The sequence below is a fragment of the Pristiophorus japonicus genome, chromosome 4, assembly GCF_044704955.1.
Source record: "Pristiophorus japonicus isolate sPriJap1 chromosome 4, sPriJap1.hap1, whole genome shotgun sequence".
Taxonomy (NCBI): Eukaryota; Metazoa; Chordata; class Chondrichthyes; family Pristiophoridae; genus Pristiophorus; species Pristiophorus japonicus.
Genome location: NC_091980.1, coordinates 271,244,190 through 271,388,368, shown reverse-complemented (window position 1 = coordinate 271,388,368; position 144,179 = coordinate 271,244,190). Strand labels below are relative to the sequence as shown.

At 44.9% G+C, this 144,179-nt stretch overlaps 1 protein-coding gene across 1 annotated transcript; it reads right to left on the bottom strand.

Annotated features, from left to right (window-relative positions):
* Positions 1 to 63,148: 63,148 nt before the first annotated feature.
* Positions 63,149 to 138,526, bottom strand: syt16 (synaptotagmin XVI). Its single transcript, XM_070877548.1, has 6 exons — positions 137,878 to 138,526; positions 107,825 to 108,037; positions 107,056 to 107,312; positions 94,378 to 94,821; positions 81,251 to 81,440; positions 63,149 to 64,718 (listed from the first exon to the last, which is right to left on the bottom strand). Exons 1-6 carry the CDS (start codon positions 138,524 to 138,526, stop codon positions 64,405 to 64,407), a joined length of 2,067 nt encoding a protein of 688 aa, XP_070733649.1. The 3' UTR covers positions 63,149 to 64,404.
* Between the last annotated feature and the right edge of the window lie 5,653 nt (positions 138,527 to 144,179).

The window sequence follows — 144,179 nt, the reverse complement described above, 5'->3', positions numbered from 1 at the left end:
GGCATGCAGGTGCAGCGGGCGGTGAAGAAGGCAAATGGCATGTTGGCCTTCATAGCAAGGGGATTTGAGTATAGGAGCAGTTGTACAGTGCCTTGGTGAGGCCTCACCTGGAATATTGTGTTCAGTTTTGGTCTCCTAATCTGAGGAAGGACATTCTTGCTATTGAGGGAGTGCAGTGAAGGTTCATCAAACTGATTCCCGGTATGGCAGGACTGACATATGAGGCGAGACTGGATCGACTGGGCCTGTATTCACTGGAGTTTAGAAGAATGAGAGGGTATCTCATAGAAACATATAAAATTCTGACGAGACTGGACAGGTTAGATGCAGGAAGAATGTTCCCGATGTTGGGGAAATCCTGAACCAGGAGTCACAGTCTAAGGATGAGGGGTAAGCCATTTAGGATCGAGATGAGGAGGAACTTCTTCACTCAGAGAATTGTGAACCTGTGGAATTCTCTACCACAGAAAGTTGTTGATGCCAGTTCGTTAGATATATTCAAGAGGGAGTTAGATATGGCCCTTACGGCTAAAGGTATCAAGGGGTATGGAGAGAAAGCAGGAAAGGAGTGTTGAGGTGAATGATCAGCCATGATCTTATTGAATGGTGGTGCAGGCTCGAAGGGCCGAATGACCTATTTTCTATGTTTCTATGTTTCTATGTAACTAGGAGGCAATTCTCCCTATAATCTGTCCTTTCTCCTTGTGAGGAAGTACCATGCTCCTAATTGCAATTTTAGTAAAGAATGGGGGTGATAACGAAACAAAATCAGGATGTGGGTTAATTGCCATTTCTATTGCCTGCTTCGCCAGTATATATCTTATTAAGTCACTAATATCAACATCTATGTGCAGAAGGAGAAACTGAGATTTTAATAGGTACTTGGACTTTGAAATCTTTACAGTTTCAAGCACTTTTATTTTCACAGAATCATAGAATAAAACAGCACAGAAGGAGGCCTTTAGTACGTGTGCAGGCTCTTTGGTAGAGCTATCCAATTAGTCCCACTTCCTTGCTCTTTCCTTATAGTATTCATCGAATTTCCTTTTGAAAGTTACCATTGAATCTGCTTCCACTACCTTTCAGGCCATGCATTCCAGATCACTACAACATGCTGCCTCATTTTTTTTTCTCATGTCGCTTCTGATTTGTTGCCAATTACCTTAAATCTGTGTCCTCTGGTGACCGACTCTTCTGCCACTGGACATAGTTTCTCCTTATTTACTCTATCAAAACCCTTCCTGGTTGTGAACATCTCTACCAGCTTCTCCAATCTCTCCACTTAACTGAAATTCCGCATCCCATTTTGGATCATGAGCAGTTGGAAATCAATCCGGTTAAAGAATGGTCTAGTTTCTAACATAGAAACATAGAAACATAGAAACATAGAAAATAGGTGCAGCAATAGGCCATTCGGCCCTTCTAGCCTGCACCGCCATTCAATGAGTTCATGGCTGAACATGCAACTTCAGTACCCCATTCCTGCTTTCTCACTACACCCCTTGATCCCCCTAGTAGTAAGGACTACATCTAACTCCTTTTTGAATATATTTAGTGAATTGGCCTCAACAACTTTCTGTGGTAGAGAATTCCACAGGTTCACCACTCTCTGGGTGAAGAGGTTCCTCCTCATCTCGGTCTTAAATGGCTTCCCCCTTATCCTCAGACTGTGACCCCTGGTTCTGGACTTCCCCAACATTGGGAACATTCTTCCTGCATCTAACCTGTCTAAATCCATAAGAATTTTAAACGTTTCTATGAGGTCCCCTCTCATTCTTCTGAACTCCAGTGAATACAAGCCCAGTTGATCCAGTCTTTCTTGATAGGTCAGTCCCGCCATCCCGGGAATCAGTCTGGTGAACCTTCGCTGCACTCCCTCAATAGCAAGAATGTCCTTCCTTAGGTTAGGAGACCAAAACTGTATACAATACTCCAGGTGTGGCCTCACCAATGCCCTGTACAACTGTAGCAATACCTCCCTGCCCCTGTACTCAAATCCCCTCGCTATGAAGGCCAACATGCCATTTGCTTTCTTAACCACCTGCTGTACCTGCATGCCAACCTTCAATGACTGATGTATCATGACACCCAGGTCTCGCGCTGAGCATTTCTTCAAATATTTGATCTTCCTTCTTTCCCAATATTTTTAATCATTCTATGGTCCTACAAATGAATCACTTTAGAGCCTCACTTCTTCCGTTGAATGTTTGCTTAAAAGGGGCCTTGAGTTATTATTCTCCAACATGCCACTTGTGAGAGCAGCCAGTTCTGAATCATAAGCAGCAAAATTACATGGTGCACTGTGGCTCCAAAATATTACGCCATGGAATGTTGTATATTTGGACTTGTATTTACTCTGTACAGCCACCAGAGGGCTCATCCCCTGGAGTCTCAAGGGATCCCATAATCCCTTTGGAGCACAGGTATTTAAGGAGGCTTCACAGGTTGGAGTGGCACTCTGGAGACCTGCAATAAAAGATCACATTTTACTTTGAGCTCACAGTGTTCAGTCTGACTCTTTCTCCAAATGCAACAACTGGCAACAAGATACAGATAGCGAACCCAAAGATGCAGAGAACAGTGGGCATCCTGGAGAAATTTTCAGAGGGAGATGATTGGGAAACTTTTGTGGAGCGACTCGACCAATACTTCGTGGCCAACAAGCTAGATGGGGAAGAGAGCGCTGCCAAACGAAGGGTGATCCTCCTCACTGTCTGTGGGGCACCAACATATGGCCTCATAAAGAATCTGCTCACTCCAGCGAAACCCACGGAGAAATCGTACGACGATTTGTGCACACTAGTCTGAGAACATTTGAACCCGAAGGAAAGCGTTCTGATGGCGAGGTACCGGTTCTACACCTAAAAAAGGTCTGAAGGCCAGGAAGTGGCGAGTTATGTCGCCGAGCTAAGACGCCTTGCAGGACATTGCGAATTTGAAGGACATTTGGAGCACATGCTCAGAGACTTTTTCGTACTTGGCATTGGCCACGAAACCATACTTCGCAAACTTTTAACTGTACAGACCCAACCTTGAGTAAAGCCATAACGATAGCCCAGGCGTTCATTGCCACCAGTGACAATACGAAGCAAATCTCTCAGCACACAAGTGCTGCTAAAAGTACTGTGAACAAAGTGATGTTGCTTTCGAATCGTAACGTACAGGGCAGGTCACACATACCTGCAACTGCACTTCCGCAGATGACTCAGAGTCCACCATCAACGATGATGAATGCAAGACCATTAACACCTTGTTGGCGCTGTGGAGGTGATCATCGTTTCCATTTATGTTGATTCAAAAAGTATGTTTGCAAGGGCTGTGGAACAATGGGACACATCCAACAAGTGTGCAGGCGAGCTGCTAAGCCTGGTAAACCTGCAAACCACCATGTTGCAGAAGAGGACAGATCCACGGAGGATCACGATGAACCAGAGCCTCAGATAGAGGAGGCAGAGGTACATGGGATGCACAGATTCACCACGAATTGTCCCCCGATAATGCTGAATGTTGAACTAAATGGACTCCCGGTGTCAATGGAGTTGGACACGGGTGCGAGCCAGTCCATCATGAGCAAAAAGACTTTCGAAAGGTTAAGGTGCAACAAGATCTCAAGGCTAGTCTTAACTACAGTTCGCACGAAACTAAGAACTTACATGAAAGAACTGTTTCCTGTAATTGGCAGTGCTACCGTAAAGGTCTCCTGCAATGGACCGTGCACAAGCTACCACTCTGGGTGGTACCGGGCGATGGTCCCACGCTGCTCGGCAGGAGCTGGCTGGGAAAGATACGCTGGAACTGGGACAACATCTGAGCGCTACCGCCCGCTGACGACACTTCATGTGCTCAGGTCTTAAACAAATTTCCTTTGCTGTTCGAACCAGGCATCGGGAAATTCCAAGGAGCAAAAGTGCAGATCCACCTAATTTCGGGGGCGCGACCCATCCATCACAAGGCAAGAGCAGTACCATACATGATGAAAGGGTAGAGATCGAGCTAGACCGGCTGCAAAGAGAGGGCATCATTTCGCCGATCGAGTTCAACGAGTGGGCCAGTCCTCTTGTCCCAGTCCTCAAGGGAGACGGCACCGTCAGAATCTGTGGTGATTACAAAGTAACTGTCAATCGTTTCTCCCTGCAGGACCAATACCCACTACCAAAGGCCGACGAGATCTTTGCAACGCTGGCGGGAGGAAAGACGTTCACGAAGCTGGATCTGACTTCAGCTGACATGATGCAGGAACTGGAAGAATCATCGAGTGCTCTTACCTGCATCAACACGCACAAAGGTCTTTTTGTTTATAACAGATGCCCGTTTGGAATCCGATCAGCGGCGGCAATATTCCAGAGAAACATGGAAAGTTTACTGAAGTTGGTCCCGCACACCATGGTCTTCCAGGACGACATCTTGGTCACAGGTCGGAACACAGTCGAGCACCTGCAGAACCTGGAGGAGGTTCTTAGTCGACTCAACCGCGTGGGGCTCAGGTTAAAGCGGACGGCATCAGGCCCACCAACGCGAAGATGGAAGCAATCGAGAACGCACCGAGGCCACAGAACGTGATGGAGCTGCGGTCGTTTCTGGGACTCTTGAACTACTTTGGTAACTTCTTACCGGGTCTCAGCACACTGTTAAAACCACTACATGTCTTACTAGGAAAAGGGGGCGAATGGGTTTGGGGCAAAAGCCAAGAAAATGCCTTTGTAAAGCAATAAAATTGTTATGCTCAAACAAATTGCTTGTGTTGTATGATCCATGTAAGCATATGGTACTAGCATGTGATGCGTCGTCATATGGCGTCGAGTATGTATTGCAACAAGCTAATGATTTTGGGAAACTGCAACCGGTTGCTTATGCATCCAGGAGTCTGTCTAAGGCTGAGAGAGCCTACATCATGATTGAAAAAGAAGCGTTAGCGTGTGTCTATGGGGTAAAGGAAATACATCAATAGCTGTTTGGGCTAAAATTCGAATTGGAAACTGACCATAAGTCAATTATCTCCCTGTTTTCCGAGAGTAAAGGGACAAATACCAATGCGTCGGCCCGCATCCAGAGATGGGTGCTCACGTTGTCCGCATATAACTACGCCATCTGCCACAGGCCAGGCACAGAAAACTGAGCCGATGCTCTCAGGTGTGTGGAGAGGCGTGAGTCCGGGGTCGGCGAGAGGCCTATAGAGGCCGCGAGATCAGCAGTCGGGAGGTGCGTGGAGAGGCGTGAGTCCGGGGTCGGCGAGAAGCCTATAAAGGCCGCGAGATCAACAGTCGGGAGGTGCGTGGAGAGGTGTGAGTCCGGGGTCGGCGAGAGGCCTATAAAGGCCGCGAGATCAGCAGTCGGGAGGTGCGTGGAGAGGCGTGAGTCCGGGGTCGGCGAGAGGCCTATAAAGGCCGCGAGATCAACAGTCGGGAGGTGCGTGGAGAGGTGTGAGTCCGGGGTCGGCGAGAGGCCTATAAAGGCCGCGAGATCAGCAGTCGGGAGGTGCGTGGAGAGGCGTGAGTCCGGGGTCGGCGAGAAGCCTATAAAGGCCGCGAGATCAACAGTCGGGAGGTGCGTGGAGAGGTGTGAGTCCGGGGTCGGCGAGAGGCCTATAAAGGCCGCGAGATCAGCAGTCGGGAGGTGCGTGGAGAGGCGTGAGTCCGGGGTCGGCGAGAAGCCTATAAAGGCCGCGAGATCAGCAGTCGGGAGGTGCGTGGAGAGGTGTGAGTCCGGGGTCGGCGAGTGGCCTATAGAGGCTGCGAGATCAGCAGTCGGGAGGTGCGTGGAGAGGTGTGAGTCCGGGGTCGGCGAGTGGCCTATAGAGGCTGCGAGATCAACAGTCTGGAGGTGCGTGGAGAGGCGTGTGTCCGGGGTCGGCGAGAGGCCGATAGAGGCTGCGAGATCAACAGTCTGGAGGTGCGTGGAGAGGCGTGTGTCCGGGGTCGACGAGTGGCCTACAGAGGCTGCGAGATCAGTAGTCGGGAGGTGCGTGGAGAGGTGTGAGTCCGGGGTCGGCGAGAGGCCTATAGAGGCTGCGAGATCAGCAGTCGGGAGGTACGTGGAGAGGCGTGAGTCCGGGATCGGCGAGAGGCCTATAAAGGCCGCGAGATCAGCAGTTTGGAGGTGCGTGGAGAGGCGTGAGTCCGGGATCGGCGAGAGGCCTATAAAGGCCGCGAGATCAGCAGTCGGGAGGTGCGTCGCTGAGGCGTGAGTCCGGGATCGGCGAGAGACCTATAAAGGCCGCGAGATCAGCAGTCGAGTGGTGCGTGGAGAGGCGTGAGTCTGGGATTGGCGAGAGGCCTATAAAGGCGGAACTTGTGCAGCTACAGGGAGAAGGCAAAAAAGAAGTAGAAAGAAACAGAAAGGTGACGTCACAGCCAAGGGGGTAAGTGATTGGCTGGTGATTGGTGAGTAGTTTTTCGTTTTTCTCTTCTATAACAGTGAGTAAACTTTAGCATTGTTGCCAATTTAAGTGTATCTAAGGGTTAAGTCATGGCAGGAGAGCTCGGTCACGTGATATGCTCCTCCTGTACCATGTGGGAACTCAGGGACACTGAAAGTGTCCCTGATGACTACGTGTGCGGGAAGTGTATCCGCCTCCAGCTCCTGACGATCCGCGTTGCGGAATTGGAGCTGAAGGTGGATTCACTCTGGAGCATCCACGATGCTGAGAATGACGTGAGTAGCACGTGTAGCGAGTTGGTCTTACCGCAGGTGAACGTTCCACAGCCAGATAGGGAATGGAAGACCAACAGGAAGAGCAGTGCAAGGAAGGTAGTGCAGGGGTCCCCTGCGGTCATCCCCCTGCAAAACAGGTACACCGCTTTGAGTACTGTTGGGGGGGATAACTCATCAGGGGAGGGCAGCAGCAGCCAAGTTCATGGCACCGTGGCTGGCTCTGCTGCACAGGAGGGCAGGAAAAAGAGTGGGAGAGCGATAGTGATGGGGATTCAATTGTAAGGGGAATAGATAGGCGTTTCTGCAGCCGCTACCGAGACTCTAGGATGGTATGTTGCCTCCCTGGTGCAAGGGTCAAGGATGTCTCTGAGCGGGTGCAGGACATTCTGAAAAGGGAGGGTGAACAGCCAGTAGTCATGGTGCACATTGGTACCAACGATATAGGTAAAAAAAAGGGATGAGGTCCTACGAGACGTATTTAAGGAGCTAGGAGCTAAATTAAAACGTAGGACCTCAAAAGTAGTAATCTCGGGATTGCTACCAGCGCCACGTGTTAGTCAGAGTAGAAATCGCAGGATAGCTCAGATGAATACGTGGCTTGAACAGTGGTGCAGCAGGGAGGGATTCAAATTCCTGGGGCATTGGAACCGGTTCTGGGGGAGGTGGGACCAGTACAAACCGGACGGTCTGCACCTGGGCAGGACCGGAACCAATGTCCTAGGGGGAGAGTTTGTTAGTGCTGTTGGGGAGGAGTTAAACTAATATGGCAGGGGGATGGGAACCAATGCAGGGAGACAGAGGGAAACAAATTGGAGACAGAAGCAAAAGACAGAAAGGAGATGAGTAAAATTGGAGCGCAGAAAAACCCAGGGAAAAAACAAAAAGGCCCACTGTACAGCAAAATTTTAAAGGTTCAAAGTGTAATAAAAAGGCAAGCATGAAAGCTCGGTGCCTCAATGCGAGGAGTATTTGGAACCCAGGAAAGAGCTCTGAGCTAGTTAGAGTGGGTGAGAGCTCAGATGAACAGGACCCCAACAAAGAATGCAAAAGGCAGGAGGCAACAGAGCAGAGTAGCACTGGGGTAAGTGTAATCCACAAGGTGATAGGAAGGGACAATATGTATGAATATAAAGGGGCTGCAGGAGGGGTTAAAACTAAAAATCATGGTTTAAAAACTAGTATTAAAACACTCTACCTAAATGCACGCAGCATTCGAAATAAAGTAAACGAGTTGACGGCATAAATCATTACAAATGGGTATGATTTGGTGACCATTACAGAAACGTGGTTGCAGGGTGGCCAAGACTGGGAATGAAACAATTCGGAAAGATAGACAAGAAGGGAAAGGAGGTGGGGTAGCTCTGTTAATAAAGGATGATATCAGGGCAGTTGTGAGAGACGATATTGGCTCGAATGAACAAAATGTTGAATCATTATGGGTGGAGATTAGAGATAGTAAGGGGAAAAAGTCACTGGTGGGTGTAGTTTATAGGCCCCCAACTATTAACTTCACAGTGGGGCAGACAATAATCAAGGGAATAATGGAGGCATGTGAAAAAGGAACGGCAGTAATCATGGGGGATTTTAACCTACATATCGATTGGTCAAATCAAATCGCACGGGGTAGCCTTGAGGAGGAATTCATAGAATGCATACGGGATTGTTTCTGAGAACAGTATGTTACAGAACCTACAAGGGAGCAAGCTATCTTAGATCTGGTCCTGTGTAATGAGACAGGGATAATAAACGATCTCCTCGTAAAAGATCCTCTCGGAATGAGTGATCACAGTATGGTTGAATTTGTAATACAGATTGAGGGTGAGGAAGTAGTGTCTCAAACGAGTGTACTATGCTTAAACAAAGAGGACTACAGTGGGATGAGGGCAGAGTTGGCTAAAGTAGACTGGGAACACAGACTAAACGGTGGCACAATTGAGGAACAGTGGAGGACTTTGAAGGAGCTCTTTCATAGTGCTAAACAAAAATATGTTTCAGTGAAAAAGAAGGGCGATAAGAGAAGGGAGAACCAGCCGTGGATAACCAAGGAAATAAAGGAGAGTATCAAATTAAAAACCAATGCGTATAAGGTGGCCAAGGTTAGTGGGAAACTAGAAGATTGGGAAAATTTTAAATGACAGCAAAGAATGACTAAGAAAGCAATAAAGAAAGGAAAGATAGATTACGGAAGTAAACTTGCGCAAAACATAAAAACAGATAGTAAAAGCTTTTACAGATGTATAAAACGGAAAAGAGTGACTAAAGTAAATGTTGGTCCCTTAGAAGATGAGAAGGGGGATTTAATAATGGGAAATGTGGAAATGGCTGAGACCTTAAACAATTATTTTGCTTCGGTCTTCACAGTGGAAGACACAAAAACCATGCCAAAAATTGATGGTCACGGGAATGTGGGAAGGGAGGACCTTGAGATAATCATTATCACTAGGGGGGTAGTGCTGGACAGGCTAATGGGACTCAAGGTAGACAAGTCCCCTGGTCCTGATGAAATGCATCCCAGGGTTTAAAAGAGATGGCGGAAGTTATAGCAGATGCATTCGTTATAATCTACCAACATTCTCTGGACTCTGGGGAGGTACCAGCGGATTGGAAAGCAGCTAATGTAACGCCTCTGTTTAAAAAAGGGGGCAGACAAAAGGCAGGTAACTATAGGCCGGTTAGTTTAACATCTGTAGTGGAGAAAATGCTTGAAGCTATCATTAAGGAAGAAATAGCGGGACATCTAGATAGGAATAGTGCAATCAAGCAGACGCAACATGGATTCATGAAGGGGAAATCATGTGTAACTAATTTACTGGAATTCTTTGAGGAAATAACGAGCATGGTGGATAGAGGTGTACCGATGGATGTGGTGTATTTAGATTTCCAAAAGGCATTCGATAAGGTGCCACACAAAAGGTTACTGCAGAAGATAAAGGTACGCGGAGTCAGAGGAAATGTATTAGCATGGATAGAGAATTGGCTGGCTAACAGAAAGCAGAGAGTCGGGATAAATGGGTCCTTTTCGGGTTGGAAATCGGTGGTTAGTGGTGTGCCACAGGGATCGGTGCTGGGACCACAACTGTTTACAATATACATAGATGACCTGGAAGAGGGGACAGAGTGTAGTGTAACAAAATTTGCAGATGACACAAAGATTAGTGGGAAAGCGGATTGTGTAGAGGACACAGAGAGGCTGCAAAAAGATTTAGATAGGTTAAGCGAATGGGCTAAGGTTTGACAGATGGAATACAATGTCGGAAAATGTGAGGTCATCCACCTTGGAAAAAAAAACAGTAAAAGGGAATATTATTTGAATGGGGAGAAATTACAACATGCTGCGGTGCAGAGGGACCTTGTGCATGAATCCCAAAAAGTTAGTTTGCAGGTGCAGCAGGTAATCAGGAAGGCGAATGGAATGTTGGCCTTCATTGCGAGAGGGGTGGAGTACAAAAGCAGGGAGGTCCTGCTGCAACTGTATAGGGTATTGGTGAGGCCGCACCTGGAGTACTACGTGCAATTTTGGTCACCTTACTTAAGGAAGGATATACTAGCTTTGGAGGGGGTACAGAGACGATTCACTAGGCTGATTCTGGAGATGAGGGGGTTACCTTATGATGATAGATTGAGTAGACTGGGTCTTTACTCGTTGGAGTTCAGAAGGATGAAGGGTGATCTTATAGAAACATTTAAAATAATGAAAGGGATGGACAAGATAGAGGCAGAGAGGTTGTTTCTAGTCGGGGAGACTAGAACTAGGGGGCACAGCCTCAAAATACGGGGGAGCCGATTTAAAACCGAGTTAAGAAGGAATTTCTTCTCCCAGAGGGTTGTGAATCTGTGGAATTCTCTGCCCAAGGAAGCAGTTGAGGCTAGCTCATTGAATGTATTCAAATCACAGATAGATAGATTTTTAAGCAATAAGGGAATTAAGGGTTACGGGGAGCGGGCGGGTAAGTGGAGCTGAGTCCACGGCCAGATCAACCATGATCTTGTTGAATGGCGGAGCAGGCTCGAGGGGCTAGATGGCCTACTCCTGTTCCTAATTCTTATGTTCTTATGTATGTAGGCTGCCATTGCCCAGCACAGGGGTGGAAATGGCGCAGCCCGAAGATCTAGCCATGGTTTTGGAAGTATTTGACAGTGAGCAATCACCCGTCACTGCCCAGCAGATCAAAACCTGGACAAGCCAGGATCCCTTATTGGGCCCTGGTTTCGGGCCGCACCTAGAACGGGGCAGCCCCGACATGGACGCCTGTTTTTCGCGCCCAAAAGTGCGCCTGAAAAAACCCTGCAGATTCTCCGGCTCCCTGCAGGTCCTTTGGAGCTCGGCGCAGCACAGCACGACTGTGGGGGGTGGAGCCAGGTCCCTGCGCTGAAATCAGTACCGGGACCTCTGCACAGGCGCGCTACAGTGGGCGTGCCTGTGCAGTAGCTCCAGGCATCCGAAACTGTGTGGGAGGGGCCCGAAGCACGCTGCCCCTAGCCCTGGCCGAATGGCCTCACTGGGGCTGCGAGGATCGGGCTGCACCTCCCTCATCCAGCTCCTGCTCTGGCTCTAGCTTCCTCCCCTGTTCAGCTGGCTCTCTCAACCCCCCACGGCCCCCCCCCCCAGCTCCCGCTCCGACACCGCCCCTCCCCCACAGCTCCCGTTCCCCTCCACTCCCCCCCGGACCCCCGCCCCCCAGCTTCCGCTACGACCTCCCCCCAACTCCCGCTCCCCCCCCGACCCCCCCCCCCCAGCTTCCACTACAACCCCCTCCCCAATTCCCGCTCCGCTCCCCCACGGACCCCCCCCCGACAGCTCCCGCTCCGCTTCCCCGCGGACCACCCCCCACCCAGCTCACGCTCCGAACCCCTACCCCCCGCAGCTTCCGCTCTGCTCCCCCCCCGGACCCCACCCTCCAGCTTCCGCTCCGATGATGCCCCCCCCCAGCTCCCGCTCCGACGACCCCTCCTCCCCAGCTCCCGCTCCGACGACCCCCCCCCCAGCTCCCACTCTGACGATCCCCCCCCCCCGCCCACCCAGCTCCCGCTCCGACGACCCCCACCCCAGTTCCAGCTTCCCCCGGCCACCTACCTTTAACTCCCATCCACTCCGCTCCCTCTTCCTTCGGCGGGGCCCGCCCGCCCAGCTTCTTGCTGGGGGCGAGCCCTGCCCAAAGTCTTGGGCCCGGCTTCTTCACGTCCGCTGGGCCCATTCAGCCTCCTCCCTCTCCTCTTCCCCCCTCCTCTCTCCTCTCCCCCTCGCTCCCTCCCTCTCCTCTCCCCTCCCTCCCTCCCTCTCCTCTCCCACTCCCTCTCCTCTCCCCCCTCTCCCTTTCCCTCCCTCTCCCTACCCCTCCCTCCCTCTCCCCACCCCTCCTTCTCCCTCCCTTTCCCATCACTCCCTCCCTTTCCCCACCTCTCCCTCCCTCTCCCTCTCCCCACCCCTCCTCTGTCTCCCTCTCCCCACCCCTCCTCCCTCTCCCTCTCCCCACCCCTCCACCCTCTCCCCACCCCTCCTCCTCCTCTCCTCACTCCTCCTCCTCCCCCCCCTCTTCCCCTCGCTGTCAGAAACACAGACACTGACAGAGAGACACTGACACTGACAGAGAGTGAGAGAGAGGGGGGGGGGGCATCCAGCACGCTGTTGGAGGGCTCCCAGTGCTGCAGCCGGTGAGTAGAACATTTTTTATTCATTGATTTTTTAATTTTTTAAATTTTTTATAAATTTTTTTGATTGACTTATTGGTTGATTTATTGATGTATTTATCATTTATTATTGTTGATAGCTCTTTATTTGTAAAACTGAAGTGTTTAATGTTTGTAAACTTCCCTTTAACCCCCCCCCCCCCATTCCCTACGCCTGATTTGTAACCTACGCCTGATTTTCTAAGTGTAGACAAGGTTTTTCTGAGCATACAAAAATCTACACTTACTCCATTCTAAGTTAGTTTGGAGTAAGTTTTCACTGCCTAAACTTTCAAAATGGGCGTAAATGGTCGGACACGCCCCCTTTTAAAAAAAAAAATCTGTTCCAAACTGAAACTGTTTTAACTGACGAGAACTGGAGCAAACTAAATGCCGAGAATTGCAATTTCTAAGATACTCCATTCTAAACCAGTTGCTCCAAAAAAACAGGAGCAACTCAGGCCGAAACGTGGCCCCATTATCTCTAGTCAAAAGCTGTGTGCTTCACCGGAGCTGGTCCAGTGTCCCAGTGGAAATGCAGGAACAGATAAAGCCGTTCCAGCGGCGCAAAGATGAAATGTCTATACAGGCAAACTGCCTTCTGTGGGGCAATCGAGTAGTGATCCCCAAGAAGGGCAGAGACACCTTCATAAATGACTTCCACAGTACCCACCCAGACATTGTAATGATGAAAGCGATAGCCAGATCTCACATGTCGTGGCCCGGTATTGATGCGGACTTAGGGTCCTGCGTTCACATGCTCGCAGTTAAGCAATGTACCCAGGGAGGGGCCACTAAGTTTATGGTCTTGGACCTTCAAACAATGGTCTGGGGTACACGTCGACTATGCAGGCCCCTTCTTCGGTAAAATGTTCCTTGTGGTTGTAGATGCGTATTCCAATGGATTGAATGTGAGATAATGTCGGCTAGCACATCCGCTGCCACTACTGAAAGCCTACGGGCCATGTTTGCCACACATGGCTTACCCGAAGTCCTGGTGAGCGACAACAGGCCATATTTTATCAGTGCTGAGTTCAAAGAATTCATGGCCCGTAACGAGATCAAACATGTCACATCTGCCCCGTTTAAACCAGCGTCCAATGGTCAGGCAGAGAGAGCAGTGCAAACCATCAAGCAAGGCTTGAAGAGGGTTACTGAAGACTCACTGCAGACTCGCCTATCCCGAGTCCTGCTTAGCTACCGCACGAGATCCCACTCGCTCACTGGGATCCCACCTGCTGAACTGCTCATAAAAAGAGCACTTAAGACAAGGCTCTCGTTAGTTCACCCCGATTTACATGAACAGGTAGAGAGCAGGCGGCTTCAACAAAGTGCATACCATGATAGCGCAAAAGTGTCAAGCGAGATTGAAATTAATGATCCTGTATTTGTATTAAATTATGGACAGGGTCCCAAGTGGCTTCCCGACACTGTCGTGGCCAAAGAGGGGAGAAGGGTGTTTCGGGTCAAACTTTCAAATGGACTCATTCACCGGAAACACTTGGACCAAATCAAACTCAGATCCATGGACTATCCTGAGCAACCCACCTTGGACCCTACCTTTTTTGATCACCCAACATACACGCCAGTGGCAACCGGCACCACGGTTGACCACGAAGCAGAACCCATCACAGCAGCCCAGCAAGGCCAGCTGCACAGCAGCCCAGCTAGGGCCCAACAAATGATTCAACAACACCAGCTTTCACACCGAGACAATCAACCAGGGCAAGAAGGGCTCCAGATCGATTCACATTGTAAATAGTTACACTATTGACTTTGGGGGGGGGGGGGAAGTATTGTTGTATATGTGGACTTGTATTTACTCTGTACAGCCACCAGAAGTCTCATCCCCTGAAGTCTCAAGGGATCCCATAATCCCTTGGGAGCACAGGTATTTAAGGAGGCTTCACAGGTTGGAGAGGCACTCTGGAGACCTGCAATAAAAGACTGTCACACTTTACTTTGAGCTCACAGTGTTCAGTCTGACTCTTTCTCCATACACAACAGACTCCAACATATCATTTCCCACAGAGTGTGATTAGTCTGTTTTACCAACCAAGGGAGAGGGGGTGGACATTTGAGTAAGAGGTCATCAGCTTCTTCACAAGAAAGGAGGGTGAAAAAAAGAGATGCTGTACATTCTCCAGCAGTTGAATTAGCAAAAACTTAGCAGCAGGTAGGTAGCCATCACTTAGAAGAAGATAGGGAGAGATCCTGAGATGAATACATCTTTTAAAAATGCCTCAACAGCACTTTATCTCCTCAGACTTTATAGTGTAAACGTACACACCCAGCATGTCAAGCACACCTGTATTTCTTACAACAAAATATTACATCTGCCTGAGCTGGTGAGCATTTCCAGCATTTTCTGTTTTTATTACATCTTAATCATCAAGTTTAATACAGATTCGAATATATTATTTTAGTTACAGAGTAGACCCATTGTGCTGAAGTTCTTGACACTGAACAAAAATATATTTAAATTTTTTTTCTGATATTACAAGTTTTCATTAAAGAACAGGTTATAGAACATTAAATACTACAATTACCCTAGAATAGTTATCCGTTCTCAACAACACCTTTCAATATGTGAAAATAAAAACAAAAACAGGTGAAACTGCTAAAACATGGTTTATATATGTCATCATATAGTTATGCCACTGTGCACATTTTACATAAATAATGACCAATTCTGATCACATTCATTACATTAAGGCACATTTACTTTACAAAAGTACTGAACATCACCATATCTGAAGAGCATATGCATTACAGGCCATGCACAGCAGGTTACAAAAAGCACACTGGTGATATTAAACGCTTACAGAAAGTTTTTCATAATGAAACAATATTATTCAGCACTTAACCTGGCAATGTGCACATTGGTTTCATACACATATAAGTTAATTGAAAGTTTATATATGTTTTTAATAAAGAGGCAACACAAGGAGGGGTAGCACCTTATGCAGATCCCCAGTATATCATGTTTGCGTTCATGACTTGAATTGCTTTTTGCAATCTGGGTTTACGATTTAAAAAATATTCTGAAGAGATTGCATTAATCTTAATGTTTTACTTTGGATCTTTAAAATATTTATGTCGAGATCAAGTGCTCTCATTTCTAGCTAACAATTGCAAAATAACTGAATTCAGTGAAGTGTTAATCCAAATGACATTTTCATTTTCATGGAAAACACTCCAAAAATGTTTTGGCTGATATGCCTTATTTCTTATCCTCTCATCACATCCACCGCCACACATTAGATCTCCACTACCGCAATTCACCTCACCTCCCCGCTACAGTTGGGAGGCTTGGATTGCCTGCGATGCAGACTATCATCGCCATTCTGTGATTGTGAGGACATAAGAAAAATATATAAAAGGTACTTCAGGTTAAACTATGTCAAAGATATGGGGACACTGAGTTCAAAACTGGTATAAGGCAACCTTAGGACTACCGTAAGAATGTTCTTCACACAAAGAGTGACCAATACATGGAATGGGACTTCCTGATAGGATAGTGGAGGCAAAAACCTGGAAACATTAAGAATCAGTTGGATTCTTTGGGATGAATGAGTTAGGATAGGTTGAATCTCCTTACTTATCTATAGTTATCTTACATCATTCTTCTTCACACGATTCTAAAACAGAGCTGTAAAAGGTGGTAGTGAACATTGCACGGGCTAGCCTGCACCATTCATATCCAGCGTGCTGAAACACAAGCAGTTATTTTTAAAGCTTCATTTTAACACCAGGTAGAAAAGGAGCCCCAGTAAATTATCTGAAGGAAGGCAGATTCCAAATGCATGTCGGAGTGTAAACAAAGTGTGATGGGGAATTCAGAAGAAAATTCTTTACCCAAAGAGTGGTGAGAATGTGGAACTCGCTACTACAGCGATTGGTTGAAGCAAATAGTATAGATGCATTTAAGGGGAGGCCAGACAAGCGTATGAGGGAGAAGGGAATAGAGGGTCACGCTGATAGATTCAGATGAGGAAAGACAGGAGGGGGCGCGAGTGGAGCATAAATGCCGGCATGGACTGGTTGGGCCGAATGACCTGTTTCTGTGCCGTATATCCTATGTAATGTAATCCTATGTAAATAAAGCCAGATTGTACTAACAAGGCTATCAAACTGAAACAATAGTTAAGACTAGTGGGCCAAATATACTGTAGCTTATACTCCAGAAATAGCACAGAATCTGAACCATTGAAGCATAGAAGCTTACAGCACAGGTGACATTCAGCCCATTCTGTCTGTGCCAGCTAGCTTATTCACAACAATGTCATTGTTCAGCCCTCTCCCATTGTCCGTTATCTTCCTTTGCTTGAAATATTTATTCATTTTCCCTTTGAAAGATCCAATGATCTCTGCCTCAACTATTCCCTATGGCAAAGCACTCCATGGTTGCATGATTCAACAACTGTTCATAAGAAAATTTCACCTTACCCTCTTAACAACAATTTTAAGTTGATGACCCATCACTACTGATTCGCCAATTAGAGAAAATAGTCTTTCCCTATTAATTTATTTTTTTAAAACCTCTATTAAATGTCATCTTAACCTTTTCTGGTATGGTGTATTTGTATTTGTAGTTCCTCAATGCTGGCATTATCCTGGTGAACTGTCACTGCTCTCAATATATCTTTAAAGTGCTTTCTATATTGGGGTACCCAAACTGCACAAAGTGCTCTAACTGTGGCCTAATCATTGCCTTAAAATGTATTATCTCTTTGCTCTTTTATGGCTTTATCCATTTGCACTTTCAGAGAATTATGTATTTGAACCCCTAAGCCTGTGCAGTGATTGTGACCTTATTCAGTTTAACAGAAGTACAGATTGTCTTGCACTATTTCTGCTTCACGCCGACTGAAATAACAGCAACTGATGTGGAGCAAACTTTTAAGAATTTATTAAGCTAACTATCCTATCGCTAAAAATGTAAGAAGTATTTGGAGACCAGAAAATGGACCATCCATCCAAAGAACTTTAGCTCTTTCTGACCAAGCAACAGTGTAGCGCCAGGAAGTAACTCCAACCCTCTGGCTTGCAATGCTAAAGCAAATACCCTTGTCAAACTGATACCTACAATATAAGCAGTCCTGTTAGAACTCTGATCTGTGGAATGGGAGTATTATGACCCACTGCTACAACTATTTGACTGTGTCAGCTGTGGTTCAGTGAATAGCACTCTTGCCTCTGAGACTGAAGGTTGTGGGTTCAAGTCCAACTCCAGAGACCTCAGCACAAAAATCTAGGCTAACACTTCAGTGCAGTACTGAGGGAGTGTTCCAATGTCAGAGGTGCTGTCTTTCGGATGAGATGTTAAACCAAGACTTTGTGTGCTCTCTCTGGTGGACGTAATAGATCCCATGACACTATTTCAAGGAAGAGCAGGGGAGTTATCCCTGGTGTCCTGACTAATATTTATCCCTCAATCAGCATCACTACAAAACAGATTATCTGGTCATTATCACATCGCTGTTTGTGGGAGTTTGCTTTGTGCAAATTGCTGCATTTCCTACATCACAAGAGAGACTATACTTCAAAAAAAAAGTAAAAAGTACTAATTGGCTGTAAAGCGCTTTTGGACATCCAGTGCTCGAGAATAGGCACTGCATAAATGCAAGTCTTTCTTTTTACTTTTATGAAAAACAGACAGTTAGATGACAGTGTGAGGGAGAAATATTTATTATGCTGAAAAAGAGTGATTTCAGCACAGGAGGCAATCGTTTCGCTCATCATATTATGCTGGTAATAGGTCCACATCAGAGCTAGTTGTACAAATGAGTCCGTGCGGTTGTACTAACTCTGTATAGTTGTACAGACTAGACAAGTCGAATACCAGTTTACAGGGGTTTTCGGTCTAGCAAATCACCAGTTTAAACCTTGAATTTGGACATAAATACTGGTTTATATAATGCTGTACCAGTGTTAGTCATTTGTAAAACGTTTTAAAACGGCTTAAATCAAAAATAAATTTGCAAAATTGCAAGTGAATTTAAACTGTATCTTAAGGCAATATAAAACTAGTGAGAAAGTACCTACGCCTTGAGGGACTTCAGCACCGAATCCAAATCTTAGGGCTGAAGAGTGCAACACAAGTGCCTGCAGATTGTCCATTTTATTCGAATGAAAACTCCTGAACAAAGACTTTTTGGCTTCAGACGTGAACATTTATACATCAGACCTGAGACTGAGACAAATTCAGATGATGAAACAAAAATAAAACATGAATAGATTCGTATTGCCACTGCAACAATGATCCCACTGGATGTTTAGTTCTGGTCAGACCATTAATCTTCTGAGAACTAAACAGGCTTTAAAAATGCACACAGCATGTAGCAAACACCAAATGATTCCTGTGGTATAAAGTACATTTACAGAAATGCACAGAATCATAATGATAATTAAAGAAAACAATTGGCACAATTTGATTCAAAATGCTGCTACAGTGCTCAAAAGGTAAAATTGGCATCAAGCCTACCTTGAAAATTTATTAAAATCATTGGAGGTAGAAATTCAACTTGCATCCAAACCAAGCAGTTCCTTCCATGCTGGCCTCAGGACCGGACCAAATTCGGTATCAGACCTCAGTTGAATGGACGCAGCAAGCTGCGGGCACCAAGCAGGTATCCCAACGCAGCGCGCCAATCATCGGTTAGGTCGCTCAAGATCCTGCACAACCAGAAGGAGCTTGCGTGGCACAGGCCCCGTCCATTTGGACCTGAACATTTCATTGTGGTCCTACAACTGCCGTAGGACCTTGATTTGCATAATAAAACAGCATTATGGCCGTTTTAGGCTGCTTGTCCGATACAGGACCACCTGAATATGACATCAGGTGGGCATTGGGCAGCAATGGGGTGACCAAGGTGAATCGCACTCCCCCCATTTCCAACTCATGACAGACAGTTTTTCAGGCGCAAAACTGATGGGCGAGTTGAATTTCTCCCCCCCCCCCCCCCCGTCTGCTACGCCCCATTTTTTTATTTTTGATTAATTTTATCCGAAGCTTATTTAATTTCATGGCATCTGATTATACGAGATTAAGTTAGAAGAATCTAAAGTAGTTTTAATTACAAATTACAACCATGACTACACTTCAAAAGAAGTACTTCATTGGTTGTAAAGCTCTTTGGGACATTGGGAGGTCGTGAAAGGCGCTATTTAAATGTAAGTTTGTTGTTTCTTTAATGTGGAATCATCGATTGCACTAAGGAGGGAGAGGAACTACAAGAACCTTGCATCATTTAGCACAATGCTGTTATGCACAAGCAATGCAAATGATGCTTTTTGTGATGCTATTGTGCATTGACATCAAGTAAATGATTAAACCAAGGTAGGCTATCAAGAAACCGTTTACCCAGGTCACCAGTAGGAGCACCACATTTGATCTCAGTACTTTTGGCCCAAGAAGGTAGAAAGAAAATCAGCCAGGCTTCCCCACTCCTGATTCCCATCCAGTGACCACTGCTGGGAAACGCACAATGGATGAAGACTGGGATTGGGCTGAGCTGTGATACCTGCCAACAGTCACTAGACTAGTCACACACACGAGAAATAATCAACTGGGTGAAGCAGCAGAGGTCTGTCGGCACCGTGGAACCCAACTTTAGCATCAGTTATAACATTTACGAGAAGAGGATAAAGGGAAGGAAACAAAATGGGGAGATTCAAAACTGTTCAACTGCAAAAAGCAAAATATTCAAAACAAGCAGATCAGCGCAGAACTCGAGGGGTACAAATTCTGCCTGACCAATCCTTGGCTCATGCTGGGAGTACGTATTGCAAAGTTGTTCACTCCCAGCCTATGATTATCCATCCACTAACTTTAATGAATGGACAAGCACAGAATGGGAGTGCTCAATTTTGCCACATGCACTCCTGACTCGAGCCAAGGAGCAGTGCGGTGGGATTATTACTCCCAAGCGCCCCGTCAAATAGAGAACAAAGCAAAAGTCTCAGAAAGTGAAGTCATTGGCAACTTAAAGTCAGGTTCAGCAAAAAAAGAAGATTCTTCATAGAATTAGCCTCCAATTAGTTTGCAGTTTTTTCCAGGTTGTGCTATGTTAAAAACTGATGCCCAATTTCAGAGACACGTTGATTGACAGTAGTCAAGTTTGCCAGTGATTATGGCTTGTGATGGGTTATGGAAAGTTTATCCCAGCATCATGGGATAGTTGCAGGAGAAATTGGGAAAGTCGTGTCAAATAGAAGAACAGCTAACTGCTGTTGAAATGAACTACGGACAAACATAAAGCATAATGGCTATTGTAATTTTTTTAAAGCCTCTATCCAATCAGCAAATTTGTTTGTTAAATGTTGTCTTTTAAGACACTTAAACATGAGCCCTGGAATGAGCTGAAGCACAACAACAACTTGCATTTATATAACGCCTTTAACGTAGCAAAATGTCCCAAGGCACTTCACAAAAGCGCTATCAATAAAAACATTTTTGACACAGAACAGTACAGTATCTTACCAGCTGTAGTGTGATATTCAACCAAACTACAGCAATGCCTAATACACTTACAGTACCGTCATTGCTCTACAGATAATACTGCAGCTGATCCCAGTTTTACTAAAATGCACATTTTAACAAGTTTGTTTATAGTTTTCTTTTAAATCCCATTAGGTTCCTGGTGTTACCCTTCTGGTGATGCAAAAGTGTAGTTCAACCACTATCACTTTCTGTAATGTATCAGGTGCATCTGTAGTTTGGCTATGTTGCACATTACAGCAGATACAGTACAGGACTCCAGCTGATCCCAGGGCACAAATTTAAGTTTTTATAATCTTGAAAGGTACAATTTAACACTCAAGTTTGTTGATAAAAGAAATCCATAAGAGATCAAATTTAACAAGAATGATAAGATACGAAAGTCAATGGAATATGTTACTGGATACCACACCATGACAAATCAGTAATCTTACCAATGAATCAATGAATGGTGATTGCATTCCTATCAATAAGAACTTTGAAGTAAAATGGTGTACCTTTCCAGTTGCTCCACCCTACAAAAACCTTTCATAATAGATTCATTCTTTCCCTTCACTTCATACTCCCCAGCTTTGGATCTTGTTTCACTTTCCAAGTCTGACCATTCAAAAAGTAAACCCAATTTTGCTTTTTGTAATCCTGTATTGGAGATTTGATCCAAACAGAAGAATCCATTGTGCATTGTTGAATGATTATGCGAATTAGCATTACAATGTATTTCAGGATTTCTGCACAGGCTGAGCTTCCCAAGCAATCATCCATAGTGAATAAGTTTATTTTGTGAAGTATTCATTGAACCACGCTCACTATATAGTGCTGGTTTTATGATGACTCTAAAAGCTCCAGAAACAGAGCAACTAAATCCCTTTGGAGGGTATTGTTCAAAATGGCTGCCTCAATGATTATTCAAGCATACTTACCCCTGCTTAAGTGAGATGTGCTGGTCCCCAGTCATGTCATTGGACACTGTGCATCATCAGGGGCAAGAAAAATCTGGCAGGACCCAACCTCCAGAAGCAGCATTGAAGATGGCAGTGAAACATCCATCTCACCTCCTATCTAATTGAAGAGGTGAAACAGGGACAAAAACAGGCAACAAATACAAATACAAAGAAACACCAACAAATCAGCATTTTATACTGCGTCTATCAAAAAAACCTCTATATAGTCCATAATCCTCAACAAAAAAAACTACACATTAAGTACATAATGTTCCAACAGATCTCATCAAAACCAAAGCTTAACATAAGTGCTCTCATTTTATTGATTTATAAAGTCACCAATTTTCCAACCAGAGGATATCCATCGGGCCTTGTATGCAGATTCATTGTAAGTTTTCGGTGAATGAGTGCTGGTTTACAAAGCACTAGTATATGCCAAAGACAGAGTGAACGAGGTATCAATGTAACAGGTCATCCTGTTGTGAATTCCATTTTAGGAAGTACTTTTTCCCAAATGGCCATTTGGGTAACCAAGTCCATAGATGACATTACTTGAAGAAAAAGGCACAATGGAGTATGAACCAATCTCTTCATAATACAAAGATTGGGAACATCCATTACAATCTTTGATCATATATTTCACTCTTTTCTGCGCATCAGAATAGAAATGGTTTGAGGCCTTATTAAACTGTTCAGCATAGTCATACACTTCTTTCTCTGTTTCAATTTGGATTTTCCTCAATAAATTGTTTATTAATACAGCCCTTCGAAGATAGATTTCAGGATCTTCAAGAATCCTTAGTTTTTCTAGTGAAAGCCTCAGAATACATGTTCGATCTTCTGGAAAGATCAGGTTCTAAAAAAAGAACACTGGGATGTTTAAAGTAACAGCAAACGTGAGTAAAGTCATTGCATTCATTGCTTTAATTTTTTTCAAATGACAAAAAGCTCTTACTTTTGGAAAGTACCCATTGTAAACTTTATGTAGATCTTCTTCTTCTGCATATTTTCTCTTGAAGTACGCTACTTTCGACGTTGTTAATGTATTTGGAAAAATTTCTGTCAATTTTCTGTCTGAGAAACATAAAAAAACCTCTTATTTGACTGAATAAATAGAAATTTTGTATAATGACTACAACACGTGTAAGACTGAGTTATGTATTTTGGGTTATTACACTAGATATTTTCTCAGCTCTAGCAGCACCAGTGACTCTGTAAGCAGACCTCACACCTCCGTGCACCTTTTCATATCCAATATCTAGGTAAGTCATAGTGGGACCCAGGGATCAGAACAGAGAACCCTTATTCTGTACACCAGCTACTAGAATATATGTGAATGCTCTCTTCAAATGGTAGACTGGATAAACACTCTTGCTGATGCACAGGCTTTGAAGCAACAGTGGTTTTATTAATAGATGGATGAACAATACACAGTTAAACATAGCGGGGCCGAAATTCAGGGTCCGGATAAGGCCCGTTACTGCCGTTTTGCAGCGGACATGCGCCGGAATAGAGTGTCTGCCGCGTTGCAGTCGAGTGGCTGCCACGATTCAGATTGACCTCGGGGATTTTTCAGGCGGTCCCCACTTCCGCCCGCTGCTGCCGACCGACCCAAGCACGTCATCACCGATCTCTCGCACCTCCATCCCACTCCGTGCAAAATTTACCTGAAAAAGTACACCATCCGGCACGCGGTGCCCCCCGACAGCTTTTTCTATCGGTGCACCTTGTTTCAAGGGGAGGGTGCACTGCTACGACCGGCATGTTTTTTTTTTTTGCCGACTGACTTCCCGATTGGCCGGACAATTATGGCCCCGGGTTCGGCCGGACTGCCAACAGGCAGCTGGCCCGGCTGAAACCCTGCCTGGTGGCCCAGTGGCCAAACCGACGTCACCATCGCTCCGCCACTGAGTGACAGCGGTGGAGACTCCGTCCCGCCCCCACTTCCGCCCCTCACCAGCACTTACCGCCGCACTTTCACCCCCATTATGACCGACATCCAGTCCGCTCCAGAAAAATGGCCAGAGAGGTGAAAATGGCTCAAGCGTCCACCTCGTCGGACCCAATGGTAAAAACATCTAGAAAAAGGTAAGTGCGCCAGCTTTCTGGTGGCCTGAATTTCAGCCCCAGCAAGTTATATCCCTACACTGATTGATATATAAGACAACAAAGACACAACCTGTTTTCTCTCTAAACATGCACCTTTAAACAGAAGTCCACCTACTGTAAGCTCTCTTTAGCCTACCTCTCTGGCTAATCTGCCAGAGACTTTAAATAAAATGGTATTGCAATTCTTGGCTGTGAGGTTCAACCACTGACCTCAAGACTCACTGTGGTCTGTCAATATAAGTCTGAGAGGAAGTCTCAGTTCCCAAGCAGTCAATCATGAGTATTAGCCAACCAATGACCCTATTATCTTCTCGCAAGCAACTGTCAATCAAAGTCACGACACCAGGCTGGGACCTACCTTTGATCTGTGACCAGGGGCTTGTGAACACTCCTGCAGATCCTGAAACAAAGACAGCAGATGATATGCCTTTCATGATTTAATTACAACAAATAGCAATTCATCAATATTGAATGAAGGAAATCTCCGACAACGTCCCAAGACACTTGTTATAAAATTTGAATGCATGGCCAGGGCAAACCCCACTGCAGGACTTTATCACATCATTCAGGCTGACACTTGATGAATACAGTACTGAGGAAGTGCTGCATGATCAGAGATTATTTCTTTCCGATGGGACATCGAATCAAGTTGTCATCTGTCTATTCAAGTGGATATAAAAGATCCCAAGGTACTATTCAAAGAGCAAAGGAGTTCTCGTCATGTCCTAATCAACACTTTTCCCTCAGCCAGCACCACCAAAAACAGATTAATTGGTCAATTATCTCAAGTAATGTGGTGGCTATGGAGAATGTTGGGATCCCTGAGGCCCTAAAAGACATGAGCTAAAAACAAGTTCTTTCTTCTTCCTTGATACCTGAAACGTACTATTGTCCTTAGTCATACATAGAAAGAACATCATACTCAACACGTTCAGAATTGAATTGATATGCTTTCCTTTGAGAAATGCCTTATAGGGGTCCTGTTAACCCCTCCAAAGCTGATTGTAGCAATAAAAAATATAACTTCAAGATACAGCACAGACAAAAAACTATTTTTCCCATAAAGAAAGAAAAAAAGTAAGACTTGGATTCATATAGCACATTTCACGACCACCGGACGACTCTAAGCACTTTGGGGCCAATTAAGTATTTTGGAATGTAATGTGGGAAACGCGGCAGCCAATTTGTGCACAAACAAGCTCCCACAAACAGCAATGTGATAATGACCAGATAATCTGTGGTTTTTTGTATTTTTTGTTATGTTGATTGAGGGGCAAATAGTGGCCAGGACACCTGGGATAACACCGCTGCTCTTCTTCGAAATGGTGCCATGGGATTTTTTACACTCACTTGAGAGAGTTTAATGTCTCATCCAAAAGACTGGAGTGTCAGCCTAGAATTTTTGTGCTCAAATCCCTGGAGTGGGACTTGAACCCACAACCTGCTGACGCAGGGACGAGAGAGCTACGCACTGAGCCACAGCTGACAGTAAGTAATAACTCTGTACAATGACCACAATTTTTTAGAACTATTGGGCTCAATTTTCCCCAGTGATTTGCGCCGTTTTTTTGGCGCGCGCCGCTTTTTTTGGCCCAAGTTTAAAAAAATACAAGTTTCCCAATCAATGTGCACCCGCGTAAATCAGTTAGTTACGATTTTTTTAGATTTGTTTTTTTTTGTTATGGGGGCGTAACCTCCCACCCACGCCAATTCTGTCCATTTAAGCAAGTTTGGCCAGCTCCGATTTACTCCAATTCGTCTTAGGCCAGCGTATGTAGCCGCTGTAGAAAAACCTTCTGGTGAGTTAAGTAAATCAGTGCAGCAGATGCCTGGACAGCAGCAGCAGGAGAGGTAAGAGAGAGTGGGAGAGGGAGGGGGAAGCCTTTCAGGGACAGGGAGAGAGGAGGCCGTTCGGTCTGGAATGGGTGCGGGCTCCGGGACCAGGAGGCCATTCGGCCAGGGATAGGAGCGGGAACCGGGAGGGGGGAGGCCATTCGACCAGGGATAGGAATGGGAACCTGGAGGGGGGAGGTCATTCGACCAGAGATAGGAGAGGGGACCGGGAAGCCATTCGGCCGGGGATAGGTGCAGGAACCAGGACCGGGAAGCCATTCGGCCTGGGATAGGAGCGGGGACCGGAACTGACATTGGGAAGGGGGGGGGGGAGGGACTTTAATAATTTAATGGAGGTAAGTTGCTGCAATGTGTAATGTGCTTGTGCAGGTTGCTGTGAGCTGACTATATGTTTCACTTTCCAGCCTCAGCCCGCATTGTGTCCCTGGTTACCGTGGCAACCCAAGCTGTTTGGTGCAGATCAAGGCTCCACCCCCAAAACTAAACTACAGACCAGATGGCACCAAAATGAAGAATTCAAACGGGGAAACTTGGATGATTTTTTGGGGACATACTTTGGCCCCCAAAAAATGGGCATAACTCTTCAAGTACACCAAAAAACAGCTTTGCGGAAAATTGAGCCCATTATATGGTATCTTGATTTTGTGTATAAAAGGGGGACTAACCAATATTAAACTAACACTCTGAAATGATGCAAGTGGAGGAGCACCATTGTTAGATTGTGAATCTCTAATCCTGATTTTAAAACAACTAATTCAGAGCACTAACCCGACAAGAAAGTTGAAAGTTGTATCATTAATATTCATTATATAATATTTATATTTGAAAACCTGACATAAGATTGTGATTCTTTTCTCGCTACCAAGTTAATTCCTCAAAAAGAAGCCCACAAACAGGTCAATGGATTATTATTATTTCTATTATTCTGCGTGTTGGATATTATATGCAAATTAACAGGTTCTAGTATGGATTTCAATACATTAACTGCTAGTTTATCTGTTTCCATTTACAGATGCACAATACGCTTCTAACACATAACACCACTTACATATATAAATTAGTTCATATCATAGTTATATATGATTCAGAATTACCATTATTTCACAAGATACAAATAGAAATCTTTTAGTTATCTAATGACATCTTAATGGCAAGTGATGTAAGAAAAAACATTTTTACTCAAGGAGTGGTTAAGATCTAGAATGCACTGCTGGAAAGGGTGGTGGAGGCAGACTTAATTTTATCTTTCAAAAGGGAGTTGGATAAGTATCTGAAGGAAAATAAAGTGCAAGGCTACGGGGGAAGGGCAGGGGAGCGGGATTGGCTGAGAGTCGGCCTTCTTCCATGCTGTAACCATTCTAAGATTCTACGATTCTATGACAGCATAATCTTGTCAAATTTGCCATTTGCTTTTCCATTTTAAGATGAACGATTTGATGAATCCAAAACATATCTGATCTTTGGCAGCTCCAGTAATATCAACAAATTTGCTTACGACATCAAGCAAGAAAAGATCAAATGAACAGCAGAGGGCAGATTGAAGAATTGGTGATCAATGTTAATGAGTAAAAATGTAAGGTAATGTTCATTGGTACAGGAAATATAATGTATGTATGATAGGTGTTCCTTAAAAAAGGTTTGGAAGAGAAAAAGGTTTGCATATGGTTTGTAATCATTCACCGAGTATCAATATAAGCCTTGTGACAAAGATTAACTAAGGCACAAGATGTATCTTTATGGCAATAGATTCCAAGTCTGACCAATTTATTATAATATCATTTATTGATAAAGGCTGATTTGGAATATTGTATGTACTTCTGCTCACCTTATTTACCAATTTCATTCATGTGTTGCAAAGATTCAAAGGGCAAGAGGGGTGAGTCGCGGACTTAAGATTATGATGATAGAATTGAATTAGTTCTCATTAGAAAAAGGGATAGGGTGTATGATTCGGATCTTGAGAATCATATAATTATATAAAGATACAGCATTGATAAGCATTCCAGATCATAACAACTCGCTGTGTAAAGAAAATGTTTCCTCATGTCACCTCTGGATTTTAGCCAATCTCCTTAAATCTGTGTCCTCTGGTTATCGACCCTTATGCTACTAGAAACAGTTTCTCCTTATTTACTCCATCAAACCCATTCTTGATCTTGAATACCCTTATCAAATCTCCTTTTGACCTTCTCTGTTCTAATGTGAACAACCCCAGCGTCTCCAATCACTCCACATAAATGAAGTCCCTCATCCCTGGTATCATTCCAGTAAATCTCTTCTGCACCTTGAGCCTCGACATCCTTCCTATAGTGTGATGCTCAGAATTGTCCACAATACTCCAGCCGAGGCCTAATCAGTGTTTTATAAAGGTTTAGCATAACTTTCTGGCTTTCGGACTCCATTCCTCTATTAATAAAGTCAAGGATTCTATATGATTTTTAACAGCCTTGTCCTGCCACCTTCAAAAATTTGAAATGATGCCCTATATACCACTGCTTCCTTCCTTGTTGGGCTGGTAACACACGGATCAAAAAAGTTCTCTTGTACACATTTCAGGAATTCCTCCCCATCTTTGCCCTTTACACTGTTACTATCACAGTCTATATTAGGATAATGGAAGTTCCCCATTATCACTCTGTAGTCCTTGCATATTTCTGTAATTTTTCTGCAAATTTGCCCCTCTATTTCCTTCCCACTATTTGGTGGTCTATAATATGCACCCAATAGTGCAATAGCTCCTCCAGTATTCCTTAATTCTGATCAAATAGATTCACTCCGCCTTTGTTCCGCTTTATTGATAGACATCTTCTTCTGCAAACGACAAAAGAGCATGGCATGGTATGGCATAAGCTACTGGACTCGGTAGTATCTTGACGTATCAACAGTTTACATAGTTTAAAATGTTACATGCTGCTGCTTCAAGTAGCACATTTACGAATGACAAACAATTTAGGTCAAGGGTTGTTATTTGATACAATCGAATGTCCAGGCTGAATTAAATGCAGGTCACTCATTGCTCTAAAAAAGAATTTATTTTTTAAATTATTATTTGCAATTTACTGTTAACATGGTTTAACTAGAAAATTAAAGAATTACTTGCAATGCAAGAGATTCATTGTTCCAATAAAAATTTGCATGCATCATTAAAATATAAAATATAAAATATAAAATATAAAATATAAAATATAACCAGTAGAACATAAAATGCAACTTACTCTAGCTGCAGGCCAAACTATTCCAGCGTGGCCCTTTACGTGCACACTGTGGAGAGAAATTATATTCACCATTAAAACCGTGGCGGTATACCACTGCAGGGAGCAGCACGTGCTGCTGCAGGAGGGTGAAGGCTCTGAAGTCAGGTCGCTGATTGCAGTGCGGGCAGGCACAGCAGGAGGGGCAAAGGAGCAGCAAGAGATTATAGAGGGAAGTGACCGGGGACCAGGAGAGGCGTGAATCTGGGGCCCAGGAGAGGCGAGGGCCCAGTGGCAGCACGGGCCAGCCCACACTGCGATATGTGTGCGTGCTTGGTCTGTGCAGCAGAGCTGGTTTCCAGTTAGTCTTGGGTAATCCTTGCCACTGGACCAAGACCTACCTCTGTCAAGCCCGTGTGGTGGCTGGTGTGCAACGGCCACCACACGTTAAAAAAAATCCATGCACAAGCATCTTCCACCCTTCAACATGTAGTTCGGGATCTGGACTATTAGGTCCTTCATTGAAAGACCTGTGAACTCATCCTTTTTTGGTGTGAAAGCAAGTCATCCTCACTTCGAGGGACTGCCTATGATGATGATGATGACATCATCCCTCTCCAGTGCTATAATAGTTTCTTTGGTCAATACTGCCAACCCCATCCTTTTTTTTCCTTCCCTATCTTTCCTGAATATCTTGTAGCCAGAAATATTAAACTTCCCAATTTTCCCCTTCTTTGAGCCAGGCTCTGTTATCATAGTCCCATGAGGCGACGTGTGTCTACAGCTCACTGACCTTATTTATCATGCTATGTGCATTTAGGCACATGCACTCCAAACCCATCTTAGACTGCCTTGCATTTGCCCCCTGTCTGATCCCACCTATAGTCTGAACTATTCTTTACACTACTGCTATTTGTCTCTCCCAATCCTCTGTGCACCTTGTTTCTCTTCTCTAATGTTTCATCCTGGTGCTCATCCCTCTGCCAAATTAGTTTAAACCCTCCCGCACAGTAGCGAGTACATTGGTCCCAGCTCCGTTGTGGTGCAACCCATCCCTCCTGCCCCAGAACTGGTCCCAATGTCCCAGGAATATGCGGTCCTACCTTCTGTACCATTTCTCCAGCCACACAGTAACCTGTCTTATCCTACTATTCCTATACTCTTTAGTGTGTGTCACTGGGAGTAATCCAGAGATTACTATATTTTAGGTCCTGCACTTTAATTTCCTCCCGAACTCCTGAAACTCTGACTGCAGGACCTCAACCTTTTTCCTGCCTGACTTCTGGCTGTTCTCCTTCCCCCCTCAAAATGTTCTGCGCCCTCTCAGTGATGTCCTTTACCCTGGCACCATTCATCATGTTCACAGTTGCAGAAACGCCTGTCTATTCCCCTGACTATCGAATCCCCTATGACCACTGAATTTGTATACTTTGCTGTGCCCCCTGTGCAGTCAATTGCCCACAGTGCCACGGATGTGCTCTAGACTGCAACCCCTTGAGGTGTCATCACCCTCACCGGTATTCAGCACTGAAATCCAATTTGAGAGTGCCACCCTCCCAGAGGATTCATACACTGTCTGCCTCTTCCTACCCTGCCGGATGGCCACCCACTGACTATCCTCCTGAACTCTCTTTAGCTGCGGAGTGACCACCTCCTGGAACGTGCACTTTAGGAAATTCTCAGCCTCTTGTATGCCCTGCCAGGAGTCCAGCTGCTCCTCAAGCTGAGAAACCCTGGGCCCGAACTTGATGGAAGCCAAGTTCCGCCTAAAAGACCGCCGAGGACCGCCGAGAGACCTGGTGGTACTTTTCCAGGGAGATTCCTATAAAGGACATGCCGGTACTGTCCGGTGGCAAAAAAACAACTTACGACGTGAATCTGGGCAGCAGCGGACAGGAGCTCCCAATCTCGGAGGCAAATGTGATCCTCGCCAAAGTGCCGCCAAGGATTGAGTCGGGCCCAGGGAAGGGGAACACTTAAAAATAAAATTTTTCACAAAATTTTTTTTAAAACATGGGAATACTTTCAGGGGACCCCATATTCATAAATCGCTGAAAGAAAAAAAATTAAAAGAAGTTCACTAACCTTTTTTTGCAGGTCTTCTTACTTACCATTGGGGTTAGACCTGCCTTCACCCAGCAGTCCTTCCCCCTGCTGCCACCGACTCCCAGCCGCACCAATATGGCGGGCGGGAGGTCACTTACGCAACTTGCTCACCAGCGGCCGTCAGCCGGCGGTTCCCAGCGGTACTCCCCTCCCGCCGGCGGCAGACCTGGAGGAATCTGTCACCGTGGGGAGACTGCCCAAAAAACTCAACGGCAGCCAGCGGCAGTGGGTGGTAAAGCCACCAAGTTCGGGCCCCCTGAGTTTGAGCAACTGGAGGTGCTTCCTGCACACACGGTTATTCAGGACACATGGAGCATCCTGGAATTCCCACATAGCACAGGGATTGCAGGCAACAGATCTCAGCATCCCATAATTTTATTTAAAGACCTATCAAGTTATATATACATTTTTAATTTAGTACCCCTTACTCCTATTTATTATTCAATTATTTATGTATACCAAATGTATACATAGGTTTATATGTAAACTTTAGGGCTGCTGACCAAGGGCCGTGTGGCTCTTTGTCAGCCGGTGCAGACAAGATGGGCCAGAATGGCCTCTTTCTGCGCTGTAAATTTCTATGTTTCTATGTTTTTATGTTTAATGAATGCAATTCGGATCACTTTAATGTTGGTATACCTACATAGTTCATTTTAATGTTAACCGCTTTGGTCTAATTAATTAGTCTGATTATTTATATATTTACTTATTTACTGTTGCCTATTGCTTTAAAGTTCTTAGCACCTTATTCCCCCTCTGCACCGAATTCCCACTCTCACCTAAGTCTCGTCCCCACTCCGTTTGCAGATCCTCCCAGCTCTGAGTGTACTGTGCAGGGTGATAGAGGCCATGGAACAGAGTTGTAATAATAATTCCCATTAAAACTCGGTAATACTACCAGTTCATTACTATTGCTCGGAAGTAAGAGAAAAAACGATTTAGGTTTATGTGAATAAATATAGCACAATTATTGGCCTAATACTCTACAGAGCATTATGGCTCCTGTCTTCTTCGGTTCATAAATCTTTTGCACTTTGTATCTTTGGTCAGGATTAGAATGTGTCTTCCAGTTTTACCTCTGATTATTTACTTCCACTGAGAGATTGTGTCAAAACAAATCTATGACAACGCAGATTATACATGGCCCATTGAGTAGTGGCCTTTTCATGTTCCATTCTTTCTCACTAAGGTTGACCAACCAGTTTAACCTCAACTGGTGCCTTTAAAGGGCATTTTTCTTTAACTGAAGTACTTTCTTCTCCAATTTGCCCCGAAACAGGAAGCAGTCCTGTTTTCAATTGAAATAAATATTAAAATAAATTTTAATTTGGTTAAAAAAAAACACAATTCAATAATTTTGATGCACAGTGTAAGAGTGATGATCATTCTACACAGCACAGAATGTGCAGATCTGAAATACAACAAAGGATGAAGGAGATTACTGACAAATGTTTAATATTGGGCTGTTAAAAAATCCACACCAAGCTGGTGGGAGCAATGAGACTTTTGAAAATAATTCTCGGTGGTATCTTGGAACATGAAACAGTCAGTTTAATGCATTTCTAAGTTCTTAGCCGTGTTTTTGAAAAAATTAAACCCAAACACTAACCTTAATATTTTCTTCACTCTATCCCATTCGGTCTTTCACTTGACCAATAAGCTATTAGACTGCCCAGTTAAAATATCCCGGCACTCCTTTGTATGGTCAAGTACTGGAAGTAGCTTTTTGGTTACTGGAAAAAATAATCAGAAAAAAGACTGATTGCTTCCAATTTCTAACTTTGGATGGTCAATGCCTAGATCAGTAGGTTGTTCAGGTCAAAACATTCCACTCTACATGGCATCCACGCACAACACATGCCACTGTAAAATGGAGAAGCATCGTAGCATTGTACGTAAACATTTATCACTAGTTTAAAGCAAAATGATTTTGCTTGTGTTTGTTAATCAGATTGTTTTACAAAGATCATCAGGCTGTTCAGTTTTAAAGGATAGCCCAAAAGAAAGATAGAGATAATGCTTTACATAATCCACATCCATCTAATTTGGCTGCCAGCTTGTGTTTTGACTATATTATCATGTACGGTCATAACAATGTGGCAATGAGCTTGAATGGATAGTAAATCAAGATAAGTCACTCTAGGTGGCAGTAGATCTATGGATACAAAACCAAATCCAGTGAAGAACTGCAAGCAATTTGTGTTTAAGATTAAGAGACCTCATTAATCTTGTCAAAATTATTCAAGTGATACTTACACAAGGTTATCTGTTTGAATGAGGCAGTCCCAATTTCAGCTCACCCAACTCAGTGATCAATAAACAGTTTCAGAAATGTTACATGTCCCATTTGTGACATTCTCTGCCTCTTTTTAGCATGTTGCTGATGTGTGACTGAACTGTAACCACACATCTGCAAGCTGCTAATGGGGACTGCAAACCTATAATGGGTCACTTAAACAAACTATGTCATCTGGTATACTTTCTTGCATTGCATCAGGTTAACAAAAATATACAATTGGTTATGTGATTATTATTGAATTTCATGTTGCAAATTAATTTTTGAACCATGCATTGATAAAGATTTTTAAAGTGGTCATGAAGATTGCTTTGTTGCAGATACAGTGGTTGATGCAGCACAAATCTGTCACAGTTTTAAAAAATGGTGACACAAAGTTAACAATTTCATAACTGGCTGCACCTGGTTGGATGCCTGTCCCAGTTTCACAGACTGCATAACTGAGCAGTTTAGCCTAAAGAATTCACTTTAAGATTTCCCATTGCACTTAAGTTAACACTGTTGTGGAATCCCAATATAGCTCAATTTTACCCAGTGATTTGTGCTGTTTTTTTTGAGCAGGCTGCTTTTTTTGGCTTAAGTTAAAAAAAACACGGTTTCCCCAATCAATTTGCACTCAGTTAGTTACGATTTTTTTAGGTATTTTTTTTCAGCCAAAGGGGCGTAACCTACTACCCACGCCAATTCTGGACATTTAGGCAAGTTTGGCCAGCTGAGAGTTATTCCAGTTCTTCTTAGGCCAGCGTATGTGGCCTTTGCAGAAAAACCTTCTGGAGAGTTAAGGAAATCGGCGCAGGTAAGTGCAGCAGATGCCTGGGCAGCAGCAGCAGGAAAGGTAAGAGGGGGAGGGAGGGGGAAGCCTTTCGGGTATAGTTATATGCGGGGATCGGGAGGGAGGAGGCCATTCAGTCCGCGATAGGGGCGGGGGAGCGGACCAGCAAGCCATTCGGGGCTAGGGGCAGGGGAGGGAACCGGCAGGCCATTCAGCCAGGGCTAAGGGCAGGGAAGCAGACCGGCAAGCCACTCGGCCACGGCTAGGGGCGGACGAGGAAGTGGACCAGGAGGCCCTTCGGCCTGGGATAGGGGCGGGGATTGGCACCAGCATCATGAGGGAGGGGGGCACTTTAATAATTGGAGGTAAGTTACTGCAATGTATTTTAATGTGTTTTTAAGTTACTGCAATGTATTTTAATGTGTTGCGAGCTGGCTGTATGTTTCCCTTTGCAGCCTCAGCCCGAATTGTGTCGCTGGTTACCATGGCAACCCGATCTTTTTGGTGCAGATCAAGGCTGTACCCCCAAAACTAAAGGACAGGTTAGGCTGCGCCAAAATAAAGAAATCAAACGGGGAAACTTAGAAAAACATTTTTTGGCGTACTTGGGGCCCCCCCAAAAAATGGACGTAACTCTTCAAGTACGCCAAAAAAAAGCTTTGCTTAAAATTGAACCCAAAATATCCACAATTTAATTAAGATTGACAGATGTCTCCAATACAATACAAAACATGAAATACTCGGAACTATTAGTTCCACACCAAGCACACAATGCAGCCACTATAAAACCAAACACCTATACCAGTGAGATTAGCAGCCCCTGGAGAAAGCTCCCCAAGCTGCTTTATCAAATTTGAAAGCGAACACAAACACCATCTGGAGAAACAAGCAGAGGCATACATCTCCTTTAGATTTGCCCAAATGTAATTCTCATCGGAAACAATATCTTTCCATTTATGAAAAAAATACAAAGAATGCACATTTTTAAAAGACAACCTGAAGGCATCCTGGGGGTTCCAGCGAAGAGAGGCCCATACCATCAGATTTAAGACTTCATAATCATCCTTTTGACAGCCTGTAAAAACATGCTGTATACGTGGAAACATTTGCTAAAGCCTAACATTGCAAAACATGACCACACCAGAAAATGTAATAAGAACTTATGAGATCTAAATTATGGCCCATGGGCCAATGCAGACATCTGATCCCTGGTCACACATTTTCTATTTGCACGCTTAAGATGTAGATCTTCTACGGTTAGCTTTACCTTTTTGAAGTTTACATTTTTGAATGAAGTCGCCTAGCAGATTGGTAAAAGATCCTAAATTTAGTTGCTGCATCAATGAAGAAATGGTTTTTCCCATAAATAAGTGGAGAAAGAATTTCTCAAGTCTCTGGGCTGACGGTGTTTAAAAAAATGACAAAAGCGAAAGAAATATTATCAGCGAGCCAGCGATGAGCAGAGAAGAAATATAATCCAGCCAGCAAAAGAGAGTGGTGAGCATGCAGCTGGCAAAAAGGTGAGCAGCACATTTGAAGGGCTTTATGTTGCTTGCTGTTCCAGGGTTTCCATTCTTATTAGTGTCAGCAAAGCTTTACACACGTAATACAAACATTTTATATATTACACATACATACGCACAGTTTATTTCTTTATTTATATATGGCCCACAGACTCTATGAAATGCAACTAAGCACAAAGGAAACTGATCACCCTGGCCTAGCCTTAAAGCCAAAGGCAAAATCCCAGCCTGCTCTAAAATTGGTGGAAAATGGATTGTCCTTCATTTGACGCTTAAATATTCCTTGAAAGGATATTTATCATCATGTAAAATAACGACAAACGTGATGCAATTTTACCCCTATTTTATGAAACTTTCAGTAGGAAGCAAAAATACCAATCCTGCCCTCATTTGTACTCTCTTCTTTCAATTTAGTACACTATATTTGCTGCTCACGATGTAGTCTCCTCTACATTGCGGAGACCAAACACAGATTGGGTGATTGCTTTGCGAGACACAACTGTTCAGCCCACAAGCGTGACTCAGAGCTTCCGGTCGCCTGTCACTTTAATTCTCCTCTCCACTCCTACTCTGACCTCTCTGTCCTCGGCCTCCTGCACTGTTCTAATGATGCTCGAGGAGCAGCACCACAGTTTCCGATTTGGCACTTTACAGCCTTCCAGACTCAACATTGAGTTCAACAATTTTAGATCATAACCAATGCTCCCATTTTTTTCAGACAGCATTGATGGTAATCATTCTGCTCTTCTGGATGCACCTCTGGCCTTGCACCATCATCCTCTTCCCTGCCTCTGTACTTGCTTAATACCTAATGACCAGGAAATTGCGAAGCGCCCCATTTGGGAGCAGTAACATCCACGAGGCGGGACTTCCGGCGCTGGTGCAGAAGTCCCGCCCTGCTCGCGAAAATGGGGTTGCCGCCCCCGAGAGGAAGTGGAGCACAAGAAAGCACACTCCACTTCCTCTCTGGGGCGCTAACGGGGCAGGAGCAAAATAAGCAGGGTGCAGCGCTACGCACTGGGCCGCATAGCGCTGCCACATGGGGAGGGCCAAGCTGCAGACTCTGCGGGGCCCGACCTGGACGACCAGAGAGCGGGGTGCCTTGCCATCAGCCCAGCACTCAAGCAGGGCGCCTGGCTGCCAGATCGCTGCACGGACCCTGTGTTCAAGGAGGCAACAGTCCGCGACAAGTAAGTCGGCCGATTGTTTATTCACGTGCATGTCCCCTCCCCTTTAACTAGTGCCCCGCAAGAGGCCGGCCGCCATGTACACACCCCCTGAAGCTATCACTGGCATCGCCCTGCGCTGCTTCAGGGCACAATACCGAATTTTTGCTCCGGGGCGAAAACAGGTCGCTGCCCACGGTGATGACGAGGCTCTACCGGTTATCGCTGGAGCTAAACTCCCGCCAAATTTAGCGGGAATCATTAGTGGTGCTGCGCCTGGGCAAAAAGTCGTGTGCGTCGTGGTATCTCTAGCTTTTTCCAGTTCGAATGAAAGGTCATCGGCCTGAAAGGTTAACTCTGTTTCTCGCTCCACAGATGCTGCTTGACCTGATGAGTATTTCCAGTATTTTCTCTTTTTCTTGCATTTATGTAGTGCCTTTAAAATAGAACAAATGTCCCAAGGTGATTCACAGAAGCAGAATAAGACAAAAATCAACACCAAGCCAAAGAAAGAGATAGTAGGAGGGGGTGACTAAAAGCTTCGTCAAAGAGGTGGGTTTTAAGGAGAGTCTATAAGGAGGAGAGACAGAGAGGTTTAAGGAAGGAATTCCAGAGCTTAACACCTAAAGGTACGGCCTTCAATGGTGAGACAACGGGAGTGGGGGATGCACGAGAGACTAGAGTTGGAGGAACACATGGTTCTCGGAGGGTTTTAGAGCTGGGGTAAGGAGGGGCGAGAACATGAAAGGATTGTTCAGGCAGTTGTTGATAGAGTACTGGTAGACTGAAGGTTATAGAAATGAAATAAATCTAGAATAGAAAGAATCAGTTATATATTAGTTACAAACTAGCACCAGCTTGGAGCAGATAGGAAGAGTATACAAATCTACAAGCAGCTCCCTGTAAAATTGTTTCAAATGAGGTCATGTCAGTGAGACTGCTCTCAGAAATAGGCAGGACAGGTTCAGCAGGCACATCCCTCATGGTCATTTACAATGGTAAAAATGGTACAAATTGGACAGCCTCCATTGAAGAGTTATGGAGTAACCCTTTTCACACACATACATCAATCAAAAAGAATAACATGGAGCAAGCTAACTTATCTTTAGTACTAAAACACAGTACAGTGTAATAATAAATACCAGAATTGTGAGATAGGTTTGTTTGCTAACAACAATAACTTGCATTTATATAGTGACTTTAATGTAGAAAAGCATCCCAAGGCACTTCACAGAGGTGTAATCTGACAAAAATGGATGCCTAGCCAAAGAGGGAGATATAAGGAGGGATGATCAAAAGCTTGATCAAGGAGATGGATCTCAAGGGCAGTCTTAAAAGAGGAATTGGATGTGGAGAGGTGGAACGTTTTAGGGAGGAAATTGCAGAACATGGAGACTAGACAGCTATAGGCACGGTAGAAAGGCAGGGACGGATACACAAGAGGTTTACAGGCCAATGTATGTACTTCTTAAAGAAGTATGTTACACTGTCCGGTGACTGTACAATTGTAAAACTTATCTTTACTTCTAAAGTACATCCAAAATTACACTGCAAGTTATAACTGTACAGGCTTCATCTTGTGACTTCCAATTTGCACCTTAGTTGATAATGTTATAAAACATAAGAAATAAGAACATAAGAAAATAAGAAACAGGAGCAGGAGCAGGCCATTTGGCCCCTCGAGCCTGCTCCGCCATTCAATAAGATCATGGCTGATCTGATCATGGACTCAGCTCCACTTCCCTGCCCACTCCCCATAACCCTTGACTCCCTTATCGCTCAAAAATCTGCCTATCTCCGCCTTAAATATATTCAATGACCCAGCCTCCACAGCTCTCCGGGGCAGAGAATTCCAAAGATTTACAATCCTCTGAGAGAAGAAATTCCTCATCTTAGTTTTAAATGGGCAGCCCCTTATTTTGAGACTATGTCCCCTAGTTTTAGTTTCCCTTATGAGTGGAAATATCCTCTCTGCATCCACCTTGTCGATGTATCAATAAGATCACCTCTCATTATTCTGAACTCCAATGAGTATAGGCCCAATCTACTCAAACTATCTTCATAAGTCAACTCCCTTATCACTGGAATCAACCTCGTGAAACTTCTCTGAACAACCTCCAATGCAAGTATATCCTTCCTTAAATACGGAGACCAAAACTGTACGCAGCACTCTAGGTGTGGCCTCACCAATACCCTGTACAGTTGTAGCAAGACTTCTCTGCTTTTATACTCTATCCCCCTTGCAATAAAGGCCAACAATAAAGGCCAGAAGGAATGTGACAAGGTGCCACATAAAGCACAAGATAAACGTTCACGGGGTTGGGGGTAATATATTAGCATGGATAGAGGATTGGCGAACGAACAGAAAACAGAGAGTCTGGATAAATGGTTCATTCTCGGGTTGGCAATCAGTAACTAGTGGGGTGCCGCAGGGATCAGTGCTGGGACCCCAACTATTTACAATCTATATTAACAACTTGGAAGAAGGTACCGAGTGTAACGTAGCCAAGTTTGCTGACGATACAAAGATGGGAGGAAAAGCAATGTGTGAGGAGAAAACAGAAAATCTGCAAAAGGACATAGACAGGCTAAGTGAGTGGGCAAAAATTTGGCAGATGGAGTATAATGTTGGAAAGTGTGAGGTCATGCACTTTGGCAGAAAAAAAATTAAAAAGCAAAGCAAGTTATTATTTAAATGGAGAAAGATTGCAAAGTGCTGCAGTACAGCGGGACCTGGGGATACTTGTGCATTAAACACAAAAAAGTTAGTATGCAGGTACAATAAGTAATCAGGAAGGCCAATGGTATCTTGGCCTTTATTGCAAAGGGGATCGAGTATAAAAGCAGGGAAGTCTTGCTACAGTTATACAAGGTATTGGTGAGGCCACACCTGGAATAGTGCGTGCAGTTTTGGTTTCCATTTTTATGAAAGGATATACTTGTTTGGAGGCAGTTCAGAGAAGGTTCACTAGGTTGATTCCAGGGATGAGGGGGTTGACCTATGAGGAAAGGTTGAGTAGTTTGGGCTTCTACTCATTGGAATTCAGAAGATTGAGAAGTGATCTTATCGAAACGTATAAGATTATGAGGGGTCTTGACAAGGTGGATGCAGAGAAAATGTTTCCACTGATGGGGGAGACTAGAACTAGGGAGCATAATCTTAGAATAAGGGGCAGCTCATTTAAAACTGAGACGAGGAGAAATGTATTTTCTCAGAGGGTTGTAAATCTGTGGAATTCGCTGCCTCAGAGAGCTGTGGAAGCTGGAACATTGAATAAATTTAAAACAGAGATAAGCTGTTTCTTAACCGATAAGGGAATAAGGGGTTATGGGGAGCGGGCAGGGAAGTGGACCTGAGTCCATGATTGGAACAGCCAAGATCGTATAAAATGGCGGAGCAGGCTCGAGGGGCCGTATGGCCTACTCCTGCTCCTATTTCTTATGTTGTTATGTAACATTCCATTTGCCTTCCTGATGACTTGCTGTACCTGCATACTAACATTTTGTGTTTCATGCACAAGGACCCCCAGGTCCCTCTGTACTGCAGCACTTTGCAATTTTTCTTCATTTAAATTATAATTTGCTTTTCTATTTTTTCTGCCAAAGTGGATAACCTCACACTTTCCCACATTATTGTCCATCTGCCAAATTTTTGCCCACTCATTTAGCCTGTCTATATCCCTTTGCAGTTTTTTTGTGCCCTCCTCATAACTTGCTTTTCCACCCATCTTTGTATCATCAGCAAACTTGGTTACATTACACTTGGTCCGTTCATCCAAGTCATTAATATAGATTGTAAATAGTTGAGGACCCAGCACCAATCACTGCGGCACCCCACTAGTTACTGTTTGTCAACCGGAAAATGACCCATTTATCCGGACTTTCTGTTTTCTGTTAGTTCGCCAATCCTCTATCCATGCTAATAATTTACCCCCAACCCCATGAACTTTTATCTTGTGCTGTAACCTTTTATGTGGCACCTTATCGAATGCCTTCTGGAAATCTAAATACACCACATCCACTGGTTCCCACATATACACCCAGCTCGTTATATCCTCAAAGAACTCCAGAAAATTTGTAAAACATGAATTTCTTTCATAAAACCATGCTGACTCTGCTTAATTGAATTATGCTTTTCCAAATATCCCACTACTGCTTCCTTAATAATGGACTCCAGCATTTTCCCAACGACAGATGTTAGGCTAACTGGTCTATAGTTTCCTGCTTTTTGTCTGCCTGCTTTTTTAAATAGGGGCATTACATTTGCGGTTTTCCAATCCACTGGGACCGCCCCAGAATCCAGGGAATTTTGGTAGATTGCAACCAATGCATCCACTATCTCTGCAGCCACTTCTTTTAAGACCCTAGGATGCAAGCCATCAGGTCCAGGGGAACTTCCTGTTTTCACAAATACGCAACAATGTTATAATTGAGAAAATAAAAATCCAGGTATTGTTTAGGTATCAAAACAACTAAAGGTGTGCAAGGTAAGCATCAGGAATAAACTCAACTGCATGTGCAAGCAGTGTTTTTTCTTCAATGCTCAAGCAGAACTACATGTCAATCTGTTATAAAAGCTGAAGCAATACAAACATGATTATATTACTGTTGACCTATCTGCCTTTATTCTCTCCACTTCATCTCACATATACTTGTATTAAAAAGGAATTACATTGACTGGTATTTACACATTCATTGTGCCATCCATGACCTAACCTAGCTGCCCTCAGATTTTTTTGCTTTTCTTTAAACTATCCCAATCCCTTTCTAGCTATATTTTCCCTGCGATTTGTAGAGCTTCCACGCTATGTACCATTCCATAATTAAAAGAACAACCAGACCTTTGCCTATGTTGTACTTGAGCGTCGAAAGAGCACATGAAAACTGACATACTGACTGGCTCATGCAATGTCTTTGCCTCCATATGAGGAAGGACTAATGCTTCAGTGAGCATCCCCATGACGGCATAACTGAAATAAACAACTTATTGAGTGGCAGATAGAAGGCACAACCCCCATAACCATGGAATACTAGAGTATCAACATGGTGCATTATCATCTTAATCAATCTCTTACTATAATAGACATCCATTAAAGAAAGTAAATGCAAGGTAAATGTGAAAACTGGGCCAAGGCATGTCTTGAGTTTAAACTGATTTACAGCATAGTGGTTATGTTACTGGATTAGTAATCCAGAGGCCTGGAGTGACGATCCGGAGACGTGAGTTCAAATCCCACCAAGGCAGCTGGGGAATTTAAATTCCGTTAATTAAATCAATCTGGAATAAAAAGCTAGTATCAGTAATAATGACCATGAAACTACGGAATTGTTGTAAAAACCCATCAGGTTCACTAATGTTCTTTAGGGAAGGAAATCTGCCATCCTTACCTGCTCTGGCCTATATGTGACTCCAGACTCACAGCAATGTGGTTGACTCTTAAATTCACTCTGGAATGGTCTAGCAAGCCACTCAGTTGTACCAAACTGCTACTGCAGCTGTTCAAGAAGGCGGCTAACCACCACCTTCTCAAGTACAATTAGGGATGGCCAGCGACGCCCACATCCCATGAATAAATAAAAAACAATCAGAATTATGCATTTGTATTATTTTAGTTTCAATTCTCCCTCCTTGCACAAACTCTAGAAGATATCTACTACAACTCCCTTTGTCAGTTACCTGACTCTCAAAGGGGAAGTGGCCAGTCCAATACAATGACAGCAACTTCTCACCACAGTAAGCAATTTCATTAGAAGAGTCAGTTCTAGATCTCTTCCTTTGGAGAATTTGGAATTCCAATTGCCTCCCCCCTTCAAAGATCTGCTATTTTGCATCCCAAACTTAACAGAAACCACTCTTGCAAATATCCTCCAGTGGCTTTGTCAAGAAGCAACACAGTTCTTTAAAACAAATAATAATAATCAGAATGTATTTGCTATAAGCTCAATAAGAATCTGTTACATACGATCAGCAGGGATTGTCACACATGTTAGTGCTGCATACCAATCAGGAGGAGTCAGTGAGCTTAAAATTAAGTAGCAGCCAAGTACGCCTATGCTGTTGATACAAGCCTCCAGGATTTTGCTAGTATGGAGCACATGCATTAAAATGAATACATGTGATCTTAGGCCTCAACTGCTCTTTGGCCTTGGACTCAATGCAGGTGGCACAATTAAATGCACTTCAGATTAATGATATTCCCTTTTCACATGCTTTCTTTGCACAATGAAACAGGTATAATTTCCTATTTTATTTTAATGTTTGAGGTTGCTATTCTTTTCTCAGCTCCCTTTGGTAACTGAAAGATAGTAATCATTGATATAAATGTTAAACTCCAGCACGGGAAGTTGGTCTTTGATTCTGCGATGAAATATTCCTACCCTTCCTCATCTCACACCCAAAAGATCAGCCAGTCAAAGCTGGGCTGAAAGCATTTCATCAACTGCTCATCCCCAGACTCACAAGTGAAGAGTGGACAGGATAAATATCCCTTGACAAAGCAATGAATGGATTCCATTATATGACCATCAGACAACAGATAGAGGTTGGACTTAATGGATCCCAATGTTTTGGTCTTCAGATCTCTGGCAATAGTTTGACATTACCAGGTCTCTAGGATCAGAATTTGATAGGTATGGTCAGAAGGACGAGTCCCATTACTTGATCTCTCAGCTTGGAGGGTGCTCGGTACCAGGCTACATTGTGTGAGCAGTAACTAGTTTCCCAGCTCACAAGCTGTCAGATAGAGCTTGGGTGAATGGATAGCATTACCTGATCTCCAAGCTCAAGGCTGCCAGGTAACCTTTGGGCTGAGTGGATTGGATTACCTCGCCTTCAGCTTGCAGACTTCCTCCAGGACCGATTATACATCTGCACCAATTATTTCTTTTTTTGGAAAGGGGATTAATTTATTTGTATATTTTAATGATTTACTTCCAACTGGCCAGAAGGCAGAGGTTTTGTGAACTGTCCTTTTTCCCCCCTAAATAAGAATATTATCCGTCTGCTTTGTAACCAAACCCCGGAACCAAGGATAGTACATGACTTTAAACGCCACAGTTCATAACGAGAAATTAATAAAAATATAAATAAGCATGACAGAATCATATCCAGGAAAAAATGTTGATCAAAATCACCCGGCTTAAAAAAAACTCATAAAAGGTTTATCCCCTTGCCTTTAGAAAATATTAGAAAAAAAGGAATAGAATGTATAGTAGGCAATCTAGGTTAATTGGCAAATTTATGTAACACTGAAGTGCGTGAATTGAACTGCACTCCTGTTTTGGTCAAAAGCCACACAGTGCATTAGAACGAGCAGAATACTCCGAGACTCAAATCGATTTAAAAAAAAAAGATACATGGTGAATTGTCAGATAATGCAATTATTTTTGAAATTGGAAGGTATTTGCATTACACATTCTAAAGTTAAATAGCCGCCAGTTTACAAAGGAAGGGATTTCAAAAAAACACACATCTGTCACAGTCATGCATTTTCATTGAATACCACTTACTGTCGGACACCCGAAAGATCGATGGGGATGAATGGCAGCAGGAAAGAGCCGAGATTGAAATAAGTCCAAAGCAGGAAACTATTACAACGCGAATCGGCTTGACTGCCTTATCAGTAGTTTGACTTCCTTATCAGACGGAGTCCTGCAAACAGACCTCGAGAGGGAGGTAACAGAATTCAAATCTCACAATCTAATCATATTACATGGCCCTAGTTCTGAAATCCCCAAGGATGTTTTAAACAACGTATCCCATTTGTAGATATGGAGGAAGTTAACTGGTGAAATTAAGAGGAGAGAGACTATCGGAGCCGGTGTGGAAGCTAGCTGTTTTTCAGTAATGCAAACTGTTACAGACTGTGAAACTTTTCAGAGTTTTCAACCCATAGCCTTCTGAGATCACCTGCTCGCTCAAGCAGGTAACTCCTGATCTTGTGAAGAATTACCTTGCCAGTAATCAGACTAACGAAGCTTTGATCCCATGAGATGAGCGGGTTTCTGTCCAGGTGGAAATGGACCTTTTAGAGGACCCCCTCCCCCGCGTACGAATGCGATCCAGGCAGCTTCTCCCTGGGCCGCCAAGTTGCTTCTCGCAGCCGGGTCCTCCTGCTCCTGAGTCCTGCCCCGGGGAAATGTCCAAGCGGCCGCTCTCCTCCTTGGCTCCTCAGCGACAATCTCTTAATGAGGAGAGGCATGAAACTCACATCACACCGCAGCGTCCCCGCCGATTGGCCCAATGGCGAGCAGAGGTTGTCTGTTTCCAAGCGAGTTGCTAGGAGCTTGTTGACGCTCTCGGTAGCTCAGGTACGACCCGGTTCCGGGGGAGCCGAGCTCCGCTCCTGCTCGCTCGCCCATTCACATCCAGGGTGGCAAGGGGACGGCAGGAAAGCGCAGTGAAGGTCCGCAGGTTACCGCTGGCGTGCGCCCAATCCCCCCTTTTCCTTTACTGCGATTTAACACGTTACTTCAATACAATCTGAACCGATTAAGATCCACAACTGCAGCAATTTTTTTTAAAAGATCCGTCCAAAGAAACAGCGGAATGAGTAATTCTCTGTAAGAGTGGAAAATGGGAAGTAATTTGGTTTACTTGAATTCTACACACAGATGTTACTTGTACTTGTAACCTATATCCAGGCGACGTTTCGAGGAGGCTCGTAATCAATAAGGGATAGGCTTTGAGGATATAATGTGTGTTGCACAAATGGTCCTGTGACACAAACAATGTCTACGCATTACCCCCACCCCACGGTGCATCACCTATGTCACGGCTGTGTTTTTATCCTCCCTTTGCCACACATGGTGCTTGCGTCAAGCATAACAAAAATACATTCTGAACAAGAGTCCAAGCACACACTGACTGACCCGCTCTATGTTCCCAGAGTCATGAGAGTGAGCACTTAAACCAACCTCCAGGTTTCCACGGGTAAAGTGACGCACCAGTCTTAATGACACATTCATTTAGAGGTCATCACTAATGAAAGTTGGCGAGTTTTTTCTCTTCATATAATTATGTCCATGAATCCACTCAAGTGGTTATTACCATGTTTTAGGCTATAAATAAAGGATGACTGACTGGTCATTGTAACCTGTAACGTGTCTATGATCATGATACTAACATAGAAAATCTTACATGATTTCCCAGGCCAACACTTGGACCTTCCCAAGCACCTACCCCCTCTTCCACCCCACTGCTTCTCCCCATGTCAGCACTCTACTTCTAGCCTCTCCATCTTGTGTCAGCTCAGTGGGTAGCATTCTCACCTCTGAGTCAGAAGGTTGTGGGTTCAAGTCCCACTCCAGACACTTGAGCACAAAAGCTATGCTGACACTCCAGTGCAGCGCTGCACTATCTGAGGTGCCGTCTTTCGGATGAGATGTTAAACTGAGGCCCCGTCTGCTCTCTCAAGGGATACAAACGATCCAATGGCACTACTTCGAAGAAGAGCAAGGGATTTATCTCAATGTCCTGGCCAATATTTATCCCTCAACAGTATCACTAAAACAAATTTTCTGGTCATTATCCCATTGCTGTTTGTGGGAGCTTGCTGTGCACAATTTGGCTGCCACGTTTCCCACATTACAATAGTGACTATGCTTCCAAAAAGTACTTCATTGGCTGTAAGGTGCTTTGGGTCATTTGGTGGTCATGAAAGGTGCTATACAAATGCAAGTCCTTCTTTGCCTTGTGATTTGTCCAGCTCCTTATTGCTGTTCTTCTGGTCACTTCTCCATTTCTCTGCTTTCCTCATTGGTATGCATGGTGGCCTTGATCTCTTTGTCCACTTTGATCAATTGTTAGGATAAGGTTGAGGCCTATGTGTTCTGTGGCTACTTCCTCAGCAAAAAAAGAGAAATTCTAAGGACTATGTATTATAGAGCTTATCTAAAATCGGCACTGATTCCCTTCAGAATCTCCAGTATTTAAAATACTCTAGAACCGTTGAACAGCAGGCCAGCATCTGACAGAAACCACTGCTCTGTAGCAAAAAACATTGGTTCCATAACATAATTAAAACTACAAAAATATCTATTGGCTATTTTATGCAATTCAGTGTTTATTGAAAATAAATCAGTAAATAGCTCAATGAAGAAGCTTCCTGATGTGGAAGCACAGTGGTGAGCATGTGTTGTAATGCATTCACTGGTCCATTGGGCCAGCCACATACCTGGAGTTTTATTGGTCAGTAGCTAAGTGTATTGTCTTGGTCTCATCATTGGCAGTCCCTCGAAATCGAAGAAGACTTGCTTCCACTCTTAGAATGAGTCCTTAGGTGGCTGAACAGTCCAATACGAGAGCCACAGTCCCTGCCACAGATGGGACAGACAGTTGTTGAGGGTAAGGGAGGGTGGGACAGATTTTCCTTCCGTTGCCTGTGCTTGTTTTCAGCATGCACTCGGTGATGAGACTTGAGGCGCTCAGCGCCCTCCCGGATGCACTTCCTCCACTTAGAGCGGTCTTTGGCCAGGGACTCCCAGGTGTCGGTGGGGATGCTGCACTTTATCAGAGAGACTTTGAGGGTGTCCTTGTCATGTTTCCTCTGTCCACCTTTGGCTCGTTTGCCATGAAGGAGTTCCAAGTAGTTGTCTTGGTCTACTCGGCCAATAATAACATTTAGGTTTCAAGGTGTTACTGCTTCTACTTGACACTCAATAAATAAATTGGCAACATTCCTACTGCCCCATCTTCGCAAACCAACCTAGTATGTGACCTGGATCATGATAGACACCTGCTTCCCATTTTAATTTATTTTTTAACACTGTTCTGATACATTGAAAACCGTTCCCAGCAGTTTAAAGTGTTTTAAACAACAATGGATATATTGATACCCTTTCATCTTTCATTTTCATATTCTCACAAGACATTTCGAAAATGGCTCCACTATGCCACCACACGCAAACTAATAAACAATTTCTAAGTTAATAGTGGCGATAGACCAAATCAAAATTCCTAACAAATGAACAAGAAACAATCAAATGATAGTGACTGATAATTATGGCAAATGCATTTCTGAAGCGTGAGAACTAAAGAATCCGTATTGGTCTGGACAAGACTTGCATTATGTTGATTTAAAACAACCAGGGAAGAGTTTTACTATTTTTAATTAAGCATTTTTGTAAAGAATGGTTCCGAATGGTGCAGTTTCCCTGTATGTTTATAAGTTGGCATGGGTTTCATACCATGCTGTCCTTTAGTTAGCTCCTCAATGTTTATAGTGTGTCTGGCACATTTCACGGCTGCTGCTGTGAAAGTGGTTGCAAATGCAAGGCTGCAGAATGGCTATTTTCTTACAAAGCCAGATACAATCATAGGTTTACTTGAAAAAAATCATAACCATTCTGCTTATCATAGATAAAACGCATTTCAAAACTGCAATTAAGTGTATGGTCTTTGATGTACAGTTGTACCTGAGATGCAGCACTGTAAGTGATGACAGGGTTGATAGATTTTACCATAGTAACAATGTAAGCATTTGCTACAAATAGAAATTCTGTTATCATACTAGTGATGACTCACATTTGAACAAATAGAAAATTATGGATTTGCTAAATATGCTCAGCTTGATATAAATGCATCTGTGTGTAGAATTCAAGTAAACCAAATTACTTCCCATTTTCTACTCTTATATATAATTACTAATTCAGCTGTAACATACAAGTTCGCAGCCCTGACCCAAGGATACAATTTTCCTTGCATATTCAGCCAAGCACACGGAACCATTGCCAATCCATTGGCTGGTTACACATACAGATTGTAGGACACAATACAGTAATCTGTTAGCGTGTAATACAAACTAGTGCAGAAATTGCTGTGGTGATGTCCTTGTAAATAAAATACGTTTCAAAATGAAAAGAGAGTGCTTTTATCTTCTGAGAGTGCAGCCATTTTTGGATCTGTGTGTGTGGGAAAGTAAAGTGCAGAACCTTTCAGCAATATTATCCCATTCCTATGCAACTTATCTATGGCCTGCATTTGATACTATCAGTCAAACAATATGTTCTACTCCTGCCAGTAATTGCCAGCTTGTAATATATAAATATATCTGGCACAATTTATGCCAGAAACGTAGAATTTAACAACACAGGAGGCCATTTGGTCCATCACACCTAGGTGGTTCTCTGAAAGAGCTATCCACTTAGTTACATTTCATATGAATACTGACAGCAGAAAAGAAGGGATGGGAAGCCATGGAAGGTTGCATATAAATATGCACATGCAAAGCTGAGTAGAAAGGACCATAATCACTGTCTTATAATTCATCTCAAAAGCATTGTAAAGGATACACTGATGACCTACTGAGGGTACAAGGCCAAGGCTGGAAGAGAATACCATGCAATTTGAATGAGAAAACCAGAAGAACTTGGTAGTGTAGTACTGAGGGGCATTGGATTACATTATCACAGCTAATTTGAGAAAAGCATTGAATATTGAAAGACTGGTGGTAAATTTTACAAAATTCATTATACCAAACATACAAAGTGTATGTAAAAGACCAGCTGATCCATCAAGCCTGTCCCATCCTGCATATGCAACTGTTCCCACCATTAAACCCATCTCCCCCCCGCCCCCCACTCCACCCCCATCCCCTGCTCCCAGGGCCATGAAATCTCCGAGGCAAAGTTAGGCCAATTTAGGAGAAATCTCTGGGAAATCCCTCACCAACCCTGAAGACAAGCAAGCAATCTCCAGGAGACCATGATGGCTTGCACCATTAACGTATATCAACCCATCTATATGTTATAACTTCAGATGTCTTCCACTTGCAGGAACTCATCAAGTTACCTTTTGGATGCATGCAGCAAATCCACACTCACTGCACGTACCGCAAATTACTCCAGAGGTTGTGGAACTCTGCTAAAAGTGTAATGTAGCCAAATTTGCTGATGATACAAAGATAGGTGGGAAAGCAAGTTGTGAGGAGGACACACAGAATCTGAAAAAAGATATATATAGGTTAGGTGAATGGGCAAAAATGTTGCAATTGGACTATAATATGGGAAAATGTGAGGTTATCCACTTTGGTAGGAAGAATAAAAAAACAAATTATTATTTAAATGGAGAGAGACTACAAAATGCTATGGTACAGAGGGATCTGAGGGTCCTTGTACATGAAGAGGACACAACAAATCTGCAAAAGGACATGGACAGGCTAAGTGAGTGGGCAAAAATTTGGCAGATGGAGTATAATGTTGGAAAGTGTGAGGTCATGCACTTTGGCAGAAAAAAATCAAAGAGCAAGTTATTATTTAAATGGAGAAAGATTGCAAAGTGCCGCAGTACAGCGGGACCTGGGGGTACTTGTGCATGAAACACAAAAGGATAGTATGCAGGTACAACAAGTGATCAGGAAGGCCAATGGTATCTTGGCATTTATTGCAAAGAGGATGGAGGATAAAAGCAGGGAAGTCTTGCTACAGCTATATAAGGTATTGGTGAGGCCGCACCTGGAATAATGCATGCAGTTTTGGTTTTCATATTTATGAAAGGATATACTGGCATTGGAGGCAGTTCAGAAAAGGTTCACTAAGTTGATTCTGGGGATGAGGGGGTTGCCTTATGAGGAAAGGTTGAGTAGGTTGGGCCTCTACTCATTGGAATTCAGAAGAATGAGAGGTGATCTTATCGAAACGTATAAGATTATGAGGGGACTTGACAAGGTGGATGTAGAGAGGATGTTTCCACTGATGTGGGAGACTAGAACTAGAGGGCATGATCTTAGAATAAGGGGCCACCCATTTAAAACAGAGATGAGGAGAAATTTCTTCTCTCAGAGGGTGGTAAATCTATGGAATTCGCTGCCTCAGAGAGCTGTGGAAGCTGGGACATTGAATAAATTTAAGACAGAAATAGAAAGTTTCTTAAACGATAAGGGGTTATGGGGAGCGGGCGTGGAAGTAGAGCTGAGTCCATGATCAGATCAGCCATGATCTTATTAAATAGCGGAGCAGGCTCGAGGGGCCGTATGGCCTACTCCTGCTCCTATTTCTTATGTTCTTATGAAACACAAAAAGTTGACATAGAAACATAGAAAATAGGTGCAGGAGTAGGTCATTCGGCCCTTCGAGCCTTCACCACCATGCAATAAGATCATGGCTGATCATTCCCTCTGTACCACTTTCCTGCTTTCTCTCCATACTCCTTTACCCCTTGATCCCTTTAGCCGCAAGGGCCATATCTAACTCCCTCTTGAATATATCCAATGAACTGGCATTAACAACTCTCTGCGGTAGAGAATTCCTCAGGTTCACAATTCTCTGAGTGAAGAAGTTTCTCCTCAGCTCGGTCCTAAATGGCTTACCCCTTATCCTTAGACTGTGACCCCTGGTTCTGGATGTCCCCAACATCGGGAACATTCTTCTTGCATCTAACCTGTCCAATCCCGTCAGAATTTTATATGTTTCTATGAGATCCCCTCTCATTCTTCTAAATTACAATGAATATAAGCCTAGTTGATCCAGTCTTTCTTCATATATCAGTCCTGCCATACCGGGAATCAGTCTGGTGAACCTTCACTGCGCTCCCTCAATAGCAAGAATGGCCTTCCTCAGATTAGGAGACCAAAACTGAACGCAATATTCCAGGTGAGGCCTCACCAAGGCCCTGTATAATTGCAGTAAGACCTCCCTGTCCCTATACTCAAATCCTCTAGCTATGAAGGCCAAAATACCATTTGCCTTCTTCACCGCCTGCTGTACCTGCATGCCAACTTTCAATGACTGATGAACCATGACACCCAGGTCTCGTCGCACCTCCCCCTTTCCTAATCTGCCGCCATTCAGATAATATTCTACCTTCGTGTTTTTGCCACCAAAGTGGATAACCTCACATTTATCCACATTATACGGCATCTGTCATGCATTTGCCCACTCACCTAACCTGTCTAAGTCACCCTGCAGCCTCTTAGCGTCCTCCTCACAGCTCACACCGCCATCCAGCTTAGTGTCGTCTGCAAACTTGGAGATATTACACTCAATTCCTTCATCTAAATCATTAATGTATATTGTAAAGAGCTGGGGTCCCAGCACTGAGCCCTGCAGTACTCCACTAGCCATTGCCTGCCATTCTGAAAAGGATCCGTTTATCCCGACTCTCTGTTTTCTGTCTGCCAATCAGTTCTCTATCCACGTCAGTACATTACCCCCAATACCATGTGCTTTGATTTTGCACACCAATCTCTTGTGTGGCACCTTGTCAAAAGCCTTTTGAAAGTCCAAATATACCACATCCACTGGTTCTACCTTGTCCACTCTACTAGTTACATCCTCAAAAAGTTCCAGAAGATTTGTCAAGCATGATATCCCTTCCATAAAGCCATGCTGACTTGGACTGATCCTGTCACTGCTTTCCAAATGCGCTGCCATTTCATCTTTAATAATTGATTCCAACATTTTCCCCACTACTGATAGCAGGCTAACCAGTCTATAATTACCCGTTTTCTCTCTCCCTCCTTTTTTAAACAGTGGGGTTACATTAGCTACCCTCCAGTCCATAGGAACTGATCCACAGTCGACAGACTGTTGGAAAATGATCACCAATGCATCCACTATTTCTATGGCCTCCTCCTTAAATACTCTGGGATGCAGACTATCAGGCCCCGGGGATTTATCGGCCTTCAATCCCATCAATTTCTCGAACACAATTTCCCGCTTTATAAGGATATCCTTCAGTTCGTCCTTCTCACTAGACCCTTGGTTCCCTTATAGTTCCGGAAGGTTATTTGTGTCTTCCTTCATGAAAACAGAACCAAAGTATTTGTTTAATTGGTCCGCTATTACTTTGTTCCCCATTAGAAATTCACCTGAATCTGACTGCAAGGGACCTACGTTTGTTTTCACTAATCTTTTTCTCTTCACATATCTATAGAAGCTTTTGCAGTCAGTTATTATGTTCCCAGCAAGCTTCATCATATTCTATTTTCCCTCTCCTAATTAAACCCTTTATCCTCCTCTGCTGTATTACAAAATTCTTCCAGTCATCAGGTTTGCTGCTTTTTCTGGCCAATTTATATGCCTCTTCGTTGAATTTAACACTATCCTTAATTTCACTTGTTAGCCACTGTTGAGCCACCTTCCCCATTTTATTATTACTCCAGACAGGGATGTACAATTGTTGAAGTTCATCCATGTGATCTTTAAATGTTTACCATTGCCTATCCACCGTCAACCCTTTAAGTATCACTCGCCAGTCTATTCTAGCCAATTCACGTCTCATACCATCAACGTTATCTTTCCTTAAGTTCAGGACCCTAGTCCCTGAATTAGCTGTGTCACTCTCCATCTTAATAAAGAATTCTCCCATATTATGGTCACTCTTCCCCAAGGGGCCTCGCACAATAAGATTGCTAATTAGTCCTTTCTCATTACACATCACCCAGTCTAGGTTGGCCAGCCCTCTAGTTGGTTCCTCAACATATTGGTCTAGAAAACCAACCCTAATACACTCTAGGAAATCCTCCTCCACCGCATTGCTACCAGTTTGGTTAGCCCAATCAATATGTAGATTAAAATCACCCATGATAACTGCTGTACCTTTATTGCACGCATCCCTAATTTCTTGTTTGATGCTGTCCCCAACCTCATTACTGCTGTTTGGTGGTCTGTACACAACTCCCACTAGTGTTTTCTCCCTTTGGTATTCCGTAGCTCCACCCATACCGATTCCACATCATCCAAGCTCATGTCCTTCCTTACTATTGCGTTAATTTCCTCTTTAACCAGCAATGCCACCCTACCTTCTTTTCCTTTCTGTCTATCCTTCCTGAATTTTGAATACCCCTGGATGTTGAGTTCCCAGCCTTGGTCACCCTGGAGCCATGTCTCCATGATGCCAATTTGTTAACTGCTATCTGCGCAGTTAATTCTTCCACCTCATTACAAATACTCCTCGCACTGAGGCACAGAGCCTTCAGGCTTGTCTTTCCCCCTCAGAATTTTGCTGTAATGTGGCCCTTTTTGCTTTTTGCCTTGGGTTTCTCTGCCCTCCACTTTTACTTTTCTTCTTTCTATCTTTTCCTTCTGCCCCTATTCTACTTCCCTCTGTCTCCCTGCAGAGGTTCCCATTCCCCCTGCCATATTAGTTTAACCCCTCCCCAACAGCACTAGCAAACACTCCCCCTAGGACATTGGTTCCGGTCCTGCCCAGGTGCAGACTGTCCGGTTTGTACTGATCCCACCTCCCCCAGAACCAGTTCCAATGTCCCAGGAATTTGAATTCCTCCCTTCTGCACCACTCCTCAAGCCATGTATTCATGTGAGCTATCCTGCGATTCCTACTCTGACTAGCACGTGGCACTGGTAGCAATCCTGAGATTACTACTTTTGAGGTCCTAATTTTTAATTTAACTCCTAGCTCCCTAAATTTGTCTTGTAGGACCTCATCACGTTTTTTACCTATATCGTTGGTACCTATATGCACCACAACAACTGGCTGCTCACCCTCCCCCTCCATATGAATGGAACGAAGGTTAGGTAGGTTTTGCATCTATCAGGCAATCCGTTTCTCCAGGCTACCACCCAGGTGGCAAAGTCCAAAATAATTCTGGATGCCTTCTCAGTATCCTCCAGCATTTCTAAACTCTTCATCTCAACAAAGGCCCTCACAGCTTTTCCTTTTGCAAAATATGACTGTAATTGTAGCTTTCTGCTTTTAAAAAGGGTCAGCTTTTAATCAATTGACTATCCCCAGCCTAACTTGCGAATGACCCCTGCTGAATTCCACTGAATGAAGTTGTTGCAGCAGCATTGGGTGTCAATCATTATAATGTTAAACTGTTTTTCGTTGTCTCCAGAATGCTGATTCAGCTATCCTGGTTGAAACTTAACCGATATCTCTCAGCCTTGTTGTCCTGTGAATCTCACCCCGGAACGCTAACTCAATAGTAGCATTTAAAATATAGGTACCTCTGTGGCAGCATAATCAGTGATCCTGAAAAGTGGCAGATGTGAATTGTTTTGGGAGTCCTGATGACACAATAAAGCATTAGAAGGCAAATGGAAGTTCTTACTCTGGAGTCAGCATGGATTTATGAAATGGAAATCATACTTGACAAATCTTCTAGAATTTTTTGAGGATGTAACTAGTAGAGTGGACAAGGGAGAACCAGTGGATGTGGTGTATTTGGACTTTCAAAAGGCTTTTGACAAGGTCCCACACAAGAGATTAGTGTGAAAAATTAAAGCACATGGTATTGGGGGTAATGTATTGACATGGATAGAGAACTGGTTGGCAGACAGGAAGCAAAGAGTCTGGATAAATGGGTCCTTTTCCAAATGGCAGGCAGTGACTAGTGGGGTACCGCAAGGGTCAGTGCTGGGACCCCAGCTATTTACAAACCCCAGCTGTTTACAATATACATTAATGATTTAAATGAAGTAATTGAATGTAATATCTCCAAGTTTGCCGATGACACTAAGCTGGGTGGCAGTGTGCGCTGTGAGGAGGATGCGAAGAGGCTGCAGGGGGACTTGAACAGGTTAGGTGAGTGGGCAAATGCATGGCAGACGCAGTATAATGTAGATAAATGTGAGGTTCTCCACTTTGATGGCAAAAGCAGGACGGCAGAATATTATCTGAATGGTGACAGAGTAGGAAAAGGGGAGGTGCAACGAGAACTGGGTGTCATGGTACACCAGTCATTGAAAATTGGTATGCAGGTACAGCAGGCGGTGAAGAAGGCAAATGGCATGTTGGCCTTCATAGCGAGAGGATTTGGGTATAGGAGCAGGGGGGTTCTTGTACAGGGCCTTGGTGAGGCCACACCTGGAATATTGTGCACAGTTTTGGTCTCCTAATCTGAGGATGGACATTCTTGCTATTGAGGGAGTGCAGTGAAGGTTCACCAGACTGATTACCAGGATGGCAGGACTGATATATGAAGAAAGACTGGATCGACTAGGCTTATATTCACTGTAATTTAGAAGAATGAGAGGGGATCTCATAGAAACATATAAAATTCTGACGGTATTAGACAGGTTAGATGCAAGAAGAATGTTCCCAATGTTGGGGATGTCCAGAACCAGGGGTCACAGTCTAAGGATAAGGGGTAAGCTATTTAGGACCGAGCTGAGGAGAAATTTCTTCACTCAGAAAATTGTGAACCTACCACAGAAAGTTGTTGAGGCCAATTCGTTAGATACATTCAAAGGAAGTTAGATGTCGCCCTGATGGCTAAAGAGATCAACGGGTATGGAGAGAAAGCAGGAATGGGGTACTGAAGTTGCATGATCAGCCATGATCATATTGAATGGTGGTGCAGGCTCAAAGGGCCGAATGGCCTATTCCTGCACCTATTTTCTATGTTTCTATGAAGGAAAATGGTCGTGTAAACTTTACATGGTTTATTGAAAGAAGCCAACTTCTGATTCAATGTTTTAAATTTTAAGAGAATTTGAATTATTTCATTGTAGATCCCATTACCTCTTATTTCCAAACAATAACACATTCTCACAGGAGCTGCTATCTCAGGATCTCGCAAATATGTTCCAAAGGATTTGGCTGTCCCCTTCCTCTCCATCAGGTTTCAAAGGCTCCACCCACTTAACTTTTGGCCTGACTATGTTAGGCGGCTCATCAGTTTTCTTTGGAACTCTTCCACTCGCTACAATCCAGTTTTCTTTTCCTTTCATCCATTCTTGGGCTGTGGGTGTCACTTGCAAAGATGGCATTTATTGTCCATTCCTAGCTGCCATGACAACGTGGTGGTGGGCCTTCTTCTTGAACCACTGCAGCGGTTGTTGTTTGTAGCGGTTCGATACAACTGAGTGGCTTGCTAGGTCACTTCAGAGGGCAGTTAAGAGTCAACCACTTTGGTGTGGGTCTGGAGTCACATATAGGCCAGACATATTCAGCCGTGTGTCAACCATGGCCCAGTTGGTCGCACTCTCACCTCTGAGTCAGAAGGATTGAGGATTCAAGTCCCACTCCAGAGACTTGAGCACAAAAATCGAGGCTGAGACTCCAATGCAGTGCTGAGGGAGTGCTGCACTATCCGAAGTACCGTCTTTCAGACATTACATTAAATCGAGGCCCCAATTTTACTGCTCTCAGGTGGAAGTAAAAGATTTCAAGGCACGATTTCAAAGAATAACAAAAGCAGTTCACCTAGTCATTGTCATATTGCTAGTTGTGGGAGCTTGCTGTGTGCATATTAGCTGCCGTGTTTCCTACACTTTAAAACAAGTACTTCATTGTCTGTAAAACACTTTAGGTCGTCCTGTGGTCGTGAAAGGCGCTATATAAATGCAAGTCTTTTTCACATTGCTGATTCACTTGATTTTATTTCCAGAGTTATTTGTGTAAACACCACTTCATGGGCCCATTTTCAAAGACAAGTTGCGCTAATTCCCACAGACATGACCTGTGGAGCATCAAGGGTGCGGGAGATATCGAATTGTCAGTGCAGGCCCGCAGGTTGTACATGGAAAGCTGGAAATGGCAGTGCGGGTGTGCACTCCACAGTGCCAGCAGATTGCATTTGAAGCAGGGGAAGCCAATAGCAGTTTGTTTGTAGCAAAACTAAGCAGCACTATGCACGATACAGCCTGCCGCACACAGCAGGAAGACTGATTGTGAACAGAGTGGAGCGGCAGTCCCACAACTTGGTTAAGAACAGGCAACAGTAGAAGCACCAGACTCGTGGCCAGTTTAAACGGGGGTCGTTGCATTTCCCAGCAACTCTAACTGTAACTGCTGCAACATCCACAGTTTTAAAATACGAGATATTTCAATATAATGCCCCCTTGGGATAATGTGCCATTTGTCTAACTTGTCAAAATTGACAAGGGTGTGCACTGTTACCAGAAATCTGCTTTTGTCCTCCAGCAGCTATTTTCAGTCACCTGTATTGGTATTTGACACCATGAAAAAGGAAAACGACATTGTGTGTGTGTGTGTGTGGAAGCTGCAAGCGCACGCAGCACTACAGCAAGAGTGTTGGAAATGATCAGTAACCAATGGACGTCTGCAACACATGGGACCAAAAATCTACCAGGAAAATCTACCATTGATAAATATGCCAAATGAATGAATGAGTGTTTATTTGTGGTTGTTAAATGATTAATTTCAACGTCGTTTCTTGCATATCATTTCAGAATTAGAACACCTGAACTTGGCCACTTTCGGTTCATAGTCCAAAGCCAATCAACAAAGATGAATTATTCTAAAACATTAACCTTATCTGTTCGTTGCTGCAACTCGTTACTGTACAGAAACAATGTGCCACGGAGTAAGAGAAGGCACATGTTACCGCAGGCAGATTACAAGAGGGACAGCATATTACTGTATAGACATGGCGTGCCACAGGGTAATGGAAGGAACACAATGTTACTGTTAGGCAGAGTGTTACTGTGTAATATAGAACCTTTAATTTCTATAACATATTGAATTTACACTTTTGAAAGACAGACACCGTAATTGCAATAAAAGTAGTCTTTTATTGTAATATATATATATAAAAAGTAAATACATTTGATTTACAAGATACATGCAATACAGACATTTTACGAACTAGGCCGTGCATGAAGATTAATATGCATGCACAGTACGTCAAAGTCCTGCTTCTAAAACCATTAACGACAGGTAACTGACAAGTACTAGGTGTTCTTGTTCACTAAAACGGACAAAATCGATCAGGTGTGTTTGACCTATTGACTGGTTTCATATTCCAAAACAAGAATTTTAAAAGCCATTTAGTCTCTCTGCAGAGAATAGTACGTGCTAAATTAACCAAGAAATCAAGAGTTGCCAGGCCCTGTAAACTCCATTGTTACGTTATATGTGACTGACACCAACATTTTCACACGGTACATATCAACGATATCCTCATTGGAGTGAAAATATTGCTCCCATGTTATCACCAAAGTGGCAAAACATTATTAAGTTCTATTGACTTTAGGAAAATTCACAATTTTGAATTAAAACACTTTCTGTGCAATAACTTTTGCTGGGCAGATCTGTTACAGAACCCACCTGGTTTTAATTCCACCGATTTCCGTGTCGCTCTGTGTCAGATCTGATTCAAAGCTTTGCTGTGAACTCATGAGGATCAGAGACAGCAGTGCATGATACATCTATCAGCCTGCTTAATGAAAGTAAATTATAATGAACTTATTTTTCCAGAATTCAGCACAGCACAGTGGTTTTCTATTGCGACACGTGGCTTTGCTTCATTCGGAAAGCACTGTGGAGAATATGTTCATTAATCATTGCCTGAATAGATGGTTAAGCAGTGCGACTATCCAATCAATTTACTCATCAGAAATGGCCAAGGTGACTCACTGATGTGTGGTTTGAGACTGTACAGTTTTCTCCGATGTGAAAAGGCAGCTGACAATACCACTGGGTCTGACCACGAACAAGATTTCTAGCGGAAAGTAATGAACATCATCAGATTCTAGACAACATAACTTCAAATTCCTACTCAATTCACAACATACAAATAGGCATTACTTCTATGTTTACATTTACCTTAATAATACACCTAAAACAAGATGTTCCGAAACACAATAATAATTTGACTGGAAAATATAACTTCATAAATGCTAGTTCTGACTTGAATAATATCGTGCTCATTCAATCTGCATTAGCGACAAGCAGCATGAAGGATGCGGAATAGACTATAAACACAGCCCATACATGTAGCACAACATAATGGAGATACTGATTAATGATTGCAAAGATATATTGATGCCAACTGCTACGCTGTCAAATAATCCCAAAGTGGACTGCATTAAAATGCAGATATATCTTTGCTTGAACTTACATCGCTCCATATCATGACGTAATGAAAGAAATCAAATCCTATTTATGGAGTTCTGAAAATCGCTGACGGTTATTGCTTTCACATGAAAGGCTCGACCACTTAATTGAATTTCAGCTGCATTTATTTTCCCTTACTGCTCTATTGCAATACCTATAATGCCCACAACACAGGGGAGCAAGACTTCAGTACATGTTATGTCAGAAATCAAGTATACTTTGTGTGTATTCAATGTATTATAGATATAAGACTATAGTTAAAGTGGTACATCGGTTCATGTATGGACACTCAGCAGCAGTCGATTCTGGGTTACGGTCAGGTCGTAAAGTGTTGCCCGACAGCAAAGGAGGGAAAAACAAGCATAAAATAATTAAAGTGGGTCCCAGTATGGTAAGTAGGTGGTGCAGTGAGTTAGACACTGGCCTCTAAACTCTTGGACCTATGTTCCAATCCATCCCAAACTGATGGGATGAAAGTCTCTTCTGCTGAATGTAAAACATCCTATGCAAAATGATTTTTGACAGTCTCACTCCAGTTTGTGGCCCTCCAGCACAAAATTGGCCCTAATGCGATACTAAATAGGCTCAAGAAAGGTTGGCATGGGGAATGAAAAACTGTCACACAAGTGCAGTGAGAAGGGTGGGGGGGCTTGTTGCACTTTGGTGGGGCAAAGCGGAAGGAGGATTGGTCTGCATCTGGCTGTGCTATGTCCAACCTAGTTGGGAATGCTTGATGCTGAAACTGGATACCTGGAATAGAAAATGTTCCATTTCCCCCAGTACTGACATCCTTCCCTTTGACGAGCACAACAAATGATTTAAAAGAATGAGTCAGTCTACACTGTTTCATGTTCGTGTTTTGTTTCAAAGCAGTATTGGCAGAGACCAGAACACAGATTGTCTTGGCCAAAATGGTGCCCGGCACTGGGGAACTAAAAGGCATAAGAAGTGGGAGGAAGAAAGATTATTTCATCTGAAGCACAGTAGACAATAGTGACTATAATTTTAACAAAGAATATGAAAATGCCATTGGCACCATGAAACCCGAAGAACACAAATTCCCTCCCAAAAATATCAACGGTCTCCCTTTTAAAGGTCTTAGAGAGGGTGCAGAGGAGATTTACTAGAATGGTATCAGGGATGCGGGACTTCAGTTACGTGGAGACAATAGAGAAGTTGAGGTTATTCTCCTTAGAGAAGAGAAGGTTAAGGGGAAATTTGATAGAGATGTACAAAATTATGAAGGGTTTTAATAGAGGCAATTAGGAGAAACTGTTTCCAGTGGGCACAGATTTAAGGTAACTGGCAAAAGAACCCAGAGGTGAAATGAGGGCACAAAATTCACGCAGTGAGTTGTTATGATCTGAAATGTACTGCCTGAAAGAGGGGTGGAAGCAGATTCGATAATAACATTCAAAAGGGAATTGGAAAATTATTTGAAGGGCTATGGGGAAAGGGCAAGGGAATGGCATAAATTGAATAGCTCTTTCAAAGAGCTGGCACAGGCACAATGGGCTGAATGGTTCTTTCTGTGCTGTATCATTCTATGCAATAGGTTAATCAATCATTAGATAGTTTAAATCTGAATTTATGGGTCATCTGTAGAATCTCCACATCTTACCTGTTTGACTTAACCCTGGTTTGAGTGTAGTTTATTTTAAAGCAAGACATTACCCTGCCTTCAGTATGCAGGAGAGTCTGCTCTGTGTATGGATTTCCATTGTACACACAAATGTCAGTTAAGATGCAGAATAACCTTCTCTGTTGTCACATTCGCACATGTAAATCTATTAGTAATACTGCCAAACAGACCAATTTAATAACTCAGAATTATTAATTATTGATCCTTGGCAAAATCAGCACCTTTACACTGAAATATTACTGTAGGATAGATGTAGTGGACTACTGGTATAGGATTTTAAAATCATACCATGTGACCAAATGGCATTGCTGTCGAGTGCAAAATGCAGCAGTAAAATCATACATGTTGTTGATACCAGGATTGGCTTTTCCTTTTTTTACTCTTAGCATTTTATAATGTCGGTGCACAATGTGAGGGCAATAGGTTATCTAGGAAATCATAAAGATGGGTGATGGAGAGAGGTGCACTTGCATCATAGAATTGCAAGAAAGTACAGGTCAAGATGCTAATGACACAGTATTACTATCTGCTCACCATCTCTCTCATACACACACATAGGAATTGTAAATATAAAATAGCATTTTGCCTAATCAATTTTACTTCAGGTTAGTAAAAAGATTTATGCAATTTCTCCAGATCAGATTCTGGTTAAATAGCTTGATACAGTAGTAATATTGCTCCATCGAAGATGAAAATCTCAAATGTTTGAGTGACATGGATATTTTTTCCCCATCCCATTTATTTTCATAGCACAAGACTTTTGCTTTGGTTTTTCTATTTAAAGAAAAAAGTGTTTTTTCTTCTCATCATTACCCCCCAGCCCCCTCACCAACCCCTGCAAATTTTGAGCCAAAAAAGAATCAAATGATACTGACTATGTAATTATGCTGAATGGCTCATGAATCAAAAACACTTCATCACTATCCATTTACTTTATCGTCTCTCACAAACTTCTACCGTATCGTTCTGTGGGCAATGTCACAGAACACACACACAAACACCTGTTACTATCTAACATATCTTCCATATCAGCTTCGGCAGCACAAGCCATCTGTCCAATTTCATAAACGATTCTTAGTTCATGGTAATCACAGTGAATTGGTTCCTGCTAAGCGATTCTGAGGCTCCCAGCGCACTCTGCTCTGCAGCCCGAGTCCTAGGGCCAATAAATAACCACACCTGCTAACAGAAAATAAATAAAGCAAGTAAGATGGCCCAGAGTGGAAGTGATCAGGTGAAGTCATCAAGGCAGCTGCTGATACACTACACTCAGACCCAAGCCCCCTGCAATCTCCAAGTCCCAGGTCCCAAGTGTCTCCTCACCCGCACATGTTGCAGCAATTCACAGATATGCAAGTGCTACTTGCCAGCACTGCAATTCCAGATCCAACATGACTGCTTTTATTTTAGAAAAGGTTAAAGATACAATTTAAGATGCGAGAAATTGCATGTGAGGCACAAATTGAGAGAGAGGGAGAGACAGAGAAAGAGACATAGAAAGAGCAGAAAACGGGCAGAAAAAACAGAGAAAAGGAGACAATGATGGAGCTGAAGAGAAGCAGAGGCAGCAACGTGATGGCCGAGGCTGAGATTTGTTTTTGACTATGTGCAAGCATCATATATTCAATTAGGTAGAAGAACAATAGGTGGATCAGAAAGCTCTCTCACAAACCACTTTGTGACCAAGAGACTCGGAAAATGAGATGGGTTGTGGGGGAGAAAGAAAATTGAGGAAAAGAGAAATGAAACAATATGGGGGGTGGATTTCCACAGGAGTTCTGCCAATCGCCCGCTGTGACTGTAGTGGAAAATCTTCAACTTGCATCCAAATTATTTTGAAGCAAAGTCCATATTTTTCTAAAAAGGGAATTAGACAGTTCCTTGAAATGAGGGATATTAAAAAGTATGGGGAATGAGCAAGAGAATAAATGGACCAGTGGTTTATGTGGAGTAAAACACCGGATGCAAAATTGATGGACCAAATGGTCTGTTTCTGTGCTGCAACATTCCACTAACTCTTTGAGCAACTGTATATTTGTGACGGTATTTGTCTATTAATTTACCATTTTTGAAAAAAATAATTGTTTGAAAAAATATGAGTGTAAGGTTAAGCCATTCTCAAGACATTTCATTTCCAGCCTGTACCTAATAGACTTGTGTTTTACCGCACTGTATGCAGCCATATCACCAAACTTTCCAAAATGGATTGCGTTCCCCAGCAAGATTTAAACGCTTCTGCAGCTGGCTTCTTTATTTATACAAACCAATTTATCCTCTCTAGAAGGTTTGAAGGAAAGTGTAATGTAGAAGGTCAATTTTATAAGTTGCCAGTTGCACATGCTCAGAAAGTAAGAGACATCGTATTTTAAGCTACTCTTCCCCTAGGTATTCATCTCCAGAAAGAGCCATGGTTTGCTTTCAAATGAATCAAGATGCCAAGCACAACAGTATTTATCTGGCTCTGAAGGTTGAATCACCAAATGCTTAAAAAGTAATAATCTAATATTTAGTGACAGAGACAACTGCAAATAACATGCAATTTGTGGAAAGCTGCTCTAGGTGACAGGTAATGATGTACATCCCTGCACACAAACATTGTAATCATTCAAACCCACTTCAAGGCTGGTTTGGATAAAGCCCGCTTGGAATATGACACATTTATAGTGGGACATTTTATTTACTTATTCTACTGTTTGTTTTGTTCACTGTAGGTAAAAGACTTCTTTAAGCAATGTTATTTAGCAGTTGCAGTTGTCAATAAATTATAGACTGAAGACTGCCCATCAAAGAAAGCTTTTTGGAAAATGTTTAAAAAGCCTGATCATTGTTGCATGCATGGTGCGGCACTAAATAATGACCAGTTAAAGGGTTAATGTGACATGCACTTATATCTACAGCAACAGTGATTCTTTTGTACTACGTGCTCATCCTAAATACTGGTTTGTCAGTGTTAATATTATACCACAGTGATACAATAACGCTCCTCCACAGGCACTTAACTAACGTAAATAGCTTTTAAATTCCTGTAAGAATTCCTCATGCTGGACAAGCAATCTGCTATTCATTTTACAAAGCAAATTCTTCAACGATTTGACTATCTTAAGATTTTAGCAAAGAGTCTGAATATTGCAGTACAACAGAAGTACGTTGCACAGGTCAAAATATTCAGAATGTCCAGATAAAAGGCCACATAAGCTGTCATATATTGAGCCATATTGTGTTTAAGATTCCAGTAATGTGTGCCATCTGCAGACTTGATGGCTCTTGGATTCTTTCATCTCTAGCCAGTGATTTTGCTCCTCGTCTCCGCTGTTGTTTTGACCCATGGAGATCCATCCGATCATTTCCTTACGCTTCATACTACGTCGGTTGTATATCGAGATCATTAATGTGACTTCAGACAGCTGGAAAAGAGCAACCTGAAAGATGAAAGTCTCCTTGTAAACCGGATTGGGCTGACCACGCCGGATGGATGTCTTGCACCGAGACATCTCCTGTCCAACTGAGTTAAGGAGAGAGAGTTTCGCATATGTGTCTGTAAAATTTCAACAAAAAGAAACAAAAGTTAGTTTTAAACAGAAATTGCACCAAATTAAGAGTTACGAGCAACACAATTTTTCACAGACACAAAAAAACTACCTTATTGTAGAAATCTAAAAAAAATGGGCTAACACCTCGTGAAATAGCAGACACAGGATTTTTTTTTGTAAAGTACTAACACCCTCGTATGCCATAGCTTAATTGCACCAAATAAATGCTACATGCCAACTGAAGAAGCTCCTTTTTTGTTACACATAACATCCAATTGTTCCAGTAAGTTGTTGTGCATAGTCAATGTATTCACTGAGGCATATGAAAGCATGGGTCTTACGCTTAACATCCGTAAGACAAAGGTCCTCCACCAGCTTGTCACCGCCGCACAGCACTGCCCTCCAATCATCAAGATTCACGGCGCGGCCCTGGACAACGTGGACCATTTCTCATATCTTGGGAGCCTCAGATTCAGCATCGCCTCCAGTGCACCAGTGCAGCCTTCGGCCGTCTGAGGAAAAGAGTATTTGAAGACCAGGCCCTCGAATCTACCACCAAGCTCATGGTCTACAGGGCTGTAGTAATACCTGCCCTCCTGTATGGATCCGAGACATGGACGATGTACAGAAGGCACCTCAAGTCGCTGGAGATAGATCACCAACGATGTCTCCGCAAGATCTTGCAAATCCCCTGGGAGGACAGGCGCACCAACATCAGTGTCCTTGACCAGGCTAACATCCCCAGTATTGAAGCACTGACCACACTCGATCAGCTTCGCTGGGCAGGCCACATAGTTTGCCAGATACGAGACTCCCTAAGCAAACGTTTTATGCGGAGCCCCTTCATGGTAAACGAGCCAAAGGAGGACAGCGGAAACGTTATAAGGACACCCTCAAAGCCTCCCTGGTAAAGTGCGACATCACCACTGACACCTGGGAGACCCTGGTCGAAGACCGCCCGAGGTGGAGAAAGTACATCCGGGAGGGCGTTGAGTTCTTCGAGTCTCAACGCAAAGAGCATGAAGAGGCCAAACACAGGCAGCAGAAGGAGTGCGCGGCAAACCAGTCCTACCGACCCCTTCCCCCGACGAATGTCTGTCCCATCTGTTACAGGGTCTGTGGCTCTCGTATCGGACTGTTCAGCCATCAAAGAACTCACTTTGGGAGTGGAAGCAAGTCCTCCTCGATTCCGAGGGACTGCCTATGATGATGATGTACACATTCAGCTTGGATGTTCTCTAATGGTCGAACACTATGTTCATGACTGACGGCCTCAACAACGGTAAGACTCAGCCTCCAAGGGAGAAGAGCTTGAACCAACAGCAGCTTGAACCAGCACCAAATTCAGCCCCGACTTTGGATCTCGGCTCCAACAGACCCAGTATTGAGATAGATGACTAGAAATCACCTTGTCATTTATTTGTATGCAGGAATATAAAAGGTCTTTCACATTAATGTGCCACACATAAGAGTCATCTACAAATTGTCAAAATGAAGCTTGAGCAATATTCACAAGGTTCAATGGGAGGGAGGTGGGTCATTTTCATCTTCCAACACCTGGGCAGCCATTGTAGAATGGACAAGCAATCTGCTCCACCAGATCAACACCTGACCGATGGATATGAAAATCACCCCCAACCTCTAGAAACTATTTGTGGAGAAACAGAAATGAAAAATAAATACCGATCAACTGCAGTGAGACAGAGCTCATACAGACACAGGACCATTACGTTAAGTAACATTTTCACTCTGCAGTTGCGTTAACTGTGAGGTTTTCAAGCTCAAGAGATGCTATTTTAATGTTTCAAATATATAAATTAACATATATATATTGCCCTCCACATCCCCGGCCCATCCACTAATACTGTGTGAAAACACATAGTTTCGGTCATGCCTGTGGGTCTTTTCTAACCTTTTTCCTCGAGATGATTTCAGCTCTTGTATCTTAGATTTAGCTCACGGGCGAGTTCCAACTCCCCAAACATTCCAGTGTGTCTATCCCTACTTTCAGATCCAGGAAACTTTCTCAACGAATGAATGGAACTCTGTGTCTGCTTTTGCTTTTAACTGGTGGATTTACCCTATGCTTCTAAAAGAATTTTTTCCAGTTTCCAAAAGCGGCAGACATAGTTTTAAGTTTAAAATATGGAGTTAAAAATATTTGTATAATATAATTAACTATTTGCAATAGACACCCTTCCACCTAACTCCTCGAGTGGACAAAATAATAAAAGAATCACAGTGCTAAGAATCAAACGAACTCTTTGTAAATAATGTGTAAGTAATAGTCTATTTTCCTTGCATTTCTTGGGTTTCAAACTGACCAATTCCTTCTCGGATTTTCAAAATTACTCCTGCCGCCCCCTCCCCATTCCTAAGAGAATCAGCCTTTTATATCCCAGAACAAAAGAGCATAAGAACATAAGAATTAGGAACAGGAGTAGGCCATCTAGACCCTCGAGCCTGCTCTGCCATTCAACAAGATCATGGCTGATCTGACCGTGGACTCAGCTCCACTTACCCGCCCGCTCCCCATAACCCTTAATTCCCTTATTGGTTAAAAATCTATCTATCTGTGATTTGAATACATGCAATGAGCTAGCCTCAACTGCTTCCTTGGGCAGAGAATTCCACAGATTCACAACCCTCTGGGAGAAGAAATTCCTTCTCAACTCGGTTTTAAATTGGCTCCCCCGTATTTTGAGGCTGTGCCCCCTAGTTCTAGTCTCCCCGACCAGTGGAAACAACCTCTCTGCCTCTATCCTGTCCATCCCTTTCATTATTTTAAATGTTTCTATAAGATCACCCCTCATTCTTCTGAACTCCAACGAGTAAAGACCCAGTCTACTCAATCTATCATCATAAGGTAACTCCCTCATCTCCGATATCAGCCTAGTGAATCGTCTCTGTACCCCCTCCAAAGCTAGTATATCCTTCCTTAAGTAAGGTGACCAAAATTGCACACAGTACTCCAGGTGCGGCCTCACCAATACCCTGTACAGTTGCAGCAGGACCTCCCTGCTTTTGTACTCCATCCCTCTCGCAATGAAGACCAACATTCCATTCGCCTTCCTGATTACCTGCTGCACCTGCAAATTAACTTTTTGGGATTCATGCACAAGGACCCCCAGGTCCCTCTGCACCGCAGCATGTTGTAATTTCTCCCCATTCAAATAATAATCTCTTCCTCTCCATTTTAACCCCTCTCCATCCCGTTTGAAAACCCTGTAACCAAGAATGTTGAGCTGCTATACCTGCTCTTCTTTTAGCCATGTCTCAGTAATAGCTATAATATTGTACGTCCAAGTGTCAATCTGTGCTCTCTGCTCATCTGTCTTATTTCCTATACTCCTCAGCCCCCTCTCCCACCGGGACACTCACCCTCAGCCCCCTCTTCCCCCGGGACACTCACCCTCAGCCCCCTCTCCCCCCCGGGACACTCACCCTCAGCCCCCTCTCTCCCCCGGACACTCACCCTCAGCCCCCTCTCCCCCTCAGCCCACTCTCCCCCCAGGACACTCTCCCTCAGCTCCCTCGCCCCCCCGGGACACTCACCCTCAGCCTCCTCTCCCCCCGGGACACTCACCCTCGGCCCCCCTCTCCCCCCGGGACACTCTCCCTCAGCCCCCTCTCCCCCCGGGACACTCCCCTTCAGCCCCCTCTCCCCCCGGGACACTCTCCCTCAGCCTCCTCTCCCCCCGGGACACTCACCCTCGGCCCCCTCTCCCCCCGGGACACTCACCCTCAGCTGCCGATCTCTTGCCGCCATTTTTCAGGAAGTCATCAGGACTTCCGGGATTTTAATATTTCTTCATTGAAACGGGAATAGCCATATGTAAACTGCATCATTCACACAGCAACGTTTACGTTTGAGTTATTAGTCTCTCCGGCGTATACCCAACAGAAACTGCAATCACGTTTTGAAATAAGCTTGGTACAGGAATCAGAACTTGAAAATGCTCCTTTTTTCAGTCTGGTTAAAATCTTAAGTGAAGACCTGGTTTTCAAAAGATTAGAAATGTTAAGATTTTGTCCATGTTCACTTTCTGTGGAAGAGGAATGGAGATTTCAACCTGCTCTGCACTTTCAAAAGACGTCAAAGATCATCGGGGTGTGAAAATTAGTCGGATATGACATGCAGCTGTAGAAATCCGATAAATCAGGAACACTGATTTGGACAGTGACTGACGATGAACAGGAAGGTCTCGGTGCACGCTTCCACTTGGCGAGAACATCATATCACCAAAGGAAGAGGATGGGGAGAGGTCACAGACAAGATATAAAATGGAATACATAGATTGTAGAATAAGTACAAAATACATTCAGTAATAGAACTTTGCACACACTATAGTATCAGATTGCTTAACCTGATACCTGAATGCTGATTTGCCTGTTTGATGGAAAAGTAAACTGGAATACAATGGAATGGTAATGTCTGACCCATTTCTTTATGAAATATAGATATGGGTTGAGCCAAAATAAGGGTAGAGGGGTCGGTGAATCTTCTGCCCGCCTCCTCGCACCCCATCGTCCAAGGCCAAATTGTGGGGCCTGTCAAATTTTCGGAAATTCTGCCAGTGAAATTCTGCTCACGAGACATTGCCCGACAGGCTAAGCCTGTTGCAGGTGAGTTGTGTTTTGGGCCTGAGCAAGAGCCCAGCTTTTAAGAAGAGAGCAGTCTTTGATCCTAGATTGCAGCCGGAGAGATGGGCAGGAGGTCACCTGCAGCTTTTGAAAACCAAATGACTGCCTGCAAGGTGCTGTACAAACGGGTCGCAGACCCCTATCCCGAAAAATATCTTTCTCTGGGATTTTTTTCTCAACAGTCGCTCCCAAACCCATGACCTCCACCACCTAGAAGGACAAGGGCACCATCACCTCCACTTTCCCCTCCAAGTAACACACCATCCTTACCTGGACATATATCGGCTGTTCCTTCATTCTCGTTGGGGCAAAATTCTGGAACTCCCTACCCAACAGCACTGTGGGAGAACCTTCATCACACGGATTAGGGCAGTTCAAGATGGCGGCTCACCACCATCTTCTCAGGGGCGATTAGGGATGGACAAAACATGCTGGCTTTGCCAGCGACGCCCACATCCCATGAATGAATAAAAAAGGATTTGGGATGGGTTCAATGGCAGACCCTGCCTGGCTGTGGAGCAGAGACCTGGAATGTTGGCCCATAATTTCGCTTTTTCCTTCTGTGCGAGCATCATCATAGGCAGTCCCTTGAAGCGAGGATGACTTGCTTCCACGCCAAAAAGGGATGAGCTCACAAGTGTTTCAATGAAGAACCTAATATTCCAGATCGTGAACTAAATGTTGAAGGGTGGAAGGTGCCTGTGCGTGGATTTTTTTAACGTGGGGTGGCCGTTGCACACCAGCCACCACACGGGCTTGACAGAGCTAGGTCTTGGTCCAGTGGCAAGAATTAACCAAGGTGACTGGAGACCTGCTCTGCTGCACAGACCTAGTGCGCACACATATCGCAATGTGGGCTGACCCGTGCTTCCCCGGGTCCCCGTCTCTTCTGAGCCCCAAACTCAGGCCTCTCCTGGGCCCAGATCACATTCATCTACAAACTCTTGCCACTCCTTCGCCCCTCCTGCTGTGCCTGCCTGCACTACTCCCTATAATGGCCCGGGCCTGCTGATGATCTTGCAGGCCGGGACCTTGCCGATTTCCCGGCCGGGCCACCGCACGCTACTCCCTCCAATGGCTCCGGCCTGCTGAGCAACTGTGCTCTTGATAGGTGGCAGGATAGTGAAATTAAGGTACTTTTCTGTCAAATTTTCTGGATGAAATTAGTTGCACACAAAGCCGGGTCTGGTGGGTGGCCCTTCACGGCATTAAGAGATTTTATACATTATGGTAACTAGAGATTGTCTCTTAGTACAGGTGCAGTGCCTAAAATCCGGAACCCTCGGGACCAAGGCTGTTCTGGATTCCAGGCTTTTCCGGACTTTTGATTTGTTTTCACGAATCCGGAAACACCCAAGCCCAGGACCGGGTATTTCCAGATTCGGAGTGTCAGAAAGGGGGGGGGGGGGGGGTGGAGTGGCGATCCCTGCCGAAGAGCTGTTCGGGCCGTCTGGCCCCGCCAAGGATGGTGGCATCGGGCGGGCCCCACCAAGGAGGTTGTCAGGCCGTTCGACCACGCCGAGGAAGATGTTGTCGTGCCAGCCCCGCCGAGGAGGTGTTTGGGCAGGCTGGCCCCGCCAAGCAGGTTGTCATCGGGCTGGCCCCCACTGAGGAAGATGTTGTCGAACGGGCCCCACCGAAGAGGTGTTCGAGCGGGCCAGACCCGCCGAGGTGTTCGGGCGGGCCGGCGGGGAGGCCCCAAGGTCGGGCAGCAGCGGAGCTCTGAGGTCGACAGGGTCGGCGGGCCCAGATTCCGGAACATTTTACAGATTCCGGATGACCCTGCCACCAATCGGTGCAGAGTCTGGATTCTGGAACATTCCGGATTCTCGACGCTGCACGTGTAACTGCAGAAATCTTGGAGTCCAATGTCACCACAACCCTGAAACTATAAAGCCCTGTTCTGAAAATACTGCACTTAAGCCCTTAAGAAACATCAAATTACTTGTAATTCAAAGTGAAGGTGTCAGTTTTTGTTGCCATGTTAGGATAAAAGCTGTTTAATATCAAAATTCAGCATCACTTTCACTGTAGGTATATTGGAACTTTATCTTCCCGTTCCTCAAGGCATGACAGTCATAAAATGCCTCATCACAATCATCTTAATATTAACTATAGAGGCCCCCTAAATTCCTCAGGTTGTGATCCCAGTAGCTATGCCGGGAACATGTTCACTGCTGCCCTCCAGGTCTGACACCACCGGAGTTTACAGGGTTAGTGGGAGGGAAGCTCATTTACATGGAACAGTGTGCACAAGCACCACTTCAAGCGCATCTCCAGTAACGGTTGCCCATGCCAACCAGAACCTCTCGCACTCATCCTTCTGTGGAAGGAGCGCAGGGGTTGCCCAGACCCCAACCCAGGCCGTGATCCCCTCAACTCCTTGAATAAGGAGGCAGACCTGTAATCATTGTTTTAAAGAATCATGTTCTTTGAGGGAACCCCATTGTGCCCACATTCACCTTTCTGAAAGCTGGTACGCCTTCATTCACTCAGCGTAATGGCCTCTGCTGATACGCCAGGTTCACTGGTGTCTGAGAAGTGGGAATTCCCATCATAGGGAGTATCCGCTTCACGTCATTACGTGTCTTCGTTTTGAAGATTTTGTCCCTTGCAGGGCAACTAGGAAGCTCCCGGAAACGACTACAATCTGATGATCTTCATTTTTTGCGTATACTGGGATACTGGTGGCATTTTGAGCCTAGAATATTTGGGTTAAAATATTTTACAGGCTGTGATGCAACTGAGGTGTTCTGTTAACATCATCTGAATGAAGCACAAGTGGTCAATATGTCCTTGACTGTGTCTCGCTCCAATCAATTTGAATAATGAAGTAGATTTTTGTTTCCATTACCTGGGTGGTAATCTGGCAGCCCAGATCACCCATCTGTGTAGAACCCCACTCCCACCCTTCCCGATTTTAATTCCATTGTTGCTACTGCCAGTTTCCCATCCCCATAGAAAGTGAGAATTGGCCCCGCTATGTCCCAACTCTGCTTTTAGATTTCCATCGATGCCTCTTATGGGCAGCTACCGCACAATAGTGACTCAACAATGACACCCTCCCATCTGAATTTTCTCTCCTCTCAGAAGCCAACGCCGTGGTTCCCAGATAATGCCTCTCTCTGATGTGGCTCAGATTGGGAACCAATGTCCTTTAATTATGTAACAATGCATTGTGCAGCACACCCACAGTGCTCCACAGTACATAGACTTCCGTAAGTGATGAAATGTTCTATTGAAGAACTGTAACTTGTGATGTGCCAGCATTGAACCAGATTCAGGCAGAATGCACAATGGTTTGATGTAAAGCAAATTTCTTGATGCAGTAATAAAAACTCTACAGACAATGGGCTCAATTTTGCCCAAGCCAGTTTTCTGGCATATTGCTAGAGTTACGCCCATTTTCCTAGGCCAGAAATGCGGCAGAAACATTTTGCTAAAGTTTTCCCGATGTATAATTCAAATTTGGCGCCGGGCAGCGTGTCCAGTCATCACAGGGGGTGGAGCCTGCTGTCTGCACCGAAAAAACGATGCTGCACCTTCTGCACATGCGCGACAAAAAAAAGCTTTTGACGTTATATCAATGGACGCGCATGCACAGTACAGCCCCAGGTTGGCAATCAGCCATTTTTATCGAGCCAGTTGTGTGAGAAGGAGTGCTGTGTGAGAGTATTGGAAAAATTAGAACTGCAGTAATACAAGATGCAACGCGGTGCAAGGACCAAGAATTTCTTACAGGAAGAAGTGGAGGCACTAGTTACTGTGATTGAGAACAGATGGCAGGAACTGGACACCAGCAAAGATCACATAAAAGTTCCACCCAAAGAAATGAAGAAACGCTGAAACCAAGTTGCAGAAGATTACTGTGCAATGGTGACAACCACGAGATCTGGAGGCCGGTGTAAAAAGAAGTGGCAGGACCTTGGTCAAGTAGATAGTGTAGTAATATTTTCATTTATTCAATGGAATTGCAATTGTAAATGTGACCAGCTGTATATGTCCCACCCAGCAGAAAGACACCCTCTCTAAAAAGTTGCATTTTCATCTTTGCATGGAAAGTGGCACAAAATAAAAGGGAAAGAACTCGAACAGGAGGAGGTCAGCCAAATCTGCAGCCACTGACACCATTGGAAGACAGGGGTGCTGCTTTGGTGGGTCCTGCCTGGAGAAATGCAACCACCGCTGCACAAGCTGGGCCCACACTCGAGGGAGAGGGTAAGTCCTGCAAATTCCACAGTCTGGCTTTGCTAAATGTTAAGTACTGCACGGGCTAGCCATGCTTCGGTTCATGGAGATGGCTCTGTCAGCTAGGCTTCAGTTGATGTAGTGTGCTATCATTCATCGTGGTCCTTCAAATCAGCCTGCTGCCTGCGCTGTGTGTGCCTACTCATGTCATCCTGCCCCCTCCTCTGCTGCTAACCATTTGTCTGTGTTGTGTTATATTTTGCAGAACTTGAGGCAGACCCTGATGATGTAGAAGATTCAGATGAGGACAAGTCTGAAGAGGAGAACATCTTCCTATCCCACCATCCAGACTAAGAGTATGGGGGTGAGGGGGAGGGGGGCAGGGGGGAATGGAGATGGATGAAGTCCCCACTGTTTTCATGACTTTGGTGGAGGTGCAGGTGCCACCCATTGAGGTGCCAGCCCCTTCCGTGACTAGTGGTTTGAGTGTTGGTAGGAGATTCCATGGTTTCCTAACGTCTGAGGCTGCGGGTCCCAGTGTGGGGTGCAGCGATGCACATCCAGGACCCCACTTTCCGAGGCTGTGGGTCCCAGTGGTGGGTTCAGCGAGGCACACCCAGGGCCCCACCTTCCGAGTCTGCGGGTCCCAGTGGTGTGGTTCAGCGAGGCACACCCAGGGCCCCACCTTCCGAGTCTGCGGGTCCAAGTGGTGTGGTTCAGCGAGGCACACGCAGGGCCCCACCTTCTGAGGCTGCGGATCCCAGTGGTGGGGTGCGAGCCACACCTGTGGGGAGGAGTGGAAGGAGAGCTCGACCACGCTCTCCTGAGGTGCAGGATCTAACAGATGTGATTCAGATGATGGCAATGAAAGGGGAGGGCATTGACCTTACATGATTACGCCTGGACACCATCAGTGGGGTAGGTGACTAGGTAGTGGGACTGTCGGGAGAAGTAACAGCAATCTCACGAGAAATGGGAACGATGTCCGGGACCATGAGTGAGGGAATATCTCAGTCAGCTAAAACCATGTCAGTGAACATCAGGAAGGGAATGTCAGAGATGGTGCAAACATTATCACTGAACACGAGGGAAGGAATGTCACAGGTAGTTCAGACAGTTTTGCTCAACATGAGGGAGGAAATGTTGCAGGTTGTTGAGACACTGTCAGGGCGCATGAGGGACGGCATGTTGGAGTTAGCTGCTGCAATAAGGGAACACGCCCAGACCCCACGCCCAGTGACAGAATCAACTGCCACCCCATTCCAATCCCCACACCAGCCTCTGAAGAGCCCCAAGCCAGGCCCTCCACATTGCCGCCTGGGTCCTCCACATTGCTGCCTGCCGCTCTCCCCTCCCTCAACAGGTGCGCACAACCAGAGATCTTAGAAAGAATATGCTTGGCACAACCTCACAAACACTGCGCCACAGCCTGCGGGAAGGGGTGGTGGAGTCACCAAGGACAAGTGCGGCGGGCGGTCTGAGAATAAGGTGGAGGAGAGATGGGTGCAGCCTTTCTTTGCTGCTGCTGTTGTTGTTTTTATTATTATTGTTACTGTTGTAACTGTTGTTCTCAAATGAAAAGATTTTTGTAAGTTATGTAAATTTACAAGTTTAAAAGTTAGTAAGTGATCTTAAACGTTTTAAGTGATCTTAGAGTTTGTAAGTGATCGTAACTGAAAACTTTAAAGTTTGATACAAGAATAACTTTATTAAAGTTAAGTATAAAGAACTGTTTGTTAAACTTTTGAATAAAATATATTTTACATTAAATCTGAATCATTTTCACTATTTGTTCCATTAGTAACACAACTTTTGAAGTAAACAAGAATCATTTCCATCATTTGTTCCATTATCACAACACATTACGGAACAGGTCCAAACAATAAACATGGTCTATGTGGAATAGTTGTCGCTGAGCCTTCAGGTAGTAAAACGTTCACGGATGAGCTGCTGGCGCAAGGCTCGAGCTATCGTTAAAGGGGCACGATGGACCGCCCTCCTCCGCCGTGGTGCTCCGGGTTGAAGTAGTTCCATGGCTTCCTCATCCGCCTGCTCATCTGCTGCATTTTCTTCATCATTATCATCAGCCACTCTCACCGCTGGTGGGTCTCCACCTACCAGCTGCTGCTGCCTCATGGTGGCTATGTTATGCAGCATACAACAGTGAACTGACCGACAATCTCAGGGGAGTTACAGCAAGTAGCCTCCGGAATGGTCCAGGCATCGGAAACGCTGTTTCAAAATGCCAATGGTCCTCTCTATTATGCTGCGCATCACAAAGTGCGACATGTTGTATTGCCAGTCAGCTTCCATCCGGGTTACATGTAGGGGCGTCATGAGCCAGGTGGTGATGCCATACCCTTTGTCTCGCTGTAGCCAGCTCTGCCCTTCTGGCTGCTCCTGAAACATGGTAGATGTAATGCTCTCGCGTAGGATGAACGCATCATGGGTGCTCCCAGGGTATCTTGCATCGACTGACATGATGTGATGGATGTCATCACACACGAGCTGTACATTAATGGGGTGGAAGCCTTTTCTGCTCCTGTGCATCTCGGAATCCTATAAAGGTGCTCGCAAGGCGATGTGGGTAAAATTATTGCAGCCCTGTACCTTTGGGAAGCCAGCAATCCTGGAGAAGCCCACAGCCCTGTCACGCATTGCTTGGGCGGCCATGGGGAACTTTATGTCATCATTCCTCCGGGCATATAGTGCAGCTGTCACCTGCCGAATGCAGACATATGTTGCATGTTGAGAGATGGCGCACACATCCCCACTTGTAGCTTGAAATGATCCAGGGGCATAAAATGAAAGTGCAGCTGTAAACTTCACTTCAACTGACAAAGCAGTCTTCCTGATGCTTCTAGGTTGCAGATCTGCTTTGACCAACTCTCAGATCTCACTTACAACTTCTTTGCGGAAATGCAGCCTTCTGACACAGTCTTTATCACTCAGGTGCAGGTACGAACACCGCTCAAAACGGCAGAAAGGCAGGCAGGACATGTTCTTTGTTCTCTTTCCCCAAGGTCTATATAGATGGACCACACCCAGGTCTTGTGACTTCTTCTCCCTCTCCTCACTCCCCGCGCCCCCCAGAACTAATTGCAGGCTTGTGACTTCTCCCCTTCTCCCCCCCCTCCCCCAAACTCATTGCAGTCTTGTGCCTAATGCAGCAGTCTTCCGATCAGCAACCCCCTCCCCGGGCTCAATGCAGCAGCCTTCCGATTGCCACCTCCCCCCAGGCTTGTTTTCCAGCCGAGCCCTGAGCCTCTGTGTCCGGGCCCGGGGCCGATTTTGACGGCCGATACTATGATCCCCCCCCCACTCTCCAGCCCTGCTTGAAGACGTTCGGTGGTGGCGTGTGCGGGAAAAAAAATGAAAACTTCAGAAATCCAAGAAACGTCCATGTCATCCGTTGAAAGGTTAAAAAAAAGTTGAACTTTATTATGGATATTTCAAGTGTTAGAGACGCCCTCCAAAAACTTTGATGAAAAACAATGGCGTTTTTCAGTGCTGATTTTTCAATGTGCGCTGCTTTCTGTTAACACACCAGAAGGTTTTTCGGGAGTGGCCAGATACGCCGACCTAGGATAAAAAAAATTTTTGGGCAAACTGCGAAAAATGCTGAAAACTGGCACAGACACGAGGGAACAATGACGTCAAAAAAACCTAACCTAGAAAAATCGTAACTAAAGCAGTTACGCCGCCGCAGATACCAGGGGGAAACTTTGAATGAAATTCTTACGCCAGAACAAACGGTGCGTGCCAAAAGAACGGTGCAAATGACCCGGGAAAATTGAGCCCAAACTCATTCCAGCTGACCTTTTCTCTTTCTGTTTCACATGTCAATGTCATTCTAGCCTTGCTTGATCAAATGAACACCTACAAACTAGACTCTCAACTCTCTTAAGTATTGGATTTCTTTTAGAGGGTAGTAATGGAAAAAATATTTTCAAACAATTTTAATCCAAAGGTATCTCATGTTTGTAAGACACTGACAGCACCACCATTTTCCTATCCACCTCCATTTGTGTTTCCCCACTTAAAGGGGAATCAAAGACTGGGGAGGATACTTTACACTCAGAGTGCTCCCTGAGACATTCCTTCTCCTTTATAGAAGAAAATAATAGTTCTCCCTGAAGTGGGGTGTCCCTTTCCCCGAAGTGGCATTTCCCATTCCCTGAAGTGGCATCTTCCTTTCCCCAACGTGGGGTCTCCCTTTCCCTGACGTGGGGTCTCCCTCTCCACATTAGGATGTACCAGTATTGTTAGTTTTGGGGGGTGCCTGGACAAAACTACGGTAAACAGTGGGAGCTTTGGCTTCAAACTGCTTTGAGACCTGCTCTGAATCCAGCCAATCCCAGGAAACTATGCTACAGGCTCAAAGTGAAAATTTCCCAATCTGTAGAGTGCAGGGCAGCATCTGGGCAAGGCAGTTTGAAGCCATGGACTCTGCTGCTTACTACGCCACTGCTCTGGGATGGCCCCCATAATTAATGCCATCGGGGAGTCTCCACGTCATCAAGAAGATTGACAATCTTAAGAAAACCTCAAAAGAAATTTAAGGTATAATTTCTTTCTATAAAGGGAATATGTTGAACATCAAATGACTCCTCTAGACTTCTTTCCTCTGTAAGGAGACAGATTAATTTGCAGTGAACACTCATGAAGTCAGTACTCTAACCTTCTTACTGTGCCAGGAGAGTAGTCATTCTAATTTTAACATCAAGCCTTTCCCGAAGATAGCCTTTCAGAAACCACGGGCTACAAATTGAATCAGTGTCCCGTCACTGTTTAGAGTGCTGGCTTTCAGCAGACCAGCCAAATAGCCATTTTGTTATGATGCTGTAACCAGGTTTCTGTTCTTAGTATGATTGTAAACTTGTTAACAAGGAGGGACATCCATAATTTATTTATATGCAACTTCACTGCCATCCAATGCCAGTGATAGTGGCTAAAAACAATTGGTGTCTATGTGTAGTGAACAGCCCAGTTAATATAAAATTGCCACAATTATAGCCAATTAAAGAATAATCTGCCCAATTTGTCCCCAATAGCCAGGTGGGATTCTTGAGATTATGAGGCACTGCTCCTCAAGAAAATCAAAACTAACACAGTACATCTCAATACACAGCACAATGCCACCTGTTGGCCAAACACTGATCGAGAAACCAGAGACAAATCTGCATCTTAGTCACTCATCCCCAAATACTGCCAAAAGATTGTATTCCATACCTATGTGAAATGTAGTAACATTTCCCCCCAAACTAACATAAATGTAGAGTATGAGTGCCCGTAGAGATCACATACTTTCTAGTTTTTAGAAAACAGTTGTGTGTTTCTTGTAGGTATGGATATTAAAGTTTTTATTGAGCCAGTTTAGATCCGACTAACATTTCTTGTACATGTTTAACCTCTCTTATGGAGTTAATGGTAATCTGTCATGGTGGATTGAGAATTGCCTCAATGCCCATAGGCAGAAAATGGCTGAGGATGGATTTAGATCTGATTGGAGACCAATTAACTCGCATGTTTGATATCATTGAGTTTCATAAACTCTTGAAACTCCAGACTAGTGAAGCAAGGTCCGTTGTCGCTTACAACGATGTCGGGCAGACCATGAGTGGCAAACATGACATGAAGGCTCTCAATGATAGCTGTGGATGTACTGAATGACATGATTATACACTCTATCCACTTGGAATATGCATCCACCACAACTAAAAACATCTTTCCCAGGAAGGGACCTGCAAAGTTGATGTGGATCCTGGACCATGATTTAGCTGGCCACGACCACAGACTCAGCGGCGATTCCGCTGGTGCTTTACTTAGCTGCATGCAAGTGTTGCACTGATGTACATATGATTCCAGATCAGAGTTAATTCCAGGCCACCATACGAGACCTGGCAATGGCTTTCATCATGACGATACCGGGATGAGTGCTATGTAGACCATACGAGATCTGGCAATGGCTTTCATCATGTCGATACCGGGATGAGTGCTATGTAGATCATGTATAAATTTCTCTCAGCCTTTCTTAGGCATAACAACACGATTACCCCACAGTAAACAATCTGACTGAATGGATAGTTCGTCTTTGTGACGGTTGTAAGGTTTGGTCTCATCACCCATTTGCTTTGGTATGGCAGACCAATCACCACTAAGAACACAACGTTTCACAACCGATAATATCGGGTCCTAGCTGGTCCAGTTCTTAACTTGTTGAGCTGTGAGAGGGGTTCTTTCACTTTCAAAAGCACCCATAACTAACAGTAGGTCTGCAGGTTTTGGCGTCTCCACCTCTGGTGTGGGCAACGGCAGATAGCTCAGTGCATCAGCACAATTCTCAGTGCCAGGTCTATGGCGAATGACATAATCATAGGCAGATAATGTCAGCGCCCACCTCTGGATGCGGGACGATGCATTGGTATTGATACCTTTGTTTTCCAAAAATAATGAAATGAGTGGCTTGTGATCTGTTTCCAGTTCAAACTGAAGACCAAACAGGTACTGATGCATCTTTTTAACCCCATACACACAGGTTAGTGCTTCTTTCTCTACCATGCTGTAGGCTCTTCCTGCTTTTGACAAACTTTTAGAAGCATACGCAACAGGTTGTAGTTTATCCGACTCATTAGCTTGTTGGAGCACGCAACCAACTCCATATGATGAAGCATCACAGGCCAATATTAGACATTTACATGGATCATAATATACCAGCAGCTTGTTAGAGCAAAGCAGATTAGTAGCTTTCTCAAAAGCTCTATGTTGAGACGCACCCCAAACCTAGTTGTCGCCTTTTCTTAGCAGCATGTGCAGTGGCTCTAATGAGGTGCTCAATCCAGGTAGGAAATTACCGAAGTAGTTGAGTAGTCTGAGGTTTGGGTGCATTTTTGATGGCCTTGGTTTTTGAGTCCGTAGGCCTGATGCTGTCAGCAGCAATTTTCCTCCCCAGGAATTCGACTTCCGGTGCCATGAAGACGCACTTCGAATGTTTCAGTCTGAGTCCCACTTTGTCCAGACAATGTAGAACCTCTTCCAGGTTGTTCAGATGTTAGGCAGTGTCACGACCTGTGACCAGGATGTCATCTTGGAACACGATGGTTCTAGGGATGGACTTCAGTAGTCTCTCCATGTTTCTCTGAAATATGGCTACAGCCGAGCGAATTCCAAAAGGACATCTGTTGTAGATAAACAGTCCTGTATGAGTGTTGATGCACATAAGTTTCTTCGAATTCTCGACCAGCTCCTGTGTCATGTAGACCAATGTCAGATCTAGTTTAGTGAATGAGTTCCCCCCCCCAGCTAGCACTGCAAACAGGTCATCGACCTTCAGTAATGAGTATTGATCCTGTTTCGAAATTCGGTTGATCGTAACCTTGTAGTCTCCACAAATCCTGACAGTGCCATCACTCTTCAACACAGGAACAATGGGGCTGGCCATTTGTTAAATTTGACTGGTGGTATGACCCCTTCACGCTGGAGTCTGTTCTGTTCGATTTCGACCTTGTCCCTCATCATGTACGGAACCGCCCGAGCTTTATGATGGACAGGTCTTGGGATCACAGTTTACTCATGGGTAATGCATATGTGTATGCTCTTGAAGGGAGAAAGGGAAATATGACAAATTATGGAGAAAATGGTAATCTGAACAAACATTTCAGCTGAATATACCACAACTGTTGTAATAAACATTAATTTCACTCACCAGGCGGCCTGTTCACGGCCAAGTTTCGGAAGTGACTGCCTTTGATTACTTCAACAGAAAGTCTTCCTGTCGTGGCATTATAAGATAATCCAACTAGTAGTTCTGGAACTCCGCCATGTGAAAGTGATTGCGTTGATGAAGCACTGTCGCTGTGAGAGATGGCAGACAGGCTGATCTGTGAATCTCCACTCTGTAGGACATCAAAATATACCCTTTAACCTGAGGGACTAAACAAACATTTCTCCAATCACTAAGTTCTAATCTTTAAAAATGTGATCGGAAATATAATTACGGTGATTAAATATAGGATAGAGCTCAGTCTGCAGTGGATTCTAAGGTCGTAGCACAGGTTACGTCATTTATCAATGCAACATCTGCACCAGAGATACGTCTAGAAATATAAGGCAATCATAAGGTGTGCAGCTCAGGAAATGATGTGTGTGCAACCCGTGATTTTCCATCACCTTTAAAGAACACTGTCATATGCAGTAGGAATGTCCTAAAAAAAAAATCATCTCGTTAACCAGAATAGTGAATATCCTGTGGCAGAGCTCTTTAACCCGACTCTGCTATATTCATTTTGCTGTTTCTCTCTCTGGATCTCCTCTTCTGATCCAATCACTCTTTTTTTTTATCTTCCCTTCTTTCTGTTGTGCCTGTCTGTTTTTTCTTTCCTTTCAGTTGAGAGGTGGATGGTGGTGTGAGGTGGTGGAAAGAGGAGCCGTTGAGGGCTGCAGACCACACTACCCAGTGGGCATTGTGGGGAAAACAGGACTTGCAGCTCTCGGTAGTTCACTTCCCATCCTCTCCGTCACTCTCATCACATCCCATACCTCTTCAGTGACCCACTATGCCTCCTTTTTCTATCAATCCCTCACTTGCATTGCTATCCTGACTCACTTTCATCGCTATTCCGACCTCTTCCTGTTTGAAATGCTAAACTGCTGCATTCTCCCTCTGTCTCATTCTGTTTTCACTAACCTCATCCTATGTCCATCTCTCTCTTGCTTCCCCCACAGGCAGGTGGCAAAAGGCCAGAGGTATCGTGACCTTCACCTGTTTTGTTCAACCCAACACTTCTTACCTTTTCCTCATCCAATTCTCTGAGGTTTTGTTTGCTTCCAAAATCCAACTTGTTTTTTTAAAAAAAAATTCAAATTAAGATGAGGATAGGCGCTTTGTGCCTCTCTCTCACACACACACACACACAGGTGTCAGTAAATAGACTGCTTACGTTTTCCGACTATCAACAAAACACAGGTTTGATCATTGGATGATTTCCATTTGCTTCGAAAAACAATGTTGAAAAATGTTTCCAAATTAGGATGAAGACACTCTCAGCTTAATATATTTTCTGATGTTTATAGAACACAAAACAGAAACTACAACAGTTATGTTATCAGTACAGTCTGTAAAGTTTTCTCACTCTCACACATATACACACACAGTTTACATTCAAAAAAACACTCAATGAGAACTCCATCTGAAAAAAAACTTTTGAAATTTGACCTCTAGCTTTTCTTTCTAATCATTTTGAAAAACAACTAATCAGAAGCTGTTAGAAGTGAAAGAAAAATGTCCCAGCAATTCTGCTGGAATAAGTTGTGATGTATCTTGGAAATTTGGGTACACTGTGTTGTGTATCTGTAAAGCATGCACTCCCATGTTCCGCCACCAGGGACCTCATCCCCTGAAGTCCCAAGGGATCCCAGCATCCTTTGAGAGCACTGTATATAAGCCGGCCCCTAAGGCCTGTTCCTCACTCTGGAGTGTCTTATTAAAGACTGAGGTCACTGTTACTTTAACCTCCCTGTGTGCAGCCTCATCTGTGTTAGGAACACAATAACTGGCGACGAGAATACAAATCCAACGCAAAGATGCAGCAAACTGTGGGCATCCTGGAGAAGTTCTCGGAGGGCGAGGACTGGGAAGCCTAGGTCGAACGCCTAGATCAGTACTTTGTAGCCAACTAGTTGGACGGAGAAGGAAGCGCTGCAAAAAGGAGAGCGGTCCTCCTCAAAGTCTGCGGGGCACCGACCTACAGCCTCATGAAGAATCTTCTGGCTCCAGTGAAACCCACAGATAAATCGTATGAGGAGCTGTTACACTGGTTCAGGGGCATCTTAACCCAAGAGAGAGCATGCTGATGGCGAGGTATCAGTTCTACATGTGCCAGCGATCTGAAGGTCAGGAAGTGGCGAGCTACGTTGCCGAGCTAAGGCGACTTGCAGGACAATGTGAGTTTGATGGCTACGTGGAGCAAATGCTCAGAGACTTTTTTGTACTGGGCACTGGCCACGAGACCATCCTACAAAAACTTTTGACTGCAGAGATACCGACCCTCAGTACGGCCATTGCAATAGCACAGGCATTTATGTCCACCAGTGATAACACCAAACAAATCTCTCCGCACACAAGTGCTAGCAATGTTCATAAATTAACTGGAACTGTGTTTGCGAGCAGAAATGTACAGGGCAGAAACCATGAGTCTGCAACTGCCAGCAGGCCTCAGGTGACCCAGATGACTCAGAGTCCCCAACAAAGGATGAATGAAAGGCAATTCACACCTTGTTGGCGTTGTGGAGGCTTCCATTCAGCCTATTCATGCCGCTTCAAAGGGTATGTTTGCAAGAGCTGTGGAACAATGCGGCACCTCCAATGAGCTTGCAAACGAGCTGCAAGATCTGCAAAACCTGCTAACCACCATGTGACAGAGGAAGATCGGTCCATGGTGGATGAAAGCAATTTCGAGCCTGAGAGAGAGGAGGCAGATGCTGAAGTACACAGGGTGCACACATTTTCGACGAAATGTCCACCTATAATGCTAAACATAAAATTGAATGGCTTACCCGTAGCCATGGAACAGAACACTGGTGCTAGCCAATCCATCATGAGTAAAAAGATGTTTGAGAGACTGTGGTGCAACAAGGCATTCAGACCTGAGCCCTGTCATGTATGTAACCTTCATGTAACAACACTGCAATACTGTTCATACGTAAGAAATGCACACCTTGACCACAGGGGGTGAACTTGTAGGAGACACTCCTCACCTGGTCATCCAGGTATATAAAGGGAGGTCCCACGTAGGGTCATCACTTCTTGGTCCTGTGAATAAAGGTTCAGGTCATGGAGTGACCTTGTCCATAGAATGTGCCTCGTGTGGATTTGTGGTATTGTGCAAGGACTTTACATTGGCGACAAGAAACGGGAATCAACGACCCAAGAGAATGGCCACTGGCAGCACAGATGAACGGTACTGTGTTGGTGAGGACTGGGACGATTTCATTGAGAGGCTCCAGTAGAGTTTTATCACGAAGGACTGGCTGGGAGACGCAGCGGCCGACAAGTGAAGGGCTCATCTACTGACCAGCTGTGGACCAAAGACTTACGCGCTCATGAAAGATCTGCTAGCACCCGAGAAGCCGGCAGACAAAACCTTTGAAGAGCTCAGCAAACTAATCGATGAGCACCTCAAACAGGCGAGCAGCGTACACATGGCCCAACACAGATTCTATACCCACCGACGTCGGGAAGGACAGAGCATACCGGATTTCGTTGCGGACCTCCGGCGCTTGGCCAGCCACTGTAAGTTCACAGACGCCTGCAGGGGGGAGATGCTAAGGGATTTCTTTATTGAGGGCATCGGTCATGCTGGGATTTTCAGCAAGCTAATTAAGACCAAGGATTTGACCTTGGAAGCGGCGGCGTTGATGGCTCAGACTTTTATGGCGGGGAGGAGGAAACCAAGATAATATATGCGCCCAATTCTGCCTCCAACGTGGCGATGGATCAGGGAGTCAATATCATAAATGCGACACAGAACCAATGGCAGGCTGAACGGACATTTACGCCCCCCGCAGTGGACAATGCATTCTGGGATGGGGCCATTGACACCCACTAACAGGGTGCTCAAGAGCAGTCAAAGGGACAATCGGCGAGGAATGCCTTGTAACAGCTCTTTTGTTCACAACAATGGGAATCTCAGTTCATGCTGGAGGTGTGGGGCAGACATGCTGCCAGGACTTGCAGGTTTCAACAGTTCGTCTGCAGAAATTGTAACCTCAGTGGCCATTTAACCAGAATGTGCAGGAAGCCTGTGACCAGCTAATTTACGAGGCGGATGGACCAGAAGAGGTGTCTGCGAGGCAGGATGACGCGTGGGGCAAATCAAGGGACGCTGAAGTTCAGCGGGTTCATGTGGCAAACATTCACAGATCATATACCAAAACGCCACCCATGATGATGAAAGTCCTATTAAACAGCATCCCTGTACGCATGGAGCTCGACACGGGGGCCAACCAGTCACTCATGAGTGTTCAACAATTCGAAAAGCTGTGGCTACTCAAAGCCAGCAGACCCAAACTAGAATGCATTGAGATGCAATTACGGACATAACCAAAGAAATCATTCCAGTGCTAGGCAGTGCAATGTTGGCTGTCACACACAATGGATCGGTGAACTGGCTGCCGCTCTGGATTGCCCCGGGCAATGGTCCCGCACTGTTGGGGAGGAGCTGGTTAGCTGAGATGAATTGGAAATGGGGGGATGTGCACGCCATGTCATCTGTGGAGCGAAGTTCATGCTCACAGGTCCTACAGCAATTTGAATCACTATTTCAACCTGGCGTCGGGACGTTCAAAGGTACCAAAGTAGTGATACGCATCACCCCGGACGCCACACCAGTGCACCACAAAGCCAGAGCTGTGCCATATGTGATGCGGGAGAAAATTGAAAGCGAGTTGGACCGGTTGCTGAGAGAGGGCATCATCTCGCCCATTGAATTCAGCGACTGGGCGAGCCCCATCGTTCCCGTCCTAAAAGCAGATGGCTCGGTCAGGATCTGTGGCGACTACAAGGCCACTATCAACCGGGTGTCCCTACAAGACCAATACCCGCTCCCGAGAGCGGAGGATCTTTTTGCCACGCTGGCAGGTGGCAAGCTGTTCACCAAGTTGGACCTCACTCCAGCCTGCATGACCCAAGAAGTGGCAGACAAATCTAAACTACTGACCACCATCACCACGCACAAGTGACTGTTTGTTTACAACGGGTGCCTGTTTGGCATTCAATTAGCGGCCGCGATTTTTCAAAGAAACATGGAAAGCCTGCTCAAATCCATTCCCGGAACAATCGTATTTCAGGACGACATCCTCATCACCGGTCGTGACACCGAGGAACACCTCCACAACCTGGAGGAGGTGCTGCGCCGACTGGACCCGGTAGGCCTGCGACTCAGGAAGTCTAAATGTGTGTTTTTGGCTCCTGAGGGTGAGTTCCTGGGCAGGAGGGTTGCTGCAGATGGGATTCGGCCCACCGAATCCAAAACGGAGGCGATTCGACGAGCGCCCAGGCCTTGCAACACATCAGAGTTGCGTTCATTTCTGGGACTCTTTAACTATTTGGGGAACTTTCTGCCGAACTTAAGCACATTGTTGGAGCCGCTATACGTGCTACTGCGTAAGGGTTGTGATTGGTTTGGGGGGACTGTCAGGAACGGGCTTTCAATCGGTCGCAGAACCTACTTTGTTCAAATAAGTTGTTGACCCTGTACGACCCCCGTAAGAAATTGGTTCTGACGTGTGATGCATCGTCCTATGGATTTGGGTGCGTGTTGCAGCAGGGTAACGCTGAGGGCCAACTACAACCTGAGGCTTATGCCTCCAGGTCGCTCTCTCAAGCTGAACGGGGATATGGGATGGTTGAGAAGGAAGTACTCGCATGTGTCTATGAGGTGAAAAAGATGCATCAGTACCTTTTTGGCAGGAGATTCGAATTAGAAACGGAATACAAGTCGTTAATATCCCTGCTGTCAGTCAGCAAGGCTGTCAATGCCAATGTGTCAGCTTGCATAGAGCGATGGGCTCTCACGCTCGCTGCGTATGACTACACCATCCGGCACCGGCCCAGCACCGAAAACTGCGCTGACGCGCTCAGCAGGCTTCCACCGGCCACCACTGAGGGGGCAGCAGAGCAAAGCACTGAGATGGTCATGGCTGTCGATGCCTTTGACAGTGCAGCCCGTCAGATCAAAATCAGGACCAACAGAGATCCCCTCCTATCCTTGATTAAGAAATGTATCCTGACTGGGGATTGGGCGCCCGTACACGGAGCATGCCCTGAGGTGGCCAGACCGTTTCACAGACGGATGGATGAGCTCTCCATCCCAGCCGACTGCCTACTATGGGGCAGCCAGGTAGTCATGCCCCAGAGGGGCAGGGAAGCATTCGTCAGGGAACTCCACAGCGAGCACCCAGGCATCGTGCTGATGAAGGCCATTGCCCGGTCACATGTGTGGTGGCCGGGAATTGATTCATACCTGGAACACTGTGTTCGCAGGTGCACGACATGTGCCCAGCTGGGTAATGCCCCCAGGGAGGACCACTCAGCCCGTCGCCCAGCCTACCAGGCCATGGTCACGTATTCACGTAGACTACGCGGGCCCATTCATGGAAAAAATGTTTCTCATTGTGATTGATGCGTACTCAAAATGGATCGAGTGCATCATTTTGAATTTGTGCACGACATCCACCACTGTGGAGAGTCTGCACACAGTCTTTGCGACCCACGGCTTGCCGGACATCCTTGTTAGCGATAATGGCCCATGTTTCACAGGCTACGAATTCCGGGAGTTCATGTTGGGTAATGGCATTAACCATGTCAGGACAGCACCATTCAAGCCGACCTCCAATGGCCAAGCGGAACGCGCGGTCCAAAACAAGGCATGCTCAGGATTCAACGACCCTCCCTTCAATGCCGCCTATCGCGCCTCCTGATGGCCTATAGGTCCCGGCCGCACTCGCTCACGGTGGGTCCCGCCCGCGGAGCTACTCATGAAATGAACACTCAAAATTCGGCTGTCCCTCATTCATCCAATCCTGTCCGACATTGTTGAGGGTAAGCACCAGTCCCAAAATGAGTACCATGACTGAAATTCAAGGGGGAGATGTATAGAAATTGATGACCCCGTATTTGTTCTCAATCACGCTTTGGGGCCCAAATGGCTTGAGGGTACTGTATTAGACAAAGAGGGGAATAGGGTCACAGTGGTTGAACTTAACAATGGGCAGATATGGCGCAAGCATCTGGACCAAGTAAAAAAAAAGGTTCAGCATGGACACTGAGGAACCTGAGGAAGATCATGAGATGGTATTCACACCACTGCCAGTGAACGAGCAACAAGAACATTCAGCAGCATGCACAGTCCCTGCGGTCAGCCCGGACAGGCCGGAATCACCACAGCACACAGACATGCATACCGAGGCTCAACAACCAGAGCCCCAACTGCGGCGCTCCACGCGAGAGTGCAGACCATCCAAGAGACTTAATCTATTATGCCAATAAGATATTGAGGGGGAGGTAATGTCATGTTAGTAACCTTTATGTAACAACACTGCAATACTGTATATACGTAAGAAATGCACACCTTGACCACAGCGGGTGAACTTGTGGGAGACACTCCTCACCTGGTCATCCAGGTATATAAAGGGAGGTCCCACGCAGTGTCATCACTTCTTGGTCCTGTGAATAAAGGTTCAGGTCATGGTGTGACCTTGTCCATAGAATGTGCCTCGTGTGGATTTGTTATATTGTGTAAAGACTTTACAAGCCCCATCCACACGAAACTGAGAACGTACACCAAAGAGCTCATCACTGTCCTGGGCAGTGCCATGGTCAAGGCCACCTACGAGGGCACGGTGCACGAACTGCCACTCTGGATTGTCCCGGGCGATGGCCCCACACTGCTTGGAAGGAGCTGGCTGGGCAAAATCCGCTGGAACTGGGATGACGTCCGAGCACTGTCACATGTCGATGAGGCCTCATGTATCCAGGTTCTTAACAAATTTCCTTCCCTTTTTGAGCCAGGCATTGGAAACTTTTCTGCGGCGAAGGTGCGGATTCACTTGGTCCCAGAGGCACGACCCATTCACCACAAAGCGCGAGCGGTACCTCACATGATGAGGGAGAGAGTGGAAATTGAGCTGGACAGGCTGCAACGCGAGGGCATCATTTCCCCAGTGGAATTCAGCGAGTGGGCCAGCCCGATTGTTCCAGTACTCAAAAGTGATGGCACGGTCAGGATTTGCGGTGATTATAAAGTAACTATTAATCGTTTCTCGCTACAGGACCAATACCCGCTACCTAAGGCAGATGATCTATTTGCGACGCTGGCAGGAGGCAAGACGTTCACCATGCTCGACCTGACTTCGGCCTACATGACGCAGGAGCTGGAGGAGTCTTCGAAGAGCCTCACCTGCATCAACATGCACAAGGGACTGTTCATCTATAACAGATGCCTGTTTGGAATTCGGTCGGCTGCAGCGGTCTTCCAGAGAAACATGGAGAGCCTACTCAAGTCGGTACCACACACGGTGGTCTTTCAGGACGACATATTAGTTACGGGTCGGGACACTGCTGAGCACCTACAAAACCTGGAGGAGGTCCTCCAGCAACTGGATCGCGTAGGGCTGCAGCTGAAGAGGTCGAAATGCGTCTTCATGGCAACAGAAGTGGAGTTTTTGGGGAGAAAGATCGCGGTGGACGGCATTAAGCCCACAGACGCCATTCAGAGGCTATCAGGAACGCGCCCAGGCCACAGAACGTCACGGAGCTGTGGTCGTTCCTGGGACTCCTCAACTATTTTGGTAACTTCCTACCGGGGTTAAGCACCCTTTCAGAGCCTCTACATGTGTTATAGCGCAAAGGTGAGAACTGGGTATGGAGAAAAAAACCAAGTAATTGCTTTTGAGAAAGCCAGAAACATTTTATGCTCCAACAAGCTGCTTGTATTGTATAATCCATGTGTTAGCATGTGATGCGTCGTCGTACGGAGTCGGGTGTGTATTACAACAAGCTAGCGTTGCGGGGAAGTTGCAACCTGTCGCCTATGCTTCCAGGAGCTTGTCTAAGGCGAGAGGGCCTACAGCATGATTGAGAAAGAGGCATTAGTGTATGTGTGTTCGGGGTAAAGAAAATGCATCAGTACCTGTTTGGCCTCAAATTTGAGCTGGAAACCGATCACAAGCCCCTCACATCCCTGTTCGCTGAAAACAAGGGGATAAATACTAATGCCTCAGCCCGCATACAAGGGTGGGCACTCGCGCTATCAGCGTATAACTATACCATCCGCCACAGGCCAGGCATCGAGAACTGTGCAGATGTTCTCAGTCGGCTATCATTACCCACCACGGGGTTGGAAATGGCGCAGCCTGCAAACTTGATGGTGGCGCAGCCCGCAGACTTGTTGATTGTCATGGAAGCGTTTGAAAATGATAAATCACCTGTCACGGCCCGCCAGATTCGGACTTGGACCAGCCAAGATCCTCTGCTGTCCCTAGTAAAAAAAACTGGGTACTGCATGGGAGCTGGGCCAGCATTCCCGTTGAAATGCAAGAGCCAATCAAGCCGTTCCAGCGGCGAAAGGACGAGCTGTCCATTCAGGCAGACTGACTGTTGTGGGGTAACCGCATAGTGCTACCAAAAAAGGGCAGGGAGGCGTACATCTCGGATCTCCACAGCACACACCCGGGTATAGTAATGATGAAAGTGATAGCCAGATCCCACGTGTGGTGGCCCGGTATCGACTCTGACTTATAGTTCTGTGTACGGCAATGCAGCGTATGTGCTCAGTTGAACAATGCACCCAGAGAGGCACCACTAAGTTTGTGGTCCTGGTCCTCCAGACCATGGTCGAGGATTCATGTCGACTATGCGGGCCCGTTTCTCGGTAAAATGTTCCTGGTGGTGGTGGATGCTTTTTCAAAATGGATTGAATGTGAAATAATGTCAGGAAGCACCGCCACTGCCACCCATTGAAAGCCTGAGGGTCATGTTTGCCACCCTGGCCTGCCTGACATACTGGTCAGTGATAACAGGCCATGTTTCACCAGTGCCGAATTCAAAGAATTCATGACCCGCAATGGAATCAAACATGTCACCTCGGCCCCGTTTAAACCAGCCTCCAATGGGCAGGCAGAGTGAACAGTACAAACCATCAAACAGAGCCTTAAACGAGTCACAGAAGGCTCACTCCAAACCCGCCTGTCCCGAGTACTGCTCAGCTACCGCACGAGACCCCACTCGCTCACAGGGGTGCCCCCGGCTGAGCTACTCATGAAAAGGACACTTAAAACCAGACTGTCGCTGGTTCACCCCAACCTGCATGATCAGGTAGAGAGCAGGCGGCAGCAACAAAATGTAATTGATGGTCGCGCCACTGTGTCACGGGAAATTGATCTGAATGACCCTGTTAATGTGCTAAACTATGGACATGGTCCCAAGTGGATCGTGGGCACGGTGATAGCTAAAGAAGGGAATAGGGTGTTTGTAGTCGAACTAGACAATGGACACATTTGCCTGGACCAAACGAGGCTGCAGTCCACAGACTGCCCTGAACAACCCACAGCAGACACCACCTTTTTCGAGCCCACAACACACACCCAAAGGATCAACGACACCACGCCGGACCAGGAAATCGAACCCATCACAGCCCAGCAAGGCCAGGCTCACCTAGCAGCACTATAGGGCCAACAACACGCCAGCCCAGCGAGGGCACAGCCAACACACCAGAACAGACATTTGTACCGAAGCGGTCCACCAGGGAAAGAAAGGCTCCCGACCGCCTCACCTTGTAAATAGTTTTCACTTTTGACTTTGAGGGGGGAGTGATGTTGTGTATCTGTAAAGCATGAACTCCCATGTTCTGCCGCCAGGGAGCTCATCCCCTGAAGTCCCCAGGGATCCCAGCATCCCTTGAGAGCACTGTATATAAGCCGGCCCCTAAGGCCTGTTCCTCACTCTGGAGTGTCTTATTAAAGACTGAGGTCATTGTTACTTTAACCTCCCTGTGTGCAGCCTCATCTGTGTTAGGAACACAATACACTGTACATGCTCAGACTGCACAATCTACATTCAGCTGCGTTCAGTTACGTCTCTAGGTAAAAATCCAAGGCTTTTTGGGAAAATTTGGGAAAATTTGAGAGCTTTCAGTAAAAGCTTCAATGAAAGCTTTAGAAAACACAAAAGACAATTCAATCGATAAATTCAATCTTGTTATTGTAATATATGTATTTTGTTTTTCTTTTTTGTTTAAAACCTTATTTTGAACATTCGAAATTTCAGTTGCTAAGAAATAAATGGTGGATGAAAATCTTTTTCTGGAAACATTCCGAGTGATTTTTGGGGAAAAGATGCAGTGGTGTAATGGAGCCATGAAAAACAAGCCATAACATTCACACTGAAAGTTAGGGTGCCACCTACTGGTGTCACAGGGAAATGTAACAGATAAGTGTAACAGGTAACGGTGGACATTTTAACTCAGGTCTCTATAGGAAATGTTTAAATAGCAGTTTTCAGTGAAGCATACAACCTATGTATGTGTATAAAATTATGTTAACCATAGTTTTACTAATAACTAAGTCAAATCCGCAGTGTCATTTGCGTAAAAGTGTCAATCTCGCCCAAACAGCAATTCTGAAACTATTAAATTAATCAATTTATATTTGTGGTCTAGATTGCAGTTAAGCCCCTTTAAACAACACAGGACTATTATTCTCTCGGCAATATTTTAATTAGAGAAAAACATTTTTTTAAAATCTTCAGTTTTGCTAACATACCAAATCTACATGCTATGTGTATGTGCCCATGTGCAGAGTGTTTTCCCCTGATATTCCTCCGCCCCCACTTTCTTATCCCTCCTCTACGGAGGGCAATTACTCTTCTTGGATTACTCTTCTTGGCACGTTGGGCCAAATGGTCTCTGTCCGTGCTGTATGATTCTATGCTGCAATCTCTATCTGATTAATCATAGAATCATTGAACTTTACAGCATGGAAAGAGGACATTTCGGCCCATCATGTCCGCGCCGGCCAACAAGAGGCTTTCCAGCTCTAGGTCCATAACCCTGCAGGCCATGGCACTTCAAGTGCACATCCAAGTATTTTTTAAATGTGGTGAGGGTTTCTGCCCCTACCACCCTTTCAGGCAGTGAGTCCAGACCCCCACAATCCTTTGCGTGAAGAAATTTCCCCTCAAATCCCCTCTAAACCTTCTACCAATGACTTCAAATTTATGCCCCCTGGTTGTTGACCCTTCTGCTAAGGGAAATAGGCCCTTCCTATCCACTCTATCTCGGCCCCTCATAATTTTATCCACCTCAATGAGGTCTCCCCTCAGTCTCCTCTGTTCCAAGGTAAACAAATCCAGCCTATCCAATCTGTCCTCATAGCTAAGATTCTCCACTCCTGGCAACATCCTCGTAAATCTCCTCTGTACCCTCTCCAGTGCAATCACATCCTTCCTGTAATGCGGTGACCAGAACTGCACGCAGTACTCCAGCTGTGGCCTAACCAGTGATTTATACAGTTCAAGCTTAATCCACTTGCTCTTATATTCTCTGCCTTGGCTAATAAAGGCAAGCATTCCGTATGCCTTCTTAACCACCTTATCCACCTGGCCTGCTACCTTCAGAGATCTATGGACAAGCACTCACAGGTCCCTTTGTTTCTCTACACTTCTCAATGTCCTACCATTTAATGTGTTCCCTTTCCTTGTTAGCCCTCTCCAAATGCATTAGCTCAAACTTCTCTTGGTTAACTTCCATTTGCCACTGTTCTGTCCACCTGATCAGTTGATTGATATCTTCCTGCAGTTCGCAACTTTCTTCTTCGTTATCAACAACACAGCCTATTTTTGTATCATCTGCAAACTTCTTAATCATACCCCCTATATTCAAGTCTAGATCATTGATGTATACCACAAAGAGCAAGGGACCTAGTACTGAGCCCTGTGGAACCCCACTGGAAACATCCTTCCAGTCACAAAAACACACACCAACCATTACCCTTGAGCCAATTTTGGATCCAACTTGCCACTTTGCTCTGGATCCCATGGGCTTTTACTTTCGTGACCAGTCTGCCATGTGGGACCTTATCAAAAGCTTAGCTAAAATCCATATATACTATATCATACGCACTGCCCTCATCGACCCTCCTGGTTACCTCCTCGAAAAATTCAATCAAGTTAATCAGACATGATCTTCCCTTACAAGCCTGTGCTGAGTAATCCATGTCTTTCTAAATGTAGATTTGGATTAAGTGGACATTTCATTCATTTATCATTATTGTACTTACACTCAAGTTGCTCCTTGGCTCCAGGAGTAGCGACACTTCCATTTCTCCCTCTTGATTCAGATTCCTGAGGTAAAACAGCTTCTCCCCCATCATTCTCACTCGGTTCATCTTCCTCACCGCGTACAGGCGGAATCGGAGAGCATAATTAGGCAGCTCCTCTGGCTCCAATTTGTTAAACCTAAAAGTCTCATTGAAGACAGGCATAGATCCTCGCTGAATGTTGGTTTTGGAACGCTGCCTCTTGCCGGGTAGGAGGACGGTGTGCACCTGCCATGAATTAGCACCACTGCGGTCCTTATCGGGGATGTTTTTAGCAGTAACTATCGTAACTGCCAGTTTGTGGTTGGTGGGTTTGTAATTGAATGTGACGTAGAGGTCTCCACATTTTGAAATCGGTTCAGGTGGATCCTGCTGCTGAGGAACTGTGGGCTTTCCGTCTGCCTCCTAAAGGTGATTAAAGTCTTTGGGTTAATGCACATTCAAAACTGTGTTCACTCGTCATGCTGCTGAATTGCCTCAGCAATTATTATTTTTATTATTGTTAGTCGCTTTATTATAATCCACCATGCATGGCTTTACAGAATCGTGATTTATAATTTCTGCTCCTCTGTTTCAAAGCGTTAAAAAGATATGGAATATGCGACTCAGTCGGTAAGGGCGCCAAATGACGAGGTAGTGAGGAAGGTTTGATCACTGGTCAATGCTGGGTAAGCCGATTTCAGCCAGGGTCACAGTGGAGGTGCTGCAAATGGCCTCCCAGGTAGAGGACAAAACAAAACAAAAATCTATCAGGGTTCCAAGCGATCAGCATCCAGCAAGACCTGTTGAAAAATGGTCGTGTACACATGTAGGATTTGATAGCCGAGCAACACATTCCACCCGAGCTTTCAAATGAAGGATGGCTACACGGGCAGAATGCGAGAGGGCAGCCAGTGTCTGCGGAATATACCCCAGAAAAAGCCAGCGCCTTCTGAGGAGGCAGGGGGTGGGGGCTGGGGGAAAGGCAAATAGCAGCAATTGAAAGAATTCTGACAGCGCTACTGGTCTGGAGTTTGATTTCCATTCACAGATTGTGTACAATTGGATAGAGCTGTGAAATAGGAGGGGCGGGAAACAAATATACAGGAGATAATGATCTGGGAAAGAAAAGAGTTGAAAAACAACCGACATTAGAAACACATACAGAGAACCTTGAAGAGGGATTCAAAACTGGAATAAAACTGCTGGAACTCATTGACTGGCAAAGGGTCACCGGAACAATGAGAGGAAGCCTTCATTTAATTTTCTCCTGGCTTTGATTCAAAAGCCAAGAGCAAGAGAGGGACACAGCATTAGCACACAGTGCTAATCATTGCTCGACACTCTCTTCATCCTCCTCCCCCAATTCAATGCACTTAATAACTCAATCATAGAATAGTGCTTTCCCAGTATGCACTCAGTTACTATTGTTCTGCATCTTGGCACAGGTTCAAGGCTGCACTTGGTAATAAAAGATGAAGAATTCATCCTTTGTGCTTCTTTTACTATTGCTTCCACTACAAAGATCTGTCCCTATAAATAGGTTTATAGAAGTAATTAGATCAAGAGCCTTGAAACCATGCATCAGAATGGCATCCAGTTACCGAATCGGGGCATTAAAAACCTGAAGACAGCGCAACAGGAGGAAAAAAATTGTGATCAAATAACACATGAAAATAGGAACAGCTAATCCAGTGTATACGGTTACATAGCCTCCCCACTCATTTTGGAGCTGTTAGATTAAGCAATACTTTGTTCATCAGTTCTCACACAGATTCATTCCCAGCCCCTTTGAAACTAAAAACATAGAGCAAGATTGTAATATCGTTCATGTAAATAATTTAAAGAGAATGTTTTTTTTGTGCGTGTAGTTTTTTTTTTAAACGGAGGGTACATAATGCCCGTATCTCCATGTTGTGCAGGGATTTAGAGTTGCTGTATTGACCGCCACCTAGCTGGCCCAGTCTCCTTTCAGATCAGCAGTAAGACAGTGATCTGTCGCGAGCCCTGGGCAGTCTGCTGTCGGTGGTGAGGATCACCCAGCCTCTGCCTACTAGGTCTGGCTAAACGGAGAATGGCAGGTTAGCAGGATTCTGCAGAAAGTGTAAGAAGAATGGCAGAGTTACACTTTCATTGCACTACAGCAAAGAATTGGAATGGTTTCGATTTGCAATTCCCAATACAGTGGGACTAATTGGATAGCTCTTTCAAAGAGTCAGCACAGCAGGATGGGCCGAATGGCCTTCTTCTGCGCAGCATGATTCGATGAAAGTGAGCTAATCATTCGAGCAGAGAGAGAGAGAGAGGGAGGGATCTCTTAAGAAAGCTTTTACTGATATATAAAACAGAAAAGAGTGACTAAAGTAAATGTTGGTCCCTTAGAAGATGAGAAGGGGGATTTAATAATGGGAAATGTGGAAATGACTGAGACCTTAAACAATTATTTTGCTTCGGTCTTCACAGTGGAAGACACAAAAACCATGCCAAAAATTGCTGGTCACGGGAATGTGGGAAGGGAGGACCTTGAGATAATCACTATCACTAGGGAGGTAGTGCTGGACAGGCTAATGGGACTCAAGGTAGACAAGTCCCCTGGTCCTGATGAAATGTATCCCAGGGTATTAAAAGAGATGGCGGAAGTTATAGCAGATGCATTCGTTATAGATGCTGAGAATGACGTGAGTAGCACGTGTAGCGAGTTGGTCTTATCGCAGGTGAAGGGTCCACAGCCAGCTAGGGAATGGAAGACCAGCAGGGAGAGCAGTGCAAGGAAGGTAGTGCAGGGGTCCCCTGCGGTCATCCCCCTGCAAAACAGATACACTACTTTGAGTACTGTTGAGGGGGATGACTCATCAGGGGAGGGCAGCAGCAGCCAAGTTCATGGCACCGTGGCTGCCTCTGTTGCACAGGAGGGCAGGAAAAAGAGTGGGAGAGCGATAGTGATAGGGGATTCAATTGTAAGGGGAATAGATAGGCGTTTCTGCGGCCGCAACCGAGACTCCAGGATGGTATGTTGCCTCCCTGGTACAAGGGTCAAGGATGTCTCGGAGCGGGTGCAGGACATTCTAAAAAGGGAGGGAGAACAGCCAGTTGTCGTGGTGCACATTGGTACCAACGACATAGGTAAAAAAAGGGATGAGGTTCAACGAGACGAATTTAAGGAGCTAGGAGCTAAATTAAAAAGTAGGACCTCAAAAGTAGTAATCTCGGGATTGCTACCAGTGCCACGTGCTAGTCAGAGTAGGAATCACAGGATAGCGCAGATGAGTACGTGGCTTGAGCAGTGGTGCAGCAGGGAGGGATTCAAATTCCTGGGGCATTGGAACCGGTTCTGGGGGAGGTGGGACCAGTACAAACTGGACGGTCTGCACCTGGGCAGGACCGGAACCAATGTCCGAGGGGGAGTGTTTGCTAGTGCTGTTGGGGAGGAGTTAAACTAATATGGCAGGGGGATGAGAACCAATGCAGGGAGACAGAGGGAAACAAAAAGGAGACAAAAGCAAAAGATAGAAAGGAGATGAGTAAAAGTGGAGGGCAGAGAAACCCAAGGCAAAAAACAAAAAGGGCCACTGAATATAAAGGGGCTGCAGGAGGGGTCAAAACTAAAAATCATGGTTTAAAAACTAGTATTAAAACACTCTACCTAAATGCACGCAGCATTCGAAATAAAGTAAATGAGTTGACGGCACAAATCATGACAAATGGGTATGATTTGGTGGCCATTACAGAAACATGGTTACAGGGTGGCCAAGACTGGGAATTAAACATACAGGGGTATCTGACGATTCGGAAAGATAGACAAGAAGTGAAAGGAGGTGGGATAGCTCTGTTAATAAAGGATGATATCAGGGCAGTTGTGAGAGACGATATTGACTCTAATGCACAAAATGTTGAATCACTGTGGGTGGAGATTAGAGATAGTAAGGGGAAAAAGTCACTGGTGGGCACGGTTTATAGGCCCCCAAATAATAACTTCACGGTGGGGCGGGCAATAATCAAGCGAATAATGGAGGCATGTGAAAAAGGAACGGCAGTAGTCATGGGGGATTTTAACCTACATATCGATTGGTCAACTCAAATCACACGGGGTAGCCTGGAGGAGGAATTCATAGAATGCATACGGGATTGTTTCTTAGAACAGTAGGTAACAGAACCTACAAGGGAGCAAGCTATCTTAGATCTGGTCCTGTGTAATGAGACAGGAAAAATAAACGATCTCCTAGTAAAAGATCCTCTCGGAATGAGTGATCACAGTATGGTTGAATTTGTAATACAGATTGAGGGTGAGGAAGTTGTGTCAGAAACGAGCGTACTATGCTTAAACAAAGGGAACTACAGCGGGATGAGGGCAGAGTTGGCTAAAGTAGACTGGAAACACAGACTAAATGGTGGCACAATTGAGGAACAGTGGAGGACTTTTAAGGAGCTCTTTCATGGTGCTCAACAAAAATATATTCCAGTGAAAAAGGGCGGTAAGAGAAGGGATAACCAGCCGTGGATAACCAAGGAAATAAAGGAGAGTATCAAATCAAAAACCAATGCATATAAGGTGGCCAAGGTTAGTGGGAAACTAGAAGATTGGGAAAATTTTAAACAACAGCAAAGAATGACTAAAAAAGCAATAAAGAAAGGAAAGATAGATATCGAAGGTAAACTTGCGCAAAACATAAAAACAGATAGTAAAAGCTTTTACAGATGTATAAAACGGAAAAGAGTGACTAAAGTAAATGTTGGTCCCTTAGAAGATGAGAAGGGGGATTTAATAATGAGTAATGTGGTAATGGCTGAGACCGTAAACAATTATTTTGCTTCGGTCTTCACAGTGGAAGACACAAAAACCATGCCAAAAATTGATGGTCACGGGAATGTGGGAAGGGAGGACCTTGAGACAATCACTATCACTAGGGGGGTAGTGCTGGACAGGCTAATGGGACTCAAGGTAGACAAGTCCCCTGGTCCTGATGAAATGCATCCCAGGGTATTAAAAGAGATGGCGGAAGTTATAGCAGATGCATTCGTTATAATCTACCAAAATTCTCTGGACTCTGGGGAGGTACCAGCGGATTGGAAAGCAGCTAATGTAACGCCTCTGATTAAAAAAGGGGGCAGACAAAAGGCAGGTAACTATAGGCCGGGTAGTTTAACATCTGTAGTGGGGAAAATGCTTGAAACTATCATTAAGGAAGAAATAGCGGGACATCTAGATAGGAATAGTGCAATCAAGCAGACGCAGCATGGATTCAGGAAGGGGAAATCATGTTTAACTAATTTACTAGAATTCTTTGAGGATATAACTAGCATGGTGGATAGAGGTGTACCGATGGATGTGGTGTATTTAGATTTCCAAAAGGCATTCGATAAGGTGCCACACAAAAGGTTACTGCAGAAGATAGAGTTACGCGGAGTCAGAGGAAATGTATTAGCATGGATAGAGAATTGGCTGGCGAACAGAAAGCAGAGAGTCGGGATAAATGGGTCCTTTTCGGGTTGAAAATCGGTGGTTAGTGGTGTGCCACAGGGATCGGTGCTGGGACCACAACTGTTTACAATATACATAGATGACCTGGAAGAGGGGACAGAGTGTAGTGTAACAAAATTTGCAGATGACACAAAGATTAATGGGAAAGCAGGTTGTGTAGAGGACACAGAGAGGCTGCAAAGAGATTTGGATAGGTTAAGCGAATGGGCGAAGGTTTGGCAGATGGAATACAATGTCGGAATATGTGAGGTCATCCACCTTGGGAAAAAAAACAGTAAAAGGGAATATTATTTGAATGGGGAGAAATTACAACATGCTGAGGTGCAGAGGGACCTGGGGGCCCTTGTGCATGAATCCCTAAAAGTTAGTTTGTAGGTGCAGCAGGTAATCAGGAAGGCGAATGGAATGTTGGTCTTCATTGCGAGAGGGATGGAGTACAAAAGCAGGGAGGTCCTGCTGCAACTGTATAGGGTATTGGTAAGGCCGCACCTCGAGTACTGCATGCAGTTTTGGTCACCTTGCTTAAGGAAGGATATACTGGCTTTGGAGGGGGTACAGAGACGATTCACTAGGCTGATTCCGGAGATGAGGGGGTTACCTTATGATGATAGATTGAGTAGACTGGGTTTTTACTCATTGGAGTTCAGAAGGATGAGGGGTGATCTTATAGAAACATTTAAAATCATGAAAGGGATAGACAAGATAGAGGCAGAGAGGTTGTTTCCACTGGTCGGGGAGACTAGAACTAGGGGGCACAGCCTCAAAATACGGGGGAGCCAATTTAAAGCCGAGTTGAGAAAGAATTTCTTCTCCCAGAGGGTTGTGAATCTGTGGAATTCTCTGCCCAAGGAAGCAGTTGAGGCTAGCTCATTGAATGTATTCAAGTCACAGATAGATAGATTTTTAACCAATAAGGGAATTAAGGGTTACGGGGAGAGGGCGGATAAGTGGAGCTGAGTCCACGGCCAGATCAGCCATGATCTTATTGAATGGCGGAGCAGGCTCGAGGGGCTAGATGGCCTACTCCTGTTCCTAATTCTTATGTTCTTATGTTAATCTACCAAAATTCTCTGGAATCTGGGGAGCTACCAGCGGATTGGAAAGCAGCTAATGTAACGTCTCTGTTTAAAAAAGGGGGCAGACAAAAGGCAGGTAACTGTTGGCCGGTTAGTTTAACATCTGTAGTGGGGAAAATGCTTGAAGCTATCATTAAGGAAGAAATAGCGGGACTTCTCGATAGGAATAATGCAATCAAGCAGACGCAGCATGGATACATGAGGGGAAATCATGTTTAACTAATTTACTGGAATTCTTTAAGGATATAACGAGCATGGTGGATAGAGGTGTACCGATGGATGTGGTGTATTTGGATTTCCAAAAGGCATTCGATAAGGTGCCACACAAAAGGTTACTGTGGAAGATAAAGGTACGCGGAGTCAGAGGAAATATATTAACATGGATTGAGAATTGGCTAACTAACAGAAAGCAGAGAGTCGGGATAAATGGGTTCTTTTCAGGTTGGCAATCGGTGGTTAGTGGTGTGCCACAGGGATCGGTGCTGGGACCACAACTGTTTACAATATACATAGATGACCTGGAAGATGGGACAGAGTGTAGTGTAACAAAATTTGCAGATGACACAAAGATTAGTGGGAAAGCGGGTTGTGTAGAGGACACAAGAGGCTACAAAGAGATTTGGATAGGTTAAGCGAATGGGCTAAGGTTTGGCAGATGGAATACAATGTCGGAAACTGTGAGGTCATCCACCTTGGAAAAAAAAAGTAAAAGGGAATATTATTTGAATGGGGAGAAATTACAACATGCTGCGGTGCAAAGTTAGTTTGCAGGTGCAGCAGATAATCAGGAAGGCGAATGGAATGTTGGCCTTCATTGCGAGAGGGATGGACTACAAAAGCAGGGAGGTTCTGCTGCAACTGTACAGGGTATTGGTGAGGCCGCACCTGGAGTATTGCGTGCAGTTTTGGTCACCTTACTTAAGGAAGGATATACTAGCTTTGGAGGGGGTACAGTGACGATTCACTAGGCTGATTCCGGAGATGAGGGGGTTACCTTATGATGATAGATTAAGTAGACTGGGTCTTTACTCGTTGGAGTTCAGAAGGATGAGGGGTGATCTTATAGAAACATTTAAAATAATGAAAGGGATAGACAAGATAGAGGCAGAGAGGTTGTTTCCACTGGTCGGGGAGACTAGAACTAGGGGACACAGCCTCAAAATACATGGGAGCCAATTTAAAACCGAGTTGAGAAGGAATTTCTTCTCCCAGAGGGTTGTGAATCTGTGAAATTCTCTGCCCAAGGAAGCAGTTGAGGCTAGCTCATTGAATGTATTCAAATCACAGAGAAATAGATTTTTAACCAATAAGGGAATTAAGGGTTATGGGGAGCGGGCGGGTAAGTGGAGCTGAGTCCACGGCCAGATCAGCCATGATCTTGTTGAATGGCGGAGCAGGCTCGAGGGGCTAGCTGGCCTAATCCTGTTCCTAGTTCTTATATTCTTATAGCTTTTCCACGTGTCCTGCCAGTAAGTGTAGACCTATAAAAGTATAGCGCGACTGGAAGAGCTCTGATCAATGGAGTATCTAACTATGCAGTATGGCATAGAGGGTGCAAAGAAAGGACGAAAAGCATATATTTAAAGAAAATATTATTTAATATATATATTTAAGCAGTATGATTGGTGATAGTAATTTCAAACAATATGACAGCAATGGCAAAAAAGGAATACTTTAAATTCTAAGTAAGTACAAGATTCAGTAATAAAAGGCAGGGGATTTAATAACATAAATACACACACATATATGGTATCAAATATTACTCTCAGAACCCCTTCCAAAAATCCTGAAGGTGACGCCTTAGGCTGGATGTGATTTGATTGGGCTGGCAACTCTCCTTTAACTGGTTTCATAGATTGTAGCCATTCTTCAGGTTTGAGCCTAAATGGTGACTATTTGACTATGGAGGCATCACAAATGAGACTAATCCCATCTCCACACAAGCATTTTTCATCAGTGTTTACTGGATTGCATTCTGGAGTAGGAATCTGGACCAGTTTTTCCAGTCTCTAACTTAGGGATACAGGTTAATTTTAGTATAGTGTCACTACGGTGGCTGGGATGAGTTAAGACTCCAGAGACCAGAGATGAAATCTAGGTCTGTGTGGCTCAGTATGTGGGGCAACAGGAAAGCACGTTTAAAAAAACATTTGATGTTTCATGCCTTTAAAGATAATTATTCATCCCTGATCACACACTGTCACCAGTTTTACTATCAAAAACAAGTTGAAGTTCAGTCTCACTACTATTAATATGCCTTACTTCATCTGATTCATAGAACCATAGAAAATAGGTGCAGGAATAGGCCATTCGGCCCTTCGAGTCTGCACTTCCATTCAATAAGATCATGGCTGATCATTCCCTCAGCACCCCTTTCCTGCTTTCTCTCCATACCCCTTGATCCCTTTAGCCATAAGGGCCATATCCAATTCCCTCTTGAATATATCCAATGAACTGGCATCAACAACTCTTTGCGGCAGGGAATTCCACAGGTTAACAACTCTCTGAGTGAAGAAGTTTCTCCTCATCTCAGTCCTAAATGGCCTACCCCTCATCTTAGGACTGTGTCCCCTGGTTCTGAACTTCCCCAACATCAGGAACATTCTTCCTACATCTAACCTGTCCAGTTCCGTCAGAATATTATATGTTTCTATGAGATCCCCTAACATTCTTCTAAACTCCAGTGTATAAAGGGCCAGTTGATCCAGTCTCTCCTCATATGTCAGTCCATCCATCCCGGGAATCAGTCTCATGAATCTTCGCTGCACTCCATCACTAGCAAGAATGTCCTTCCTCAGATTAGGAGACCAAAACTGAACTCAATATTCCAGGTGAGGCCTCACCAAGGCCCTGTACAACTGCAGTAAGACCTCCCTGCTCCTGTACTCAAATCCCCTAGCTATGAAAGCCAACATACCATGTGCCTTCTTCACCACCTGCTGTACCTGCATGCCAACTTTCAATGACTGATGTACCATGACACCCAGGTCTCGTTGCACCTCCCCTTTTCCTAATCTGATAATATTCTGCCTTTGCCACCGAAGTGGATAATCTCACATTTATCCTCATTATACTGCATCTGTATTTGCCCACTCACCTAACCTGTCCAAATCACCCTGCAGCCTCTTAGCGTCCTCCTCACAGCTCACACTGCCACCCAGTTTAGTGTCATCTGAAAATCTGGAGATATTATACTTAATTCCTTCATCTAAATCATTAATGTATACTGTAAAGAGCTGGACCCAGCACTGAGCCCTGCGGCACCCCAGTAGTCACTGCCTGCCATTCTGAAAAGGACCTGTTTATCCCGACTCTCTGCTTCCTGTCTGCCGACCAGTTCTCTATCCACGTCAGTACATTACCCCCAATACTATGTGCTTTAATTTTGCACAACAATCTCTTGTGTGGGACCTTGTCAAAAGTCTTTTGAAAGTCCAAATACAACACATCCACTGGTTCTCCCTTGTCTACTCTACTAGTTACATCTTCAAAAAGTTCCAGAAGATTTGTCAAGCATGATTTCCCTTTCATAAATCCATGCTGACTTGGACCGATTCTGTCACTGCTTTCCAAATGCGCTGCTATTTCATCTTTAATAATTGATTCCAACATTTTCCCCACTACTGATATCAGGCTAACCGGTCTATAATTACCCGTTTTCTCTCTCCCTCCTTTTTTAAAAAGTGGGGTTACATTAGCTACCCTCCAGTCCATAGGAACTGATCCCGAGTCGATAGACTATTGGAAAATGATCACCAATGCATCCACTATTTCTAGGGCTACTTCCTTAAGTATTCTGGGATACAGACTATCAGGCCCCGGGGATTTATTGGCCTTCAATCCCATCAATTTCCCGAACACAATTTCCCACCTAATAAGGATATCCTTCAGTTCCTCCTTCTCACTAGACCCTCGGTCCCCTAGAGCTTCCGGAAGGTTATTTGTGTCTTCCTTCGTGAAGACAGAACCAAAGTATTTGTTCAACTGGTCTGCCATTTCTTTGTTCCCCATTATAAATTCACCTGAATCTGACTGCAAGGGACCTATGTTTGTCTTCACTAATCTTTTTCTCTTCACATATCTATAGAAGCTTTTGCAGTCAGTCGTTATGTTCCTGGCATGCTTCCTCTCATACTCTATTTCCCCCCTCCTAATTAAACCCTATGTCCTCCTCTGCTGAATTCTAAACTTCTCCCAGTCCTCAGGTTTGCTGCTTTTTCTGGACAATTTATATGCCTCTTCCTTGGATTTAACGCTATTCTTAATTTCCCTTGTTAGTCACAGTTGAGCCACCTTCCCCGTTTTATTTTTACTCCAGAAAGGGATGTACAATTGTTGAAGTTCATCCATGCGATCTTTAAATGTTTGCCATTGCCTATCCACCGTCAACCCTTTAAGTATCATTTGTCAGTCTATTCTAGCCAATTCACGTCTCATACCATCAAAGTTACCTTTCCTTAAGTTCAGGACCCTAGTCTCTGAATTAACTGTGTCACTCTCCATCTTAATAAAGAATTCTACCATATTATAGTCACTCTTCCCCAAGGGGCCTCGCACAACAAGACTGTTAATTAGTCCTTTCTCATTACACATCACCCAGCCTAGGATGGCCAGCCCTCTTGTTGGTTCCTCGACATATTGGTCGAGAAAACCATCCCTAATACACTCCAGGAAATCCTCCTCCACCATATTGCTACCAGTTTGGTTAACTCAATCAATATGTAGATTAAAGTCGCCCATGATAACTGCTATACCTTTATTGCACGTATCCCGAATTTCTTGTTTGATGCTGTCCTCAACATCACTACTACTGTTTGGTAGTCTGTACACAACTCCCACTAGCGTTTTCTGCCCTTTGGTATTCCACAGCTCTACCCATACAGATTCCACATCATCCAAGCTAATGTCCTTCCTTACTATTGCGTTAATTTCCTCTTTAACCAGCAACACTACCCCACCTCCTTTTCCTTTCTGTCTATCCTTCCTGAATGCTGAATACCCCTGGATGTTAAGTTCCCAGCCTTGGTCACCCTGGAGCCATGTCTCCATGATGCCGATTATATCATATTCACTAATTGCTGCCTGTGCAGTTAATTCGTCCACCTTATTACGAATACTCCTCGCATTGAGGCACAGAGCCTTCAGGCTTGTCTTTTTAACACATTTTGCCCTTTTGTAATTTTGCTGAATTGTGTCCTTTTTTGATTTTTGCCTTGGGTTTCTCTGCCCTCCACTTTTACTTTTCTTCTTTCTATCTTTTGCTTCTGCCCCCATTCTACTTCCCTCTGTCTCCCTGCATAGGTTCCCATCCCCCTACCATATTAGTTTAACTCCTCCTTAACAGCACTTGCAAATACTTCCCCCTAAGACATTGGTTCCAGTCCTGCCCAGGTGCAGACCGTCCGGTGTGTACTGGTCTCACCTCCCCCAGAACCGGTTGCAATCTCCCGCACATGTAGTCATCAGGGACACTGGAAGCGTCCCTGAGTCTCCACATAGCACAGGAGGAGCATAACACATGTACGAGCTCTCCTGCCATGACTTACCCCCTAGATTAACTTAATTTGGCAACAACAATGATAAAGGTTACCTACTGATAAAGAAGCTATTGATACCTGCTGGTGAAGGGCCACAATTACAAGTTATAAGCAATGACATCTAGTTATGATGCATAGGTTTCGCAGAATTTTTCCAGAGGGGTGGAGGGAAAACAGAAAAACTCTCCTACACGTTTCGACACCAGTCAGGAAAAAAAAGTGATGGATGTGTTTATAATTTAAATTCTAGCACAGTTTCAAAATCCATAAATGGTGACAGTGTGGATAATTTTTAGAATTTTACTTTATCATTTAACGTTGCCATGGTGATTTTATGCACATAGACACTACGCCCAAATATTCACCTAATTGTGTTCAGGGTGAAGAAAAACAAGTAAGATAAAGAGCAATTAAATTAAGTTGAAATAAAGGAACGGTGGTATATACCGAATTAGAACCAATTAAATTAATTCTATGCTCAGTTTATTTTGTCTAAATAATGAAAATGGTGAAAAAAAATACGATTTGACACACAACTCTGAAAGGAATTGAATTCATAAGGCATTACCTCTGGACTCCATGCGGATGAACTATCTGTATGGTCATTTCCTTCATAGGCCTGATTATCAAAGTTGGTCTCCTGATCTGCACTTCCAGCTTCAGTTTGCAGTTTCCTGTGAGTATTGTCCAGGGTTCCAGCTGCTCCATCTGGGGCCTTTTGATGGCCTGCTCCATCCTCAGACTCAGAGCCTGAGCCCACAGATAACTGATCTTCTTGATAAGTGCAATTATCTTGCAAGCTCAACTGATGTTGTTTATCTGTATCTAAACAGGTAAACGTGAACAGCATTTTTAAAGCAACATGAGGCGAGAGGACAGTAAACAACAACGTACATATTAACAGGAGAAAGAATTAGTCACATCACTTTTAATCGCTAGCAGCTCACAAAAACATGGAGAGTGAAAGTTAATAAAGACCATGGTTAAACAATTTAAATGAAGTATTTATCAGTGCATTGGTTCGGATTCAGTTAAGCTCATTTAATTCAAACCTCAATATATTTATATAGTAGTGTTGGTTACCTCATGCAAACATGACAGAGTTGCTGCTCTGTTTAGTTTAATATTATACACTACAGCAAGGGTTTCATGCAATCTGCCCTTTATTTTTCTGCCATTTTGCAATATATCTCTAAAGTTAGAGAGGGTCATTGCTGGAGTGTGATGGGTATGAAAAAAAGGAAAACACATTCAAGGTTGCAAGTTGCAAAGGAAACCAGCAAAGGGTTCAGAATGTTGTGATGCCTAGTAATCTTATTACAAGCCATGCATGATACCTTCGACTTCAGAGGCCTCTGTGCTGTACTCTTCGTGATTTGAAGGTAAACGATTAAATTTCAGCCTACGCTCTAAACCCGCCTGCTGCACCTTCTCTGACACTGTAGAGCGAAAACTCTGGGACCTCGACACAGAGAATTCAAACTGTTTAATCACTTCCTCATCGCTGTCTGTGGATGTAGTCAACTCCTCATCATCCCCATAACTGTTCACTGGGGAGAGAAAGAGAATACAGTCCTTGGACATTTTTCCAGATGAAAGGACTTTTCCTGTACAGGCAGTAGGTTGATACAAAGATCCACAGGATTGCAGTCTCAAAATGGCTTTTGTATGATGGCGCCTCTAGTATTTTTCATGTAAATCCCTATTTTTCAACGAACTAGTTTTTAGAGAAACAAGTGTATCAGATTATAAAAGGAATTAGCCTTTTCAGTTTAGCTGTTTGTAGAACTCACTAACAACTCGACAGCAAATTGTAATTTTATTATTACTAAAAATACACATTGTAACTTTAAGATTGTGTAAAATTACCTTTTTCCATATCCATGTTCTGCCCTCTCAATGTTTTGTTTATTTTCTTTACCACCTGGGAACACTGGACTGATGGATTCGCGAGCCTGAGCCTCAAAATAGCTTGGACCTCACACCTCACCGACAGGTGGGCACAGCAGCCGCACTGACGACATTGCCCCTGCTTTGGGCACTACCTGAAATGGCCCTTAATGTGTTTGAGGGAGGAGAAGAGAATTGGCCATTCAACCTACTCATTTAATTATCGCCTTTTTTCCCGCCAAGATATTTCTATATTATTTCTAAAATTAAATATCAATGTGCTCTTACAGGCTTTAGGAAACATCTTGTTCCTTTTTGAAACCCTGTAAAGTTGCCTATACAACCACCTGCCTTGGCAATTTTTTTTCACATACATTGATCACACATTTGTTAAAGATGTGGAATTGGGGGACAGAGACCGGATACAGTATTCCAGGGTCCCTGGTATAACCAAAGCTATAACAATCGCAAAAATTGTCTTTTTCCATTTCTACGTTATGCCCTCCCGTACACAGCCCAATCTTTTGTTTACTTTCTTTACCATCTGAGAACATTGGACCGATGAGTTAGTGACTTTGTTCAGCAATATTCTGAGATCTCTCTCCTGGGGTGGGTTCTCCCCGAGTTCTTATCCTGTATTGCCGTGTACCAAATCTCATCATGTACTTCTACCTTCATTAAACTTCACCTGCCCACAAGCTCAGGGTCTCCAATTCTTTCCGAATTTGCACAATGGTGCTTCTGCATTTGCCATTTCTCCCATTTTGACATCCTCTGTAAATTTAAGGCTTCTCTGATTTGACCCCACGCTTTAAAAGATTTATAAAAAATAATAAATTGCGGTAGTCCCTAATATCACCGAGTGAGTTCTAGGCTGTAATCCTTCATTTCTTCACTTAATTCATTTTGTTTTGCATTCTATGTTACTGTTTGGATTCAACACCTCCCCCCCACCCCCCGACAACAGTTGCTCTTTTATATTCACATCTCAATTGTGGCGGTCCCGGAACCTATCCCTGTGGTACATCTCGGATAACCAGCTCCCAGCCACACCTGCTCCCGAATACTGCTACTCTGTGTTTTCAGCTGACCATACTTTTAACCAATTCACTATACTTCCAGCTAACCTGCAGCCTGGATCTTGTCCAGTAATTCTGTAAGTGGGTCAGTGTCAACCTCCTTTCCAAAATCTAGGTAAACAACATACCCTGTTTCACCCTTATCCACTAGGTCAAAAGCTACATCTGAAATTTTTTTTAAGAGCGGTCAAAAATGATCTCGCACTTTTAATGCCATGCTTATAGTCTCCCATTAATCCATGCCCACCAGGCTGTCCTTATACAACCTCTCAATTCATTCTCCCACAGTCAATGTGAGGCTTACAGATCGATCATCTCCAACCACTTTTTGAAGACAGGAGTTACGTTCGCTATCATTTAGTCCTATGAGAGCTGCACTGCGTCCAGTGAGTGCTGGAAAATATCTGTAGGTGGAACCAGAATCAACTAGCTGTCCAACTCCTTTAATACCCATGGGGAAGATCACTGGTTCCAGGTGTCCTATCTGACTTGTGTGTCTGTAATCTAGTCCATACTTGCTCTCATACTCCTATCTCAGGTAGTTCTCTCACTTCATCAGTAAACACTATTGCAAAGTATTGGCTTCTGACATACTTGAAGGCTCCACGGTTCAGTTTTATGTTTGTTGGTATATTATTTTCATTTCCCCTCTTTGATGCCCCCACTTTCTGACGTTTTTCAACTGTTCCCGCACAATGTCCCGCATAAGAGATTGGTGTGCAAAATCAAAGCACATGGTATTGGGGGTAATGTACTGACGTGGATAGAGAACTGGTTGGCAGACAGGAAGCAGAGAGTCGGGATAAACGTGTCCTTTTCAGAATGGCAGGCAGTGACTAGTGGAGTGCCGCAGGGCTCAGTGCTGGGACCCCAGCTCTTTACAATATACATTAATGATTTAGATGAAGGAATTGAGTGTAATATCTCCAAGTTTGCAGATGACACTAAACTGGGTGGCGGTGTGAGCTGTGAGGAGGATGCTAAGAGGCTGCAGGGTGACTTGGACAGGTTAGGTGAGTGGGCAAATGCATGGCAGATGAAGTATAATGTGGATAAATGTGAGGTTATCCACTTTGGTGGTAAAAACACGAAGGCAGAATATTATCTGAATGGTGGCAGATTAGGAAAAGGGGTGGTGCATTGAGACCTGGGTGTCTTGGTTCATCAGTCATTAAATGTTGGCATGCAGGTACAGCAGGCGGTGAAGAAGGCAAATGGTATGTTGGCCTTCATAGCTAGGGGATTTGAGTAGAGGAGCACGGAGGTCTTACTGCAGTTGTACAGGACCTTGGTGAGGCCTCACCTGGAATATGGTGTTCAGTTTTGGTCTCCCAATCTGAGGAAGGACGTTCTTGCTATTGAGGGAGTGCCGTGAAGGTTCACCAGATTGATTCTGGGGATGGCTGGACTGACATATGAGGAGAGACTGGATCAACTGGGCCTGTATTCACTGGAGTTTAGATGGATGAGAGGGGATCTCATAGAAACATATAACATTCTGACGGGACTGGACAGGTTAGATGCGGGAAGAATGTTCCCGATGTTGGGGAGGTCCAGAATCAGGGGACATAGGGCCCAAGTTTCGAGCCGTGCCTAGAATGGCGCAGTCCCGACCTGAACGCCCGTTTTTCGCACCACAAAGTGCGCCTAAAAAAACCCTCCACCTCCCTGCAGGTCCTCTGGCCCTCGGCGCAGCGCAGCAGGAGCTGTAGGGGGCGGAGCCAGGTCCCTGCGCCGAAAACAGTGCCGGGACCTCTGCACATGCGCACTACAGTGGGCGCGCATGTTCAGTAGCTCCAGGCGCCCAAAACTGTGTGGGAGGGGCCCGAAGCACGCAGCCCCTAGCCCTGGCCGCATGGCCTCACTGGGGCTGTGTGAATAAGGCTCCTCCCACGGCCAGCTCCTGCTTCCTCCTGACCTGATTCGACTCCCGCTTCCCGCCTCCGGACCGGACCCGACACCGACTCTCGCTCCCCACACCCCGCCCCGGACCCGACACCCGCTCCCCCCCCCCTGCCCCCAGACCGGACCTGACACCCACTCCCCCCCCCCGCCTCCGGACCGGACCTGACACCCGCTCCCCCTCCCGCCCCCAGACCGGACCCGACACCCACTCCCCCCCCCCGCCTCCGGACCGGACCTGACACCCGCTCCCCCTCCCGCCCCCAGACCGGACCCGACACCCGCTCTCCCCCTTCCCCCCAGACCGGACCCGACACCTGCTCCCCCTACCCCCGCCCCGGACCCAACACCCGCGCCCCCCCCCAGCCCCCGGACCGGACCCGACAACCGCTCCCCACCCCCCCGGACCGGACCCGACACCCGCTCCCCCCCCGCCTCGGGACCCGACTCCCACTCCCCCCCGCCCCCAGACTGGATCCGACCTGATCTCCCTGCCCCCGACCCAAACCAAACCGACCTCCCTCCCACCACCCCCCCGACCCGACCCAACGCCACCTACCTGTAAATCTCGGGCCCGGCCCGTTCAGCCTCCCTCCCCCTTCTCCTGATATGGCCCTTATGGATAAAGAGATCAAGGGTATGGCGAGAAAGCAGGAAAGGGGTACTGAGGGAATGATCAGCCATGATCTTATTGAATGGCGATGCAGGCTCAAAGGCCAAATGGCCTATTTCTGCACCTATTTTCTATGTTTCTATGTTTCTTTTCAAATCTTCTTATCTTGCTCATTATTTCAGCTTTTGAACACCCTGAATGTTTTCTCCTTAATGTCTTTGTAACCTTCCCCAGTTACAGTGGTTTTATCCTTCTATTTCTCTCGCTTAATTTTGAAAATTACATTACAACATTTGCCGTTTGCAGCCACAGTCTTTCATTTTGGTGACTAAGGGAATCAAGGGATATGGGGACAATGCAGGAAAGTGGAGTTGAGATAGAAGATCAGCCATGATCTTATTGAATGGTGGAGCAGGCTCTTGGGCTGAATGGCCTACTCCTGCTCCTATTTCGTCTGTTATCCTGCTACGATTTCTTCCCAATTTATTGCTTTCACGTGTTTCCCCCTAATCTTCATCTCACAATATTTAAGATTGTTTACGCTGATGTTTACATTCTGGCCTATGCTATTAAGATTAGCAGGAAATTTAGATGTAAATTGACATTGGCAAAATGGGCATGAGACTGGCCGTAATTTTGGGCGTAACTGTCATGTATTCAACTATCATTGTAGGAGACAACTTGTGAGAGACACTCCTAACCTGGACTTTCAGGTATAAAAGGGGAAGCTCCACCCACCGTCATCACTTGAGGTCTTCGTAATAAAGGTAACTGACCACAGAGTGACTTTCTCTCAAATATGGGCCTCGTGTGCATTTATACTGTATAGTAAGGACATATCATTGGCGACGAGAAACTGGGATTTAAACCACACAAGCATGGCCACTAGCAGCACAGAAGAGAGGTACTGCGTTGGCGATGATTGGGACGACTTTATTGAGAGACTACAGCAAAGTTTTGTCACTAAGGAATAGTTGGGACAGGATTCGGCCGACAAACACAGGGTTCATCTCCTGACAGTTTGTGGATCCAGAACGTACTCCCTGATGAAGGACCTTCTCGCGCCAGAGAAGCCGGCGGACAAGACGTTCGAAGAGCTCAGTAAGTTGATCGGGGAACACCATTAAACCGGCAAGCAGCATGCACATAGCGAGACACCGGTTTTACACGCACTGGCGGCGAGAAGGGCAATGCGTTCCTGACTTCGTGGCAGATCTCCGGCGACTGGCGAGCCGATGTAAGTTCATAGATGCATGCAGAGTGGAGATGCTGCGAGACTTTTTTATTGAGGGCATCGGGCACGCTGGGGTTTTCAGGAAACTGAGACCAAAGACTTGATCTTGGAAGCGGCGGCTCTGATAGCCCAGACATTTATCTCAGTGGGGGAAGAGACCAGAATGATATATGACAAAAATCTTGGCTCAAATGCGGCAAACGACCAGAGAGTCAATATTGTTAACGCGGCACACAGTTCTCTAGGCAGACAAGGGCAATCGGACATGCCCCAGCATGTAGTCAAACCCAAAGGGGGAATTTAACAGAGACAATGGCTAGCTGAAAGGCGATTCAGGCCATCGCAATGACAATGCGGCCAGTAATGGGGCCATCAACACCTGTTAATGGTGCGCTTAAGGGCAGTTACAGAGACAGTCAGAGACGATCGACTGGTAATGGACCTTTTGTTTCCAACAACGGGGCCTCCAGCTCATGCTGGAGGTGTGGAGGCAAACACCCAGCCAGAGCTTGCAAGTATCAGCAATATACCTGCAGAAACTGCAACGTCAGCGGTCACTTGGCGCGTATGTGCAGGAAGCCTGCAGCCAGGTTGATGTACGAGGAGGACGGGCCCGATGTAAGCCCTATGAGGCCAAATGAATACTGGGGGAAATCGCTGGAAGCTGAAGTTCAGCGCGTTCATGTGCAGCACATAAACAGTTCATATACCAGGACACCACTGATAATGATGAAAGTGCTCCTCAATGGCATCCCAGTGTTAATGGAGCTAGACACAGGGGCCAGCCAGTCTCTGATGAGTTGATGAGTATCAAACAGTTTGAAAGGTTGTGGGTGTCCAAGGCCAGGAGGCCAAAATTATTGCCCATTGACACACAGCTACAGACATATACAAAGGAGATCATTCCGGTGCTAGGCAGCGCCATGGTCGTCGTGACCCACAAAGATTCGGAGAACAGGTTGCCACTCTGGATTGTCCCGGGGGATGGTCCCATACTACTGGGGAGGAGTTGGTTTGCTGTCATGAACTGGAAATGGGGCGATGTCAATGCAATTTCTTCGAAGAAACTGACCACCATCACGACACACAAGGGGTTGTTTGAGTATAACAGATGTCCATTCGGGATTCGTTCGGCCGCCGCGATCTTTCAGCGAAATATGGAAAGCCTCCTCAAGTCGATTCCAAGGACGGTGGTTTTTCAAGACGACATCCTCATCACGGGTCATTGATACTGAAGAACACCTCCACAACCTGGACGAGGTGCTACGCAGACTGGACCGGGTAAGGCTGCGACTAAAAAAGGCGAAGTGCGTCTTCTTAGCTCCAGAGGTAGAATTCCTGGGGAGGAGGGTAGCAGCAGACGGGATCAGACCCACTGCGTCCAAAACGGAAGCGATCCAGAGAGCACCCAGACCCCGTAACACGACGGAGCTGCGTGCGTTCCTGGGGCTCCTGAAGTATTTTGGCAACTTTCTTCCCAAATTCAGCACACTGTTAGAGCCGCTACACGTGCTCCTATGCAAAGGTCGCGATTGGGTCTGGGGGGACAGCCAGGAAAGGGCTATTGACAGAGCACGCAACTTGTTATGCTCCAACAAACTGTTAACGTTATGTGGCCCGTGTAAGAAACTTGTTCTAACGTGCAATGCGTCGTCCTATGGGGTCGGGTGTGTGTTGCAGCATGTGAATGCCAATGATAAGTTACAGCCGTTAGCTTATGCCTCCAGAAGTCTGTCCCAGGCAGAAAGGGGCTACGGGATGGTAGAAAAGGAAGCGCTAGCATGTGTAGATGCAGTAAAAACAAATGCACCAGTACCTGTTTGGCAGGAAATTTGAGCTGGAGACAGATCACAAACCCCTAATGTCCCTTTTGGCCGATAACAAGGCCATAAATGCGAATGCATCGGCCCGCATACAGAGGTGGGCACTTACGTTAGCCGCTTATGACTACACAATTCAGCACAGACTGGGCACTGAAAGCTGCGCTGATGCACTCAGCAGGCTCCCACTAGCCACCACTGAGGGGGCAGCTGAGCATGATACTGAGATGGTCATGGCTGTTGAAGCTTTCGAAAGCGAAGGCTCACCTGTGACAGCCCGTCAGATTGGAGTCTGGACAAATAAAGACCCGCTACTGTCTTTAGTTAAGAAATGTGTCCTGAATGGGGACTGGGCAGCCACGTACGGGGCACGCCCTGAGGAATTTAAACCATTTCATAGGCGCAAGGATGTAGGGCAGGGAAAGTAGAGTACGAGAGGAAGCTTGCAGGGAACATTAAAACGGACTGCAAAAACTTCTATAGATATGTAAAGAGAAAAACGTTAGTAAAGGCAAACGTAGGTCCCTTGCAGTCAGAATCAGGGGAAGTCATAATGGGGAACAAAGAAATGGCAGACCAATTGAACAAGTACTTTGGTTCGGTATTCACTAAGGAGGACACAAACAACCTTCCGGATATAAAAGGGGTCAGAGGGTCTAGTAAGAAGGAGGAACGGAGGGAAATCCTTATTAGTCGGGAAATTGTGTTGGGGAAATTGATGGGATTGAAGGCCGATAAATCCCCAGGGCCTGATGGTCTGTATCCCAGAGTACTTAAGGAGGTGGCCTTGGAAATAGTGGATGCATTGACAGTCATTTTCCAACATTCCATTGACTCTGGATCAGTTCCTATTGAGTGGAGGGTAGCCAATGTAACCCCACTTTTTAAAAAAGGAGGGAGAGAGAAAACAGGGAATTATAGACCGGTCAGCCTGACATCGGTAGTGGGTAAAATGATGGAATCAATTATTAAGGATGTCATAGCAGCGCATTTGGAAAGAGATGACATGATAGGTCCAAGTCAGCATGGATTTGTGAAAGGGAAATCATGCTTTACAAATCTTCTGGAATTTTTTGAGGATGTTTCCAGTAGAGTGGACAAGGGAGAACCAGTTGATGTGGTGTATTTGGACTTCCAGAAGGCTTTCGACAAGAGATTAATGTGCAAAGTTAAAGCACATGGGATTGGGGGTAGTGTGCTGATGTGGATTGAGAACTGGTTGGCAGACAGGAAGCAAAGAGTAGGAGTAAATGCATACTTTTCAGAATGGCAGGCAGTGACTAGTGGGGTACCGCAAGGTTCTGTGCTGGGGCCCCAGCTGTTTACATTGTACATTAATGATTTAGACGAGGGGATTAAATGCAGTATCTCCAAATCTGCGGATGACACTAAGTTGGGTGGCAGTGTGAACTGTGAGGAGGATGCTATGAGGCTGCAGAGTGACTTGGATAGGTTAGGTGAGTGGGCAAATGCATGGCAGATGAAGTATAATGTGGATAAATGTGAGGTTATCCACTTTGGTGGTTAAAAACAGAGAGACAGACTATTATCTGAATGGTGACAGATTAGGAAAAGGGGAGGTGCAACGAGACCTGGGTGTCATGGTACATCAGTCATTGAAGGTTAGCATGCAGGTACAGCAGGCGGTTAAGAAAGCAAATGGCATGTTAGCCTTCATAGCGAGGGGATTTGAGTACAGGGGCAGAGAGGTGTTACTACAGTTGTACAGGGCCTTGGTGAGGCCACACCTGGAGTATTGTGTACAGTTTTGGTCTCCTAACTTGAGGAAGGACATTCTTGCTATTGAGGGAGTGCAGCGAAGATTCACCAGACTGATTTCTGGGATGGCGGGACTGACATATCAAGAAAGACTGGATCAACTGGGCTTGTATTCACTGGAGTTCAGAAGAATGAGAGGGGATCTCATAGAAACATTTAAAATTCTGACAGGGTTAGACAGGTTAGATGCAGGAAGAATGTTTCCAATGTTGGGGAAGTCCAGAACCAGGGGTCACAGTCTAAGGAGAAGGGGTAAGCCATTTAGGACTGAGATGAGGAAAAACTTCTTCACTCAGACAGTGGTGAACCTGTGGAATTCTCTACCACAGAAAGTTGTTAAGACCAATTCACTAAATATATTCAAAAAGGAGTTCGATGTAGTCCTTACTACTAGGGGGATCAAGGGGTATGACGAGAAAGCAGGAATGGGGTACTGAAGTTACATGTTCAGCCATGAACTCATTGAATGGCGGTGGAGGCTCGAAGGGCCGAATGGCCTACTCCTGCACCTATTTTCGATGTCTATGTCTATGTCTATGAACTCTCGATTCAGGCCGATTGCCTACTGTGGGGAAACCGAGTAGTCATGCCCCAGAGGGGCAGAGAGGTGTTTATCAGAGAACTTCACAATGAGCACCCGGGCATTGTCATGATGAAGGCAATTGCCAGGTCACATGTTTGGTGGCCAGGGATAGATGCAGACCTGGAACGTTGTGTTCGCAGGTGCAACACGTGTGCTCAGCTGGGCAACGCACCCAGGGAAGCCTCCCTCAGCCCCTGGTCCTGGCCCGCCAAGCCATGGTCATGCATCCATGTGGACTACACAGGTCCTTTCATGGGAAAACTGTTTTTGGTTGTAGTAGACGCCTACTCCAAATGGATTGTGTGTGCTATTTTAAATTCAAGCACATCCTCTGCCATGGTAGAAAGTCTACGGGCAATGTTTGCTGCCCATGGTCTACCGGATGTCTTGGTCAGCAACAATGGCCCGTGCTTCACAAGCACTGAATTCCAGGACTTCATGGCAGGCAATGGAACCAACCATGTCAGAACGGCACCGTTCAAGCCGGCATCAAACGGCCAGGCGGAACGAGCAGTGCAGATAATCAAACAGGGGATGCTCAGAATCCAAGGGGGTTCCCTACAAAGCCGCTTATCACGCCTCCTGTTGGCCAATAGATCCTGACCACATTCGCTCACAGGGGTTCCACCTGTAGAGCTGCTAATGAAAAGGATGCTCAAAACCAGGTTATCCCTTATACACCCTACTATGAAAGAAATTGTTGAGAGCAGGCGTCAGTCACAATGTGACTACCATGACAGGAATGCGAGGGCGCGATGTATTGATGTCAATGATCCGATTTTTGCCTTTAATTACGCTGCAGAGCCCAAATGGCTGGCAGGCACTATGATTGCCAAAGAGGGGAATAGGGTTTTGGTAGTTAAACTTACCAATGGACAAATCTGCCGCAAACACGTGGATCAAACTAAAAGGAGGTTCAGCAACCCCATAGAAAAAGCAGAGGAAGAACACGATGTAGAGTTTACTCCACCAAAGGTGACCGAACACCGGAACCAAGTGGAGGAGAGCCCAGTCACTGTGGGCAGTCCGGACAGGCCTGAGGCACCGCAAACAGCAGACACTCAGGCCAGCGCCCAATAACCGGAGCCCCAACTCAGGTGCTCTACAAGGGAGCGTAAACCACCAGACAGACTTAACCTGTGATCCCAATAAGACTTTGCAATGGGGAGGTGATGTCATGTATTCAACTATCATTGTAACCCATGTATAAGCTGACGTAAGTTGTACACCTTGAGAACATTGACCACAAGGGGGTGAACTTGTGGGAGACACTCCTAACCTGAACTTTCAGGTATAAAAGGGGAAGCTCCACCCGCCTTCATCACTTGAGGTCTTGGTAATAAAGGTAACTGGTCACAAAGTGACTTTCTCTCAAGTATGGGCCTTGTGTGCATTTATACTGTATAGGAAGGACATATCAGTAACTTCCTGAGTTTGCCCCACACAGGAAATTCCCTACCTCTAACCATAGAATGGGTTTAATCAGCTTGTCCACTTCTCCTCTAGTACATGTCCATTGGAGTAGGGAGTAGTTAAATGGTTCTGTGTTTGTTAGCAGAACACAGCTAATCCCTGGATATAATATTTTGCCCTGTGGAGTGTAAAAAATTATTTAACGATTGTGTGGTCACTCTACTCTTGTTGATAGGAGGCTCTAAAGATAAGGGAATTGGTCTATGTTATCCAGATCCGCGCCGTGGATCTTGATGACTGGGGGGGGCAGTGCTATATGGCGAGGACAGGCTGGTGGAGGACCTTTGTCTTACTGATGTTTAGCGTAAGGCCCATGCTTTTGTACGGCTCAATAAATACGTCAACTATGTCCTGGAGTTCAGCCTCTGTGTGTGCGCTGACGCAGGTGTTGTCCGCGTACTGTAGCTCGACGACAGAGGTTGGGGTAGTCTTTGACCTGGCCTGGAGACGGCAAAGGTTGAACAGGTTCCCACTGGTTCTGTGGTTTAGTTCCACTCCAGCGGGGAGCTTGTCGACTGTGAGGTGGAGCAAGGCAGCGAGGAAGATTGAGAAGAGGGTTGGGGTGATGACGCAGCCCACTTGACCCCAGTGTGCCAGTGCAGCCTTCGGCCGCCTGAGGAAAAGAGTGTTTGAAGACCAGGCCCTCAAAACTGTCATCAAGCTCATGGTCTACAGGGTTGTAGTAATACCCGCCCTCCTGTATGGCTCAGAAACATGGACCATGTACAGTAGACACTTCAAGTCGCTAGAGAAATACCATCAACGATGTCTCCACAAGATCCTGCAAATCCCCTGGAAGGACAGATGCACCAACATTAGCGATCAGCTCCGCTGGGCAGGCCACATTGTCCGCATGCCAGACATGAGACTCCCAAAGCAAGCGCTCTACTCGGAACTCCTTCATGGCAAACAAGCCAAAGGTGGACAGCGGAAACGTTACAAGGACACCCTCAAAGCCTCCCTGATAAAGTGCAACATCCTCACTAACACCTGGGAATCCCTGGCCAAAGACCGCCCTAAGTGGAGGAAATGCATCCGGGAGGGCGCTGAGCTCCTCGAGTGCCGTCGCCGAGAGCATGCAGAAATCAAGCGCAGGCTGCGGAAAGAGCATGCGGCAAACCAGTCCCACCCTCCCTTACCCTCAACGACTATCTGTCCCACCTGTGACAGAGACTGTGGTTCTCGTATTGGACTGTATAGCCACCTAAGGACTCATTAAGAGTGGAAGCAAGTCTTCCTCGATTCCGAGGGACTGCCTATGATGATGATCATGGTCACTCTACTCTACAGCCACTGTTTTTCTCCACTTGCACGGCGAACATTGCATCTCAGTCAATGGATTACATTTTTTTTTTTAAGTGTAGTCACTGTTGTTAAGTAAGCAAACGCTGTGGCGTATTTGCATACTCGATCCCACAAACAGCACACGAGATGAAGGACCAGTTAATCTGTTTTGGGTGGTGCTAGTTGTGGGACGAATGCTGGCCAGGACACTGGGAGAGTTCCGTGCTCTTCTTCGAATAGTGCCATGGGATCGTTCGCTTTGATAGAAAATACAAGGGCGCAATCTTAGCAGGTAGCCTTGCCCACCATGACTACATATCTGGAAATTGTGGCTGTGTGTCCTACGATTTTATGGGATGGAATCGTAATGAAGTCATGCGTAAGAGTAAAACTGAAACTGCTCATAATGTGACTGCGGGACTGCGTTACTGCCTGAAATACACATTCATGCAGCACTAGATTGCGGAGCATATACAGGCTTCTATTCTGCCACTCAACGTCTACTGTACAGGTACAATCTGCCAGTACAATTGGTTTCTAACTTTAGCCGTCTCCACCAAGCTCAGCATTTAGATTCCTGTCTTTAGTTACTGCTTCATGACTTTACTGAACAGATCCCTCCACCCCACCCAACCCCCACAAAGCATCTTCATATTTATTTACTGTGATTGCTATTTAGAAACATCTGCTGGTACATACAATTGTGCTTTACTGAGTTTCAGTCCACAGGCCTTTGCCAATGTGAAAACTACAAGGCCAACCTGTAATGGTAGCTTGAAAACTGGGTACTGTGCCGCAGGAGGCAGGGAATGAAATCATCTCGAGAGCTGGTGTTCTATGCCTCTGGATGGATTATGCTTGCTGTTGGAGACACCTCCATTGTATCGTCATCATCCTAGGCAGTCTCTCGTATCGAGGATGACTTGCTTCCACGCCAAAAAGGGATGAGTTCACAGATGTTTCAATGAAGGACCTAATATTCCAGGTCCAGAACTACCTCTTGAAGGGTGGAAGATGCCTGTGGGTGGATTTTTTTAACGTGTGGTGACCATTGCTCACCAGCCACCACACGGACTTGACAAAGCAAGGTCTTGGTCCAGTGGCAAGGGTCAACCAAGGCGGCTGGAGACCAGCTCTGCTGCACGGACCTAGTGCGCACACATATCACAGTGTGGGCTGGCCCATGCTGTCCCTGGGCTGGGAATGTCAGCCCAGACTCATGTGCTCAAGTGGAGTGGGACTTGAACCTACAACCTTCTGAGGCAGACGCGAGGGTGCCACTGACACACTTTAATATGTTTAGATTTCTTTAGTTATGTTAATATGTTTTCAGTGTCCTTGCGCGTTTCCTCACATATTGTTACGACGTCACTAACAAACACACTACAGGATGGCTCCAACACAGAAACTATCATGTGACTTTTCCCACAGAACCCTTTGATTATATTTACATCAGTAGTTGCATTATCACAGTAGTCCACTAAGGGGAAGCTGTATTACATCACCGCGGCCAGTTTGTAGCACTCCCAAACTTTCCAGTGATGGGTCAGCAGAAAATCAGGAACGGGAGCAAATCGAACCGAGTGATCTCCAAACCAGATTCTCCAGTGTCAGTCCAACAAGGTTCTGCACTGCGAGATTTCTAGCTCAAAATAAAAAGGAAAAAAGCCTCAATAAAAAAAAAAATGTTTGATCGCCAATACAAGACCTCGGTGACCCATCAGGGTGGTGCCCACTCATTCGATTCCATCACCGTCGGAGCAAACTGTTTCCAGGACATCTATTTGTACGAAGTCCAGATATAGGCTCACACACATATAGTAAGGGACGGTCGACCATGCTACTGCCTATTCTTCTTAAGGCTATTCACCCTAGACCAGATCCAGTTGTGGAGCCTCAGCACAACCTCCCGGTCACTACAACTGCAAATGAAGATCTGAAAATACAACCATTGGAATTTGGTTCAAAATCTGACAAGAGATGCTAAATTGGTCACAATCCAGTGCTGCCGCTTGGAATTTTAGCAAAGTGCAAGGGTCGAAATGTGAACCGGACACAGGGGGTCCACTGGACCAGTGATAAGTTCCCAGTAGTCCCGCTAGAGATATTGCCCAACACATCCTGTTTCTGGAGAGAGCCTCGAATTATCAGCGGGGTGAAGTGATAGAAGCAATTGGAAGTGATGAAGTAAAGGAACCTGAATGTTACACGGGTCAGATCAATGGTGAACACGTACTTCTCCCGTCGTGTACGTCACTTGTAAATATGGAGGGCTGGGGTTTCGGTTCTGCTCATTTCGGGGCGGTAATGGTGACAGGACGGTAAAATTGGTGCCCGGGCAGTTTGCGCCTCAGTCAGCAAAATTCATCTGCTGGGCTCTGAGTGTGGGGAGGTGCGCTAAGGGAGGTGTTACACACCTCTTTTAGGGCACTAGGCCGGCTGAGCAACTGAAAATCCATTGCTAAAAAGCTGGTCTCGGAGCACCTTAAGAGAGGATTCTGTGGCAAAAATAAATAAATAAATTTTAAAATTTTAATCGCACCTAAAAACAACAAACATTCCCAATACCTTAAACACCCCACAATAAGCTACATTGCAAAAATAAAACTAAATAAAACAATCAAACTTCCCTCATTCACCAATTCCATCACTCACCACCACCGGGACAGCATGGCGCGCTGCGGGGGGGCAGTGGAATAGAGGTTCAGCTCAGCGCACAACATATCATAAAGCAATAACAGGGTTCCATATGTATATAAACTACTCGGACTTTGCTTTTTGTGAGATTTTCACATTGTTGGAAACACTTTTGTGTCTTGTAGCCCACTCCTTTCCTCACTATTATTCTTTAAATAACACAAAATTGTCCTTGCATCATTAAAGCCTACCATCAAGATCCCCGAGACAGATACACAAGACATCACTAGAAAGACGTGTCTTGTAGTTGCCGTGGTAACACTTGAATAAGGATGATCATTATCCTTCATTTCATTGTTTTTCTGACAGTCACTGCAACATTTTGAAGCCCTATAGTTGCTTTAGAGATTTTACATGCACTTCCAATTCGTAGAAGATTTCAAGTAAAATTAATTTTTATGAAACCTTACTATTCATCAACAAATGCGTGGAACACAATGCTGCCTAGGAGACTTGATCGAACAATATTTTAAAACAAAATGCTGTAAAACCCTTTGGGTTCTGAATGTAATATCCTATGGCGGTTATTATTTTAACTTGATAAAATAAGCAAATGAGTAGTTCTGTCCTCAATAAGGATTTTAAAAAAAATTGCATTTGAATGCTCAGTTTTTATATGTCCTGTGAGCTTCTCTACAGGAAAAAAAAAGTCAGTGAATCTCCGATTACATAGGCAGATTGTAGTCTCCTGGAAATTTCTATTACTGATATAAGTGGACAAAATCTTAGTATGCTTATATTACATCACCCTGTCTATTGTTTGTTTTAAGGGAGGTGTCAACACAGTTAAAATAAAATATTGTACAGAAGTTGATGGCGTAACCACGTTAAGCATTTGTCCACTAATATCACCAAGTGAGTTCTAGGCTGTAATCCTTAGCTTGCTCACTTAATTCATTTTGTTTTGTATTTTATGTTATTTTTACCCCAACTGTTGCTCTTGTATTCACAGCTAGATTACAGTATCCATAAACAAGCCAAGTCCTTAAGAACTGAAATGCATCTTATTCCCTAAATCAACATAATAAAAACAGATTATCTGGTCATTATCACAGTGATGTGATGTTAAAAAAATCCACAAGATTCTACAAATCCCCTGGGAGGACAGACGCACCAACATTAGCGTCCTCGACCAGGCCAACATCCCCAGCATTGAAGCACTTACCACACTTGATCAACTCCGCTGGCCAGGCCACATTGTCCACATACCAGACACGACTCCCCAAGCAAGCGCTCTACTCGGAACTCCTTCGCGGCAAACGAGCCAAAGGTGGGCAGCGGAAACTTACAAGGACACTCTCAAAGCCTCCCTGAAAAAGTGCAACATCCCCACTGACACCTGGGAGTCCCTGGCCAAAGACCGCCCTCAGTGGAGGAAGTGCATCCGGGAAGGAGCTCAGCACCTCGAGTCTCATTGCCGAGAGCATGCAGAAATCAAGCGCTGGCAGCGGAAAGAGCGTGCGGCAAATCTGTCCCACCCACCCCTTCCCTCAACGACTATCTGTCCCACCTGTGACAGGGACTGTGGTTCTCGTATTAGACTGTTCAGCCAGCAAAGAACTCACTTCAGGAGTGGAAGCAAGTCTTCCTCGATTCCGAGGGACTGCCTATGATGATGATGATGATGTTTGTAGTAACTTGCTGTGTGCAAATTGGCCATCGCGTTTCCTACATTACAACAGTGACTACACTTCAAAAGTACTTCATTGGCTGTAAAGTGCTTTGGGGCGCCGGTGGTCGTGAAAGATGCTATATAAATACAATTCTTTCTTTTTTTTCTTTTACAGAGTAGTGTGCCTAAGTAATCCTTAATTATGGTATACTGCGCACTGCAGAGAATAAGTGGGGTGCCCACCATGTTCCCCTGTCACTTCGAAAGGGGGAAAGCCAACATATCACTAGACCAATGCATGGAGCCTAAAAATAATTCACTAAAAACTTGCATTTTTACAGCATCCTTCATGACCTCTTGATGACCCAAAGCATTTCACCAAGAATTATTTTTGAACTGTAGTCTCTGTCACTATTGAATGTAGGGAAATGTGCCAGCCAGTTTTCACACAGCAAGGTCCCAGAAACGGCAATTAAATAAAGGCCAGATAATCTGTTATTATGGTGTTGGTTGAGTGATAAATATTGACCTGGATGCTGCAGAGAACTTTGAAAAACACAGAAGCTTAAAAGCACAGCAAGATACTCCAACAGCACAATATTTGGTAAAGGAGAGCAATAGAACCCATCCACAATGGTTTAATATATAGTTTTTCAGAATTGTATTTCTTGCAGCCTCTCTTCTCAGCAAACTTTTGAAAATACAGTCTTGGATACTGAGTTACACGAGATTTGTAATGTTCAGAATAAATCCACAGGACTGTATTGTAAGCTCAAACTGTTGTGACCTTGGACTCTTTATCAGACTCCAGAGTGCAGAAGCAGCATGGTGAATCACCTTTTATACCTGCTTGCCCCAGGGTGCACAGGTGACCCTTAGGTCTCCCACAGGTGTGCCCCCTAGTGACAAGTCTTACATTTTGGTGAGGTTTACATACATACATAACAAGATCAGTTCCTCACAGAGCCCCTATTGCCATATACCAGTGGCAAGTCAAATAAGGAATTGCTAAGTAAAATGGTGCCTGAATTAACGATGATTTCTTTCTTTGATGTAAAAGCAGGCCCTTTGAGGAGAAACACAGAGTAAACCATGTAGTAATGGTTAAAGAAAGCCTCACCTCAAGTGAAATTTGCACTAGTTCCTAATTACTTGCTGTACCTGCATGCTAACTTGGTCCTTGTGCATGAAACACAAAGGGCCCAAGTTTCGGCCTCAGTTGCTTTGATTTTTTGGAGCAACTGGTGTAGAACGGAGTATCTTAGAAATTCAAATTCTCGGCATTTAGTTTGCTCCAGTTCTAGTTAGTTAGAACAGTTTCACTTTGGAATAGAATTTTTTTTTCAAAAGGGGGCGTGTCCGGCCACTTACGCCTGTTTTCAAAGTTTCGGCAGTGAAAACTTACTCCAAACTAACTTAGAATGGTGTAAGTGAAGATTTTTGTACGTTCGAAAAAACCTTGTCTACACTTTAGAAAATCAGGCGTAGGTTACAAATCGGGCGTAGGGAATGGTGGGGGGGGGGGTTTAAAGGGAAATTTACAAACATTAAACACTTCAGTTTTACAAATAAAGAGCCATCATCAATAATAAATGATAAAAACATCAATAAATCAACCAATAAATCAATCAAATAAAATTAATAAGAAATAAAAAAAAATTTAAGTCAATAAATAAAACATTTTCTACTTACCGACTGCAGCACCGGGAGCCCTCCAACAGCATGCTGGGATGCCCCCCCCCCCCCGCCGCGTGTCTCTGTCAGTGTCTCTATCTCTCTGTCTGTCAGTGCCTGTGTTTCTGACAGCGAGGGGAGGGGGAGGAGGAGGGTAGAGGGAGAGAGGGGGTGCAGGGGGATGGAGGCAGAGGGGGAGGGAGGGAAGGGGGGAAAGGGGGAGGGAAGAGAGGGAGAGAAGGGGGGAGAAGAAGGGGAAGGGGGAGGAGAGAAAGGGGGGGAGAGGGGAAGGGGGGGAGAGGGGAAGGGGGAGAGGGGAAGGGGGGGAAAGGAGAAGGGGAAAGAGAAGAGGGGAAAGAGAAGGGGAAGGAGAGGGGGGAAAGGAAAGGAGAAGGGGGGGAAAAGGAGAAGGGGGGAAAGGAGAAGGGGGGGAAGGAGAAGGGGGGAAGGAGAAGGGGGGAAAGGAGAAGGGGGGAAAGGAGGAGGGGGAAAAGGAGAAGGGGGGAAAAGGAGAAGGAGGGGGAAAGGAGAAGGGGGGGGAGACTGAACGGGTCGGGCCCAGCCGGGCCCAAGACTTCGGGCAGGGCCCGTCCCCAGCAACAGATTTACAGGTAGGTGGCGTTGGGTCAGGTCGGGTCTGGGGCGCGGGTCGGGTTGGGGGAGCGCGGGTTGGGGTCAGGAGTGCGGGTCGGGTCGGGGGGGTGGAGGGAGGTCAGGTCGGGTCGGGTCGGGTCCGGGGGGGGGGGGGAGGGAGGTCAGGTCGGGTCGGGTCGGGTCCGGGGGGGGGGGGGGGTCAGGAGCGCGGGTCGGGTCTGGGGGGGGGTGGTGGAGGGAGGTCAGGTCGGGTCAGGTCGGGTCCGGGGGGGGGGGGAGCACGGGTCAGGTCGGGGGTAGCGCGGGTCGGGGTCAGGAGCGCGGGTCGGGTCGGGGGGGCGGAGGGAGGTCGGGTCGGGTTGGGTTGGTTCGTGTTGGGGGCGGGGGGAGGGAGGTCAGGTTGGGTCGGGTCCGGTCCGAGTGGGGGGTCAGGAGCGCGGGTCGCGTCGGGGGGGGTGGTGGGAGGGAGGGAGGTTCGGGTCAGGGGGTGGGAGGGAGGGAGGGAGAGGGAGGTCAGGTCGGGTGGGGGAAGCACGGGTCGGCTCCAGTCCGGGGGTCGGGTCCGGTCCGGTCCGGGGGAGCGGGAGTCGGGTCGGTGTCGGGGTCGGGTCCGGTCCGGGTCTAGGGGTGGGGGAAGCGGAAGTCAAGTTGGGTCGTGAGGAAGCAGGAGCTGGCCGTGGGAGGCAGCCTTATGCACGCAGCCCCAGTGAGGCCATTCGGCCAGGGCTAGGGGCTGCGTGCTTCGGGTCCCTCCCACACAGTTTTGGGCGCCTGGAGCTACTGCACATGCGTGCCCACTGTAGCGCGCATGTGCAGAGGTCCCGGCACTGTTTTCAGCGCAGGGACCTGGCTCCGCCCCTTACAGCTCTTGTTGCGCCGCGCCCGACTCCAGAGGATCAGCAGGGAGCCGGAGAAACTGTAAGGTTTTTTTTGGCGCACTTTGTGGCGCGAAAAATGGGTGTCCAGGTCGGGACTGCCCGTTCTAGGCGCGGCCCGAAACATGGGCCGAAAAGGTTAGCATGCAGGTACAGCAAGTAAGGCAAATGGAATGTTGGCCTTTATTGCAAGTAGGGAAGTGCTGCTACAACTGTACGGGTTGTTGGTGAGACCACACTTGGAGTACTGCGTACAATTTTGACCTCCTTATTTATACTTGCATTAGAGGCAGTTCGAGAGAAGGTTCACGAGATTAATTCCTGAGATGAGGGGGTTGCCTTATGAAGAAAGATTGAGCAGGTTGGGCCTATACTCATTGGAGTTTAGAAGAATGAGAGGTGATCTTATTGAAATGTATAAGATTCTGAGGGGGCTTGACAGGGTAGATGCAGAGAGGATGTTTCTCTTTGTGGGGGAATCTAGAACTATGGGGCTTAGTTTCAGAATAAGGGGTCGCCCATTTAAAGCGAGAGATGGGGAGGAATTTCTTCTTTCAGAGGGTCGTGAATCTTTGGAATTCTCTACCCTAGAGAGCTGTGGAGGCTGGTCATTGAATATATTTAAGGTGGAGATTGACGGATTTTTGAACAACAGGGGAGTCAAGGGTTATGGGGAGAGGGCAGTGAAGTGGAGTTGAGGCAAAGATCAGATCAGCCATAATCTTATTAAATGACGAAGCAGGCTTGAGGGGCCAAATGGCCTACTCCTGCTCCTATTTCTTATGTTCTTATGTTCCTGACACCCAATAAAAAAGATCATGGCCTGGAATTTGTGGTCAGAAACGTTCACAGTTGGCCCAAAGTACACTTTGCGCAAGGATCGCGCTAACTCTGTCGAGAACTTCGGGTTTTCCGACCTTCAATTGAAATCAACAGAAGTTAGTGGCGATCCCTTTGTGCAAGTTATTGTGACATCAATAGGCTGTCTAAGATTGACAAGTGAGTAAGCTTGTAAAATTCTAACTTAAAAAAATGTTAGATAGAGAAAATCAAAGACTGGGGCTCTCGCATGGGGAAAAGGCAAAGCTGAAATAAAGATGAACAAACTTTCAAAAAGAATTATAATTTTTTTTTAAGTTTCTTAAAAATGTTAATTTTTTTTAAAATGGACAAATCTTACACTGCACAAAATTAAAATTTGTTTTTCAGGTCCTTAAACTTTGTTTAACAGTAATAACGCCGTCAAAACTCCAGTTACTCATAATCCCTTAGGGTCGAACTTTTAGTGGGTAATTTAACAACATATGTACTGCGGAAGAGCCGACGTTTCCGTCAGTTTTATTGATTTAAGTGATTACACCAGCTCTGTCGGGGGGTCACAGCGCAGCTCGTGTTGGACTTGTGAATGACAGATTGCAACTTCAGCAGGTGCCTGCGCCAATTCCCGAAGCTGTTCAAAGGGCAACGCTGCCAGGTCACCGTCATCCCGACTGCAAATTCTAGGCTAGGATGTTGAGGCAGCCATCACCAAGGTGAATTCACAAAGAATACCAACCCCCCTGCCATAGACATAAACAACAGAAATATTTTGCATAGCCCAATGCACACCGAAAGAACAAAAAAAATTACATTTAAGACATACATTTCCTATTGAATACAAAACCTCGATCTAATTGAATACTGTCATTAGCGATTCAAGAAGCACCTGGACTCCGTTTCAAGCCAATCACGACGAAAATTACACTTCTACCTGTGCTCGTGAGACAAGAATTGTGTTGGCACCAAACTCTAATCTTCCTTTTCTTGCTCATTAGTTTTCATCCAACCAATATTCTCATTTAGTGAAGTCCTGCCAGTTTCCTGCGACTGTTCCTTTGAATAGATTTGGTTTGTCTCATTACTTTTCATTACTTGTTCCACTCGTGCTTTCCTAGTTCATCCACCTCTTTGTTGTACTGCTCCCGGTAGATGCCAAGTCCCCTCTTCTTTTCAGCTTTCGAGGCAGGCAAGAGATTAAAAAGAAAGCAAGTGAGGTCTCATCACGTTTAGTAATCCTGGTGTGTAATTCCTGTAATTTACTCTGTAACCCAAGTGACCAGGCTGCCAATTACACAGTAAATGGCAAAGGCTTATTTACTGGAACAGCTGTTGCTTAGTGCATCTGCAAAGATACCGTTTTAATCAATTTTATTCTGGTTATAAAAGCATCAGGGAAGTACAGATGAGGAATGGCAATACATGCTTAGCTCTACATGGTTGATCTGTTACATCCTGGAGCACTGGCTTGTGCTCACAACATCAGAAAACAGAAGAACCATTGGTAAATTTGCTAAGGACACTGCAGGTCTGTTTTGATATCTTCACGTAAAATCAAAACTCTACTTTGCGTGTACTTCATTGATGCAAATGAAATCCATTAACAAGAGAAGTTAAAGCATTTGTTGATCATTCTGGGCCAATAACAACATTATATTCTGACAATTCTAAATTACATCATGTTTTGAGGAGAAATTAAGACAACTGGTGAAATTGGTCTTGGCCAAAACTTTATTAGTAGTTTTCCCTCTAAGTAGCAAATAAATTCATTAGGAAATAATTCTATATCAGCAAGATTGGCTTCCATGTTTTAGTTCGTGGTTCACACACCATAAACCCCAGACAGTGTCTGAAATGCTACATTCTATTTTTGATGTTTTCAATTATTTAAGTTGTTAACTGATCTCCAAATGACATGAGGTCTATTTGTTTTTGTTGCTGTAGTTTTATTTGTGATTTTGTTTCATTCCTACTATCTCTTTTTTTCTTCATCCACTGCTATAATTTTACAGACTGGGGACGATTTTAACCCTACTGCTCAGCAGAAACCTGGCGAGTGGGCAGTTGAAATCAGCCTGACTCTTAACTGTCCGAAAGCCACCAAGATCGCAACATCTGCAATTTTAACATGCTCTCCTGAGCAGGCAGCAAGAACACGCACCCGGAGCCAGCAGGGTCCTTCTTTACATATGCATGTTGAGGCCCGATTACATCATTGAGACCCGACTGCAATTTTAACTCAGGCCTGAGTGAGGAGTCCACCTGGAATTAAAATCGGGGCTACATTTCTGTTTCTCAATTTACCAGTTTCTCCTTTGGTCTTCCCATTTAGTTAAATTATTTTGTTTGATTTTCCTTCATTTTAACTGGTTCCTAACCCCCGAATTGCATCAGAGCTGCCATTTTTCCCAATTCACTATCTGTCTCGATTTCATTTCATTGCACTATCCCATTTATTTCAAAGTTCCCCTTTGTTATCTACATATTTTCAATTCCTTTATCATGAGTATCTCAATTCAATGACCATTTCCTCAAACTTTTTCTGAGCGAACAATCCCTAGATTTCAAGTGCCATTAATCTACTCATTTGCAAAATTGAAATGTGAAAGCAACATCCAAAACCATTTCAAAATCAGGTAAGAATGAAACATTCATATGTTGAATACTCCATTCCTCCATTAAATATCTGGATAGTCTTATGGGTTCTGTATTTAAGGCATGTTCTCACTTGAGGTTACAGGGGAAAATAATCCATTAAGTGTAGGAAATTTACAGAAAAGCCTTGTAGTCCACAGGAAGAATCCCATCATGATCCAGGAGTAGTGTCACTTCCAGTCCTTTTGTCAGGTTTTGCCTCTATATTTCTGGGACTTCAAATCTAACAATGAATATCTGATATGCTCCTGGGAAGAAGGAAAGGAAGGGTTTTGCATCACAATTAGTTGATTTGCTAGAAAATAATTAGGTCTTTGAATCTCATGTCGTATTTGCAGTTCACATTTTGTATTAAACAAGAGCAAAACTTGCCAGTTTTCTCAGTTGTTTAAATTGGCTCAGGCTTTTGTGCAGAATATTCCATATACAATACAAGTGACGAATGGTGTGAACCACAACCATAAAGGTGAAAAGAGGAAAAATAACAAGAAGATAATAGTGGAATTACTCAGCAGTTCAAGCAACATCTATGGAGAGAGTAACCAAGTTAACGTCTCAGATAGATGATATTCGTCAGAACAGAAATCGACCTGAAACGTTAACTCTGTTTCTCTCTCCATCGATGCTGCCTGACCTACCGAGTATTTCCAGCATTTTCTGGTTTTATTTCAGATTTCCAGTTTATGCAGTAGTTTGCTTTTGAAGACAATAAGCGGAGATACGAAGTAAAGTGGTTCTACCATAGCTGTTTGTTCTATTTTATGTTTTTGAGACTTGCTGTACTTGCATTGCGACAGTGTCAGTATTTTATTTTACTGCTTCCATCTCAATCGTGCTCTTTCATCCTCATTGCATCACAACTGGCAAATCCCAGCTCAACGTATTCAGTCCTAATCCCAACCCCAATCTCAAAATGTGATTGGATGCACAGTGAACCACAAACAAGGTAGAATATGCCTCTATTTCATGAGCAGTACTTTCAGATGGGATCACAAGCTAGCGCAGTTTATTACGTATAGAAGGAAAAATAAAACTATAAATCACCAAAGACTATTTTAATGAGATCAAAATACCCAATTTCTGGTACTTGATGAATAATATCTTGAAAAATGTTCAATCTCAATCCCAAAGTTCTTTCAGTTAATGAAGTAAAACGATATTGGTATCGGCTCATATTGACAATTGGGATCCTTTCTAAAACATATTAATCTAGAAAATAATACAAAGTGTGCTCTTGTACTATATGCACTGATTTGAGACCAGCATCTACTTAGTATTATCGGACAGTAGATCGGAGTTATACTGGCCACTCCATATTGGTTTCTAGTCATTTACTGGCATCCAAATTTGAGATAAATTTATATAATTTCACATAGCTGTATCTTTTTTAAAAATTTGTTACACAGGAAGTGGGCATTGCTGGCAAAGCCATCATTTATTGCCCATCTGAGTGGCTTGTCGGGCCATTTCAGTTAAGAGTCAACCACATTGCTGTGTGGTCTGGAGTTCAGGCCAGATTGGGTAAGGATGGCAGATTTCCTTCCTTAAAGGATATTAGTGAACCAGATGGGTTTTTACAACAATCTGATAGTTTCATGGTCACCATTACTGATACTAGCTTTTTATTCCAGATTTATTTAATTAACTGAATTTAAATTCCCCAGCTGCCATGGAGGGATTTGAACTCATGGCACCAGATTATTAGTGTAGGCCTCTGGATTACTAGTCCAATAACATAACCACTACACCACTGTTCCCGTAAGTAATCCATAATGCAAGTGGCCAGAAGTGTGCAATAAAATACTGCTCCTGAGGTCACTGCAGCATCAGTAATTGTCATACACTTTGTACTCACAGATGCACAACTCTCTTGTAATCCTAAATCGGTGACATGGTAACTCTGTCATTGAATAAGTTCGGTCTTATGAAATATGTTACAGGATTTTTTGATCAGTTATTCCCGATTAATGGGTGTATAACCGATCAGAAGAATGGGTGAAGATCCGTTACAGCAAGTATCTGACCATTAAGCAACCCATCCAGTTTTCTCACCAGGGCTTTATACTGGCACCAGAAGTGCCCACAAGTTTGCAGTTAAGTCCCAATGATCAGTCAGTCATAGGCAGTTCCTCGGAGTCGAGGATGACTTGCTTCCACACTAGAAATGAATTCTCAGGTAACTGAAGAGTCCAATGCGGGACCTACAGTCTCTGTGTGGTTGAAGGAACAGGTGGATGGGGTGCCTGGGTTACCACACACTTCTTCCGCTGTCGACGTTTGGCTTCAGCTTGCTCTCCGCGAAGAGACTCGAGGTGTTCAGCGCCTTCCCGGATGCTTTTCCTCCACTTTGGGCGGTCTTGGGCCAGGGATTCCCAGCTGTCAGTGGGGATGTTACATTTTTTCAAGGAGGCTTTGAGGGTGTCCTTGAAGCGTTTCTTCTGCCCACCTGGGGCTCGCTTGCCATGTCGGAGCTCCGAGTAGAGTGTTTGTTTTGGGAGTCTCGTGTCAGGCATGCGGGCAATGTGGCCTGCCCAACAGAGCTGATCGAGCGTGGTCACTGGTCCCAATGATACCTTTTAGATGTCCACGCAATTCCCCAGCATTATTGCCAGTGTAGTGCTCAGCTATCTACCTACCCTAATAAAATGGCCATCCAAGGCTGCCAGAATGTGCTGTTTACATTAATCTGAGTGCTATATTAAGAATTTTAGCAGTGTAGTGAAGCTATTTCTGAATTTTATTTTGCGCTTGTTTTTTTCTTTTCTGTTTCCACTGAGTTGGCTGGGGGCTTTATAGAAACACCCTGGCACTGCCAATTCTTTCAGGTATATCCACAATATTGGGACAATGGGTTTCCCAACGGGAATCATCCTTTATTCATGTCTTTTGGAGGAAGAAGGGAAGAACCAATGAAGAGATGTCAGACAGGTCAAGGCACCATAGCCAAACTGCACCCATCTGTCAGTCCCCTCCCACCCACCCACCCATCAGCTCCTCCCACCCACCCATCAGCCCCTCCCACCCATCCATCAGTCTCCTCCCACCCATCGATCAGCCCCTCCCACCCACTCGTCAGTCTCCTCCCACCCATCAGTCCCCTCCCACCCACTGGCCCCTCCCACCCACCTGTCAGCCCCACACACCTGTCGGTCCCCTCCCACCCACCCACCCGTCAGCCCCTCCCACCCACCCGCCCACCCATTGGTCCCCTCCCACCCACCTACCTGTCAGCCCCTCCCACCCACCCACCCGTCAGCCCCTCCCACCAACCCCTCAGCCCCTCCCACCCACCCACCCGTCAGCCCCTCCCACCCACCAACCCATCAGCCCCTCCCACCAACCCGTCAGCCCCCCCCCACCCACCAACACATCAGCCCCTTCCACCCACACTTACAGGCAGAGGCACACCCACCGGCTAATGGCTGCACAAGCTCTCGGTCAGCACACAGCCATATGCAGAGCTGTGCTTTCTGCTCCAAGGGCACCTGCAGCCATTACAGGACTGGCACTTTCAGTAATCATCAGCTTCGCCTTCAATTCTCTTCCTCTGCAACCTTCCACTACTGCCCAATGGGCAGGGAGCATCAAATAGGTCATCCTCCGCTGCATCATATCCACTTTGCTGGCCATCAAACTGGGGGTTTGAAGTGTTGCACCCCTCCATCACTTGGTTGGTTTCCCACTTCCACATTTATTATATATCTACTCAGTCTTACCAAACATATTTAGCCCGAGATTACCTAATTACCCCATTTAACTTTAAGGACTGCTTACATGCAATGTTCCTGTCTGGTGAGCCCCACTCTGCTGAGCTCCCAATACTCAGCCAAATATGGGCCAAGGGGTCACCCATAACATGTAAATAAAGTTGGGCCTGCAAAATCAGACAGGGCTAATACATTAATGGCTGTGCTACAACATTAACATTTTTTTTGCTCAAATCTAAAGTAGAATGTCAAACCTATGGATGACAAAGGATAGCAAAGGTAATGGACACAGGTTTCAGGAATCTGATCATTATATATTCACTCACAGTAACTCTACTGTGTACGAAATTACCCTGAAATGAGCTTTCGATCACATAACAGCAGCAGAACTAAGACCACCTATTTCCACTTCCGTAACATCGCCTGTCTCCGCCCTTGCCTCAGTTCATCCGCTGCTGAAGCCCTTATCCATGCTTTTGTTACCTCTAGACTTGACTATTCCAACGCACTCCTGGCTGGCCTCCCACATTCTATCCTATGTAAACTTGAGGTGATCCAAAACTCGGCTGCCCATGTCCTAACTCGCACCAAGTCCTGTTCACCCATCATCATCATAGACAGTCCTTCGAAATCGAGGAAGATTTGCTTCCACTCTAAAAGTGAGTTCTCAGGTGACTGTACAGTCCAATGTTGGAATTACAGTCTCTGTAACAGGTGGGGCAGACAGTGGTTGAAGGAAAGGGTGAGTGGGGAGCCTAGTTTGCCACATGCTCCTTCTGCTGTCTTCGCTTGGTTTTTGCACGTTCTTGTCGACGAGACTCGAGGTGCTCAGCGCCCTCCCCTGTGCTCGCTGACCTAAATTAGCAATCAATTAAGCAACGCCTTGATTTCAAAATTCTCATCCTTGTTTTCAAATCCCTCCAAGGCCTCACCCCTTCCTATCTCTGTAATCTCCTCCAGCCCCTCAACCGCACCCCCCCCCACTCCCCGAGATGACTACGCTCTTCTAATTCTGTCATGTTGAGCATCCCTGATTATAATCGTTCAACATTTGGTGGCTGTGCCTTCTGTTGCCTAGGCCCCAAGCTCTGGAACTCCCTGCCTAAACCTTTCCGCCTCTCTACCTCTCTGTCACCCTTCAAGACGCTTCTTAAAACTTACCTCTTTGACCAAGCTTTTGGCCACCTGCCCTATGTGGCTTGGTGTCAAATTTTTGGTCTCATAATACTCCTGTGAAGCACCTTGGGATATTTTGCTACATTAAAGGCACTATATAAATGCAAGTTGTAGTTGAAATTTCCTTTAGAGCTTGCTGTACTGAATGTGTTTTCCATTTCAAAAAGACATTGAAAAAAATTGAGTACCGTTAAAACACAGCACACAAGAACAATTGGCAAAAGTTGCCAGCAAAAGTTAAGCAACATTCAGTTCATAAATCATAAATGGTGATAGTGGACAATGGACGATAAAGCTGCAAAGCGTGAACAGCTGAATTACATTAACAGAGGAAACCAAACAATAATTTAAGGATAATCTGCAGATAAAGTTTGCAACAACTGCTTGGCAGCTCCAAATCACGCTTAAAAATAAAAATAGATTTAAGTGAAGGAAGGAACAACTTTCTTTTGGACTGATTAGAGCATCAATTGAACAAAACAAGGAGTCAAAATTAAACTGGATTTTCTAATTGAGGTTATTTTAACGTGGGTTGTAGCCCATTTCATTTTAATGAGTTATCGCTGGCCGATTGGAAATTCAGTATCCAGGCTCAGTAATGATACTTTAATACTTGTGTGCTAGAGAGCAGGCCTTTGGTTTAGTGGCAGCATTTCCACTACTGAGTCAGAAGGTGAAATGCTCGAGCCCCATTCCAGACATCAATATGGTCTCTAAATACTGGGTTGATATCCAGCGAGGTACTTATGCCTGGATAGAGTGAGCACTAGCTCAGTGGTAGTATTCTCACCTCGGAGTCAGAAAGGCTTGGGTACAGGCCCCACGGTAGATAGCTCTGGTGGGCGGAGAAAGGACCGCTGGTTCTGAATACTGGATTGCTGTCCAGTGCAGGTGGGTGAGGGGTACTTGCATCCAATGGGTGCAGGTAGCGACCCCCCCGGCATAAATAGTCGGGGGGGGGGGCTCTTTAGCCTGTTCGCAGCCCACCTAGGAGAGGGTACTCCGAAGATTAAAACTGTGAAACCACCTCTGCTATTCTTCACTAGCATGCAACTCAAGAATCTCGTGTGTGTGAGAGACTTGAGTTAGAACCTGCCCTAAGGCTGAACGCAATGGCCAGATGAACCCATGTACCATTGTTAAGTAAGGGTTAATGTTATTTGAAAGATTAACTACATCCAAATTAGAATTGAGGGAGAAAGCAACTAACCTTTGTGTGAATCTTTTGGATTTGTTTGCTCTGGGCTTTATCAAGACGGTTTCCCTCCCTTAGCCTAGTGCAGGAAACAGCAAGGAACTAAAAAAAAAAAGTCTGGCACGATGTTACTCTGTTGGCAGGTGATAATGGAACTGAGGATGTGAAGCAGGTACTTCCCTCACAGTTAGGAAGCCGTGTTACCATAATTGTGTATGTTTTTCTTAATTACTTAGAAAATCTAGTCATGCAGGACAAATAATTCAGATACAGAAACTGTAAAGTTTTGGATGGTGTACAAGACATGATAACAACAGAATTTCGCACCCTTAATGATTTCACCATCTCCCAACAACAGAAAAGCTTGGCGCATATCTGCTATAAACAGTTCCAAAATCCAACAGCATCAACTCATCGGGGCTTAAAACAAGAATTCCCATAACAACTGATTAACTTTCACTTCACCACACTTAACATTTAATGTTAGCTGCATTTTAAATACCTAATTTAGATTAAAATCTGTATAAAATAAAATGCAATTCTGTACGTTGTGACCAATTACACGTTACATAGATTTTTAAAACATACTTCACCTTCTTTAAATCATCCCAAATTTTCAATCAAAAATGGTGAAGAGGACCCCCCCAAGATCAAAGATACAAAGGCAGAAGAAAGTGTAATTTATCCACAATTTTTGATGCCTTATGTGGGCGCTTTCCCTTCTCTTCTTACCTGCCTGCAATTCCGCATCAGTTCCAAGCTCGTCATAAGCTGCCTTACACTTCACATTGATATAGGTGTGATCAGATCCAATCTGATTATTCAAGTTTTGTGCTTCTTCGGGAATGGCAGTCAGATCATTTAGAGGTTCGTCATCATAAAAATCCACATTGCTATATATGTTGCCCTTTCCAACAGTTGTACCTTGTGACTCTATCCCATTGTATGAAAATGAGGAGTCTTGTCTTAAGTCTTCACCTTGCAAACTATGAGCATCAAACTGAAGTCTTTGAACTGGGCCTTCTTCATGATAATGCAATCCCATTTCAGCAGCTTGATATTCTGAAGGTTCCGACCCTGCAGCAGTTGTTGCTTCTAAGCCACCTTCTGTGTATCTTTTGCCCAGCGAATCATCTTTGCCAGCATTTAAAATTGAATCCATTTTCAGGGCTGGATCCTGCTCCTGATCCTCTTGCTGTGCTTTTGCTGAGGCGTTCGAAACGTCAGAGTTCGATGTTTGATTAGATGCACCTTGGCGAAGATTTAGAAACGTGCTGGAAATGGAACTGCTAGCTTGTTGAACTGATTCCGACATCTGAGACATCCACGCAGAGAAGGACTGCAAGAACGGACCCTCCTTCGGAATTTCTTCAGAAGCCATGACTGATGGAATGCACGACGCTCGATCCAGTTGCTTTAATTTTTCAACATGCCACAGTTACTTTGTTGTGAGCTACAGAATGAGGATTATAATCAATTAAAATCTACACATCTATCATGCTCAAGAAACAGCCACTACTCCTGCAAAGTGGGGAAAGACACCACAATAGAACACCAGACTAAAAGAGAAATAAGAAAAGCCAGCCCATAGCAATCAAGAACCACAACCGGAAATAAAGAGCTACTTATCAAAATAGGCCAACTTAAGGTCCATCTAGAGAGAAAATCAATGTCATTAATTTAAGAGGGTTGTTTTATATAATTCACAATTTTCTAAGCAGAAAGTAACATGATATGAATTCTATAGCACTGATTCCAATACAAGGCAGCCGGCTCAATTCATCACAAGAATTAGAAAATAGGCTTCAGTTCTTAGCACAGCTGTGAGACATTGGAGAGTGTTGAGCAGAGATTAAGTTAACCCAGCCCCCAGGGGTTTAATACATTAGTCTGTTATCCAGCTTGCTCTGTTAACCAAGGAATAGCCAACAAAAGGGTATGGCAGAGTCATTTTAAATCAACAAAATACCCCCTACATCCCTTTGCCCCACCATTTATAGCCATGCCTTCAACTACCTTGGCTTCACTTCGGAATTCCTTTCATAAAGCCCTCCACCTCCTTCTCCTCCACGAGAACTCTTCTCTTTGACCAAGCATTTGGCCATAGAAACATAGAAAGTAAGTACAGGAGTAGGCCTTTCGGCCCTTCGAGCCTGCACCACCATTCAATATGACTATGGCTGATCATGCAACTTCAGTACCCCATTCCTGCTTTCTCTCCATACCCCTTGATCCCTTTAGCCGTAAGGGCCACATCTAACTCCCTTTTGAATATATCTAACGAACTGGCCTCAACAACTTTCTGTGGTAGAGAATTCCTCAGGTTCACAATTCTCTGAGTGAAGAAGTTTCTCCTCATCTTGGTCCGAAATGGCTTACCCCTTATCCTTAGACTGTGACCCCTGGTTCTGGACTTCCCCAACATCGAGAACATTCTTCCTGCATCTAACCTGTCCAATCCCGTCAGAATTTTATATGTTTCTATGAGATCCCCTCTCATTCTTCCAAATTCCAGTGAACATAAGCCTAATCGATCCAGTCTTTCTTCATATCTCAGTCCAGCCATCCTTGGAATCAGTCTGGTGAACCTTCCCTGCACTCCCTCAATAGCAAGAATGTCCTTCCTCAGATTAGGAGACCAAAACTGTACACAATATTCAAGGTGTGGCCTCACCAAGGCCCTGTACAACTGCAGTAAGACCTCCCTGCTCCTATACTCAAATTCCCTCGCTATGAAGGCCAGCATGCCATTTGCTTTCTTTACTGCCTGCTGTACCTGCATGCTTACCTTCAATGACTGATGTACCATGACACCCAGGTCTCGTTGCACCTCCCTTTTTCCTAATCTGTCACCATTCAGATAATAATCTGCCTTCCTGTTTTTGCCCCCAAAGTGGATAACCTCAAACTTAGCCACATTATACTGCATCTGCCATGCATTTGCCCATTCACCTAACTGTCCAAGTCCCCCTGCAGCCTCCTAGCATTCTCCTCGCAGCTCGCACTGCCACCCATGTCATTTGCAAACTTGGAGATATTACATTCAATTCCTTCGTCTAAATCATTAATGTATATTGTAAATAGCTGAGGCCCCAGCACTGAACCCTGCGGCACCCCACTAGTCACTGCCTGCTATTCTGAAAAGGACCCATTTATTCCAACTCTTTGCTTCCTGTCTGCCAACCAGTTCTCTATCCACGTCAATACTTTATCCTCAATACCATGTGCCTTAATTTTGCACACTAATCTCTTGTGTGGGAGCTTGTCAAAAGCCTTTTGAAAGTCCAAATACACCACATCCACTGGTTCTCCCTTATTCACTCTACTCCTCAAAAAACTCTAGAAGGTTTGTCAAGCATGATTCCCCTTTCATAAATCCATGCTGACTTGGACCGATCCTTTCACTGCTTTCCAAATGTGCTGCTATTACATCTTTAATGATTGATTCCAGCATTTCCCCCCCCCCCCCCCCCCCACCAATGTCAGGCTAACCGGTCTATAATTCCCTGTTTTCTCTCTCCCTCCTTTTTAAAAAATTGGGGTTACATTAGCTATCCTCCAATCCATAGCAACTGAACCAGAGTCCATGGAATGTTGGAAAATGACCACCAATGCATCTACTATTTCTAGGGTCACTTCCTTAAGTACTATGGGATGCAGACTATCAGGCCCTGGGGATTTATCGGCCTTCAGTCCCTTCAATTTCCCTAACACCATTTCCTGACTAATAAGGATTTCCCTCAGTTCCTCCTTCTTGCTAGACCCTCGGTCCCCTAGTATTTTCGGGAGGTTATTCGTGCCTCCCTTGGTGAAGACACAACCAAAGTATTTGTTCAACAGGTCTGCCATTTCCTCGTTCCCCATTATGAATTCACCTGATTCTGACTGCAAGGGACCTACATTAGTCTTCACTAATCTTTTTCTTTTCACATATCTGTTGAAGTTTTTGCAGTCAGTTTTTATGTTCCCTGCAAGCTTACTCTCATACACTATTTTCCCCCTCCTAATTAAACCCTTAGTCCTCCTCTGCTGAATTCTAAATTTCTCCCAGTCCTCAGGTTTGCTGTTTTTTCTGTCCAATTTATATGCCTCTTCCTTGGATTGAACACTTTCCCTAATTTCCCTTGTTAGCCACGGTTGAGCCACCTTCCCTTTTTTATTTGTACGCCACACCGAGATATACAATTGTTGTAGTTCATTCATGTGATATTTTAATGTCTGCCATTGCCTATCCACCGTCAACTCTTTAAGTATCATTCCCCAGTCTATCCTAGTCAATTCACGTCTCATACCATCGAAGTTTCCTTTCTTTAAGTTCAGGATCCTAGTCTCTGAATTAACTGTGTCATTCTCCATCTTAATGAAGAATTCTACCATATTATGGTCACTCTTCCCCAAGGGGCCCCACACGACCAGATTGCTAATTAATCCTCTCTCATTACACAAGACGCAGTCTAGAATGGCCTGCTCTCTAGTTGGTTCCTCAACATGTTGGTCTAGAAAACCATCCCTTATTCACTCCAGGAAATTCTCCTCCACAGTATTGCTACCAGTTTGGTTAGCCCAATCTATACGTAGATTAAAGTCACCCATGATAACTGCTGTACCCCTGCTAATAGTCTCCATGAAGCGTCTTGGGTTGTTTTTCTATGCTAAAGTCTCAATCTAAATTCAAGTTGTTGTATTTTAAATTGGGGAACATTAAGCTGCAGAAAAAACCCTAAACTCTACGTTCTCTACAGAGAGTCTATCTATAGAGATGACAATAATTTATTTAATTTATCCCCAACAAAGTCCTTCTTATTTTCTGCCCTTACTCCTGCTTTTCTGCAAGTGTTGACTTTTTCTGGTAACAGTTCAACAGGTGTTGGTAGCTCTCCAGTACCTCATATGTATATGTGTGTTACATATTAGCCCAAACAGTGAGTGAGAATGATGTAATCAGTAGAGGCCAAACAACAGATCCCAAACTTGTCCATAACCCCATTTTATTTTACTTACATTATAGCCCATTCAGAGAAGTGGTTGTAATTTTTCAGAGAGAACTGAGAAACATTATCACTGCTTTTAATCACAAATCATTCAATTGCCAGATCTGTAATGGGACAGATGACAAGAACAGTGGCAACCTTAGTTAAGGTGATGCGCTTTCATCATATTTGGCGAATAATGCTGGGTTCTGTTGCTTAGTGATTTAAAATGACAGCCATTTTTTTGTATAGAGTCACTTAAAAAAATAAATCAGCTTCTCCAGAAGCGTGAAAAGAACAATTTGTGTTCTGAAGCTGTTATTTATCTCAATAGCTGTTGAAGACTTACTTCATGAACAGTACCTTCCATAAGAATAGAATAGTGAATATGATTACAAAGACTCTCCATTGTTTGAAATGGCAAGTCATTCCTAACTTTATGAAGAAGCTGAAGTATCCGTTGGCCATTTCACAATGTATTTATTTCATAACTTTTCAATCTAGGGGTATGTTATTAATCATTGTTCAGAGAGAATGCTGTAGTTATGAGCAGAGTGTGTGATCAGAGGCCACTTTCTAATTGGACGTTATTTTCATTTGCATCCATTCATTATTTTTTGTTCCCATACACACTTTATACATAAAATTGCATATATGAACTAAAAAAATGCAACATTTTAACGTTCCAGACTCCCTGCAGTTTATGGTCGCCTTTCATCTACAGAACTACATCTAATCTATCGGCATGGATGGATTCAGCAGCCTACAGTTTCTGGTGCCTGTAGATTTGCCTTTACTGCAATCAAAACTCAACTGTTCCATTCTCCTCTTTAGATTCTCCTCCTGAACCAGTCCCATTCCACCATCAAGAGAGCAGTCAGACCACCTTTTACCAGGCCTCTGTTAATCCTGCTGTAGAGCAGATCACGAAGATGCGCATGAAGGCAAACTAAGGTAACTGGATCTCAGAATTCCCCTACCTCTCACTCAGTGCAGAAGTGCCTGTCTTTCCCTGCCCCTCCTTCTGATGACAGTGCCAAGATCATAAGTCCACCACATGGAGAACAACAATGGTAAACCCGACCACTGCACAGGGCACAGCTGTGACAGTATGGTATCACTTCCCTACCTATTCCAGTTGCAACATTCAATTTGCTGCAGTGATTTCATAGCACAAGTCTACGGACTATGGCAAACAACTTACATACTATCACATAATATTTACAGCACAGAAACAAGCCACTCAGCCCAAGTGTCCATGCAGGTGTTTATGCTCCACATGAGCCTCCTTTCACCCTGCTTCTAACCCCATTAATATATCCTTCTAGTCCTTTCTCCCTCATGTTTTTTTTATATATTTCCCTTAAATGAAGCTATAAAATTTTGTGAGATTTGCATTTTATTCTACAGGATCCCAAAGAATTGGGACACCCATTTTATTTCCTTGTATAATTGGCATAGTTAGCCCTCAAATGGTTCCCAATGCCAGGATGCCGCCATAGCTTTGGACATCTTCCATTAATATTCCCGCTCCCTCCTTCCAGATGCAACGTGCTTCCACAAAAATCAATTTTCTTTCTACTGGTTGCACAATATGCAGTGAGAATGAATGGTTATGTCATTCATTTTCTGTATTCAGCAACATAGAGGTTTTCTCAGTGACCCTAGACAACTGAGTTTCCTTTCGATGCTTGCAACAAATGAATGTATTTTCTGTAACTACAGCACAGGAGCTATATAATACCAGTAATTAAAAGATACTGAGAGCACTTCATGTTGTACAGGCAACATTTCTGTTCAAATCAAGATTGGAACTTCCTTTTCTGCTTGTATATAGGGTTGCCAACTCCAGTTGAATGTACAGTATTCCTGGTTTCATCACATGACTTCCTGCCTCCCACTGTCCTGCCCTCATGCTCCCACTATTGGTCGCCCAAAACATCCATCTTCATGGCACAACACCTTCCCACGCCTGTTTCTATGCTGCACATTCTATGGAATTCTATGTAACTGAGTAAGTTCCAAAGAATTATTTGCATAGTTAGTTCTATACAATTCTACTGT

Coding starts and splice junctions, on each gene's coding strand:
- syt16 (XM_070877548.1), bottom strand. CDS start 138,526: ATGGCTTCTGAAGAAATTCCGAAGGAGGGTCCGTTCTTGCAGTCCTTC. Junction 107,313..107,824: donor AGAGGCCTCTGAAGTCGAAG/GTATCATGCATG, acceptor TTACCTGTTTAG/ATACAGATAAACAACATCAG. Junction 64,719..81,250: donor GGCCGTGAACAGGCCGCCTG/GTGAGTGAAATT, acceptor GAAATTTTACAG/ACACATATGCGAAACTCTCT.